Source organism: Mytilus galloprovincialis, chromosome 12 (assembly GCF_965363235.1).
Source record: "Mytilus galloprovincialis chromosome 12, xbMytGall1.hap1.1, whole genome shotgun sequence".
NCBI lineage: Eukaryota > Metazoa > Mollusca > Bivalvia > Mytilida > Mytilidae > Mytilus > Mytilus galloprovincialis.
The window spans coordinates 74,300,245-74,444,423 of NC_134849.1; the positions used below are offsets into that span (position 1 = coordinate 74,300,245).

Below are 144,179 nucleotides of genomic sequence, written 5' to 3' on the forward strand. Positions count from 1 at the left end.
GAAGCATACCTGTAATCAAAGTACAACACTGAATGTGAAACATACCTGTAATCAAAGCACAACACTGAATGTGAAGCATACATGTTATCAAGGCACAACACTGAATGTGAAACATACCTGTAATCAAAGCACAACACTGAATGTGAAGCATACATGTAATCAAAGCACATCACTGAATGTGAAACATACCTGTAATCAAAGCACAACACAGAATGTGAAACATACCTGTAATCAAAGAACAACACTGAATGTGAAACATACCTGTAATCAAAGCACAACACTGAATGTGAAACATACCTGTAATCAAAGCACAACACTGAATGTAAAACATTCCTGTAATCAAAGCACATCACTGAATGTGAAACATTCCTGTAATCAAAGCACAACACTAAATGTGAAGCATACCTGTAATCAAAGCACAACACTGAATGTGAAACATACCTGTAATCAAAGCACAACACTGAATGTGAAGCATACATGTTATCAAAGCACAACACTGAATGTGAAACATACCTGTAATCAAAGCACAACACTGAATGTGAAGCATACATGTAATCAAAGCAAAACACTAAATGTGAAATATACCTGTAATCAAAGCACACCACTGAATTTAAAACATACCTGTAATCAAAGCACAACATTCCAGTAATCAAAGCACATCACTGAATGTAAATATAAAAAAGAAGATGTGGTATGATTGCTAATGAGACAACTATCCACAAAAGACCAAAATGACACAGACATTAACAACTATAGGTCACCGTACGGCCTTCAACAATGAGCAAAGCCCATACCCCATAGTCAGCTACAAAAGGCCCCGATAAGACAATGTAAAACAATTCAAACGAGAAAACTAATGGCTTTATTTATGTACCACTGAGTATGAAACAAACATGTAATCAAAGCACAACACTGAATGTAAAACATACCTGAAATCAAGGCACAACACTGAATGTGAAACATACCTGTAATCTAATCAACATTGAATGTGAAACATACTTGTTTTCAAACCACAACACTGAATGTGAAACATACCTGTAATCAAAGAACAACACTGAATGTGAAACATATTTGTTTTAAAAGCACAACACTGAATGTGAAGCATATATGTAATCAAAGTACAACACTAAAGATGAAACAAACATGTAATCAAAGAACAACACTGAATTTGAAGCCTACAAACTCCTCACTACTCCGAGTAAATAGACAACCCACACCCAACCACAAACACCTGACTACCCCGAGTAAATAGACAAACCACACCCAATCACAAACACCTGACTACTCCGAGTAAATAGACAAACCACACCCAACCACAAACACCTGACTACTCCGAGTAAATAGACAAACCACACCCAACCACAAACACCTGACTACTCCGAGTAAATAGACAAACCAAACCAACCACAAACACCTGACTACTCCGAGTAAATAAACAAAGCACACCAAGCACAAACACCTGACTACTCCGAGTAAATAGACAAACCACACCCAACCACAAACACCTGACTACTCCGAGTAAATAGACAAACCACACCCAACCACAAACACCTGACTACTCCGAGTAAATAGACAAACCACACCCAACCACAAACACCTGACTACTCCGAGTAAATAGACAAACCACACCCAACCACAAACACCTGACTACTCCGAGTAAATAGACAAACCAAACCAACCACAAACACCTGACTACTCCGAGTAAATAAACAAAGCACACCAAGCACAAACACCTGACTACTCCGAGTAAATAGACAAACCACACCCAACCACAAACACCTGACTACTCCGAGTAAATAGACAAACCACACCCAACCACAAACACCTGACTACTTCGAGTATATAGACAAACCACACCAACCACAAACACCTGACTACTCCGAGTAAATAAACAAACCTCACAAACCACAAACACCTGCTACTCAGAGTAAATAAACAAACCACACCAACCACAAATACCTGACTGCTCCAAGTAAATAAACAAAGCACACCAACCACAAACACCTGACTACTCCGAGTAAATAAACAAACCACACCAAGCACAAACACCTGACTACTCCGAGTAAATAGACAAACCACATCAACCACAAACATCTGACTGCTCCGAGTAAATAGACAAACCACACCAACCACAAACACATGACTGCTCTGAGTAAATAGACAAACCACACAAACCACAAACACCTGACTACTCTGCGTAAATAGACAAACTACACCAACCACAAATACCTGACTTCTCCCAGTAAATAAACAAACCACTCCAACCACAAACACCTGACTACTCCGAGTAAATAGACAAACCACACCAACCACAAACACCTGCTACTCAGAGTAAATAGACAAACCACACCAACCACAAATACTTGACTACTCCTAATAAATAAACAGACCACTCCAACCACAAACACCTGACTACTCGGAGTAAATAAACAAACCACTCCAACCACAAACATCTGACTACTTCGAGTAAATAAACAAACCACACCAACCACAAACACCTGACTACTTCGAGTAAATAGACAAACCAGACCAACCACAAACACCTGACTACTCCGAGTAAATAGACAAACCACAACAACCACAAACATCTGACTACTTCGAGTAAATAGACAAACCACAACGACCACAAACATCTGACTACTTCGAGTAAATAGACAAACCAGACCAACCACAAATACCTGACTACTTCGAGTAAATAGACAAACCACACCAACCACAAACACCTGACTACTCCAAGTAAATAGACAAACCACACCAACCACAAATACCTGACTACTCCGAGTAAATAGACAAACCACACCAACCACAAATACCTGACTACTCCGAGTAAATAGACAAACCACACCAACCACAAACACCTGACTACTCCGAGTAAATAGACAAACCACACCAACCACAAACACCTGACTACTTCAAGTAAATAGACAAACCTCACCAACCACAAACACCTGACTACTCCGAGTAAATAGACAAACCATACCAACCACAAACACCTGACTACTCCGAGTAAATAGACAAACCACACCAACCACAAACACCTGACTGCTCCGAGTAAATAGACAAACCACACCAACCACAAACACCTGACTACTTAGAGTAAATAGACAAACCTCACCAACCACAAACACCTGACTACTCTGAGTAAATACACAAACACCTGACTACTCCGAGTAAATAGACAAACCACACCAACCACAAACACCTGACTGCTACGAGTAAATAAACAAACCACACCAACCACAAACACCTGACTTCTTCGAGTAAATAGACAAACCACACCAACCACAAATACCTGACTACTCCGAGTAAATAGACAAACCACACCAACCACAAATACCTGACTACTCTGAGTAAATAGACAAACCACATTAACCACAAATACCTGACTACTCCGAGTAAATAGACAAACCACACCAACCACAAACACCTGACTACTCCGAGTAAATAGACAAACCACACCAACCACAAATACCTGACTACTCTGAGTAAATAGACAAACCACACCAACCACAAATACCTGACTACTCCGAGTTAATAGACAAACCACACTAACCACAAACACCTGACTACTTCAAGTAAATAGACAAACCACACCAACCACAAACACCTGACTACTCTGAGTAAATAGACAAACCACACCAACCACAAATACCTGACTACTCTGAGTAAATAGACAAACCACACCAACCACAAATACCTGACTACTCCGAGTAAATAGACAAACCAAACCAACCACAAATACCTGACTACTCTGAGTAAATAGACAAACCACACCAACCACAAATACCTGACTACTCCGAGTTAATAGACAAACCACACTAACCCCAAACACCTGACTACTTTGAGTAAATAGACAAACCACACTAACCACAAACACCTGACTACTTCGAGTAAATAGACAAACCTCACCAACCACAAATACCTGTCTACTCCGAGTAAATAGACAAACCACACCAACCACAAACACCTGACTACGTCAAGTAAATAGAAAACCACACCAACCACAAACACCTGACTACTCTGAGTAAATAGACAAACCACAACAACCACAAATACCTGACTACTCCGAGTAAATAGACAAACCACACCAACCACAAACACCTGACTACTTCGAGTAAATAGACAAACCTCACCAACCACAAACACCTGACTACTCTGAGTAAATACACAAACACCTGACTACTCCGAGTAAATAGACAAACCACACCAACCACTAGACCTGACTGCTACGAGTAAATAAACAAACCACACCAACAACAAACACCTGACTACTTCGAGTAAATAGACAAACCACACCAACCACAAATACCTGACTACTCCGAGTAAATAGACAAACCATACCAACCACAAATACCTGATTACTTCAAGTAAATAGACAAACCTCACCAACCACAAATACCTGACTACTCTGAGTAAATAGACAAACCACACCAACCACAAACACCTGACTACTTCGAGTAAATAGACAAACCTCACTAACCACAAATAACTGACTACTCCGAGTAAATAGACAAACCACACCAACCACAAACACCTGACTACTTCAAGTAAATAGACAAACCACACCAACCACAAAGACCTGAGTACTCCGAATAAATAGACAAACCACTCCAACCACAAACACCTGACTACTCCGAGTAAATAAACAAACCACACCAACCACAAACACCTGACTACTACGAGTAAATAGACAAACCACACCAACCACAAACACCTGACTACTCCGAGTAAATAGACAAACCACACCAACCACAAACACCTGACTACTTCGAGTAAATAGACAAACCTCACCAACCACAAACACCTGACTACTCCGAGTAAATAGACAAACCACACCAACCACAAACACCTGACTACTCTGAGTAAATAGACAAACCACACCAACCACAAATACCTGACAACTCCGAGTAAATAGACAAACCACACTAACCACCTATACCTGACCACTCCCAGTAAATAGACAAACCACACCAATCACAAACACCTGACTACTCTGAGTAAATAAACAAACCACACCAACCACAAATACCTGACTACTCCGAGTAAATAACAAACAAATTCAACAACTAACAACACATGGTCTGGGTACAGGCACAAAATGTGGAGGGTTAAACCATATTTGCTATGCACAGTCCACCTATCTAGACCATTCAGCATTGGTAATAAATGTAAAACTCTAATAAAAAACCTGCAAAGTTCAACTACCATAGGTCTGTATTTAACTGATGCTGATATCGTTATATACTGATTCAACATTTAATAAAAATTCTGTTTTTAATCAGATAGTTTAAATGGGAAAATATGCATAAAGGGGTTCTCTTAATTCCTTTTTAATCATATTTATGATCTAAATCAGAAAATATAACTTTTTTTCATTTTTCTTTAAAAAATTATTTTATTTTGATAAATAGTTATTTTGAATCTACACAAAATCATGTTGTTAATCATACAGGGTTAATGAACAAATATTTGTAATAATTATATAAAGTTGGGTCTCATTTTACTCATATTATTGTTCAGAATCAGAAAATATAACTTTTTTACAAGTTTATTGCAAAAAAATATTTTATTAGAATGAATGATTATACTGAATCTACACTAATTCCTGTTGTTAATCAGACAGTTTTAATGAACTAATATCTGTAAGAATCATATAAAGTGGGGTCTCATTTTACTTGTTTTGTTCTACTGAATCCATTGATATAATTATTTTACACATTTCTTGAAAAAAATTTTTTTTTTAAGATATCAGGTTTAATAGAAGTTTTGACATTTCACAACAAAACTTTATTTATTGTTATATACAATATAAATACAAGTGTGACTGGTCATTTTATTGAGTTTTGACCACTGATTCATGTGATATATATTTTGTTTATATTTATTACACAACATTGTCCAGTTTATCAGACAAGTTTTGATGTCAGTTGTATTATTCCAGGTGTATGGAGGAGAGACAGCATTAATGTTGGCTGCCAGGAGGGGACACCTGGAGATCTGTAGACTCCTCATTGATAGAGGATGTAAGATCGACATCACAAAGGTATGTTATCTACTTAGTCTGATCACATTACTATTAATCTACACTAAATCATGTTGTTAATAAGACAAGTTTAATGAACAAATATTTGTAATAATTATATAAAGTGGGGTCTCATTTTACTCGTATTATTGTTCTGAATCAAAAAATGTAACTTTTTTCATGGTTCTTTTAAAAAATTAATTTATTAAAATGAACAATAATACTGAATCTACACTAATTCCTGATGTGAATTAGACAGTTTTAATAAACAAATATTTGTAAGAATCATATAAAGTGGGGTCTCATTTTACTTGTTTTGTTCTACTGATCCATTGATATAATTATTTTACACATTTCTTGAAAAAAATATTTTTTTAAGATGTCAGGTTTAATGGAAGTTTTGACATTTCACAACAAAACATGTTTATTGTTTGTTTATATACAATATAAATACAAGTATGACTGGTCATTTTATTAACCGGATTTTTGTGACAAAAATGTCGGTTATTGATTTGGGGATGTACGGCGGGCGGGCGGGCGGCAATCAAATGTTGTCCGTGCATTAACTCATGAACTGTTCAACCAAAGCTTTTAAAATTTTAATATGTTGTTACTGACAACTAAATGAAGGTCAAGTTCAATAATGGCGATTTTGACTTTTACCGTTCAGGAGTTATGGTTCTTGAAAGATTGAAAAATGGAGTTTCCAGTCATGTCCGTGCATTAACGCATGAATTGTTCTACCTAAGCTTCCCAAATTTTAATATGTTGTTACTGATGGCAAATTAGAGGTCAAGTTCAATAATGACGATTTTGACTTTTACCGTTCAGGAGTTATGGTTCTTGAAAGATTGAAAAATGGAGTTTCCAGTCGTGTCCGTGCATTTACGCATAAACTGTTCTACCTAAGCTTCCCAAATTTTAATATGTTGTTACTGATGATAAAATGGAGGTCAAGTTCAATAATGACAATTTTGACTTTTACCGTTCAGGAGTTATGGTTCTTGAAAGATTGAAAAATGGTGTTTCCAGTCGTGTCCGTGCATTTACGCATGAACTGTTTTACCAAAGCTTCCCAAATTTTAAGATGTTATTACTGATGACAAAGTAGAGGTCAAGTTCAATAATGATGATTTTGACTTTTACCGTTCAGGAGTTATGGTTCTTGAAAGATTGAAAAATGGTGTTTCCAGTCGTGTCCGTGCATTTTCTCATGAACCATTCAACCAAAGCTTTTGAAATTTTTATATGTTGTTACTGATGGCAAATTAGAGGTCAAGTTCAATAATGACGATTTTGACTTTTACCGTTCAGGAGTTATGGTTCTTGAAAGATTGTGAAATGGCGTTTCCATTCACGTTGTTGCATTTACTCATGAACCATTCAATCTAAGCTTTTCAAATTTTAAGATGTTGATAATGATGACAAAATGGAGGTCAAATTTGATATTGACGATTTTCACTTTCACCATTCATCAGTAATGGTTCTTGTGATAATTCCAGGACACAAATAAATATTAATAAATCCGGTTTGCTGTCGTTGTGACAGCCTCTTGTTTAGTTTTGACCACTTATTCATGTGATATATATTTTGTTTATATTTATTACACAACATTGTCCAGTTTATCAGACAAGTTTTGATGTCAGTTGTATTATTCCAGGTTACTGGATTGACAGCATTAATGTGGGCTGCCGGGGAAGGACACCTGGAGATCTGTCGTCTCCTCATTGATAGAGGATGTAAGATCGACACCACAGATGTATGTTATCTACTTAGTCTGATCACATTACTATTAATCTACACTAAATCATGTTATTAATTAGACAGGTTTAATGAACAAATATTTGTAATAATTATATAAAGTGGGTTCTCATTTTACTCGTATTATTGTTCTGAATCAAAAAATATTACTTTTTTTTAAGTTTGATTAAAAAAGATTTTTTTTTATTAGAATGAATGATTATACTGAATCTACACTAAATCCTGTTGTTAATTAGACAGTTTTAATAAACAAATATTTGTAAGAATCATATAAAGTGGGGTCTCATTTTGCTTGTTTTTTTCTACTGAATCCATTGATATAATTATTTCACACATTTTTTGAAAAAAATATTTTTTTAAGATATCAGGTTTTATGGAAGTCATGACATTTCACAACAAAACGTGTTTATTTATTGTTTATATACAATATAAATACAAGTGTGACTGGTCATTGTATTCAGTTTTGACCACTGATTCATGTGATGTATATTTTGTTTATATTTATTACACAACATTGTCCAGTTTATCAGACAAGTTTTGATGTCAGTTGTATTATTCCAGGATGATGGAGAGACAGCTTTAATGATGGCTGCCAGGTTTGGACGCCTGGAGATCTGTGGACTCCTCATTGATAGAGGATGTAAGATCGACATCACATCACCAGTATGTTATCTACTTAGTCTGATCACATTACTATTAATCTACACTAATTCCTGTTGTTAATTAGACAGTTTTAATGAACAAATATTTGTAATAATTATATCAAGTGGGGTCTCATTTTACTCGTATTATTGTTCTGAATCAGAAAATATTACTCCTTTTCATATTTCTTTAAAAAAAATATTTAATTAGAATTGCTGATAATACTAAATCTACACTTATTCCTGTTGTTAATTAGACAGTTTTAACAAACAAATATGTGTAAGAATCATATAAAGTGGGGTCTCATTTTGCTTGTTTTGTTCTACTGAATCCATTGATATAATTATTTCACACATTTCTTTAAAAGAATATTTTTTAAGATATCAGGTTAAATGGAAGTTTTGACATTTCACAACAAAACATGTTTATTTATTGTTTATATACAATATAAATACAAGTGTGACCGGTCATTGTATTTAGTTTTGACCACTGATTCATGTGATATATATTTTGTTTATATTTATTACACAACATTGTCCAGTTTATCAGACAAGTTTTGATGTCAGTTGTATTATTCCAGAGACATGGATCGACAGCATTAATGAAGGCTGCCGGGGGGGGGACACCTGGAGATCTGTAGACTCCTCATTGATAGAGGATGTAAGATCGACATCACAAATGTATGTTATCTACTTAGTCTGATCACATTACTATTAATCTACACTAAATCATGTTGTTAATTAGACAAGTTTAATGAACAAATATTTGTAATAATTATATAAAGTGGGGTCTCATTTTACTCGTATTATTGTTCTGAATTAGAAAATATAAGTTTTTTCATGTTTCTTTTAAAAAAAATTATTTTATTAAAATGAATGATTATAACTGAATCTACACTAATTCTTGTTGTTAATCAGACAGATTTAATGAACAAATATTTGTAATAATCATATAAAGTGGGGTCTCATTTTACTTGTTTTGTTCTACTGAATCCATTGATATAATTATTTTACACATTTCTTGAAAAAAATATTTTTTTAAGATATCAGGTTTAATGGAAGTTTTGACATTTCACAACAAAACATGTTTATTTATTGTTTATATACAATATAAATACAAGTGTGACTGGTCATTTTATTGAGTTTTGACCACTGATTCATGTGATGTATATTTTGTTTATATTTATTACACAACATTGTCCAGTTTATCAGACAAGTTTTGATGTCAGTTGTATTATTCCAGGTGTTAGGACGGACATTATTAATGAAGGCTGCCAGGTATGGACACCTGGAGATCTGTCGACTCCTCATTGATAGAAGATGTAAGATCGACATCACAGAAACAGTATGTTATCTACTTAGTCTGATCACATTACTATTAATCTAATTTAATTCCTGTTGTTAATCAGACAAGTTTAATGAACAAATATTTGTAATAATTATATAAAGTGGGGTCTCATTTTACTCGTATTATTGTTCTGAATCAGAAAATATAACTTTTTTTTCATGTTTCTTAAAAAAAATATTTTATTAAAATGGACAATGATACTGAATCTACACTAAATCCTGTTGTTAATTATACAGTTTTAACGAACAAATATGTGTAATAATCATATAAAGTGGGGTCTCATTTTGCTTGTTTTGTTCTACTGAATCCATTGATATAATTCTTTTACACATTTCGTGAAAAAAATATTTTTTTAAGATATCAGGTTTAATGGAAGTTTTGACATTTCACAACAAAACTTGTTTATTTATTGTTTATATACAATATAAATATAAGTGTGACTGGTCATTTTATTCAGTTTTGACCACTAATTCATGTGATATATATTTTGTTTATATTTATTACACAACAATGTCCAGTTTATCAAACAAGTTTTAATGTCAGTTTTAGGATATGTTGTATATTATTGATATTGACAACAGAGTATTGTACATTATATTTACATGTTATTTGTTTATATTATAGAACAGTGGATACACAGCTTTACATTATGCTGTTGAGGGGGGATATCTACAGATCACAAGATGTCTGGTAGAACAAGGAGGTGCCAGTCCCTTGGTTACAACACTCCAGGTAATATTTTATAGTATATGCTCAGTGTTCAATTAATTTATGGATCACTTAGAATGATGTGTGAAATCTGTTTAGTACAAAGTTTGTATTGTTATAAATGTTAACCAAGATACTACACATAAGTGATATTTCTGGCAAATTTGAGTTCAGATATTATGGACCAGTCTAGATACATTACTTTAGATTCAGAAATTATTGCATGCATTTATTATTGGGATTTTTCAGGAATGGACAAAAATGTGGTTGGTCTGATGATATCCAGCTGTTTCTGAAAGGTGCAAATGTTCATGGGTTTATTCCCCACCAGTTTTAACACGACAAGTTGGTGTTCTGTGTCTATCTGCCAATTCTACATCATTTAGGGAAAAATGCTTATACTTTTTGGCTCAGAGTCAGAATAATATATCAGAGTATGATAACATTTTTTCTTGTGAACTGGGGCTATTGCAGCTAGATTGCTTGAGTTAACATGTCAGTCTAATACAAATTAGTTGAGAATAATTGTGTTATTGTAAGATTTACAATCCTTATTAAATATGCATTTAATATTTGCCACTGGACGTTAAGCAGCAATCAACACAGAGACACTAATTTACATGAATACTTTTTATACCTTGCTTCACACAGAGCATACAAGTTAATTTCTTATCTCTTTTTCTGTCATATACAAAATTTTGGTCACTTTATTCCTCAGCAACTGCAAGTTGCAGCTTATTGAAATATGTAACTAAGTTTATGAATTAAGTACAGCTCTTTGTAAGAACCAGGCAGAGTGCGATACATGAAGGTTTCAGATTTTGTCTATAATTGGCCTAGAAGAAGCAATACATGAATACTGCTCAAAAATAATTTTGGGTGGGAAAATATGAGTGGTTGCCATGGTAACGGACACTCTATTTCTTTAGTGAATTAGCGTGGTAAAATCTTTCAAAAATCAGCTAAATCACCACAATTCAGAGCCTGATTATGAATTTAATCATTCATTTTTCATTAATGTTCATATGTAACATTGATACAACTTGGTTTAAGCTTCATTTTCGTGAAGATTGCATTTCAACCAAATTTGTAATTTTTTTGAAAAATTTTGCCAAAAAATGCATATTTTCAACTTTCTGAAATTGGGATTTTTGCGAAATTATCAAATTTTCTCTGGTGTTTTTCAGAAAAGTGCAAATGTGTACAGAATAGTTAGCACTGTAGTTATGAAGTTTGGATACTTCTTTACCAAATTAAATAAACAAATGCGTGGGATTTTTTTTAGTTTTATCACCATAGCAACCAATTTTTTCCTTGGAAACAGAGTTTTTATTTGCAGAGTTTTGCAGTTTAAGAGCTTAAATGTCCTGAATTGTTTTATAACCGATAAGAAAATACATAAAAGCTAACGCAAACTTTAAATTTTTATCGTCAAGTGTGGTTGACTTCAATTGTTACCATGGAAACACATATTATCCATAACAACATCCACTCTAAAACTGCATAAATAGAAATTAATGTAAAAAATACATAAATAGAGGATGTTTATTTTCAAATTGGAATATGACTGCATGCTTTGCTTCACTCACAGTTTTTTCTGTTCTTTTCATTAGGTTAAACAAATGTAATATATAATGTAATATTGGGGTTTGGGGGATTTAGAAAAAAGGGGGTATGTTTATTTTTTAAAGATATCATAAATGTAGATTCTTGAAAAGATAACGTTTGGTCGGAGAGCCTGATTATTTTAAAAATAGAATAATTTTTTTAGAAATTTCATATATCACATCGATATAACTTGAGTTTAGCTTCAGAGCTTAGTTAAGGGACAATGTAGTTCGCTTGTCATGTTTTAGGATTTTTGTCAGATTTTCGGAAAACCTCCGCTTTCATTCATTTGAATGCCTTAAAAAAATGGCATTGGCCCTCATTTATCTTCTTAATAAATCTTTTACATGTATAATGATAAGCCATCTTTAAAAGTTGTATAGAATTTCAATTACTTTTTGATAGTTTTTGAGAATGTTAACTTGTCAATTATAAAGCTATGAAAAGTCAAGAGAGAATATTTTCCTGCCAAAATTTCAATGGCTAATATCTTGAAAACAAGCACATTGACCTGTATATTTTGTTTACTCTTTTGATTCCTTTATTAATCCCCTATCGATATTAACTATTTAATTAATTTGAAACTGAGAAGCGTACTTGCTTCAGATTGCAGTTCAACCCAACTTTTAGATTTGTTATTAGAATATACAAAAAATATACAAAAAATATCCAAAAAAACACATATTTTCATTTTTTCTGAATCATGGAGTTTTGTGAAATTATTAAATTTTCTCATATGTTTTTTTTTTTTATTGAAAAGCATAGCTAGCATTGTAGTAACAAAGTTTGAATACTACTTGACCAAAATAAATAGAATATTGTGTGAGTCTCTTTTAATCACCATATTAACGTATTTTCCCCTGGAAAACAGAGTTATTATTTATTGAATTCTGCTGTATAGGGAATTCAATGTTCTCAATTTTTTCCAAACCTTTATGAAAATACATAGAAGCTTATATATACTCTTAATCTAACTACGACGGTTAAGTATTATTACAACAGTTGTCATGGTAACAAATATCGCCCATAACAACATCCAATCATAAGATATATAATATGATTTTGTGTTAAAAAAATAATTATAATTATGTTAATAATTTTCAATTTTCTAATGGGAATATAACTGCAAGCTTTAATCTGTTTAACTCTCAGTCCTGTCTTTGCTCATTGAGAAGACTCAACAAATTTGAATATATACACTGTGGGGAAGGAGTGGAGGTTGGGTAGTTTTTGTTTGAACATTTCATATATCCTTATAAGGAAAATTGAGAGGTTTAGCTATAAAACCAGGTTTAATATACCATTTTCTACATAAGAAAATATCTGTACCACGTCAGTAATATATAGTTTTTATCCATTCGTTTGACGTGTTTGGACTTTTGATTTTGTCATTTGCTTAGAGACTTTCTGTTTAGAATTATCCTCAGTGTTTTGTATATTTGTTATTTTACTTTTTCCTACAACATTTGGTTTCAATCTGGTAATCTATAAATATTCATGAAATGTTACTAACAGATGATCGACTTCATGGGGATTGCAATAGCACATTCTAGCTTTTGTTAAGGTCCGTATAAAATTTGAAAGTATTGCTCCGACAATATAATGTCCTTTACAAATGGGACAAATTTTTAAAAAAATGGCAAAATTCTAATTTTTCGAGCGCAATAACACTCACAAAAATTTCAAACAGCAAGAGACCCAACTTGAATATAAGCTTACAAACCGATGATAGAAACATTTGGTTTAAGCATCACGGGTAGTATTAACGGTCGTCATATCAAGGAGCATTTAATACAGTGATTTTGTCATAGTTTGGATAAGTTTGACATGGTTAATTTATGTTACTTTCCTAAACTATTGCCTCAGTTCTATTCACACGACTTTTTGAGGGGTCCGGAGGTGGCCTGTTGCAAGGCAAAATTTCTGTCTCTATCCAATATACCCTCATTTTCCAGTGGCAGTCCAAATTTCCCCGTCCATCATCCTAGATGGCCTCTATTACAACAACCTACCTATTGTATTTATTGTGAACTTGTTCTCGTCCTGAATATGCATGAAATATTTACCACTGGACGTTAAGCAACCAACAACCAATCAATCTATTCACACGAGCAGATGAAAAGCAAATAAGATGTTTGAATCTGAATTGGAGGTCAAACGATCTACATTGGAATTATTGTTTTACGAAATAAGTGCAGAATAAGGAATATATTGGAATTGCTATGGTTTGGTTAAGCGATTGAGATAGTTCGGTTAAGAGTCTAGAAATTCGTCATGGTTTTGGTCAAGTTTGTTATGGTTTAGATCAAAATAAATATATGTGTTTCATTTTAAAACTGAAAATGTGTTTGATAGCACCTGTTATTGAACGAAGTTACACTATATATTTACTGCCTAAGAAGAAAAAAAGCTTGTTTAAATGTGAAACTGAATTGTTACGCGTGACATGAACAACAGTTTTAAAACTTATTGGTTTTAAAACTATATGCGAAATTACAATAAAAAACTCTTTCAAAGTTCGAATTTAAAATATGAATGATCACAATTTCGATTATGATTTAAGTTTAACAATTATTATTACGGATCAAAAAAAACTTTAACCACAGAGTGAATGTAATGTTTCCCCGCAGAAAAACTAAGTCCATTTAAAAGTAAAATACGGAAAAGATGGATTTATTCTTTTACAAAATTTACCTCGGGATACTATCTAATGATCATAAACAAGCTTCTGTCCAAGTTTGGTACAAACCAAGGATAGTTTAAGAAAGTTATTAAAATTCTAAAAACTTTAACCGCAGGGTGAATGTAATGTTTCCCCGCAGAAAAAAAACTAAATCCATTTAAAAGTGAAATACGGAAAAAATGGAATTTTATTTTTACAAAATTTACTTCTGGATACTATCTTATGATAATAAACAAGCTTCTGTCCAAGTTTGGTAGAAATCCAGTATAGTTAAAGAAAGTTATTAAAGTTTCAAAAACTTTAACCACAGAGTGAATATTTGTGGACGTCGCTGACGAGGAAGACTACGACACCGACGATGGAAAGTATGATCGCTTAGTCTCGCTTTTTCGATTAGTCGAAGGCTCGACAAAAATCTTTGTAATCAGTGTATGTAATGTGCGAATCCTGAAATACCATTTTCACTGTATCGGTGATGAATTTTTTATGTAGAAGGATAAATAAACAGACGACAAATTCACGATTTTTGAATAAAAGAAATAATATACAATATGTACTGTTTTTATAAATTCATGATAAATGTATTTGATGTGGACCCTACAGCCATCCAGGTGTAAAGTTCATACACAGATAGATAAATATTAAGAAAAGTTAACGAACAGAACGTACAACATTGTATAAGGGTTTTAAAAGTAGCAGCAAGTTTCATTTGTGTAAAAATGTACATTTTAACATGATTATTAATGTAGTATAACTTAAAACAGGGTTTGTTGTTCAGCTTTTTGATATTGAATCAATTCCACTTTGTTGTTTTTGTGATGCGATTTATGTTTACTGTTGAATAGTGATATCAAAATTTCATTTTCACCGTAGAGCACTTCATTACTGTTGGATATGCGATGTATTTTCACAGAAGGATTTTAATTTAGCCGACTCTCTAACATAATTTATGAAGTCAGAAGGATTGATTATGTATGCATACTTTGTGAGTGAAAGTCTGAAGTAATATATTTTTAAATGCTGTAAAAATGGCATTTATTGCTCATTGTTGAAGACGGTACGGTTATCTATAGTTGTTAATTTCTGTGTCATTTTGATCTCTTGTGAAGAGTTGCCTTATTCACAATCATACCATATCTTTTTTTTTATATTGTCATTTCTATATTCTCTGATAATTTGAACAGACCCAGATTTATATGTAAGAATAAATATATCCTTTCCTATTACACGCCATCATTGTATATAGAAATAGGAAGATGTGGTGTGAGTGCCAATGAGACAACTCTTCATCCAAATAACAATTTTTAAAAAAGTAAACCATTTAAGGTCAATGTACGGCCTTCAACACTGAGCATTGGCTCACACCGAACAACAAGCTATAAAGGGCCCCAAAATTACTAGTGTAAAACCATTAAAACGGGAAAAACAACAGTCTATATAAAAATAAGATGTGGTATGATTGCCAATGAGACAACTATCCACAAAAGACCAACATGACAAAGACATTAACAACTATAGGTCACCGTACGGCCTTCAACACTGAGCAAAGCCCATACCGAATAGTCAGCCATAAAAGGCCCCGATGTAAAACAATTATATAAAATAAAAAACCAAGAAACGAGAAACAAGTATAAATTACATAAACAAACGACAACTACTGTTTATCAGATTCCTGACTTAGGACAGGTACAAACATTTGCAGCGGGATTAAACGTTTTAATGGATCCAAACATTCTCCCTTTTTCTGAAACAATAGCATAACATCACAACTTAGAAAAACACACGGAAAATATCAATTGGCAGGCTTAACTCAATTAAAAAAGGTACATTAATACACTATACACGAATAAATTTGATCTGCGATATCTGAATGCAAATGCACAGTTAAAAAATTATTAGGGACAAACATTCAAGGTTAAAAAGCAAACAAACAAGTCCAAACAAAGCCACGGTAAGTCACCACTGCGAAATATTTTTAAAACCTTCGAAAATACAAATATCGTGGACAGCTAAAGTAGCAACCATATGATTTTCTGAGGGGGGAGTGGGGGTTTACATTGACCTAAAGTAACTTGTAATGTTTTTCCATGTAAATAACCTGTAATTTTTTCCAGGCAAAGTAACTTGTATTTTTTACCAGGGCCAATCAAAAACAATCCGAACCTGCTAGGAGTGTTTGGGTCTCCCTCCCGCCCCTAGGAAAATTTTGAAAATTAGACTATACTCATTTTCTTAAATAACACATTAAATATAGTTCTTTTTCCAAAAAGAAATCTGTTGTATTGAACGGAACGGATATGTGATCTCTGCGCTGGAGATTGTAAACTAATGTGTCATTTCAAGTAACTTAACCCCCCTCCCCTGAAAATCAAATGAATGCTACCGGAAAAGCAGTCTACGATTTCAGTCTAAATATACAGCAGATACTTAAGACTTGCTTGCTTGGTTTGTATTCATGTTTGCCTAGGCATTGTAATTGAGATAGAGCATGAACTTATGAGATATATTGATTCAATAATTTTGCTTGATAAGGCCAATTAAAATTAATTGATAGATTTTCATCCCCGCCCGCCCCTCTGAAATCGTCCCGCCCCGATTTTTTTTATTTTGGAAAAATTACGATTTCCGGATTTTGTTCATGTCTGTTACCGGTAAACATCGATATGTTCGTTTCATTCAAAACTTCCTGTTTCATGTTTCGGTTTTGTATTTCTTCGAGTTATCTAACGAAAATGATTAAGTCGACATATTCTGCAGCTCTATGATGTCAACATCATGTACCGAGAATAGATATAGTTTACGAGAAGGGCATGAAATATTCAGGTTTATACGAGTTGAACGCTGTGTCCTAGAACGCAAATCGCGATATGTCACATTAGAAAACCGTTTTTTTTTTATTATGATCATTTATACAATGACTTTGTGTCAGGAAATTTGGACTATGAATTCAACGATATCGAAAGCGCAAGAATCGTTGAACACATTGGTACAAAAAACATGTCAGGATTATAGAAATTATAAGGAATTGACACCAGCACGAACTTGTTAGATTGATGACCGTATATTGAGCTAAAACAAGGGTCGAAAAACATTAATATTATAGCAATTCCTTAGACTTTAATACCCATAGCTGTTGTTTTTTGTTGACAAACAGCAAACACCCTCTGTCCCAATACCCTCAATATAGTCATTAAACAACTACTTCTTTTTAGTTCAGTTCATGTTTTACATCATAATTGTATTTGCATCTTGCTTTAGCACCAACCCTATTGCTTTCAACATTGTTGGAGTTTTCATTTAATTCTGTACTCATAATACTTGTATTGCATATATTTGTACAAGTTTACTTAATTTTATGGGAACTTCAAACCATCGCTTAGAAAGCAAAATAAATTTGGTGTAGGAATAGTCCAACTGAAGAGAGCATTAATTTTCTCCATGTTTTTGATGTTTACTATAGATAGGTTTTTAAAGTAGCAATTACATGTAAAACAGTCAATTGTGGTTGCCTATCAGAGAAATTTATTTTTAAAGAGTTTGAAAATTTATGAACGATTCCTTATATATATATATATGTATATATATACAATATACATGATATATTAGCTTATGTTACACTTGTTTATACCCCTGCGGTATAAAGAACTCGTCACTAGAGGGTTTCTTATGAAATAAAATTTAAAAAATAAAATACTCCCACCCGCCCCATTTTTTTTCAAAAATTTGGATGAAAATCTACTAATTAATTTTAGTTGGCCTAATTTTGATTTGATAATTTTGCCGGTAATAGCATAATTATTTTACCGGGATCAGCACAATTTCAACTTAGCAGATGTATTCTATATTTCTATCTCGGAGATCCTGAATTCCAATTGCGGGATAGTAGTACAACAAAGTTATATTAATAATGTTTTAAAATAGCTACATGTATATATAAAGAGGATTCCATTATACTGGACTTCTGATATTAGTGATCACCTATTGACTAATATTATTTTTAAGTCACCACCAACTTAAAATGTGTTCAATTTGCCTGTCCGTCTATCCGTCTGTCCATCACACTTCAGTTTCAGTTTAGAAATACTTTGACCAAATGATTCTATTATTGGTTTGTACAGCTTAATATTATGTTACAGGTCAATTTTGTGATTTATGCTGGTGGAATAACATCTCAGACGGGTGTGTGCCATGAGAAATTAAGAATGTTCTTACAATTATTTGGGCCATATCTACCTTGCCATAAGCCAGGTTGGACCAGCTATTGCAATCCCATGAAGTTCATCATCTGTTTACTTTCAAAAATTAGATTATAAGATGATGAACTCGGAACAAAGTCCGACCAAACACAATTATCTTAACAAGTATCTACTTGTACCCAACATTTAAAAAAATCAACATACCTCCCTCCCCTTTTTTCCACGCCAGCTACTCATCCCCCAACCCAAATGTTATATTATATTTATTGAACAATCTGAAGAAAAAAACCAGACAAGATTAGTACTGAGAGTGAAGCAAAGAATGAACTCATATTCCAATTTGAAAATAAACACCCCATGTTTATGTTTTATACATTAATTTCTATTTATGCAGTTTTTGAGGGGATGTTACTATGGTTATTATGTGATTCTGTGGTAACAAATGAAGTCAAAAACACTTGACGATAGTAAGTTTAAGTTTTCGTTAGCTTTTATGTATTTTCTTATCGATTATAAAACAATTCAGGACATTTGAGCTCTTAAACTGCAATATTCTGCAAATAACAACTCCGTTTCCAAGGAAAAAAATGGTTGCTATGCTGAGAAAACTAAAAAAAATCCCATGCATTTGATTATTTAATTTGGTAAAGAAGTATCCAAACTTCATAACTACCGTGCTTACTATTCTGTACACATTTGCACTTTTCTGAAAAACACCAGAGAAAATTTGATAATTTCACAAAACTCCCAATTTCAGAAAAGTTGAAAATATACATTTTTTGGCAAAATTTTTCAAAAAATTTACAAATTTGGTTGACATGCAATCCTCACTTAAATGAAGCTTAAACCAAGTTGTATCAATGTTACATATGAACATTAATGAAAAGTGCATGATTCTATTCATAATCAGCCTCTGAATTGTGGTGATTTAGCTGATTTTTGAAAGATTTTACCACGCTTACCAACCAAAAAATAGTGTGTCCGTTACCATGGCCACCACTCATATTTTCCTACTCAAAATTATTTTTTGAGCAGTTTTCATTTATTGCTTCTACTAGGCCAATTATAGATAAAATCTGGAACCCCCCATGTATCACATGTATATGGCACTCTGACTGGTTCTTACAAAGAGCTGTACTTAATAATCAGAGCTGAGGGGTCACAAACAAAAATATTACTCAGTTGTTACTGGTATGAAGTGAAAATCAGAGCTGAAAGGTCACATAATAAAATAAAATACCACTCAGATGTTACTGATGGTATAAATGTACTGTAAGATAAGTGTTATAAAAGAGATCAATTGATATGTATGTCCCACTGATTTCAGGGTAAAACTCCATATGATCTTGCAGCACAACTGAAGGATGGTCCAAGACGCAAGGAAGTAATGCAATACTTACAGGTATGTATATCACAAATTCTTACTTTTAAACAGAATAACATGAAATCAATATTTATTGATGTACCATACATAACATTAGAAGATGTGGTATGATTGCCAATGAGACAACTCTTCACAAGAGACCAAATGACACAGAAATTAACAACTATAGGTCACTGTACAGCCTTCAACAATAAGAAAAGACCATACCTCAGCCCTGAAATGACAAATTTATGTAAAACAATTAAAACGATAAGACTAGCGGCCTTATTTATGTACAAAAAAAAGAAACGGAAAAACAATATGTAACACATCAACAAACGACAACCACTGAATTACAGGCTCCTGACTTGGGACAGGCACATACATACAGAATGCGTTGGGGTTGAACATGTTATCAGGATCCCAACTGTCCTTCTAACCTGGGACAATGGTGTTACAGGGCAACATAAGAACGAACTATAAAAATCAGTTGAAAAAGGCTTAACTCATGAGATGGATACTAATAGAAATACATCTAACAAAAACACAGAGTAGACGTGGCCGGGTACTTGTACATCCCAACAACAAATAGACACCAAGTACAGATCTGAGAGTACTCGCCAATACTGACAGCTTGTTCAAAGCCAATAACAACTAATAAAAAAATCATGCATCCAAGACTAAATTAATATCAATCATTACACATCCAACAACCGATGGATTTAGTGTAAAGACGTCATAAACAGTCAGAGAAAAACATGACCTTGTGCAATGCCAAGATACAGGTACCAACAGATTGTAGATCCATGAATGTGCATATGTAAATAACAATAATATTTAGTTTGCTTTTAACTTACTGATAACAAAATCAATATTAATACCAATAAAAACAATATTCAAAGATCAGATAACAGTGTTGAATTGGTAACCTATTACAATAAGTTTATTTAAAGGATGGATAAGTTAGATTTACCAGGGTTGTTTCTAAATTTCAGGGCACGGTAAACAACAACGCCGTAAAAAAAGGCCCCTTTATATCTTGCAAAATTGCAAATTGTTCTTTTAACCTGCACTCTAACTTCAGTTTTCCTTATTAAAAATTTATGAAACTCATTCACAATGTTAAAAACCAAAACACCCAGACATAGGGTGATTTCAGGTAGTGAGTTACTTACCATTTTAGAGTTATGCCCTTTGTATCTTTCAATTTATTGAAACTCATACACAATGTTTAGAACTAAAACGTGCAGACAGAGTTTGAATTTGGGCAGTGAGGTACTGTTCTAGAGTTATCACCTTTTTAACTTCGAAAATTGCAAGTTTTATGAAACTCATACACAATGATAAAGAACCAGTGTCCTCGGACACATTCGTCTTTTATTTTTGTTTACAGTTTCTACTTATCTGTTATAGTTAATGAGATAATGGGCAAACACTTGAAAAATTAGTCAAATATCATCAGCGAGATAAATACTTTTAAGATGTCCTCAAAACTTTTTAGCTATTTTGGCATCTTTGAAGATGGGCATATTTGGTCTTTTTTGCTGTTGACAATTTTGACCTTTTTGTCGAGCCTTCGACTTTTGTTGAAAAAGCGAGACTAAGCGATCCTACATTCCGTCGGTGTCGGCGGCGGCGTCCACAAATATTCACTCTGTGGTTAAAGTTTTTGAAATTTTAATAATTTTCTTAAACTATACTGGATTACTTCCAAACGTGGACAGAAGCTTGTTTATGATCATTAGATAGTATCCAGAAGTGAATTTTGTAAAAATAAAATTCAATTTTTTTCTGTATTTTACTTATAAATGGACTTAGTTTTTCTGCGGGGAAACATTACATTATGTGGTTTAAGTTTTTAAAATTTTAATAACTTTCTTAAACTATCCTGGGTTTGTACCAAACATGGACAGAAGCGTGTTTATGATCAAAAGATAATCTACAGAAATAAATTTTGTAAAAAAATAAATCCGTTTTTTCCGTATTTTACTTTTAAATGGACTTAGATTTTTTGCCAGGAAACAACACATTCACTCTGTGGTTAAATTTTTAAAAAATTTAATAACTTTCTTATACTACTTTTAATTTGTACCAAACTGAGACAGAAGCTTGTTTATGATCAAAAGCTAGTATTTAGAAGGAAATTTTGTTAATATTTTGTACTGTGTATCTGTATTTTACTTATAAATGGACTTAGTTTTTCTTCCAGTTAACATTACATACCGTCTGCAGTTAAAGTTTTTAAACATTTATTAGATTCATAAACTATCCTGGATTTTTACCAAACTTGGACAGAAGCTTCTTTCAATCAAAAGATAGTATCAAGAGGAATATTTTTATTGATTTTTTCCTCATTTTTGTTGAGCCTGTGATTTTCAGCAAAAGTAGACACTGGGTTCCGCGGAACCCTTACAAATTTTTATTGTTGTTTTTTAGATTAAATGCAAAAAACACTAAAATTAGACAAAAATCAGCATCCAAGATTAAAAAAAAACTCATGGTGCATACTTTTTCTTTTTCAGACAGTCATTAAAAAAAACTTAAAGTAGACAAAAATCAGCATGCAAGGTAAAAAAATACCTCACAGTGCATATTTCTCCTTTTTCAGACAGTTATGTCGGAGAAATCCTCAAGTGTTCCTGCTGGACCGAAAATGGAAGGTATTTTCTTAATCATTATTTCATTTATATTAGAATTAACATGTGTAAATATAATGAGTGGAGGATTCCTATATATTTGTAGGTCACCAGGTCAAATGAGAAGATCAAGGTTACATTCAATAAACATTTCAATAGAAATCAGTTCATCAAAGGGGTGTCCCGATACTGGGGTTCATATTTACTTTAGGCAATAGAAGATCATGGACCTTTCACCAAAAATAGCAAAAGGTCCTTTATTCTTAGTAGGTAATTGAAATATCAATTTAGTAAAAAAAAAAATGCTTTCCCTTAGAAATCACTCGTCATAATCGAATACACCAACTTTATTTTTTTCTGATTTTTTCTAATAAATTCATTTAGAATGATGGTTATCCTCTTCCTTGCCAATAATAACGCTGTGACAGTGTGTTTAATAACTCTTTGAACCTTTTTATTTGTTCTGCTTTCAACTGCTGCTGAACAACAAGCTAGGGCACTTTGCCTTTAAATGTGTGTTGGATAAACAAGTTTAACATAAAAAATAGGTGAAGGAGGATTAATCCTCCATTTGGGCTGTTCATCGTCAACATGTTGAACAATAACTTAAAAAACGCTTTGAGCAGTTTCCATGAAACTTTGGTTAACTGTTTGTATCTATTGACCAGTGTTCTCCCCAGGCTGTTTTAGCGTCGCGGTACGGCTATATTTTTTCACCGTGATGCTATAATAATTCCCGCGACGTTATAATTATTCCCGCGACGCTATAATTATTTTGAAGATGCTATTTTCCTTGTCCTCAATTTTGAACTTTCATCTTTTATCGATTATGATCATAAAAATTATATCACCTGTAATTGTAATCCCTTTTTAAAAGTCGGACACTAAAGGCAATTAAGAGATTAAATAGCCAGGTGTTAATTGCCCTCAGGGTGATAACTGTTTTGATGCGAATATCCCAAGCTGACACTTGTGACACGACTAATACCACGTGTCTGCAATCACCAACTTCGACATGGAAAAATGCAATCACAAAAACAATTTGAAATCTATGTTTTGTATAACGAAATTTCAAATATTAAAACGATTTTTTGTTTGTTAAAAGGTCGTTTATTTGTGCAAATCTCAAAAAAATACTTCCTTTCTCTTCCGGTAAATTACGAGAGCGAGAATTTTGGTTTTCAGCTCAAATAAGTTTTATACATACTTCTTTAAAAAGTGATCATAATTGGCTTAAGTTTATGTTTAATTCATTTAATGCATTAAAGGCGTCTTATTCATTCACAATCTCTAGTCAAACAATGTTTATTCTCGGACTCATTTCCATATATTGTTCTATGGCCGCCATTGCACATTTTCGTGTAAACTACGGATCAGAACCGGACCAGATATGACAAAAATCCGCATTTTCACGATAATGACAACAGACGGACGGTAGACAGAAAAAATATACCAATAGAGAAAACTACGCATTAATAGACAACTTTGTTAAAAATACGTATCATTTTGATGTCAAGATAAAAAAAACAACAGGGACTAATTCATTCAGTGCCATGAAACAATGAATTTCATAAACATGATAAAAAAAAGTTTTTAAATTGATATTTTTTTTGCTACTTTTGCTACTTTATCTTTACTTAATATAATATAAAAAAAATTGTTAATTTTGTGTACTAAATATTCAGTTTTGTATATATACCAGGGGTGTGGAAATATTTGTTGTGAGCACTTGTCCCTGGGCAAGTAAAACTAAACTTTTTACTTGTCCGGAAGAAAATTTACTTGCCCTGATGATCCCAATAAATATTGAAGTATTTCTTATTAGCTAATATATGATTATTACTTAGCACTGTTGTACATCACAAACAAACAAAATCCATTTGTTTATATGTGTAAAAAATTAGGAAAGTATAGGAAATGGGTTAACATCAATGGGACAGAAACCTAACAGCAAACTAACCAATGAAATAACATGTAAAGGACAATTTTGCAGCAGTTTTTGAATAAAAATTGTAGCCAGTAGGAACATATATACAAAATTTAAGGACAGTAATTGAAGAAATGTAAACTAAATAATAGATAAACTATTGATTTTGTGGTGTTTCTCTCAACTGTAACACTTGGTTTTTTTTCTTGATTTTTATTTTTGTCTTGATGGGCAATTAAAGCGTCCCTTCTATTTACCACTTTGACAACAAATAATGTTGACCTTTCATCTATAAATAAGACAAAAGCTTAATTTATTTTCGGAAAATCCAAAGATAGCCAGGGGCAATCTGATATCCACGATGTCTGAAATTCTCGCTTCCGTTTTTTTTTTTAAATACTCTGTGTCCTCCAAATTCTATTAAGGTTTTCTACTCGACTCATAACTCTTTTTGTCGTGCTTGCCCAGCTTTTTATTAAGTATTTATCAAACTGAATCTCGATACAAAATTTAAAGAAATGACACTTCTGGTAAATCATGGATAAAACCTAATCGACAATCCCGGGTCAATGGGCAAAGCCAATGCAAGTTACGCGATTTGGGTTCGCATACTTATTTTTATTTATTTTGGTAATTGATCTATTTTCGGTATCATGTAATATTTATCGTCATGAACATTAATTTTTTTACTTGCTGAACATTGGTTTCTTTTACATAAATTAAACATCTTTATACGTTTTGAAATTAATTTTATGTTTTTGTTGGATTTGAACTTTGTCTTGTATATTTTTTTACTTGTCCACGGGCAACCAAGACAAAAATAATTACTTGTCCGGTTGTTCAAATATACAGGTCGGGCATAGCATTTCCACACCCCTGTATACAGGTTGCACTATAATGAACCATTCATTCATTTGACTTATTGTTGGGTAATTGAAAGCACATATATTTATTTTTATTTGGCACAAGAGGAAAAAAATAATTCTGTAACTATAAATGAATAAAGAAAACATGAACTGAAACAACTGTTTTTGTTGTTATAGTTTAATTGTATTCTCAGTTATGAATTGAACAATATAAACTAAAACATATAAAGGAAATAGAGCATCAACGCGACGCGACAAATGACATTAAAAAAAATATGCAGTTATTTTTTTACGCAAAATGTGATGCTATCCAAAATTTCTGGGGAGAACACTGTTGACATGTAAGCTCAATTTTATTTTTATAAAGTTAGATTTTACATTTTTCGATTTAGGGGGTTTTATTCATCAAAACAGGGTGTTTTTCAGTTTTTGAAAAAAACTCAAAGTGATTGGAGCAGTATTCAAGAAAATTTGGTGAATTTAGTTTTTTTTTTTTATTGGGATATGATTGCTTTCAAGCAATCTGTAGACTTATACCAGTGGCTCAGGTCTATGTCCTCACGTCAACCGTTTTATTCTAAACACTACGGAACATCTTAGATTCGTATGATTGTCTTGCTTTAAAAAGTAGAAACAAACAAAGGGATTGAACTTACACAACTTTCCTATTATGTTCTTTTCATAATCTTCATGTTTGATATTTCCCTTGACTTATATGCCTGTTTTTAACAAGTTTTGAAAATGATATTTGATATTGTACTTCAATAAAGAAATAGAGAACCATCTAGGTCGTTTAATTAACATTTAATACACGTTCTCGCTCCAGGGTTTGTTTAGGTAATTGTGCGCTTATGTATAGTTTTCCTGACTTCAAGGGGTATTAGATTGAAATATATGTACGTCTGCTATTGAGGGTTATTGTTGTTGCATAATTTTGAATCATATGCATCATTTAAATTAAAATAAGTGTAGTCCACATCGTAGAACTTTAACCACAACACTCCTTCAGGCGAAATGGAGTCTTCCATATTATCGTTTCGAGTTGTCTCCCTTCCGGAAGTAAATTCCTTCAATTCTGAGAGATCAAAATATACGATACAAATTAACTTGTTCTGTCGATTAACGTCGTATTATATTAAAAACTATCGTAATTTAAACAGAGGGATGTGTATGGAAAGGAGTCATGACGACTGACCCAAAGGAAATTTAATATTTAAAGAGTTAGGAATGGGGTTCCTCCTAGAATTAATGTAGGAAAATAGGTGATAAGATTATAAAGATACGAGGTGAAATTATATCTTCTCTCGTGACTTCTGTGGAAAGTAAACTTGGAATTGATAGTACAAAAATAAAACACAATAGGCCTAAGTACATTGTTCATACACTTGTAACTGGGATTGGTTATTTTGTAACTAATCAGATTACGTAAATTACATTTTACATGTGCAGTTGTCTTGAATTAGTTTTGAAAATTTTATTATCCAGCTACATGTATATATGTGTCAATGAAAACAATGGCAAGTGTATCCCTCAGAGCCATCTGCTCTTTGATAAATTTATGTTATGACATTGTCATGATTGTGGAGTTATGATACTTCATTCTTTGAAAAAGCAACAAGCTCATGTCACAGCTCTTTATTTATATGTGCTTTACAAAGCAGTGTTTAAATTAAAATCTTAACTATTGTTTACTTATAATTTAAGCTTGGTGTCAGGTCATTAAAGATTGCATACTTTGGCGTTAATATTGATTCACTTAAATAGGGTCTTTGCATCGGAACTAAACACATTTAAAAACCAGTTATTGGCATGACAAGGGTTATGTTCTTCTCATATATGATGAAGACTCAGGTAAATGTCATATTCAACTCTTTGGTATCCAAATTTTTATCCTCCAACGTTGTAAAAAATTTAATGTGCAATTTATTTATACCCGTCAGATAATACAAAATATGTTGGATTGCAAATTCTCAAAACTCAGATTTATCTTTTTTAACGACCGTGACAAGAACCCATTAGGAGCAATACAATAATGGAGCTTTTGCATATTTTTTCTCTAACTAAATTAGAGTGCATTACTAAGAACTTGGTTGCTGATGAAATTTAAATCTGATTCACAGAAAAAAAAAATCTGTGACTAGATACCAAAAGATACCAAATTGGGTCAACTTCAGAAATTAACCGATTCACAAACTCTACAATTAAAAACAAATCCAACAATTCAACAACACTTCTCTTCTTCATTATTAACCGGATTTTTGTGACAAAAATGTCGGTTATTGATTTGGGGATGTACGGCGGGCGGGCGGCAATCAAATGTTGTCCGTGCATTAACTCATGAACCGTTCAACCAAAGCTTTTAAAATTTTAATATGTTGTTACTGACAACTAAATGAAGGTCAAGTTCAATAACGGCGATTTTGACTTTTACCGTTCAGGAGTTATGGTTTTTGAAAGATTGAAAAATGGAGTTTCCAGTCGTGTCCGTGCATTTACGCATGAACTGTTCTACCAAAGCTTCCCAAATTTTAATATGTTGTTACCGATGACGAAATGGAGGTCAAGTTTAATAATGACGATTTTGACTTTTACGGTTCAGGAGTTATGGTTCTTGAAAGATTGAAAAATGGAGTTTCCAGTCGTGTCCGTGCATTTACGCATGAACTGTTCTACCAAAGCTTCCCAAATTTTAATATATTGTTACTGATGACAAAATGGAGGTCAAGTTCAATAATGACGATTTTGACTTTTACCGTTTAGGAGTTATGGTTCTTGAAAGATTGAAAAATGGTGTTTCCAGTCGTGTCCATGCATTTTCTCATAAACCATCAACCAAAGCTTTTGAAATTTTTATATGTTGTTACTGATGACAAAATAGAGGTCAAGTTGAATAATGACGATTTTGACTTTTACCGTTCAGGAGTTATGGTTCTTGAAAGATCGTAAAATGGTGTTTCCATTCACGTTGCATTTACTAATGAACCATTCAATCTAAGCTTTTCAAATTTTAATATGTTGATACTGACTACAAAATGGAGGTCAAATTTGATATTGACGATTTTCACTTTCAGCATTCATCAGTTATGGTTCTTGTGATATTGCTAGGACACAAGTAAATGTTAATAAATCCGGTTTGCTGTCGTTGTGACAGCCTCTTGTTTTAAGACCTGTTTTGTTAAAAACATTTGTAGTAAAATTCAGTAAGATACACAAACCATGAACAAATTTCCAGAACATCATCAATTTTTCATCGATTTTTTTTAAATAGTAGAGTTGGTAATCTTATTATGAATGTGTTTTTTTCTTCATAAGCTACCCAATATAATGATTTATTGTGTATACTATCCAATTAATGGCAAGGTAGACAGTACATGATAGTTACATGAGCTTCACCACAGCTTTTATGTATGGTGCAACATTGTTATTGACGATTTACAAAACGGTTCTTTTATGCATTTATATCTATACATATGGGCAGGAATTGGTGTCAAAACCTAAATTTGGAAGGCAAATTAGATAAACCACTAAGAAAGGAACATGTGTACTAAGTGTCAAGTTATATATGACAATAAACTCACCCGAAACTAAAACCACCAAAAACTATATCCTGATTTGTGAAAGATGGAAAAACGACCAAACATACAAAAAAAAAGGGTAACATGATATATTCCCACATGGAGCATATGATGATAAAACAAATATTTGCATTGTTGAATCCACGTTATTAGTTTGGTTGTTCTTAAACATGTTAAAAACTTAGTTGGATGCCAAATTTGAAGTATACCCGACTTCAAGTGAGTACAATACTTGGAGCCTCAATCGGTGACTAGTGGTGCCAAAAAAAAACCAACTTAATTCTTTCCATCATCTTCTTCATAAACTACCTTGACCTAACACATTAACCTGATCTTTGGTGAACTGACGGACAGATGCATAGATTCGAAAACATTATGCCATCTACTAAGGTAGTTGGCACCATAATAAGTTCTAAAACTTCCACATAATGTTTTTTTCTCTTTGGGTTAAGCCCAAAAACTAATGTTATAATCTAACAAATTTTCTACCAAATAAAATTGCCGCATTTCAAAATCTGAAATCAATGAAAAATAAATAATGTGATAAAACTTTATTAAGTTTATAAAAAAAACGGGATTTCAATCCCCTGGAATAAACCAAAACAGGGTGTCCAAAACAGTAATGTCAACAGTGGACACAGTATATTCTTCCAGTGACCATACATCTTTCCACCTCTTGAATTACTGGACCGACACAAAGCCTGCATTTTCTTAATCAATGATCTGAAAATATAAAAGTAATCAAAATTTAAGTGCAAATTTTTTCAGTTACTTTCTGAGCTAAACAGTACACTAGCAACTTCTGCATGTGGAAAGTATCTGCATTAAAAATGGAACAATGAATGTTATGTTTCCAGTACGGTTTTTAAGCCTGTTTGGACAATATTGATGTAGACTTATTAATTTCAAGAACTGTAAATCAACTTAACCCACATTTGAATAGTTATTTTGATGTTTACAGGGAAATACCATTCATGTAAGACTTTAACCGAAAACATAATGCCCTTCTACTAACAAAGGCAGCAATACATTTTTTTGATTTAGCTTATCCCGTCCAAAATCTTGTTTTTTTTACTCTTTGTTTGCCATTATCAACATATATTATAGCATTTGTACACTTTTGAACAAGAATAGTAAAACCTTCCTACCTGTCTGTCTGAGTAAGGTGAGGGTCAAATATGTGGCAGTGTTTGTAATTGAACAAATTAAGATGAACTGGAAAACTTAAAGAATTTCATCTTGATTCTATAATATTATCACCGAAGGAGAAAAACAACACAAAACATACTGACAGTGATTCCAATTGAACCAGTTGAGCAATGTTGTGGAAAGCATACATACATGTACCGCCATGCACAATGAAAACTTTTCAAAGAATAGGCAAACAGGAAGTTGGTATCTGAAAAGTGCTCACACATTACAATTCATTACTGTTAAGCTGGTGGCCAAGTATGAAGAAATTAATGCCATTTTGCAAACTCATATTGAAGTGTGTGATACCCATATTTGACCCACGTTGACAAACAGACAGACAAGGTGATTGCAATTTAGTCCCTTACTCTATTGAGCGGGAGTATAAAAATAATATTCAGGCTATAGATATATTACAACTCTGACTTGTGAATCCCTTCTTTGTTAGGTGTTATTTTTATTTCTTTTCCTCTTGAGTGACTTGCTCTGATCTCTCGACACACTATCTTATTTTCTTATCGAAGATCACATGATTTTCTGTCATCTGTAAAGACTCTTGATCCATCTCTGTCTTGTCTTCTGTGTCTAATGCCCATCTGTTGTCGTGGTTGTACATTCATCATCTCTTAAAGGTATCTTTTGGTGGCTGAAATTGAGTGTAAAACATGAATAAAAATCTGACGTGACATGATACGATTAATGGCAACTCCTAAGACTTATGTTATGTTGTTTATGTTGTTTACACTAAAAACTTCATGATTCTTAATAATAATAAAAAAAAAAACAATTGTGAAAGACAATTTGGACATAAAATTTCATGGAAATTAATTATTCCGCTTGATTTATAGAAACTTCACAGTATTTAATACAAAAGACTTGACGTATGTGAACTCTTGTCATGTTGTTCCTGTTTTCATGAAATACAGTAACATCTTTGAATTTTAAAACTTTTTGTACTAAATAAATAGATAAAATAAATAACATCTTTGTTTTGTATATATTTGTATGTAGGTCAACATGTCAATTCAAATATTTACAGACTGCGATACAGGATGCAATTAAAAAAGAACTATGACATAATTTTTAACATGTAGTTCACACTATTGAAAATACAAAAAATACCTCAATTCTGTTGATACACATTTGTATTTATTACAATACTACAAGAACCAGGTGAAATGGAATGCAAGTGTTCAGTCTGTTAACATTTCTCATGCAAACATGTAATGGAAGCGATGTAAATGGTTTCTTTAAAAATGCCTGAATATCAATGAAAAAAAGAAACCACCTATGTTGCTTCAAGTAACACCATAAAATTAAATATAATATCACTATTTACGGATGCATTTTTAATGGGTTACAATTTTATATCTACAATTTAATAAATGAGAAACAAACATTCTATCAATTAATAGAAATTTTAGGCAATACTTTGATAGCAACAATATAGATACAAAAATCTTATTGGAATGTAAGTATGCTTTAAATCTGACAGTCAAAAAGTTAAAATTTTTTAGGTTCATCAAAACTGTCAGAAAATTTGAGTTATTTCCCTTAAGCTAGCAACTGTTTAACCTAAATGTGGGATGGAAATAAGAATATCCATAATTTCTGAAGAATAAAACTTTTTAGTCACTATTTATAAGGTGAAAGCAGAGATTTCTTGAGACATCATCAGAAATACATCAATAATTGACCATTTGGAAAAAAATATTTTCAGATTCCGTCCGATCTGCCATGTTGGACAAGTTGCTTGGCAGTGGAAGCTATGAATCATTTGACATGCGCTGCATGGTTACCGGCCAGTTCGCCGTTGGAAAATCAAGTCTGGTCAAGCTTTTAGTTGGGGATAATGTTCCAGAAGGGAGACAACCCACTGATGGCATTTCGCTCATAGAAGGTCGCTGTGGCCTTGATATTGAGACCAGAAGTTGGATCATGATTGATCCAGGTAAGAATACACAAATACATACATCTATTTATACCTGAGGAAGGTTCAGTGTTTGCCTAATGACAATGAGGGAGTGGGGTTTGTGGTCACGAAGGTTCTGTCATTTTGTATATTTATTGTCAGTCTAACAGGGTTTGAATCAATTGACAGAATAAAATTTCGTTTTTTATATATATTTTGGTAGGTAAATATTTAGAAAATAAATTTACACCTGGCATACCTGGCAGATAATGAAAAAGGCATTAACAATTTAATATCAAATCATTTGACATACTATAGTTCTTCTTATAGTGATGGATTTTTGTTTAGCATCTTGAAGCCCTACTTACTAGAGCGCTTTACAGGGATTTCTTTTTGTCTAAATTTATTGAATTATTCATTTTAGAGAAAGAGGTTGCCTTTTTAGCAACTTAACTTAATAGAAAATTATTTGACTATTAAAATTGATTGTTTTTTTTATTTTTGACAAATGTTAGAAGGTGAATAGTGATAGGTTAATAACGAGGGGCTTTATTTAATAAGTAGGTAATTTAGTCTGGGACTATTATACTATCGGACTTGAAATTGATCGATCTGTGGAGATTTCATTGTGCCGATAGTGGAATATTGATTTTTTGTTTTGATTGACAGCTTATCCTGTCACGTGGTTAATCAGCCTTCGGTACATGTGAACAATAAATTATGGCGAACAAGTCAGAATATCGAATACCTTTGAAATTAGTGGATTTGAAATAAAAAATATATATAATTAGATGCAAACAATGAAAATATATGTCATTGAATAATAAAATTATTTTAACAGATGAAATACATTTACTTGAAACAAGGATTTGTATAGAAATCCTTGCTTGAAATAAATGTTTTTACACGGGGATAAACTAATGCTGATCAAAACTGGGACTATTTTCTAAGTTCTTCTTTATTCTAACTTAATCGTCGAAGTAGTTTTGAAAGATAAATATTTTTCTTATTGTTTACGAAAAATTATTAATAAGTAGTCAATATATTAGTGTTGAAAATAAAACAAATATAGTCGAAATGCCGGCACTTTACTTGACCGCTATGAGTCGAAGGCAGAGACATGTATATATGTCTCTGGTCGAAGATTAACAAATCATAATTAATCCTAATAAGAACGATAAGTGTGCAATAAAATAAATGTTGGCAATTTCAGTTCATTATTAATTCCTATAACAAAAGTTATCTGGGTCAATAGCCACATTGTTTTGAACTTTTCTTATTAACTTCGTGTTTACACCTAATTTTCAATATGACAGCAACAACAAAAAAGCCGCTGTGAACGGGCCTACTTTTTGTAGTTCTGATTGTGGAACCTACTTTACATATTTTTACGAAGTCATTATGCCAATGCCACCTGAAGACCATTATTTAAAAAAAGAAAACAGATTTTAATAAAATTATTGCACATATAAAAAGCAGCAGGCAATTTTATAGGAACAGTATAATTTATTTGAGCCCTGCATATGGTTTCCAGTTGTAACGAGACAGAGATTAATATTCCATTTTTCCCTTTAAAAAGTGACAATACAAATAGGCCAATCCAACCTACAACCTATAAATATGATTTTACAACAAACTGAACTCGCGTAACTCAATCAACTGTATTAAGAAATTTTATGAATCTCATTTTTTGCACATTGTCCCCACACTATTATCATCCTGAAAAATTCAACCTTTAAATGTCATTTTTTACACTTAAGGTGGGATTTGGTGATTAATAACGACTGTCAAAGATCGAGATATATTTTATCATTATCATGATTATAGTAATCATGTTTACATTAGGGATTATCATTCGAATAACTATAAAAACAAAAAACAAATTACCGAAATTAAAACTAAAAGACCACGGCACGCTGTCACTGTCAAAATCATATGGCGTATTGATAAATTGTGCTGGTAAAGTCTCGTTCTTACGACGTGATGTTGAGTATTATTACACTCGTTGGTGTAACGGTTTCCAGTCCCCTTAGTATAATAGTCTCAGATTTAGTGTCAGTCTTATTATGTGGGTCATGGTGTTACAGTTTCCAGTCCCCTTAGTATAATAGTCTCAGATTAAGTGTCAGTCTTATTATGTGGGTCATGGTGTAACAGTTTCCAGTCCCCTTAGTATAATAGTCCCAGATTTAGTGTCAGTCTTATTATGTGGGTCATGGTGTAACGGTTTCCAGTCCCCTTAGTATAATAGTGTCAGATTTAGTGTCAGTCTTATTATGTGGGTCATGGTGTAACGGTTTCCAGTCCCCTTAGTATAATAGTCCCAGATTTCGTGTCAGTCTTATTATGTGGGTCATGGTGTAACAGTTTCCAGTCCCCTTAGTATAATAGTCTCAGATTTAGTGTCAGTCTTATTATGTGGGTCATGGTGTAACGGTTTCCAGTCCCCTTAGTATAATAATGTCAGATTTAGTGTCAGTCTTATCATGTGGGTCATGGTGTAACGGTTTCCAGTCCCCTTAGTATAATAGTCTCAGATTAAGTGTAAGTCTTATTATGTGGGTCATGGTGTAACGGTTTCCAGTCCCCTTAGTATAATAGTCTCAGATTAAGTGTAAGTCTTATTATGTGGGTCATGGTGTAACGGTTTCCAGTCCCCTTAGTATAATAGTCTCAGATTAAGTGTCAGTCTTATTATGTGGGTCATGGTGTAACGGTTTCCAGTCCCCTTAGTATAATAGTCTCAGATTTAGTGTCAGTCTTATTATGTGGGTCATGGTGTAACAGTTTCCAGTCCCCTTAGTATAATAGTCTCAGATTAAGTGTCAGTCTTATTATGTGGGTCATGGTGTAATGGTTTCCAGTCCCCTTAGTATAATAGTCTCAGATTTAGTGTCAGTCTTATTATGTGGGTCATGGTGTAACGTTTTCCAGTCCCCTTATTATAATAGTGTCGGATTTAGTGTCAGTCTTATCATGTGGGTCATGGTGTAATGGTTTCCAGTCCCCTTAGTATAATAGTCCCAGATTTGGTGTCAGTCTTATTATGTGGGTCATGGTGTAACAGTTTCCAGTCCCCTTAGTATAATAGTCTCAGATTTAATGTCAGTCTTATTATGTGGGTCATGGTGTAACAGTTTCCAGTCCCCTTAGTATAATAGTGTCAGTCTTATCATGTGGGTCATGGTGTAACGGTTTCCAGTCCTCTTAATATAATAGTCCCAGATTTAGTGTCAGTCTTATTATGTGGGTCATGGTGTAACGGTTTCCAGTCCCCTTAGTATAATAGTCTCAGATTTAGTGTCAGTCTTATTATGTGGGTCTTGGTGTAACGGTTTCCAGTCCCCTTAGTATAATAATTTCAGATTTAGTGTCAGTCTTATTATGTGGGTCATGCTGTAACGGTTTCCAGTCCCCTTAGTATAATAGTCTCAGATTTAGTGTCAGTCTTATTATGTGGGTCATGGTGTAACGGTTTCCAGTCCCCTTAGTATAATAGTCCCAGATTTATTGTCAGTCTTATTATGTGGGTCATGGTGTAACGGTTTCCAGTCCCCTTAGTATAATAGTCTCAGATTTAATGTCAGTCTTATTATGTGTGTCATGGTGTAACAGTTTCCAGTCCCCTTAGTATAATAGTGTCAGATTTAGTGTCAGTCTTATCATGTGGGTCATGGTGTAAGGGTTTCCAGTCCTCTTAATATAATAGTCTCAGATTTAGTGTCAGTCTTATTATGTGGGCCATGGTGTAACTGTTTCCAGTCCCCTTAGTATAATAGTCCCAGATTTAGTGTTAGTCTTATTATGTGGGTCATGGTGTAACGGTTTCCAGTCCCCTTAGTATAATAGTCTCAGATTTAATGCCAGTCTTATTATGTGGGTCATGGTGTAACAGTTTCCAGTCCCCTTAGTATAATAGTGTCAGATTTAGTGTCAGTCTTATCATGTGGGTCATGGTGTAACGGTTTCCAGTCCCCTTAGTATAATAGTCCCAGATTTAGTGTCAGTCTTATTATGTGGGTCATGGTGTAACGGTTTCCAGTCCCCTTAGTATAATAGTGTCAGATTTAGTGTCAGTCTTATCATGTGGGTCATGGTGTAACGGTTTCCAGTCCCCTTAGTATAATAGTCCCAGATTTAATGTCAGTCTTATTATGTGTGTCATGGTGTAACAGTTTCCAGTCCCCTTAGTATAATAGTGTCAGATTTAGTGTCAGTCTTATCATGTGGGTCATGGTGTAAGGGTTTCCAGTCCTCTTAATATAATAGTCCCAGATTTGGTGTCAGTCTTATTATGTGGGTCATGATGTAACAGTTTCCAGTCCCCTTAGTATAATAGTCTCAGATTTAGTGTCAGTCTTATTATGTGGGTCATGGTGTAAAGGTTTCCAGTCCCCTTAGTATAATAGTCCCAGATTTAGTGTCAGTCTTATTATGTGGGTCATGGTGTAACGGTTTCCAGTCCCCTTAGTATAATAGTCTCAGATTTAGTGTCAGTCTTATTATGTGGGTCATGTTAGTTGTTATTTCTAAAAGAAAAGGTGTACAAACAAAATGTTAGCAGCATTTTTTGTTCCAACGTGATGTCAAATATTGACTATAACGTAGACTAAGTCATCCCTGTATTGATTCTACGTGTTATTAAAGTTAAATCTGAATTGTATACCGTTTTAATATATCAATAAGGATATGAGGTATGATTGCAAATAAGACAACTATCCACCAAATTTCCAATAAAGTGGATGTCGGTATTAATTTAGCTATTCACACCAAAGTTTATCTATTTTGCATATATACATTTATATATATAATAGATAACATCAGTTATTTGTTGTTTATTTATACAGCAACTTATAATGCCTTGGATGTTGTTTATTTATACAGCAACTTATAATGCCTTGGATGTTGTTTATGTTATAGATAATGCATATTTTAAGGTTTTTCTTGTCGTTGAACACACCGAGGGGTGTCAGGATTGATCAAATGAAAGACCTACCGGAGGGAGGTCTTTCTTTGAACAATCCTGACATCCCGAGGTGTGTTCTACGACAAGAAAAACCTTAAAATATGCATTATCTGACTTATATACCGTCAAAAAATATTAATTTTATAAAGATTTGTAAAATTTAGTATCCTATTTTACCGATAACACTAAAGTGGGATATTCCTTTCTAATGCGTTCAGGTTTTAATACGCCTTGCGGCTCATGTAGAATGTGAAATAAAACTCACTAAATAATTTAGATATAAACCTTTTAAAAATCATCATCCATACACAATAAAAATATTACTGTAACTGCATGAAGTAAGACACAAATGTATTGTTACCATCCGATAACGGTGTATGACAAACACTAGACACATTGTAAGTAATTTATTGTACCACTTAGCTTATGGAAAAGGGGAAGGAGGTATGTTTTTTTTTCTATTTGTTATGTTAATCCTGTTGCGGAAAAGTGGTTATTTTTTTAACAATTTTACTTGAATCGAATGAAAAATTCAGAAATATTGTCTTTTGAATAGCAATACATTTTATTAAAAGATAATCAGGATATAATTATATACCCTCCGCACCCGACCCTTTCGTGAGTTACGTTAATGTTATTCAATAGAATATAAGATTATCTTATTAGTTGATCATCTGATAGAGTAAAAGGTATACATAAATTTAAAAAAGTTAAGAACTGACACGAAGACGAATATAAATACATGGAGGTCACAGTATGATTTCCTATTCAGTGTGTATCGTTCTGAACACGCATGAAATATTTGCCACTGGACGTTAAGCAAGCAACCAAAAATCAATCAACCTATTCAGTTTGACTCAATAAGATTTTCAAAATCTTACACACGAATATGTTAAATCTGGATTTATTTTATGAAAGTCTTCATTAAAATTCATCTGACATACATGATAATGTTTCTTTATTGTAGCGATAAATTAACAAAACTTCACGTTATTTGTTTCTAAAACTAAAATGCGGGACTACAATGACGGTTTCTTTTACACCTATCATCGATTGAACTTTAAAAAATAAATTCCAAATCGGCAACAAAAAACTATTAGACGAATAAAGTTTTGAAGTAAATCATAGATTGCATGTTTATCAAGGAAAATAATGACCTCACACAGGTCATTATTTTGTGCCTTGGAGCATATATCATTGAAACATGGTATCGTCCGGGTTGATTCTGAAAAAGAATAACCTGACGTTCTGAAAGAAAATAACTCCATATAGGTATATAATTATACAGCAACTTATAATGCCTTGGATGTTGTTTATTTATACAGCAACTTATAATGCCTTGGATGTTGTTTATTTATACAGCAACTTATAATGCCCTGGATGTTGTTTATTTATACAGCAACTTATAATGCCTTGGATGTTGTTTATTTATACAGCAACTTATAATGCCTTGGATGTTGTTTATTTATACAGCAACTTATAATGCCTTGGATGTTGTTTATTTATACAGCAACTTATAATGCCCTGGATGTTGTTTATTTATACAGCAACTTATAATGCCCTGGATGTTGTTTATTTATACAGCAACTTATAATGCCTTGGATGTTGTTTATTTATACAGCAACTTATAATGCCTTGGATGTTGTTTATTTATACAGCAACTTATAATGCCTTGGGTGTTGTTTATTTATACAGCAACTTATAATGCCTTGTTTGTTGTTTATTTATACAGCAACTTATAATGCCTTGGATGTTGTTTATTTATACAGCAACTTATAATGCCTTGGATGTTGTTTATTTATACAGCAACTTATAATGCCTTGGATGTTGTTTATTTATACAGCAACTTATAATGCCTTGGATGTTGTTTATAATAAAGTGTTAATGACCTCCGAAGAAGAAGATGAAAGTAAACAAACAAAAACACCAGAAAAACCTGAATCGGATGAAAAGCCTGTTGATAGTCCAAATAAAGAAGATACTCATTCTCAGAAGTCTGAAGCCACCAGGTCAACAGATTTCCCTGTGAACCTCTCAGATGAACCCACTACACAGCCACAAGCAGCCCAATCTTTGTCACTACAGATGTCCTCCAGTGAGTCTAAAAGACAGCAAATGAAGAAGAAAATGACGACCAAAATGACCAAAAAGGAAATAAGAAAGAGAATGGAGAAAGTCCTCAAAAGTGGGAAATATAAAATGAAAGTTGGCAGACTCATCTTCTGGGACTTTGGTGGACAGTATGTGTATTACACAACACACCAGACTTTCATGACATTCAGAGCCTTGTTTCTGGTAGTTTTTGATGGTAGTAAAAGATTGAATGAAGAAGTCCCTGATGTTCTGTGTTTTCCAGGGCAACACATGACACCAACCCCAGCAGGTAATAAGTGTTAATTACAATTATGAAATCTATATGTTTATACTTGTCTTGTTTGTCAATATATATACATAAACTAATCATAGATACCAGGACTGAAATTTTCATAATTTGCACCAGACGTGCATTTCGTCTGCATAAGACTCTTGAAATTGCTGTAGAAGATCATAGTAAATTGGAGGCAGACTGCAATGTTTTTCATGTTTTCAATTTTTATGGAGATTGTAAGCAGTTAAAAACATATTCATCCACATGTACAACACATATTTGTTTATCTAGATTTGACATATCAATGTAATAAGTAAACGGATTGATGCCAAAAGAAGGACAAGCTTATCATCCACATAGGGGAACACTAGTCCAGTTGTTGATGGTGTTCGTGTGACGTGTTTGTTGACTGCTGTTTGTCTTTGTCATCTTTATTTTGGAACATGATGTTTGTATTTTCTTGTTGAACTTCTAGTTTATGATTGCCTCCGTTTTTTCAAACCTGATCAAATGTAACAAATAATAATATTCACGTTATTATATATCAGATATTAAAATATAACTAAGATGCATTACAACTCATATCCCATATCGTATTTTAGTCTAACTCTACTTTCCTTGACTTTCAGTCTTTTTACTACACTGGGTGAACTCAATCCTTACCTATTGTAAAGTGGTGTATGCTGGCATCCCTAAGATCTTGTTTGTTGCCACCCATAAGGACAAGATACCAGTGGTAAGTAAAAAATAGAAAGACACTTGTAAGTCTTTTGTACATGCATTCCTCAGATCTTTTTTTGTAACCATGCAATAAGTACAAAGTACCAGTGGTAAATATTTTAATATAGGTATGTTTATCCAGGAATATTTGAGTTTTCCTTAATCCACGAAATAGGTACCCACGAAAATAAATGAATCCATAGTAAACAAATAATTCATTAAGAGATCTAGACAAATGCTAGGTATTTATCAATAGTATATAAGGTAATTTGCATATGTCCAAAGTGGAGGTAGACTTCTTTACATCTGTTCATGTTTCCATTTGTTTCATTAATCTTAAGCTTGATGTTAGTGATCTCCTTTTGATTTTTACCAGTGGCGGATCCATAACTTTGTATACGGTCCGACTAACTACCATAAGAGGGGGCCGCTACAGTCATTTTTTGGTTACCAAATACAATGTAGTCTGTGTTCATTAAAAATATATTAACATAGGTCATAGCAAAGATAGCAGCTTTAAGTATGTATGTATGTAGTCTTTGTAAATTGTATATGATGTCTTAGAATGTACTTACTGCAGTGGGATAACGGGTATTGTGTGTCATTCCATGCAATGATTATATCTTCAATGTTACTCTAATTTATTTTGTTGGCAGGAGGATGTAGAAGCCAGACGTGCAATATTGTACAGCGAAGTAGAGGAATTATTCAGGGACCATGAAGGAAGAAATCATCTCGTCCTTGACAAACAAATATTTGTCAATGCAACTGATAAAGCTGATCAAGAAATTGAATCCCTGAAAAAAGCCATCACAGAGCTAACATTTGACCATCCATGTTGGGGGGAGAGGATGCCAAACGCTTGGGTCCCACTTGAACTGGAGATAGCTGAGTTGGTTGCTGCAGGAAAACAAATTCTGTCATTGGAAGAAGTTGAAGAATTAAATACAATCAGCAAGGTGTCCGTTCTGGATGTAAAACAACTTCAGGAGTTCCTCCATTTCCAGCACTCGCTGGGGAAGATCGTGTACATTGATACCCAGCAGCTCAGAGATTATGTCATAATCAACCCACTACTTATGGTGGAGGTCATGAGATCATTTGTGACAGGTATGTGTTTCAATAGTTATTATGGATGTGATGAGGTCCTTTGTGACAGGTATGTGTCTCAATAGTTATTATGGATGTTATGAGGTCCTTTGTGACAGATATGTGTTTCAATAGTTATTATGGATGTTATGAAGTCCTTTGTGACAGGTATGTGTCTCAATAGTTATTATGGGTGTTATGAAGTCCTTTGTGACAGATATGTGTTTCAATAGTTATTATGGATGTTATGAAGTCCTTTGTGACAGGTATGTGTTTCAATAGTTATTATGGATGTTTTGAGGTCCTTTGTGACAGGTATGTGTTTCAATAGTTATTATGGATGTTATGAGGTCCTTTGTGACAGATATGTGTTTCAATAGTTATTATTGATGTTATGAAGTCCTTTGTGACAGGTATGTGTTTCAATAATTATTATGGATGTTATGAGGTCCTTTGTGACAGATATGTGTTTCAATAGTTATTATGGATGTTATGAAGTCCTTTGTGACAGGTATGTGTTTCAATAGTTATTATGGATGTTTTGAGGTCATTTGTGACAGGTATGTGTCTCAATAGTTATTATGGATGTTATGAGGTCCTTTATGACAGGTATGTGTTTCAATAGTTATTATGGATGTTATGAGGTCCTTTGTGACAGGTATGTGTTTCAATAGTTATTATGGATGTTATGAGGTCCTTTGTGACAGATATGTGTTTCAATAGTTATTATGGATGTTATGAGGTCCTTTGTGACAGGTATGTGTCTCAATAGTTATTATGGGTGTTATGAAGTCCTTTGTGACAGGTATGTGTCTCAATAGTTATTATGGATGTTATGAGGTCCTTTGTGACAGATATGTGTTTCAATAGTTATTATGGATGTTATGAAGTCCTTTGTGACAGGTATGTGTCTCAATAGTTATTATGGATGTTATGAAGTCCTTTGTGACAGGTATGTGTTTCAATAATTATTATGGATGTTATGAAGTCCTTTATGACGGGTATGTGTTACACTAGTTATAATTGATGTTATGAGGTCATTTATGACAGGTATGTGTTTCAATAATTATTATGGATGCTATGAAGTCCTTTGTGACAGGTATGTGTTTCAATAATTATTATGGATGTTATGAAGTCCTTTATGACGGGTATGTGTTACACTAGTTATAATTGATGTTATGAGGTCCTTTATGACGGGTATGTGTTACACTAGTTATAATTGATGTTATGAGGTCCTTTGTGACAGGTATGTGTTTCAATAGTTATTATGGATGTTATGAAGTCCTTTGTGACAGATACGTGTTTCAATAGTTATTATGGATGTTATGAAGTCCTTTGTGACAGGTATGTGTTTCAATAATTATTATGGATGTTATGAAGTCCTTTATGACGGGTATGTGTTACACTAGTTATAATTGATGTTATGAGGTCATTTATGACAGGTATGTGTTTCAATAATTATTATGGATGTTATGAAGTCCTTTGTGACAGATACGTGTTTCAATAGTTATTATGGATGTTATGAAGTCCTTTGTGACAGGTATGTGTTTCAATAATTATTATGGATGTTATGAAGTCTTTTATGACGGGTATGTGTTACACTAGTTATAATTGATGTTATGAGGTCATTTATGACAGGTATGTGTTTCAATAATTATTATGGATGTTATGAAGTCCTTTGTGACAGGTATGTGTTTCAATAATTATTATGGATGTTATGAAGTCCTTTATGACAGGTATGTGTTACACTAGTTATAATTGATGTTATGAGGTCCTTTATGACGGGTATGTGTTACACTAGTTATAATTGATGTTATGAGGTCCTTTGTGACAGGTATGTGTTTCAATAGTTATTATGGATGTTATGAAGTCCTTTGTGACAGATATGTGTTTCAATAGTTATTATGGATGTTATGAAGTCCTTTGTGAAAGTAATGTGTTTCAATAATTATTATGGATGTTATGAAGTCCTTTATGACGGGTATGTGTTAAACTAGTTATAATCGGTGTTATGAGGTCATTTATGACAGGTATGTGTTTCAATAATTATTATGGATGTTATGAGGTCCTTTGTGACAGGTATGTGTTTCAATAGTTAGTATGGATGTTATGAAGTCCTTTTAACAGGTATGTGTTACACTAGTTATTATTGATGTTATGAGGTCATTTGTGACAGGTATGTGTTTCAATAATTATTATGGATGTTATGAGGTGCTTTGTGACAGATATGTGCATGTTTCAATAATTATTATGGATGATATGAGGTCCTTTGTGACAGATATGTGTTTCAATAATTATTATGGATGTTATGAGGTGCTTTGTGACAGGTATGTGTTTCAATAGTTATTATGGATGTTATGAGGTCCTTTGTGACAGGTATGTGTTTCAATAGTTATTATGGATGTTATGAAGTCCTTTGTGACAGATATGTGTTTCAATAGTTATTATGGATGTTATGAAGTCCTTTGTGACAGGTATGTGTTTCAATAATTATTATGGATGTTATGAAGTCCTTTATGACGGGTATGTGTTACACTAGTTATAATTGATGTTATGAGGTCATTTATGACAGGTATGTGTTTCAATAATTATTATGGATGTTATGAGGTCCTTTGTGACAGGTATGTGTTTCAATAGTTATTATGGATGTTATGAAGTCCTTTATGACGGGTATGTGTTACACTAGTTATTATTGATGTTATGAGGTCATTTGTGACAGGTATGTGTTTCAATAATTATTATGGATGTTATTAGGTGCTTTGTGACAGATATGTGCATGTTTCAATAATTATTATGGATGTTATGAGGTCCTTTGTGACAGATATGTGTTTCAATAATTATTATGGATGTAATGAGGTGCTTTGTGACAGGTATGTGTTTCAATAGTTATTATGGATGTTATGAGGTGCTTTGTGACAGGTATGTGTTTCAATAATTATTATGGATGTTATGAGGTGCTTTGTGACAGATATGTGCATGTTTCAATAATTATTATGGATGTTATGAGGTGCTTTGTGACAGGTATGTGTTTCAATAATTATTATGGATGTTATGAGGTGCTTTGTGACAGGTATGTGTTACACTAGTTATTATGGATGCTATAAGGTCCTTTGTGACGGGTATGTGTTTCAATAGTTACTATGGATGTTATGAGGTCCTTTGTGACAGGTTTGTGTTTCAATACTTAATATTGATCAATTATGTTACAACCCTTTTCTGCAAGATGTAATTAATGTTTACCATTGTTGTCATTAGTGACATGACATCATAGAGAGGAGTCAATTACAAAGTATACTTTGCATAATGTGAATTCTTTTAAATGATATATTAAATCTTGAAATAGTTAATGTTGAGATAAACATTAAGCAAAAAGTCCTTAATTTGCAAGTTTCTTTTTCAATTTCTATATTGAATTGACTCAAATGAAATTTGAAATTTCCCACAATTTGATATTTTGATGGCTTTTTCTCAGAATTATAATGTTTAGCCATAAGCCACAAAATCCTGATTGCAATGTTTTTTTCGGTCACACAATTGCAGCTAAACTTAAAATCAACGGCTAACTTCTTTACCAAGACAAGTTAAAACATTTTTTGGTAGTTTGTTCTACTGCTGTCAAATTTTGAAATTACTTGTAAAGGTTTTAATCTGAATTTATTGTAAACTGAAAATTTTAGCTTTTTAACGTATTAATTTAATTCTTTAAGTTCACAACAAAACACCAAATTACCAAACATTATTGCATCCTGTAAAATACACATATAATTGAGATCTCTGTAGATTAACATGAAAATTCAAGTTGATTTGCAAAAGTTGTAGAAATGTTTGAACAATACATGTACACAAAACAACCAAATAACCTGGAAATGTGTACAGTCAATTAAGGAATAACAATACTGTAGTTGAAGAGTTGCCACCGTCAATTGTAGATTTTACGGTCGCAAATGCAGTTTTACTGGCGACGTGTAGCGGAGACAGTAAAGTGGAGATTTGCGACCGTCCAATCAAAATTGACGGTGGCAACTCTTCAACTACAGTACTGTTATTCCGATTCTAATGCATTTAAAAAAGAAAAAGTATGATAAAACTTTAAAAAACATCTAAATTTGACAAATAGAAAAAAATCCGCGAAACTTCATGAATTATTTTGGCACAAAGACGTCATGGCTAAAGTGACGTCATACAAATGAAAACTTACAAACTGGAGGTTATCACGTTACCCGTACGCTTCAAATTCGGATAAAATTACATTAAAACGCCAAATTCGAGGTAGGTGTTGTGTTATTTTCGATTATATAGTAGTAATCGAACATATGTTGATTCAGTCAATTCGAAATGGGGGGGTCCCTCCTTAGTTACGCCTGGTCAACTGTGGATTCTAATGCATTAAAAAAAGAAAAAGTACGATGAAACTTTAAAAAACGTCTAAATTTGACAAATAGAAAAAAATCCGCGAAACTTCATGAATTATTTTGGCACAAAGACGTCATGGCTAAACGTGACGTCATACAAATGAAAACTTACAAACTGGAGGTTATCACGTTACCCGTACGCTTCAAATTCGGATAAAATTACATTAAAACGCCAAATTCGAGGTAGGTGTTGTGTTATTTTCGATTATATAGTAGTAATCGAACATATGTTGATTCAGTCAATTCGAAATGGGGGGTCCCTCCTTAGTTACGCCTGGTCAACTGTGGATTTGACGGCAACTTTTAGCCAATGAAAGAAATTGTAACATCCAAATTGCATTAGAATATATAATTGACATTAGTGGGCTGGTTCAGACCAGTCTATACTAAATTAAAGGTGGAGACTGAGACAATACAGGTCGAGACTGGCCAAAACAAACTATTTCATTATTTGATGATTTTTTATCAATGCTATCAACAATTTAAATAAAATGATTTTAACTGTACAATTAGCATACCAGTCCACTGACCCCTATTTTGCGGGTTAAACCCTTTTATTTCCCTCCGACTGCATAGATAGCACATTTGCAGAATATACATTACTAGTAGTTATTTGATAGTTAATTTGCTGAAACTACTTTTGTGGACATATGGAAAAAATCTGCAGAGGTTTCTACAATCGATAGAGGAGATGTGGCCGTTACCTCTATTATTGACAGTGCTCATGTTTTCTTATATTAACTTGAAACAGTAACTAAAATTCTTTCTTTTTTTTTTTTTTATTTTCTGATTTATATATGTTCTCTATGTTAGAAGAAATATAGCTATATTTATGTAAGTCCATTATGTACTACTTGAAACAATCTGTAATTTCATGTTAATAACCCCAAATTTTTTTTTACCTCTGTGTTATTTTTTTTTTAAGACAAAGTATTTTGGCCAAAGAAAAGAAGAATGCAGGAAATTTTCAGAAGAATGTCAGACAGTGGAATAATATGCAGAGGAGACCTGTACAGCATTTGGGACCAAAAGGACTTCCGAGCAATTATACCATACAAAGAGTTCATATTCAACATCCTCATTCATTTAGACATCCTGGCAGAGCAACGTAGATATGATATAGCTACCGGAATGCGGTTACCAGTAGAGAACTATTTTGTACCCTGTATGGTCACTGAAAGAGATACCTCCAGCTTCATGGTCAAAGAATGTAAACCAGAAAGAGCTATTTGCTTAGCATTTGTTTTTAAAGGGACTGTTATACCACCAGCTTTACCTAATCGTCTGATCAGTGCATGTCTGAGCATGTGGACTCTGAAGCAGTATGAAGGTAGAAAGCTCCTCTTTTCAGGATTTATTGTAGTATCCTTTGACAAGGCACATGATATTGTAGTATGCGTTGAAGGCAATAAGATTCTTCTGTATATAGTCCATAAAACCTCCGCTGGACTTATTGTACCAGATATAGCCACTGGAGTTAAGGAATGCTTGGTTACAACAATGGAGAGAATTTCAGATTTTTATCAGTCCACGATCCATATTAACCGCAGCCAACAATTACCTTTTCATATTGAATATTCATGTTCTGAGTTGAAATGCTTTATTAATGAAGAAGAAGCTTTGCAGACCAATACATGGGTTTGTGATGGGCATCACCTAACTCATAGAGCGGGATACTCTGCTGTTTGGAACCAAGCAAAGGTATATATATATATAGCTTATGTATAAGATATGGATCTCTATAAAATTGTACCATAAGGTTCAATACCACAATAGAAAAGTTAGGATTGACTTTAGGGGTTATGGCCCAAACCGATCATGAATTGGGGGCAAAATAGAGGGGAGGGGACAAGATTTTCTGGTTAATGGACATTTTTGAAGTGTTAGTCTATTGATCTCTTTGAAATTGTAAGACCTCGGTTCCGTTTGCACTTTGGGGGAAATGGCTCAAACCATTCAGGAATAGGGTCAGAGAGTAAGAAGAACAATTTGTTTCTTGTTTCCAGGCAAAAACTTCAAAACCTCTATAAAATTATACCACGAGGCTTCTCTACCACACACAGAATGTTGGGGTGATTATTCGAATTGTTTAAAACATTACAAAACTAGACGCCAAATAGGAACCAAAATAGGTCTATAAAGGGTCCAAAATTAAACATGAATTATTGTGGTTCTATAATAGACTGAATCTAACTGCATATAGATTATTTATTTTGGAATCTGTTTTTAAATTAGTCCATATTAAGGTCCAACGGATCCAAAATTAAGCTCTGTTTGTATTAAGATTTTCTTTTTTTTTCTATTCATGTCCTATTTAAAATTTTAAGCTATCTGTGTCGGCAATAAATAAATTAATGTCAAGTATTTAATCACTGTCCATATTCAAAATTACATCAAGCTTGTGTATATTCTTCATAATATCCCCGACTGTTCATAGTTCGACCTCTTGCGATCGTACCAAGCTGCCCCGGGCGGAACACATTCTTATTCATGTTGTAACTGTTACACGAACATAGACCCAACATGAAATGATTATTCTGTGTTGTAGCGTAAAAGTGGTGATTGAGGATAATTTTGGCTGTTCTATTGTATGTATTTCTGTCCTGCTTTTGTTAAATCTGAAGCTGTTTATATAGTGATTTATGTTTTGCTGTTTTTGCTTTTTTTGTCATGGTGATTAGGTCTTTTTTTAGCTTAAATGGTTTAAATTTTACCTTGTATCTTGAGAACTAATACATGTATTATATCATTCTGTCAATAATTATTTTTAAATATTTTATTTCTACAGAAGATAGAACAGTGTGAGCAGAATTGTCAAGGTAAGATATATGGCTGAATAGAAGTATAACAAAAAATATGCAACTCCCAAGGCAATTTCAAAAAAGGGAATTCCATAAAAAAGACAAAATCAGATGCTATCAACCAACAAAACAAGTTATTTATAGTGATATTGATTTGTTGAAGGCAACATACAGTTAATACAATATATTTGTTATCCTATATTCACAGTGACTTATTATAACCATGTGGTGTGTCAAAAATTGTTTATCAAAACATCACAAAAGATTTTTAGCACACTCAATTCTTTACTTTTGAAAACATTTCAGCTACTGTAAAGAATTATATATAACACAGATAAATAGAAAAAGATCTACAAAACACCATACAAGGTTTGAAAATTAACTTCATAGAGTATTTTATATTCTGAGCGTCAGTAATGAGTCTTATGTAGACGAAATGCACATCTGGCGAATCAAATTATGAGCCTGCTACCTTTGATAAGTATTATATGTAAGGCTGATTTCTACATCCTCATCATTTATTATATGGAGCAGAATAAATAGTAAAGGAGTCCTTTATATATTTGGCTAGTTTGGCAATAGTTTATGCATATTCAGTAAGCATCCAGAAATCACGGGAAGGTCGTTTCTAGATTTAACTTGTTATTCCGATGAAATGTTATGACAAAAGATTTTGTTATGACACTGTTTATTTGCAGGTTGTTTTTTGTTTGACAGATGAAATTTTCATTACAAAGTGTAATTTCAGGTTTAAGTGATGATGCTTTAAACCAAAGACCAAGTGATATTGAACTCTTGCGTTTTTCCATTAAATGCTCATCGAGTCAAATGTACAAATTAGTTACATATCTAGAAATGTCTGAGAAATGGGATGATATTCAGCACAATTATCAAAACAATATAGAGGTAGCAAAGTTTTTGGTTTTATCTAAATGGAAAGAGATGAAAGAGGAGAGCAATTTCAGAGCACTTGCAGAAGCTCTGACAAACATGGATATATCAACACATATCTTGTGTCAAGTAAGTTTGAATACTTTGTAAAGATTGTAAACCTTTGAATGTTTCAAATTGTTTTTACAGTAGTATGTATGCTATTTGTTGTATGATTCATTAACTTTCCTTTTATCTAACGTTGAATTGATTGAATCAGTGTATGCTTGATATAGACACTTGTCTGTCATTGAAACCTCTCCAAAGTGTCCCTGTTGTTGATGTTCATGTGTCTTCATTTTGACGACTTATATCGAAAAGAAAATAACATCTCTTACTAGCTCATCTAGTCAAAAAAGGCTAAAGGAGTTGTTGCTACACAGTCAAATTTCCCTCACATAAATCCCACGTGAAATTCACATTAATGTCACATCAAACAAGCTCAGATGGGAAACACACATGAAATCAGTGTTTTTGAGTTTCAGGTGAAACTCAGGTGAATTTTTTCACCTGAAAATTATATGCATTTTTTAAATAAAGTGTTACAAATGATATAAAATTTTCAAATTTAATTAAAATCATTAAGAGTGTCATTTTTTTTTGGGTAAAATATCACTTGAAATTCACATGAAAATTATCATGTGAGTTTCATGTATAAGCTCGTTTTTGGTGAATTCATGTGAATTTTTTTTATGTGAGATTCATGTGAATTCATGCGTGCAAATTTTGCCCGTGTATCACTTGGTGCATGTTGCCATTGTTCGTCTTTTGTCTAAAACTTAGAAAAAAAAAGAAGAAGAAAAAAATTCTTCAGTAAAACTAATGGAACTTTATGTAACCAAACATTAATTGCATCCTTCTTATGTAATATATATTAAAGTTGTTATCTAGGGATTTGATCCATCAACAAATATAGCCACTTTTGATAAAATGCAGTTTTGCTTATATTCTTAGATATAAAAAAGTAATAGAGTTACTGCGAGTCTTTAATTGATAAAAATGATAAACAGGTCAAAGTTCCTACTTCCTTCAATAAATGATATTTACCTTATTAGACTTTCTTGGGGAAATATAGTTGATATTGTCAATTGATCCTTTGTAGTAGTTATTGCCCTTACGTGACTAATTTTATTACTTGTCAGCTGTTTTTAAACAATTGTTATAAACTGTAACATCCAAATAGTTCAGCAAAATAAAATCCTGTAACTCAAACTTCCCTATACCCATTGATATAAAAAAAAAAGAGGATCCATGCAGGAATGAGCAGGTATGCCATCATTCTTTGTTACTGCAGATTATTGCAGCCTGAAGAGGTGACTGCAAAACAACAGACATACTTGTTACATAATAATCATGCCGAACAGTTGTCTCCTGGACATCTGACTTCCCCCTCCAATACAAAAATGGGACCTCCAGAAAATGGCCAAAAGTGCTGAAAGTGTCGTTTAAAACCAATTAATCAGTCTAAATTTGATAAATTGGTTCCATTTTTTTAGCTCACCTGGCCTAAAAGGCCATGTGAGCTTTTCTCATCACTTGGCGTCCGTCGTCGTCGTCGACGTCGTCGTCGTTAACAATTTTTCAAACATCTTCTCCTCTGAAACTACTGAATGGATTTGAATGAAACTTAGCATGATTGTTCCTTAGATTATCCTGCACAAAGTGTGTGCTTCGATTTTTGATCCGTCAAAAAACATGGCCGCCGTTACTTAAAATAGAACATAGGGGTCAAATGCAGTTTTTGGCTTATATCTCAAAAACGAAAGCATTTAGAGCAAATCTGACATGGGGTAAAAATGTTCATTAGGTCAAGATCTATCAGCCCTGAAATTTTCAGATGAATCAAACAAATAATTGTTGGGTTGCTGCCACTTAATTGGTAATTTTAAGGAATTTTTGCAGTTTTTGGTCATTATCTTGAATATTATTATAGATAAAGATAAACTGTAAACAGCAAAAATGATCAGCAAAGTAAGATCTACAAATAAGTTAATATGACCAAAATTGTCAATTGACCCCTTAAGGGGTTATTGTCCTTTAATGACAATTTTTTACAATTTGTTCATCACATTTGCTAACTTTAAAAAATCTTCTCCTCTGAAACTACTGAATGGATTTGGATGAAACTTAGCATGATTGTTCCTTAGATTATCCTGCACAAAGTGTGTGCTTCGATTTTTGATCCTTCAAAAAACATGGCCGCCGTTACTTAAAATAGAACATAGGGGTCAAATGCAGTTTTTGGCTTATATCTCAAAAACGAAAGCATTTAGAGCAAATCTGACATGGAGTAAAAATGTTCATTAGGTCAAGATCTATCAGCCCTGAAATTTTCAGATGAATCAAACAAACCATTGTTGGGTTGCTGCCACTTAATTGGTAATTTTAAGGAAATTTTGCAGTTTTTGGTCATTATCTTGAATATTATTATAGATAAAGATAAACTGTAAACAGCAAAAATGATCAGCAAAGTAAGATCTACAAATAAGTTAACATGACCAAAATTGTCAATTGACCCCTTAAGGGGTTATTGTCCTTTAATGACAATTTTTCACAATTTGTTCATCATATTTGCTAACTTTAAAAAATCTTCACCTCTAAAACTACTAAACCAAATTCAACCAAACTTCAACTGAATGATCAGTAGGGTGTATAAAATAAAGTTTGTGCTTTATTTTTTATTTCTTCAAAAAACATGGCCGTCATGGCTAAAAATAGAACACAGGGTAAAATGCAGTTTTTGGCTTATATCTCAAAAACTCCAGCATTTAGAGCAAATAAGACAAGAAGTTAAAGTATTTATTAGGTCAAGGTCTACCTGTCCTGAAATTTTCAGCCGAATTGGGTAACTGGTTTTTCAGGTATAATGCCCCTGAATTGATGATTTTAAAGAAATTTTGCAGTTTTTGGTTATTATCTTGAATATTATTATAGATACAAATAAACTGTTAATATCAAAAATGTTAAGCAAAGTAAGATCTACAAATAAGTCAATTTGACCAAAATTGTCAATTGACCCCTTAAGGAATTATTGCCCTTTAAAGACTTTTTTCACAATTTGTTCATCATGTTGACTTACTTCAAAAAATCTTCTCCTTTGAAACTGCTGTATCAATTTCAGCCAAACTTAGGCTAAATGAGTTTCAGAGTATCTAGTATAAATTTTATATTTCATTTCCTTGTATGTCAGAAACATAGCTCCTATGGCTAAAATAGAACATAGGAGAAAATGATTTTTTTTTGCTTTTGAAGAAAATAGGACGATTCAAAGAACATTTAAATAAATTGAAAAGCCAAAATAATCATTGATGAGAGATTTAACCAAAAAAATTAAGGTGAGCGATTCAGGCTCTTGAGAGCCTCTTGTTTTCATCGTAAAGGCCTAAAATTGTTGTTGTTGGTGTGACAAAATCAAAGGAGGATGAGGTATACATGTGAATCGGTTCCACTTTAAATTCATAGATTAAATAGGTTTTTCATAAATATTACTTTCAACCTATAAAATGATCAAATTTTCAAACACCAGGCACATAATTTATAAAACAGGATATACAAATACATTTTGCAACTTGTTCTATTGCATATATATACCATATGTCTTTTTATTTGGTTATTTATGAATCTTTTTGCAGGTAAGAAGAGTCAAAATATCAGAGCCAGGTAAGTAATCTTGATTAAGGTAGAGCAGGACATTGCGTCACGTGATGTTTTGAATTGTCACGTGATTGTCATGGTAAATATAGAACCGGAACCGCGTCTGCAAACTCCGGCGGTAAACAACAAACATGGCAGACGACAAGTATGCTCAACGTGTTCGTGGAAAGATGGCTAGCACAGGAAGAAGTAAAAAGGCGGACCGTATGAGAAAAATGAATAGTAAGGAAACATTACGAGGTGAAGACCATGATTACGGCGCTGTTTTTGTAGAAGGACCTACAGGTGTAAATGCAACTGATTTGGAAGTTGGGGAAAATGTTGAACTGGGATCCTCCAAACCTTGGTTCCAAGGAAGACGGGTTGTTGAGCTAGATGTGCTGGCTAGGTCCATGAACTGTGAGAAATGCAGTTCATGGCTTAGATTATCTGATATAAAAGATGAGGTGATTTATGGGATGGCTAGTTTTTTATATATCTCGTGTCCGAGCAGTGCTTGTCAACACATCAGTCTGGTACCAACGGGGAAGAAGAGCAACGGCAAAGGCTTTGATATCAACTACAAAGTTTGTTTAGGTAATTATACAGAAAAGGAATGCAAATGGTGATTGTTTTCAAGAGACAACTACTTAACTATGATCATGGGGAAATATAAAAATAATCAATATAAACACTTTTCATACAAATTTTACAGGGGCCCAATTGCAAATATACCACAACTCATGAACTATCAACACCCTGTGTTGCTTTATTTGTACATGTTTCCAAGTTGAGCAATCAGTAACTGAAATATGGATACATGAATTTCTTTAGAACTGTTCATTTTCAATTTTTGGGGTCCCCTCTGACTAGATCTTTATAGTTCACGTTTCAATTATCTTGATTTCTTTTAAACAATCAGAGGCAATCTGTTGGTATTAAACAACTAATGCTGAACTCAAATATGTATAACCAGTGTAAATTGCAAGATAAAAAATACATGTACATTGTCAGAAATATAAAATGTACTCACTGCAATTTATTATTTACTTTGTAAAAGGTTTTATCAGTTGAATGAAGTGAAGACATAAGTCTTAGGTCAGTGGATACACTGGACTGCACCGTATTTCTTATATTGTCCTTCAATTAAGGAAGGGTAAACATTTACAATTTGAATAGTGGACATAACAAAAGACCCACCATCTGTCACTATTTGCGGAGGATTTCCCCCATGGAGCCTCCCAAGTGGAAATTTTGTAAGAGCAATTTTGTCCACTATTTTAAAGAAAACAATGGGTATGAGCTTGTTAAAGCATGAAGAAGCCTAAAAAACACATTATAATATATTTTAAGGCCCCTTTGAAGGTTTTGTAGGACTATAAGAACCATCTTTCATGTAAAACCCCCATGGGCATTTGAAAAGTTGGCAGGTATGAGCCAAATATTGTAAATGGTTTTTTTTTAGGAAACTAAATAATATTTAAATCTTTCATTTTCAGCCATGATTAATGCAGGTATGGGACCCAGCAATGTGAACAACTTCCTGACAGGATGCAACATTCCTCCAGTAGATGCCTCTACATTACGTAAAAAACAGAAGGAACTAGCCCCAGTTATCATTGAAGCAGCAGAAGCATCATGTAAAGAAGCACAGAGAGAGGAGCTGGAATGTTCAGAGTGCAGTGAGTTAGAGGGAAGCTTCGATGCTGGATGGCAGAAGAAAGGTTCTGGTTGGTCTTACAATAGTCACACAGGTAAATTATATTATCAGTTATTTTGATATGAAGTGTAGATGGGCTTCTATTTTATTGATCTTGTATACATTAGGGTTTTAGCCTTTTGGACCTGCTCAAAAAAACCTCAGTGTTCAGGATCCATGTGAACCTGGATATTACTTTAAGATTATAATGAATAGTTTTGGTTTTTTTTATATGCCCGTTAATACAGTTGTCTGTCCCTCTGTCGATCATTGCCATGTCGGACAATAACTCAAAAACACTTGAACAAATTCGCATGAAAATTTTGTGAATTGTTTATATCCATTGACTTGAACTGCATTTCATTTTTAATTTTTTTTATATTGCGGTTGTATATTGGTATCACCTTGACCCTGTCGTTGTACTCAGCTAGAGAAGTCCAAAGACATTTGGTTTCCAGACAATATCTTTACTTTAATTGAATAGAAATCTATGATTTAAGATTTTAAAAATTAAAAAGAAAATTTCTTCAAATTTTTTATTTTTTTTGCCAATAAAAAATGGAGGGAGTTCAATTTGCAACAGCATCATAGGAGGATCAAGGGAGGGGTGGTCCAGGAGTTGGACCTCCTTTTTTTTGGCCGATGACTGAATATGAATGGGAGCATATACATGTAGATGGAACCACCTCCCCTCCCCCTACCCCCTTTTTACTCTGGGTTGGGACCCCCTTTTAAAAATGGCTGCATACGCCCCTGCACATGGTGTATTGCACCATAGCAAAAAAATTAATATAAATTCAAATCATTACCCAATTCTAAGTCTTTGATTACAGTTATTCTCTGTCAGAAACCTATTATATGTATGTGTCAAATATTTGATTACAATCCAAATTCAGACCTGTGTCACATGATCAAGTACAAATATCATGTTCCTTTTTGTCCTATTAACAGGGTTGAACCTTTATGGTGGTATCCAGCTGTGATTGGCGAAGCAGTTGATTTATTAGTTTCATATTTTAAGTTTTAAAAAGGGGGATTTTTCAGTTTTGAGCATTTATTATAACACTTAAGCTTTGGTGGCTTGGATTTATCTATTAAGATAAACTCCTTTTTATGCCCCACCTACGATAGTAGTGGGGCATTATGTTTTCTGGTCTGTGGCTCTGTTTGTTCGTTCGTCTGTCTGTGCTTCCGTTCAGGTTAAAGTTTTTGGTCAAGGTAGTTTTTGATGAAGCTGAAGTCCAATCAACTTGAAACTTAGTACACTTGTTGCTTATGATATGATCTTTCTAATTTTAAAGCCAAATTAGACTTTTGAGTCCAATTTCATGGTCCACTGAACATAGAAAATGAAAATGGGAGTTTCAGGTTAAAGTTTTTGGTCAAGGAAGTTTTTGATGAAGCTGAAGTCCAATCAACTTGAAATTTAGTACATATGTTCCCTATAGTATGATCTTTCTAATTTTAATGCCAAATTAGATTATTACCCAATTTCATGGTCCATGGAACATGGAAAAGGATAGTGCAAGTGGGGCATCCGTGTACTTTGGACACATTCTTGTTTTTTATGGATTTATGAAATTACGTTGAGAAGTTATTGTCACAAAATTGAACTTTAATTTATTCTTTTAAAAAAACAGGGTATCATGCTCTATTAAACCACCAAAGATTTTCAATTTGAAATCTTCTTTTTCGTTAATATGTTAGCTAAAAATGAAATGAAATAATATTGAGTCTCCCTTTTCTACATACTATTTCAGGTCATGCAAGTCTAATTGGAATTAATACTGGGAAAGTTATAGAATTTGACGTCAGAACCAGAAATTGTAGTATTTGCCAATATTACATAGGAAAAAATGAACCAAAGCCACCACATGAGTGTAATGTTAACTGGACAGGTATAGAATAATGATTAACTCATTGAAAATAAGGGGTGGACTGTTCAACTTCAATATATGTATAGGGCCTTTGCTATTTTTCATTATACTCCACCCGAATTTCATGATCCACTGAAAATACATAAGCTTATAGTGCATGTAGGGCATCCGTAAAATATGGACACAATTTAATTTTTTTTAAATAGTTTTGCTCACATTTTAATAACAGTATATGGGAATGTTACACTGTTCTTATCAAATATAAAAAAAAGATGTGGTATGATTGCCAATGAGACAACTATCCACAAAAGACAAAAATGACACAAACATTAAGAACTATAGGTCACCGTACGGCCTTCAACAATGAGCAAAGCAAAAGACAAGATTTCAAATAGTTTGGTATTTCTGAAATGTAAACAAACATGGTTAAACACACTGAGAAAGTCATCTGTCATTTTTTTTAAGAGAAATGTAACAAGATTATGGGATGAAGTATGTAAAGGGACGAATTGACACCTTTAAAAAGAACAAGTTGTCATATAGTTTCCCTCCCCGTTCTGAATTTTTCCTTGTAGTGGGAAGAGTTGACAACTTTGAAAAATGTCTTTGTAACCCTTTTAAGACGAATTGATAGTGTTATTTGATTTAATAGATGTATAATCGTGAATTTAGATAGTTGTTTGTATAAAAATTCAACACCTTTCACCTGTTGTAAGTGTTGACTAAAAGGTCATGTACATGTAATTAAAGGTGTACATATGGTATAGGGATGTTAACAGTTACATATTAATTACTTTCCTGTTCCCCATGTTAATGTTTACTGTAATAAAGGCCACTCATGGGGGTGTCCAAGTAATCATAAATTCACAGAAAGTTTGCCAATATAATCACATGAACGCTCATTAATTTTTTTGCTTGACCTTGGAAAAAGTAGGGAGCATTTTCGAAAAACAGAAAATATAATATAAGTAAACAAATCCTTATCATTTAATATATCTGTAAATGACTCATTCTGAGGTATGCTAACATGGCTAAGGACTATATTTTCCTGACAAGACATTGGCTCATTTTAGACTTTGGCCACAGAAGAAACCAGTGACCATGTCTGTGTATAGCCCTTGAGTACACCTCAAGAAAAGTCAATAATGATAATGTATATCATGTGTATAATGTACCTCTAATTTGTCAACAGTTTTTCACAGTATTACAAATTATTGGACACACTGACTTTATTTTTATTTTGTATTGCAGGATCAAGCAAAGGTATGGAGCCAGACATGGCATGTTCAATGATCCAAAGGCTTGCTGAGGATGGATATACGGTTGGGACTTTACATGCGGATAATGATGCTACAACCCAATCAAGACTGCCTCGTTCAATTATTAAAAAAGATGACAAAACACATGTAAAGAAAAATCTGTCCAAACGTCTATTTGGTCTGTCAAAAAACTACAAACAGTTAAAATCAGCAAAAGTCATTCCCTACATAGTGCGGTGTTTTATGTATACTATTTCTAAACACCAAAATAGTAAACAATCAATGAAGACAGAACTGGCCACTATAGTGCCACATATTTTTGGACACCATGAACAGTGCAGTCCAACTTGGTGTACATATGTTAAAGATCCAACTAAATTTAGGTAATTTATACCATAACATTGATCCCTGGCCTGATGAAGTGATCATTTAATGTTTCAATGCTGCAATAATTTTTTACAAGTTCTTATTTCCTAGAGTTCAGTAAAGTATATGTATAATTAAAACAATTGTAGGGCTGTGTGAACTATTGTCATCATTATGTATTAATCATGTATCCATCTTTGTCTTGGCCCATCTGATAACTTCCAAAACTTCTTTCTTCTAAAAGTACAGTGTGGATTGAAAATAAACTTTAATGATAAGGATTTAATTTTTCACATTTGATCACATGTCATATTAATATTTACTACAGTTACATGTAGATGTGTTCAGAACAAAAAAGATCATTAGACTGAATAACATTTTTAGAATTCTGCTATTAGTGTAGAAAAAAACCCAGTGGCAGTGCAATCTCATTTTCTGTTTGTTTATAAATATTACAGATTCAAACATTTACCCAATGGGAAAGCCCTTTCTGGAGACAAGCTGAGGGAAGAGCTGGACAAGTTGGCACAAAATTATATTGAAAGAGCAGATAGGCTGTTAAATCTAGGGTCAACACAGTCAAACGAAAGTTTCAACAACAGTGTTGCTAGTTTTGCCCCAAAAAACAGGTATGCCTAACATTACTTTAGGATTTCTTTTGATTATGGTCAAAATCTCTGCAACTGTTTAAAAAATGAAATAGAAGTCTTTGTTTGCACAAATTTTCCTTATCTTCAATGTTGTAATTTTAAATTTCAAAGTAAAACAATTCCAGTTTTAAACAGAACTTTTTGTAAGACACATGAAAATTGTAAGTGACACACTCTCTGGTATTCCAATAATGTGTGGTAACTGTGATTTCAATGCAATCTGGGGTGTTTAATGTCTAACTTTGTCATTAGAAATGGAAAACATGAATATTTTTTTTGTAAAATCATGTCAATGTCATTAATGTTGAAGACTGTCATAGCTCTGAATTCAAGCTCATCTTAGTTCCTTTACCATTATATCATTATGCATATGCCCCACAGTTACGATCCACTAACTGTCATTTTCCAGGACTAGCTGTAACAGAGAGACATATTTATGTGTTTTATTTTTGTGGAGCATAAACTATTTTGTTTGTATGTAAACATTTATTTATGGCATTTTTTCAGGTTTTATGGAGGGACTAAATCATTAAAAGCTAGGGTGTCTTCAGCTGTGATGCAAAAGAATGAAGGCTATGGTTGGTTAAGCAAGGTAAATGTATTTAGGGGCTTTATTATGTATGCTTAGTTTAAACTTATTTTATTTGCTTAATTAAAGCAAAATGGATTAGACACAAGTAAATCATACTTATGAAGTCATCTCCATAATACAATATAAAATTACAATAATAGTACATGTATAATATAATGGACATGCATATAAAGCAAACAGTTTATAGAATATAATACTAGCTTTCATAATGGTAAAAAGAGGAGAGAAAGTAAAAAGAGAAAAAGAAAGTCTTAAAAGTCGTATAATTCTGTGTATAAATGTTGTTATTTCAATCCCCTGACACCATACAACTGTAGGTTTTGTCATGATGTTGGATCAAAACAAATTGTGAAAGATATAGTTCCTTACATTTTCTACCTTATATTCAGAAGAAAAAATGCCATTTGCCAGTGTAATAAAAAGAGTAACTAATACAAAAATTCAAATAGAGAAAAATATTTAACTCATGACCAAACAACACTGATAATTAACTCACACACTACATGTATACATTGGTGAATTGATGTGTAGTTATTCTATAATTATATTTTTTTTAGATATTTTTTTTTCTTCAGATCTGTACTTTTTTCTCTACATTCTAAATTTTATGTATCTTTAAAGTAAATGAATCATTCAAAATAGATCAATTTAATACATTACATGCAAATGTCTTCATTCTTTTCAGGTGAATAAGAATTCTCTACTCTCTCCTGGACATTTGACCATACTTCATGGAATTCGAAAGGATCGAAGGCGTAAACAGATTAGGAAAACACAGTCAACTACTAATTTCAAAAGAAAAAGACTCACAATAAAGGTAGGCCTTTTTTTAGCTCGACTGGTCTGAAGGGCCTAGTGAGCCTTTCTTTTCACTTTGTGTCATTCGTCTGTTGTTGTCGTCTGTTAACTTTTACAAAAATCTTCTCCTCTGAAACTACTGGGTCAAATTTAACCAAACTTTGCCACAATCATCATTGGGGTATCTTGTTAAAAAAAATATGTCTGGTGACCCTGCCAACCAACCAAGATGGCCACCATTACTAATAATAGAGCATAGGGGTAAAATGTAGATTTTGGCTTATATCTCTGAAACCAAAGCATCTAGAGCAAATCTGGTGTGGGCACAATTGTTTATCAGGTCAACATCTATCTGCCCTGAAATTTTCAGATGAATTGGAGAACCTGTTGTTGAGTTGCTGCCACTAAATTGGTAATTTTAAGAAATTTTGCAGTTTTTATAAGACCGCAAAAATTTTAATTTTTCGTCGTATATTGCTATCACGTTGGTGTCATCTGCGTCGTCGTCGTCGTCCGAATACTTTTAGTTTTTGCACTCTAACTTTAGTAAAAGTGAATAGAAATCTATGAAATTTTAACACAAGGTTTATGACCACAAAAGGAAGGTTGGGATTGATTTTGGGAGTTTTTATCCCAACATTTTTGGAATTAGGGGCCAAAAAGGGCCCAAATAAGCATTTTCTTGGTTTTCGCACAATAACTTAAGTTTAAGTAAATAGAAATCTATGAAATTTTGACACAAGGTTTATGACCACAAAACGAAGGTTGGTATTAATTTGGGGAGTTAAGATCCCAACAGTTTCGGAATTTGGGGCCAAAAAGGGGCCCAAATAAGCATTTTTCTCGGTTTTCACATTATAACTTTAGTATAAGTGAATAGAAATCTATGAAATTTAAACACAAGGTTTATGACCATAAAAGGAAGGTTGGTATTGATTTTGGGAGTTTTAGTCCCAACAGTTTAGGAATTTGGGGCCCAAAGGGTCCGAAATTAAACTTTGTTTGATTTCATCAAAAATTGAAGAATTGGGGTTCTTTGATATGCCAAATCTAACTGTGTATGTAGATTCTTAATTTTTGGTCCCGTTTTCAAATTGGTTTACATTAATTATAAGGTCCAAAGGGTCCAAACTTAAACTTTGTTTGATTTTGACAAAAATTGAATCCTTGGGGTTCTTTGATATGCTGAATCTAAAAATGTACTTAGATTTTTAATTTTTGGCCCAGTTTTCAAGTAGGTCTAAAATTAAACTTTGTTTGATTTCATCAAAAATTGAATAAATGGGATTCTTTGATATGCCAAATCTAACTGTGTATGTAGATTCCTAATTTTTGGTCCAGTTTTCAAATTGGTCTACATTAAGGTCCAAAGGGTCCAAAATCATAATGTGACATAAACCTATGTTGTGTCAACTATTTAATCACAATCCACATTTATAGCTGTATCAAACTTAAAAGTTGTGTCCATACTTGTCCCATCTGTTCAGGGTTCTACATCTGCGGTCGTATAATGCTGCGCCCTGCGAAGCAACTGGTTGGTTATTATTTTGAATATTATTATAGATAGAGATAAACTGTAAACATCATAATATTCAGCAAAGTATGATCTACAAAAAAGTTAACATGACCAAAATGGTCAGTTGACCCCTTAAGGAGTTATTGACCTTTATAGTCGTTTTTACCAATTTTTCGTAAATTTTTGTAATCTTCTACAAAAATCTTCTCCTCTAAAACTACTGGGCCAAATTTGATCAAACTTAGCCACAAGTCTTAAAGTTTATTAACATTTTGGTTGAAAACCCACAGATGGAGAATTCTCTGGCTCTCAATTTTGATTGGAAGGAGACATTAAATGTTTCAACTTAAAATAGCAATTGTTCTAAACATCCCACTGTGCATTTGCATAGATTTAAATCACTTTTTTCCATAATTGTTCTTAAATGTTTTTTTTATTGTTTCTAGTCCAAGAAATTGAAAGATAATCAGCGAGAATCAGTAAAAGAGGGAGACACCTATGGAGGAGAAATAGAAGTGCAAGAACATATTGACACAGAAACTATTCCATCGAAGATGAAGTTTGGAGGAGAAGAATCAGTAGTAGTTTTTGATTTAGAAACAACAGGTAAGTGTAAACGGTTTCTATTCAGACTCGGAAAGATACATGTTGCACAGCATCAATTTGCCAGATAAAGTCATTAAAAACCTTTTCATTTGTCAAAGTTTGCTTTACAAATCTCTTTAACCTTTTACATAACCCGTACGAATCGTTTTGTTGTTGCTGAAATTAGCCATACCGGTAATGGGTTCTGAATTTGACAGTGTCCATGAAAAATAAGCTCCACATCATATGATTTTTAACCCCCATAACAATTACCAAAAAAACAAGAAATCTACATGAGGACCTTCATAACAGCTTTTTGATCATTCTCGACTAAGGGGGGACCATGAAGACTTGGCATTTGAATGGTTAAAAACGACAATAAATGAAAATATTGATACTTCTAATTCTATAATGAAAATTCAAATAAACATAATTTAAATAAGCAATGAATTAGCATGATCACCAATTCTTGTATGGAGGGATAAAATACTTCCGATCGCGCTACACTGTACAACTTTGACACGGTTTGTAATAGTGAAAGTTCCTCCATCGTTCAATTTTCATCCATGGAGATCCCTGGATACACTTTTAATTATTAATGCAATATTTGTTTATTTTTGTTCCAGGATTATCAAGGAAGTCTGATATAACTCAGCTGGCTGCATTTGATGGAACCACTGTTTTTAATGAGTATGTATCACCTAGGGAGGTTATTTCACCCAAATCATCAGAAATAACAGGATTGACTTTTGATTTTTCTTGTGATCAGATGTACCATCATGGTAAACCAGTTAAAAGCAGAGATATTCAGATTGTACTCCTAGAATTTATTGAGTTTATCAGCAAAAAGAAGAAACCAATTCTTTTCGGTCACAACATTGCTTCGTTTGACATTCCCATATTGATGAACAAACTACGTCAGCACAGTCTTCTTTCAGAATTCATGTTACATATTTATGGGTGCATTGATACAATAAAATTGGCAAGAAGGAAATTCAAAACTAAAGACATAGGAAATCATAAACAACAAACATTGGTCACAAAATTACTTGGCGTAGAATATGATGCTCACAATGCATGTGCTGATGTCACAAGTCTATTTCAACTTCTTGCGCACTTTGAATATTCAGAAAAGGATGTTTTTCCATTCAATTCAGCTTTGCTAACAGATTCTTACATTCCCTTGATAAGGGACTCGCGCATCACCAAGCTAACAGCTAGAAAATTAGCACACAGTGGACTTTGTCTGAAACATCTACAGTTAGCATTTAACAGAGACAGTGAAAATGGCCTCAAATCTATTTTGTTAGAGCATGGCTTTAATGCCAAAACAGTCACATGTTTTACTAAACATTTTACATGTACTGAGGAATAACTTGTTATTGATGTAATACACATGTACCACCAAATCATAGAAAGTAACATCCAGTTGCGTAGGAAAATTTTATTGGTTAATATCCAGTGATGGTTAGTTTCTTACATGCAATGTATAATGTACAGTGTCATCTTTTTCTATAGTACTAGTGCTGGACAGGATACAACCTTACTCATGCTAAATATGGAAAAAAAGATGTGGTATTATTGCCAATGACAGAACTTTCCACAAGAGAACAAAATGACACACAAAATTAACAACTATATGTCACTGTACTGCTTTCAACAATGAGCAAATCTCATACCACAAAGTCAGCTATAAAAAGGTCCAGAAATGTCAATGTAAAACAATTCAATGGGGAAAACTAACAGTCTAGTTTATGTACAAAAAATAATTGAGAAACCAATATGTACATGTAACACATAAACAAACATCAACCACTGAATTACAGACTCCTGAGTTAGAACAGGCACATTAACACACAAAATGTGTCAAAGAAAGTATATTTTATTTAAAAAAAAAATTCTGTACAATTCTTTGAAAAGTGCAAATTTAACAAGGACTGTTTAGGAAAATCAATGGTCATGATGGTGGTATTACATCTATTTGTTACCAGATTGTATTGGCACAACCATTTTATGAACATAACATGGTATTCAGAATTGAGATTATGGCTAATCAGGTCCATATGAGTGCATGTTATTTTTTTATTATTAGAACTCACAGTTATTATGTACTTTGTGTTAGGAGTACCACAGATTTTCAACTGGAATTTGCTTTGTTTGTAATTATGTTTACATGTATTGCTTTATTGATATGCAAAGAAAATATTAAACTGTGGTTCTTTGTCCCAAACCTGTGTTTGTTCAGTTTATACTTCTAACTAAGAACCAGTTAACATATCTTGGGCCCTTTACTGATCTCTGATTAGTGTAAAACAGATGCTTCATTTGCACTGTATCTTTTCAGCGTTTGGTTAGGGCCCCAAAAGGGAAAGCATCTAAGTATTCGCAACATAGTCCCTATTTAGAATAAGGAGCAATATATAGGCAGGATTGATTCTGTATCTTGAAAAAAGGCAACCATTGTTGCCTTTGGAGAAATTAATTGTTTATTACATTCAATCTATAGAAGTGAGAACCAATAATCATGAGTTGTCTGATGTAATGTTAGCACTTTTTAGTCTGTCTACAAACTATTTCCTAATTGCTGGTACTTGTAACATTTAAGGTCGAATATTTTTTCTTACAGAAAATACTTGGCAGAATTAATGACTTCATTATTCGTAATTGGCCAATACAACACCCTGACAGTGATAAATTGAAACGTGTAGTTACTTTTTAGGTCTGTCCAATACCTTCATCCTGTTATCAATACTTTGAATTTTACAAGTGCGGGGTAGTCATAGCATTATCATGTGTGCAAAGTTTTTGTCACTTTAAGACCTGCAAACAAAAATTTGTTTATATGGAAATCATTTTCACCTTGAAGTCTTTGTTCAAGGTCAAAAATACTATGGTCACTATGGTGCATGACACATCTTCATGAATTGATTAACATTCATACAAAATATCAAAAGCAGCAGTTAAGCCTACATCAAAAGACAAAAGTTACAGTTCTAGAAAAAAAAAGAATCATTAAATTGACCTTGAGGTCAAAGTTCAAGGTCAAAAGTCACTTATCATGGTAGTAACACATCCTTTGGAGCTGAGCTACCCTTATACCATTTATCAATAGCCTACATAAAAAGACAAAAATGTTACAACCAGAACCTGATCTGAACATATTGACTGACGGACAGACTGATACCCAAAGGGCATCTTCTTTTTTTTTGGCAGGTCCATGATGAGGTTTTGTTTATTTAGAATGACTGACAGAACAAACTCCCTTTCACCATACATTTTTCATCAATTTTAATTACTAATTTATGACATTTTATCTATTAAATGGTATTTTAAGTCAATTTTCCAAATTTTGCCACTTTACTTCAATTATCAGTATACAGTACAGACAATAAATGAGGTAAGAAATGTATGTTCATATTATGCTTAAACAATGCTTAGGTATAGACCTTCAAAATGCTTGTATTTAAAAAAAAATCTATTGGGTGGTTTTTTGTACAGGGTGACCTAATTTGCATAATTGGCTCCTACAGAAGTGCCAATTTTCATCAAAATGTGTTATTTTTACCCCGTTCACAGATTGTAACTGAAAGTAAAGCACACATCCAATTATTATTATATGAAACAAATGTATTTTTTATAATTATGTAGAAAAAAAATGTTTTAACTGTAAAAAATTAAAAAATTAACATGAAATTAGTGTTTTATTGGGAAATTGAGGAAATCATCATTAGGGGGGGGTAACTCATGGTGGGTTATCTCCCTTATTTACCAAGAAAGTGGTCATAATACTTTCATATTTTGCTGAGGACACCCTAATCTTGCAAAATGATAAATATTGTAGAAATCTATTGGAGGATTTTTTTTTAACAAAACATCCTTATCCACCTTAATAAGCAGGTGCCAAACTAAAAATCTAAACAAACCTTTAAGCATTTTCATCCAGATTGCTTATAGTTACAATTTTTTTTCCAATTTCAAACAAAAACATCATGGGCTTTTTTTTTATCTAGATAAAATACAAAAATTAATAATTTTTTTTTCTCTTCTAAATATAAAAACTTAAGTATTAAAAAAAATGAAGTAGTTTGGGATATTTTTTACAATTTAATGCATTTACATTCACAAACTGTATCAATGATACAATCGGACAGGCACTATTGGGCTTATGATACCCGGTAAAAATGCGTCTAAGATACCAGAAATAAATTTCATCTCGCCAGTTTCACTCAAATCAAAATAGTATTTTGGAAACTTTTCCTAGTTAAGTCAATTTGTTTATATTATTCATCTTAATATTTCAGATATTCCGTTGGAATACCTAGATTGTATTCCGACAGATGAGATTTTGGATGCATTAGCACCACAAATAGGTCAGATATTTTTTCAACTTGGTGCTGAAATTGGGTTGTCAATTGCAAACCTAGAAAATATACAGAGCAATAATTACCAAGACTTAGCGGCTCAGAATAAGGAAGTACTGTTTACATGGAGAGAAGACAGAACAGTAAAACCTACACTACGGGTACTGGTACAGGCTTTAGTCAATGTTGGGAGAGGAGCACATTGCTTGCGGGAAGTTTTGAAAAATGTGGATCTTAATACCCTAAGATGGCCGGGAGAAAATAGAGATAGAGGTGCAATTCCCAAGAAACCGAAAAACACATCTGAACAGAAGCCACATAGTCAGAAAAAAGGGTCAAAGAAATGTTCAATAGCTTGAAATAGACACCATAAAATACATGTATAACAACTCTGTAATATGAAGATAAAGTAGTTGATAGACAATAACTGTGATAAAAGCTATCAAGTTGAATCAAGTCTCATTACTTTAAGATGCATAATTATATCCCATACCACACTTGGTATGGACAATTTCTTTGCAGTATAGAAATGTTTGTGATTCCTTTTGATAAGAACAATACAACTTATTCAATGTACCATTAACTACTTTTTCATGTGTTATTTATTCCTTTTTTCCCCATACTATCTGCTGTTTTTGTCTCGCCTGGTCCGTTATTGTTCAGCGACTTTAAATTAATTGACAATTTCAATGTAACGTTTTCTGATTAGATGTAATACCAACATTGATTTTCTTTGTTAAATTTGAACTTTTCAAATGATTGTGCCGACTTATCTTAGTTTCAAGTAAAGAAATAATTGGCAAGAGTACAATTAAATAATGAATAAGTATTTATAGAATTCAAGCAGAATGATCTATCTATATGAAAGTTTACTGACTCCAAGGAGGTTTCAATAAGTCCTGACATAAAACTTAAATTCGGTTGCGTTCCAGAGAGGGACATAAAAAGCTTCTCTATTAGCGAATGATTCGTTGTTACTGCTATGAAATGTTTCATTTACTTATAACTATAAATTTATTAGAGTAATATTCGGAAAAAAGCTTTCTATTATAGCAGAGCATAGGAAATGAGGATTATATGTCAGAAAAAGCTCCCCAATAGACAGAGTATGGCTTGCTCTGTCTATTAATACTGATATATATGAATAATTTCCTACAACTGTGAAATTCAATGAAATATTTTGTTCTACCCTTTTTGTGTATGCAACCGAATGTGACCTTTTATGATTTGGTGGTATTACTCCTTAAAGTTAGTTTACATTTGATAGGAACTTCTTGTGATATAAATTATACTCTCTTTATAGATGCATTACTTTCAGTTGAACAACTATTCAGATGTCTTGACCCCTATGTTATGGTCTTTGAATTTGAATTGATTAGCAATAATTAATATTAAGTTGCATGCTCAATTCAGTTTGATAGGAACTACTTTTGAAAGATCAATGATATTTTCTATAAACTTGTCATTTGATGACTGCCTCTGTATGTCACAGTCCTGTGACTTTCAAATAATTATCAATTTTTATTATATATTTTTTATTTTTCTGCTTCAGGAGACACAAATAATTTGTATAATGTTACATCACTGTCTGTTCCTCTCAGTTTCTTTACCATTTCAAGGCTCTGTCCACAAGTTTGTGGTCCAGCTACTTTTAATTGATAAGCGATGACGCTGTCTTTCGGATTGACTCTGGCCCGAGAACACAGTTATTTTGTAGTGCATTTCTCTTAAACAATAAATTCAAATTGAAAAAATCGCTCCCTCTCTTTCTCAAAAAGATTTTTACAGTGTAGTGTATTACCAGTAAGACAAATAATATCTAAATTATAGAAACTTCTACCAGCTCTAACTCAAAATATTGACAATTCTAGGTTAAGGGGGTGTAAAATTCAGTTTGACAGCTCCAGACGTGATACAATTTGACCTTTTTGAACTGGACCAACTCACTACTTAATATAAAGATTCAGCACCCAATCTTTTTTAACATGTAATTACATCCCCCTACTTAATATTTCATGCATTTGATATCAAGAAATAAATTGGAAAAGTGTATCAAATAAAACATGCAAGTTATACACTGTTTACACTAGGGACTATATTTGTAGACAACGAAAACCAAAGGACGATAACTGTGTCCTTTGACCCTCTGTTAGGATGCTCTATCAATAGGCTAGAGATATCTCTCTGTCATCAGTTTATCTTTTATTTATTCAACTCTATTACACAATACTAATCTTCTTATTCTGATAATTTTTGATTTTGTTGAAAGTTCAATAAGTTATGTATTGTTAGCAAGCTAGCTATCATGTTTATTATAACTTTTAATACACAATCAGTGAAATGAGTCTTTAACATTTAAATGTGTTACTGTAGACACATTGATAGAGTTGGGGATTTTTATTTCTTTGTATAATATTATAGGAGCTTCGTTGAACAATGTGTGTATATAACTCATTGACAATTCAGTTATTATAATAAGTCTACAAAACAGAAGAAATTCATCTTTCATTTCGTATTTAAATGTTCTTAACATGTACATGCATATTTGCATGTGCATAAAGTCTATCCGACACATTTCATATGGTATTCAGCATCAATTATCAATGATATCTTCGTTTATCTTCACTGAATAAGGGTCATAATCCCTTCAAGGTAATTACCAAATAAAATTGATTGATTAGCCGGTATATAAGAACATTTGTTATTTAGGATCTTCAAGAAAAATATATGCTTATATTCACTTTTTAGCTCACGTTTCCATAAGGAAATGTGAGCTTTTGTCATCACTTGGCGTCCGTCGTAGTCTGTCCGTCGTAAACTATTTCAAAGATCTTCTCCTCTGCAACTACTGAACCAATTCAAACCAAACTTCATCTGATTGATTCCTAGGGTATCTAGAATAAAGTTTGTGTTTTAATTTCCATTTCATCAAAAAACATGGCCGCCATGGCTAAAAATAGAATATAGGGGTAAAATGCAGTTTTTAGCTTATAACTCAAAAACCAAAGCATTTAGAGCAAATCTGACATGAGTTAAAATTGTTTATCAGGTCAACATCTATCTGCCCTGAAATTTTTAGATGAATCGGACAACCCGTTGTTAGGTTGCTGCCCCTGAATTGGTAATTTTAAGGAAATTTTGCTGTTTTTGGTTATTATCATGAATATTATTATAGATATAGAAAACTTTCACAGCAAAAATGTTCAGCAAAGTAAGATTTACAAATAAGTCAACATGACCGAAATGTACAGTTGAACCCTTTAGGAGTTATGGCCCTTTATAGTAAATTTTTAACCATTTTCCGTAAATCTTGGTTATATTTTACAAAAATCTTCTCCTCTGAAACTACTGGGCCAAATTGAACCAAACTTGGCAACAATCATCATTGGGGTTACTATTTTAAAAATTATGTCCGGTGACCCGTCCAACTAACCAATATGGCCACCATGGCTAAAAATAGAACATAGGGGTAAAATCAGTTTTTGGCTTATAACTCAAAAATCAAAGCATTTATAGCAAATCTGATAGAGGGTAAATGGTTTATCAGGTCAAGATCTATCTGCCCTGAAATTTTCAGATGAATCAGACAACCGATTGCTAGGTTGCTGCCTCTGAATTGGTTATTTTAAGGAAATTTTGCTGTTTTTGGTTATTATCATGAATATTATTTTAGATAGAGATAAACTGTAAACAGCAAAAATGTTCAGCAAAGTAAGATTTACAAATAAGTCAACATGACCGCAATGGTCAGTTGGCCCCTTTAGGAGTTATGGTCCTTTATAGTCAATTTTTAACCATTTTCCGTAAATCTTAGTTATCTTTTACAAAAATCTTCTCCTCTGAAACTACTGGGCCAAATTTAACCAAACATGGCTAAAATCATTATTAGGGTATCTAGTTAAAAAATTGTGTCTGGTGACCCGGCTAACCAACCAAGATGGCCGTCATGGCTAAAAATAGAACATAGGGGTAAAATGCAGTTTTTAGCTTATAACTCAAAAACCAAAGCATTTAGAGCAAATCTGACATGGGGTAAAATTGTTTATCAGGTCAAGCAAGATCTATCTGCCCTGAAATTTCCAGATAAATCGGACAACCCGTTGTTGGGTTGCCGCCCCTGAATTGGTAATTTTAAGGAAATTTTGCTGTTTTTAGCTCACCTGGCCCGAAGGGCCAAGTGAGCTTTTCCCATCACTTTGCGTCCGGCGTCCGTCGTCGTCGTCGTCGTCCGTCGTCGTCGTCGTCGTCCGTCGTCGTTAACTTTTACAAAAATCTTCTCCTCTGAAACTACTGGGCTAAATTAAACCAAACTTGGCCACAATCATCATTGGGGTATCTAGTTTAAAAAATGTGTGGCGTGACCCGGTCAACCAACCAAGATGGCCGCCATGGCTAAAAATAGAACATGGGGGTAAAATGCAGTTTTAGGGTTATAACTCAAAAACCAAAGCATTTAGAGCAAATCTGACATGGGGTAAAATTGTTTATCAGGTCAAGATCTATCTGCCCTGAAATTTTCAGATGAATCGGACAACCCGTTGTTGGGTTGCTGCCCCTGAATTGATATTTTAAGGAAATTTTGCTGTTTTTGGTTATTATCTTGAATATTATTATAGATAGAGATAAACTGTTAACAGCAATAATGTTCAGAAAAGTAAGATCTACAAATAAGTCAACGGGACCGAAATGGTCAGTTGACCCCTTAAGAAGTTATTGCCCTTTTTAGTCCATTTTTAACCATTTTTCGTAAATCTTAGTTATCTTTTACAAAAATCTTCTCCTCTGAAACTACTCGGACAAATTAATCCAAACTTGGCCACAATCATCATTGGGGTATCTAGTTTAAAAAATGTGTGGCGTGACCCGTCCAACCAACCAAGATGGCCGCCATGGCTAAAAATAGAACATAGGGGTAAAATGCAGTTTTTGGCTTATAACTCAAAAACCAGAGCATTTAGAGCAAATCTGATCTGTAGTAAAATTGTTCATCAGGTCAAGATCTATCTGCCCTGAAATTTTCAGATGAATCGAACAACCCGTTGTTGGGTTGCTGCCCCTGAATTGAAAATTTTAAGGAAGTTTTGCTGTTTTTGGTTATTATCTTGAATATTATTATAGATAGAGATAAACTGTAAACAGCAATAATGTTCAGCAAAGTAAGATCTACAAATAAGTCAACATGACCAAAATGGTCAGTTGACCACTTTAGGAGTTATTGCCCTTTATATTCAATTTTTAACAATTTTTCGTAAATCTTAGTAATCTTTAAAAAAAATCTTCTTCTCTGAAACTACTGGGCCAAATTTAACCAAACTTGGCCATAATCATCATTGGCGTATCTAGATTAAAAAATGTGTCCCGTGACCCGGCCAACCAACCAAGATGGCCGCCATGGCTAAAAATAGAACATAGGGGTAAAATGCAGTTTTTGGCTTATAACTCAAAAACCAAAGCATTAAGAGCAAATCTGACAAGTAGTAAAATTGTTGATCAGGTCACGATCTATCTGCCCTGGAATTTTCAGATGAATTGGATAATCGGTTGTTAGATTGCTGCCCCTGAATTGGTAATTTTGAGGAAATTTTGCTGTTTTTTTTTGTTATCTTGAATATTATTATAGATAGAGATAAACTGTAAACAGCAATATTGTACAGCAAAGTAAGAACTTAAAATAAGTCACTATGACCAAAATAGTCAATTGACCCCCTAAGGAGTTATTGCCCTTCATAGTCAATTTTTAACAATTTTCTTAAAATTTGAAGATTTTCAATAACATTTTCCACAGAAAGTACTGTTATAGATAGAGATAATTGTAAGCAGCAAGAATGTTTAGTAAAGTAAGATCTACAAACACATCACCATCACCAAAACACAATTTTGTCATGAATCCATCTGTGTCCATTGTTTAATATTCATATAGACCAAGGTGAGCGACACAGGCTCTTTAGAGCCTCTAGTTGGTTATTATCTTGAATATTATTATAGATGTAGATAAACTGTAAACAGCAATAATGTAATGCTTGGGGTATACAATGTTTTTTTATACTTTCATCATCAATTATATTATGAACACGAGACAAACGAGACATTTCAGTGTGTCCACTCTTGTTTTTGCTTTTGAAGAAGATATGACAGAATCGAAGAACCATTTATATAAATTGAAAACCCAAAATAATCATTGATGGAAGATTTAAGCAAAAAATTTAAGGTGAGCAATTCAGGCTCTTGAGAGCCTCTTGTTTCGTTTTATATCCATTTATCTGACATCCTAGGGGAAACAGGGTACAGAAAGAAGCTATGAGTCTTTCTTCTGCGGAGACAATAACACTTGTAGTATACTGGAATGTTTTGATTTCATAAACAAATACAATTCTGATCTATCTTGATATGAGTCGTTCCTCTGTCATCTGTGATGACAATAACACTTGTAGTATACTGGAGTGTTTTGATTTCATACACAGCTACTTTTGCATAGGTACTATTTCTGTACTAAAAATTTGTAGTACTGGAAATCTACTTTTAATATTCAGTACTATTTTGTTACTCTAAAATTATTGTAATATTTAGGTACCTGTATTTTACAGTACTTTATTTAGGTACTACAGGTTTTTGGTTACTTCCGTCACATTTTCAGCATTTTGAAAGTTTTTTCAAATCTCTTAAAGTTATGATTTTCAAGCATTGAATATTGTATTATTTCTGTACCAAAATATTTAGTACAAATCAAGTACTGTAAAATACAAGTACCTAAATATTACAATAGTTGCAATTGTAAAGTAAAGAAATAGTACTAAATATTAAAAGTAAATTACAAGTACTGCATTTTTTAGTACAGAAATAGTACCTATGCAAAAGTAGCTGTGTAAACAAATACAACTCTGATCTATCTTAATATGAGTCGTTCCTCTGTCATCTGTGATGACAATAACACTTGTAGTATACTGGAGTGTTTTGATTTCATAAACAAATATAATTCTGATCTATCTAGATATAAGTCGTTCCTCTGTCATCTGTGACGACAATAACACTTGTACTATACTGGAGTGTCTAGATACAATTTTGATTTATCTTGATCACCGGGGAAAATTGGTTATTTCCCCTAGTTTATGTGAGCTTGGATATTTCCCTCCAGGAAAAATGGTTAAATATATTTTTTAGATTGATAGATTGATCATATTTTGTAATTAATGTATTCAACAAGGGCAACATATCAAAATATAAGCATCTAGTTATAATACACCACAGAATAAATCTGCAAAGGGAGGACTATCAAGTACTCCAGCACTTATTAAGTTTAACAACCAACTATCAACAAACAGTTGATGTATTTACATTGTTTGCTTTAAACCGTTAAACAGAATGAGTAGTTCGATATTATAACATGCAGATATTAAGGATGTTCACTTCTCTTGGTTTTGAATTTGTACCAGATATTTACAATCGTGTTTTATCCTTAAAGTGCTGTTTTAAATTTTGCCCGCTTACGCTGCTTTTCTGTTCATATTTTTATTACATATAGATTAATAAGCTACATTACTAATCACTATACAATCCTTGTTACTATTTGATAGGGTTTTTTTATAAATATATTTTCACCAATTTAGTTTAAACAATATTTTATTCAAATAAATTGAATTGGATTGGGCAACAGGCATAGCCTGTGTATGCCCTCCCCACAATCACCACTTTATGCACATATTAACATTATCAACAAGTTTTTTTTAATTTCAATATATAATTCTTATTGTAATTATCATGTACAACATTACATATTTTTTAAGAGCTTTGTAATTAAAATTATCAACATGTGAACATTTTCATTTTACCTATACATCATCAATGCACCTTTGTTGCAGCTGTTTGAGAATAACCATTCAGATGTATGTAGAGGGCAGAACACGATGATAAGTACTATACTTGTATTTTTATCTATCTGATGAGTTAAGCCTTTTTCAACTGATTTTTATAGTGCATTCTTATGTTGTACTGTTATACCACTGTCCCAGGTTAGGGGGAGGGTTGGGTTCCCATTATCATGTTTAACCCCACCACATTATTTATGTATGTGCCTGTCCCAAGTCAGGAGCCTGTAATTCAGTGGTTGTCGTTTGTTTATGTGTTACATATTTGTTTTTCGTTCATTTTTTTACATAAATAAGGCCGTTAGTTTTTTCGTTTGAATTGTTTTACATTGTCTTATCGGGGCCTATTATAGCTGACTATGCGGTATGGGCTTTGCTCATTGTTGAAGGCCGTACGGTGACCTATAGTTGTTAATGTCTGTGTCATTTTGGTCTTTTGTGGATAGTTGTCTTATTGGCAATCATACCACATCTTCTTTTTTATGCCCCACCTAGGATAGTAGAGGGGCATTATGTTTTCTGGTCTGTGCGTCCTTCCGTCCGTTCGTCCCACTTCAGGTTAAAGTTTTTAGTCAAGATAATTTTTGATGAAGCTGAAGTCCAATCAACTTGAAACTTAGTGCACATGTTCCTTATGATATGATCTTTCTTATTTTAAAACAAAATTAAACTTTTGACCCCATTTTCATGGTACACTGAACATAGAAATTAAAAGTGCGAGTTTCAGGTTAAAGTTTTTGGTCAAGGTAGTTTTTGATGAAGCTTAAATCCAATCAACTTGAAACTTAGTACACATGTTCCTTTTTGGTTGATCTTTTTACTTTTAAGGCCAAATTAGATTTTTTATCCAATTTCACGGTCCATTGAACATGGAAAACCGTCCGTGCGTCCTTCCGTTCGTCCCACTTTAGGTTAAAGTTTTTAGTCAAGGTAGTTTTTGATGAAACTGAAGTCCAATCAATTTGAAACTTAGTACACATGTTCCTTATGATATGATCTTTCTTATTTTAAAACAAGATTAAACTTTTGACCCCATTTTCATGGTCAACTGAACATAGAAATTAAAAGTGCGAGTTTCAGGTTAAAGTTCTTGGTCAAGGTAGTTTTTGATGAAGCTTAAGTCCAATCAACTTGAAACTTAGTACACATGTTCCCTTTTGGTTGATCATTTTACTTTTAAGGCCAAATTAGATTTTTTATCCAATTTCACGGTCCATTGAACATGGTGAATGATAATGCGAGTGGGGCATCCGTGTACTTTGGACACATTCTTGTGATTATAGATTACACTACACACAGGTTTCTTAAATATTCTGAGTCTTAAATGGCAAACATTATATGCATTTGAATTATGAAATTAAATAAGTAATATCAAATGCATAAGATCTGTTCTTATAAAGATAGATTAGATACCAATGGGTCAATAAAACAACCATAAGTCAGAAAAAGCCAGTACTACGACTAAAAAGTAAAATCACAAAATTACATAAATTTTAAAACGGAAAATCCTTTAGGCTATTCAAATGGCAAAATCAAAAAGCTCAAACAAATCAAACGAATGGATAACAACTGTCATATGCCTCACTTAGTAAAGGCATTTTCGTATGTTCAAAATGGTCGATTGAACCTGGTTTAAACAAGGATACAAAAAAAGTACAATGGCTAAAAAGGAAAATGATAAAAAGACAGGTCAATGGATAATAAATGACAAGAGTTTACACGCTGAAATGTTTCGCCTTGTTTACAAATCATTGATATTATGTTGATAGTCCTAAATATAAAGCTTTATTACAACTGTCGCATAAACTTAACCAAGAAAACTAAACATTGACCAATGAACCATGAAAATGAGGTCAAGGTCAGATGAACCATGCCAGGCAGGCATGTACAGCAAGCAATTCTTCCATACAACAAATATAGTTGACATATTGCTAATAGTTTAAGAAAAACAGACCAAAACACAATAACTTAACACTGAGCAATGAACCGTGAAAATTAGGTCATGGTCAAATAAAACCTGCACAACTGACATAGATTATAAAATATTTCCATACACCAAATATAGTTGACCTATTGCAATTAGTATTAAAAAAATAGACCAAAACTCAAAAATTAACTTTGACCACTGAATCATGATAATGAGGTCAAGGTCAGATGACACCTGCCAGCTAGACATGAACACATTACAATCATTCCATACACTAAATATAGTAGACCTATGGCATATAGTATAAGAAAAACAAACACAAATACAAAAACTTGACTATAACCACTAAACCCTCAAAATGAGGCCAAGGTCAGATGACACCTGCCAGTTGGACATGTACATCTTACAGTCCTTCCATACACCGAATATACAAGACATATTGCTTATAGTATCTGAGATATGGACTTGACCACCAAAACCTAAATTTGTTCACTGATTCACGAAATGAGGTCGAGGTCAAGAGAATACTGTCTGACAGGCATGAGGACCTTGCAAGGTACGCACATACCAAATATAGTTATCCTATTACTTATAATAAGAGAGAATTGAACATTTACAAAAAATCAATCAGTCACTGAACCATGAAAATGAGGTGACATTAGACATGTGACTGACGGGAACTTCGTAACATAAGGCATCCATATACAAAGTATGAAGCATCCAGGTCTTCCACCTTCTAAAATATAAAGCTTTTAAGGAGTTAGCTAACACCGCCGGATCACTATCCCTATGTCGAGCTTTCTGCGACAAAAATGATAAAAAGTACTATGGATGAACAAAATTATAAAAAGGCTGTACCATGGTTAAAAAAAAAGTGATAAAAAGACAATTGTCCACGAAACAATACATAAACAACTGGAGATTGATCCCTGGATTTAAAATCAATTTTATGTCACATACATCATGTACATTTAATACGGCAGTTATTATGTCACTGTGACTACATGTATGACATGTTAGCTGAAATATGAGAGCAAACAATGTCATAACAAAACAAGCATGGTAATACATAGTCCACTACGGTGGATTGTTTTAGAACAAAATTCTAACTTGATCTATGTCTATTCAATTTCTTTAGGCATGACGAAAAAAGTGTTATAAACTGATTATTTGAGTGAATTTAATAAAAAAAAAACAACAATGGCTTTACATCTTACTCTTCACAAAATCATCAGACGCGAACAAAATTCTAACAAGATCTGTAACTTGTCTTGATCTAACTTAATACCAATTTTCAAATCTGATTCAATGTCTTCCAGGATAACGAAAAAAAGTGCGGAAAACTTATTATTTGAGCGAATCCAAGGACCATAACTCTATACAAAATCATCTGTCCGAAAAAAAATATCTAACATGATCTTTAACTTTTCATGTTTAAACAAAACACCAAATATGAAATCAATATCTTCAAGCATGAAGGAAAATGTGGAAAACTGATTTGCCAGATTGAAGGATGGACAGACCGACAGACAAACGGACGGACGGAGTGCAAACTTAAAGTTTTTTTTTCGACTACGTCGGTAGGGGACTAATAACTGAAATCCAAGGATTTTCATAAAGTTTGGGGAAGTCAATTAAAACAGTCAAAACAAAACAATCGACTTTATTAAATTAACAAAACGACTGTAAAACAACTGTAAAAGAAGGGCGACAGATACCATAGGGACAGTCAAACTCATAGATCGAAAATATACTGACAACGCCATGGCTAAAAAAGAAAAAGACAAGCAGACAAATCATAGTACATAATAAAACTTAAGACTTAGCAACAAGAACTACACCAAAAACTGGGGATGATCGCAGGTGCTCCAGAAGGATAAGCAGATCTTTCTCCACATGTGGCACCAGTCGTATTGCTCATGTTATGACAAACCCGGTAAATAGTCTAATTCTGTAGGTCACATTCTTGAAAAGGAACCGAAATTGTAGTTACGACATAAGCATAATAAGTAACATTCCGATATCATCTATGAAACGGATATTCTACAACGGTCAACCAACTTGTGATGGCATCCGTAAAATTTACGAAGGGATGATTACAGCTTCACCTTTCGAAACTCTTACTAGCATATTTGTAGGTAGCAACACTCTATCAGGGAAATCATAATAGGAAAAACAACCCCGGGAATATTGTATCATCTGGAAGATATATGCTCCGTATGCAGGCGCTGCTAAAATGTTGCAAAATATAAATCTAAAGTTTATAATTGGGAGGCTAAAATCATATCTTTTGTCGTAGTTTTGTTTTCATCCTACCCTCATTGCCAATCTTTAGATGTAAGTTACGAGATGAGGCATACTTAACTGTATCTGTTATATCCTTTATATCTAGTTCGATGGGATAGATGCGTTCAACATAGTCACCATATTTTTAATTATTTAGTGAGAGAACATCACCTATTAAGCGGATAGTAAAGTTTATGGATATTGCTAACTTCTTATATTTCTTTCTAAGAAGTTCATATAGTAAGTCAGCCTCCAAAGAATAAAGAAACAAATAGGCAAGAAGAGGGGCACTTTTGGTTTCCATGGGAATGCAAATAGTTTGTTGAAAAAAACACGTCCTCCAAACATAATAAAAAAATTTGTGTGTGTATCAGTCTTATTGAGAGAGATTCTTTAAAAAGAATTATGTATCCCTCCCTAAGACAAGATATTGTATTTACGTTGGCCATTTATTTTAATGAAACTTAAGCCATACGCAACTATTATCAGCACCCGCAGTGCGCATGCGCTAAATTTGATCGCAGTCGATATCGATAAATTTACTATAGATTGTTAAAGGAAATATTGAATGTTGGTTAGCTGACAGTAAACAGCAATAAATATCTTTTTCATTGGCATCACATAAGAAAATATTTTTTCTTAGCTTTCTAATGACATAATTTATAATTGAATCGGGATTGCAAAAGTTACGGCCATTTTCATTTAAAAAAAAGTGGTTAATTATTCCCTATTTATACTTCATACAATTCAAAACCAAAAACGTCTGCAAAGGAGTTTTTATATATGAATACATCTTTCACTATTCTTAGAAAAAAATTCATTGGCATAAATATATGTTCTTTGCTTTATAATCTTTCCAATGGTATATATATTTGGGATTTTAGAAAATTTAATGAATCGGGGCCTTTTCTATCCAAAACTGGAGTTGCTGTCATTGTTTGAAGATTGCGAGAAAATTCTAAGTCCATGGAAGTATTATATTGATATATATAGTACTTCCATGGTCCTACCAAGTAAATCGCTCACAGGTCACAAAACAAAGTTAAATCTATTTGTACATAAAATATTTATACATTTAATAAAATGTTTTACATCATGCATTTATAAATTCAGTAAAGTAAAAGAAGTGTAACTTTTATTTAAAATAATATTTTTGTCCAGTTGTCAGTTTTCTTTATTTTTGATAATATAAAATATTTCATTATTACACTAACTCAGACTTTTGGATGTTTTTCGTGAAGCGTATTCAAAAAATTTGAAATCCCATCTAAAATGGGTTGGTTTTTTTTTGCAATTTTCTTACATATATATCTTTTAAAAAAAAAAATTTAAATAATAAGGCGGCCGTAACTAAACAATTTTGAAACTTAAACATGTTCATCTGATTTACATAGAAGTAATAGATACATATTTTTTAAATATTATTCTCATGTTTAAAAAAAACCAATTAGTTTTCATGAAACAGGAAAAGTGTCATTATCTTAAATTTTCTGGATGCAGTAACACTTTCAGAAGATCTTTTGAAGTAGATGGATTTGGAATGAAATCTTAAACGTCACATTTTCTTTCATCAATTTGATACCTTTTCACTGCTTTTGATTGGCAATATGAATCGCTGTACTATCTTACATGTACATGTGATATATACTAGTCTATTGCTTGTTTGATGCACATTCTCCTTTTATTCACTTAACTTGTAGAAAAATAAATCGCGTAGAACAAAATAAATATTATTTTTTATTTGTCTCCGTCCTTTCAGAAGTTTCTATCGTGAATTATATTTTTTTTTTTATACTTGTACATTCATGTAAAATTTGTATTAAAAAGGAAACTTATTTTGATTATTGTTCTGTTAATGTAAAGTTTACGGAGAGCTGTCTCATTGGCACTCATACCAAATCTTCTTGCATTTATATTGTACATGTATTTGCAGAATTTTTTGTTTAACGAATGAATGAGATAATTTGAATCGTTTTAAAAAACATGAAAACAGATGCCTGCGACCCCTGTTGTTTCAATAAGCATGTTCTAAAGATATCTGCGTGAAGTTCACAAATTTCATCAAGTATTTGATCACCTGTTGTGAATTTCAGATAACACTGTATCCGTGGTTAAAACTTTCCTTTACATATCAGTAATATTATTCTCCCCTTTTTTATATTATACTCGATCGGAACATTATTGTATACACTTTTTTGTGGGACTTTCTTTACCTGTTTACGGTTTTAGGCGGCATGCAATGAAATTTTGGGAAAATTTGCTGATTAGTTTGAGAATATCAGTACATAAATTCATTAGTATCAGAAGTATGTGCTTCGATTGGCTTACATCTATAAAGAAAAAGAAAAACAAGTAATCTAAGACTATATCATTATTGTTAGTGAGAGACCTATCCTTCCATCAACGAACATGTGAAGCGTGTATAAATATTGTTGAAATTGAGAAACATGTATTGATAGAGTGTCCATTATAAGATGACCTGCAAACTGATCTTTTTTAGAAAAAACTTTGTCACTTCGGAACATCCAAACTTAAAAAAAAAACAATCTAATTTGAGAAATTGTCTATTGTTCTATAGGTATCCAGTGAATGTGATAGAAGTGTCAAAATCTGCAAATTTATTTTACATAGAAGACGCTTTTCACATCGTTAACTTTTTGTCTTAACTGAAAGTATTTTTAAAGAAATTTGGAAATTTAGCTCTACGTTTATACGTTTCACTATTAATACGATATTTCTTTTTTTTCACATAGCAAAATTAAAGCTATTTAAATGACAATACGTTTATGTACTGTAGCGTGTTTTGATTTTCCATTGTGATTTATAAACAAACTGCATTATCGCGGGCAAAAGTACTATAAAAGCATTTAGTGTTGAATGCCAGAAATCATGGCTAAAAAGTTAGAGAAATATTAATAAACATACAATTCTGGGAGGTAAAACAAGAGTAAAAGCAGAGACTGAATTTATTCTTTTAATAAAAAATCAAAATGTTGCAATGAGTTTGTGTATGTGTATTCAAACTCTACGTTTTCTCATATTCGTATATGTTTGGTAATCATGATCTCATATTTGTCCTTTCTCGACTTTTTATTTTGGATGTGCGGTTTGATATTCGGTAAAATCGAATTTTATCTTTTGGAAATAAAGTCAGTTTATACAACTCGTATTCATGCGGAACCTAGCATGCTACAATGTCATATATTCATAATATTGTTTACTTAGGGTTGTCAAATTATTTACGAGTGTCAACATTGTCTTTACAAACTCAGCATGTTGTCTTGATAAGATATCACACCCAGAAAAGACTGATCAGACGGATAAGAAATCAAAATCATGCGCGATAACTCGTACTGGCTTACACTGAGAAAAATAGTTGGCCATGAAATCCAAATCCTTCAATATGTCTTTTAGTTTTGAAAAGGGAATTACTTGTGTAAAGTGTAAAAAAGCCAAAATGTTTTTATTATACTACTGCAAAATGACAGAGTCTTAGATTGTATGTACACTTCTAGCCCTCAGTTTTAGTGTGTAACACGGATTTGTTTTCTTCTAAATCGATTTATTAATTTCGAACAGCTAGGTACACTACTGTTGCTTTTATCTAGCATATGCAATTTCACAATAAATTTGAAGCCCGGTTTTAATTCTTGGTACAATAGATGTTAACAAATTTAAAAAGAGGTATATATTTTCAAACCTCGTTTCCTGAATTGATGGTTGGGTTAAAGCTGGTTTATGAAAGAGGTCTTCATTTCAGAATTTTTTTAATTTTATGGCCATTTCCTAATAAATTTTGCCTATTTTCTATTCTTTATATTTCCGAACCCCATTTATCTCTATTCTTTATTGTTTTTTGCCCATTTGCATTAACCTGTATATCAATTGGCTTTTATTCTTTATCCTGAGGACCCCATCCATCGTAAGAAATCTGCAGTTTCTTTTGGTGTAACATATCATGAATATGCTATTTTTATGTACATTTACTGCTTATGAAATGTAAAATTACTTAAAATTATAAGGTTTTTCTACCCCCAAGGTATAAATTGCTTTGGCCATATTTAGGGGACGACCATTTGATATTCTGGGGGAGGCCAGGAGGATTTGTTTTTGATCGGTTATTTATTTTTGTAAACTAAGAGGACAGATTATTCATTTTCTGCACTATTGAAGCTAGATTTTTCATTTTCATTAAAGCAAGGGACTGATTATTCATTTTCACAACTATATTTATGATATTCGAAAACATACAACTTTTAAATGATTTGTTTATTATAAATAATACATGTATAGTCAAGTCATTAATATGTACATGTTCCATTTTAATCAGAATTAATCATCATCCTCTGCAAAAATGAATCTTTTATATTCCCAACTGCATATACATGTATTGCATACATACATAGTAATAAAGTTTGGTTGTAACGCCTCTTTTAAAAGTATTGGCAAACATATTTCGCCGAGCGGAGCGAGGACATTTTTTTTAAAAGGGTTTTGGAGCCACTGAAGGCCCAAGAAGCTATAGAACAAATGATGCAAAATCATGCTTTCTGAGTGTTCCGAAGACCCTTTCATAATCTGAAAATGCAAGTTTTGTATTAATAACTTTTTAACAATATTTTGGTCTCAAAGCAAAATTTATAAATTCACTAGTGTAAGACTTAAGTTTCTAGGGACAACATCATAAGACCAATGTGCATGATAAAAATGGAATTCACATATAGTTAAGTCTGTGGCTGCCGTTTTTTTTTAAACTCATGATCAAGTTCATAACAAAATTACTAGATTACAAAAAGAATGCAACACTAACAGAATACAGAAGGGCAATCAATGAACAAAAGACAAATAAATAAGAAATATTGATCCCGAAAAATCAGGGCTACGTCTGAGGGAAAACAGAATTTGCTTCTTGCAAGGCACTCGCTGTGAACACAATTTGATATTGAGACAAGCTTTTAGTTTGAAATTTCCTACATGAAGCAGTTAAAATATGTTAAAATAAAAGTGAGGTAAGGTTTCCTGAGACAAGATACCTCTTGAAAGTTTTCAGACATATCAAGTATATTTAAATAATTTTTATACTTTTATTATTAAAAAATTTGGGAAGTGTTTCACGATTTTTTTTTGGGGGAAAAGATGAATTTACAATGAATCTGGTGCCATCTCATACTTTCGATTAGACCTGCTGAGTTATTTATTTTCAATACATTGCCAGTCAGGTAATTTATTTTCAAACTACCACAGAACAAACCATTCATTTTTTGTGATTATCATGGCTGAGTGATCTATTTTCAAAATCCTCCTGCCCCCCCCCCCCCCCCCCAGAATATCAAATGGTCGTCACCTTAGCATAATTTTTCTGGACTTTTAGATTATTTTGCTTTTCAACTTCAAGTTAAATTTAGCCTTTCAACTGATTCAGGGCCGCTCACAAACTATGAGATTGGTTTATTTTGCTAAATTGTCCTTTACAGCTAGCTGAACCTGAACAAGCCTCCATATAAAGAGAAGTTGCAAGGTTTTTTTTAAAAGCTCTAAGAGCTTGCCGTTCAAAAAAAATCATGATTGCTTAACTCAATAAAAAATCTACATCGTGGCAAGTTATTTCAATAAGGCCTAGGCTTCAAAAGGACATGGTTGTGTTAGCATATCCATCCCTTGATAACAAAATGTAACTATTTTTTGTTTAATCAGCTTTTGGATGTTTGTATTAGGTTTTGAGTTTCAAAAATGTTGGCATCGAGCATCACTGGTGAACAACTATTTTTAGAAAGGCTCATCTGATAGTAGCAAATTTAAATGAAACAATATCGAAATTGTCATGCCAAATAGAGATAGCTTAAAATGAGTAACAAAGTGCACACTTTAAATGATGCAATAAAACTTTTAATGGATTTCTAAAAGCTTTCCATTAAAGAAATTTTCCATTGCTGATATTTTCAAGGATAATTTGTTTGATTTTTGTCGAGCCTTCGACTTTAGTCGAAAAAGCGAGACTAAGCGATCCTACATTCCGTCGTCGTCGTCGTCGTCGGCGGCGTCCACAAATATTCACTCTGTGGTTAAAGTTTTTGAAATTTTAATAACTTTCTTAAACTATAGTGAATTTCTACCAAACTTGGACAGAAGCTTGTTTATGATCATAAGAAAGTATCCAGAAGTAAATTTTGTAAAAATAAAATTCCATTTTTTCCGTATTTTACTTATAAATGGACTTAGTTTTTCTGCGAGGAAACATTACATTCACTCTGTGGTTAAAGTTTTAAAAATTTTAATAACTTTCATAAACTATCCTTGATTTGTACCAAACTTGGACAGAAGCTTGTTTATGATCATAAGATAGTATCAAGAAGAATATTTTGTAAAAATAAATTTCCACTTTTCCGTATTTTACTTATAAATGGACTTAGTTTTTCTGCGAGGAAACATTACATTCACTCTGTGGTTAAAGTTTTTGAAATTTTAATAACTTTCTTAAACTACATGTATACTGAATTTCTACCAAACTTGGACAGAAGCTTGTTTATGATCATAAGAAAGTATCCAGAAGTAAATTTTGTAAAAATAAAATTCCATTTTTTCCGTATTTTACTTATAAATGGACTTAGTTTTTCTGCGAGGAAACATAACATTCACTCTGTGGTTAAAGTTTTTAAAATTTTTATAATGTTCTTAAACTATCCTGGATTTCTACCAAACTTAGACAGAAGCTTGTTTCTGATCATAAGATATTATTCAGAAGTAAATTTTGTAAAAAAAAAAATTCACTTTTCCCGTATTTTACTTACCAATGGACTTAGTTTTTCTTCCAGTTAACATTAAATACAGTCTGCAGTTAAAGTTTATAAAACATTTATTACATTCATAAACTATCCTGGATATAAAACCAAACTTGGAAGCTTCTTTCAATCAAAAGACAGTATCGAGAGGGAAATTTTTATTGATGTTTTTCCTCATTTTGTTGAGTCTGCGATTAGCAGCAAAAGTAGGCGAGACACTGGGTTCCGCGGAACCCTTACGAATTTTTTATATTAACAAAACAAATTTAATTATGTTATACATTGTGTACATACAAGTATAATGATACACAATCCTTACAATAACATTTACGGTACCAATGTTTCTGCACCACAGACATTATTTTTTCAAAAAGTCTAATGATCAGTATTTATCATAAGAATGTTGAATCTGGTTGAAGTATGATGGAATTTTGTTGACATTGTCCTACAACAATGCCACAAAGGGAAATAACTCTTTTATTTTCAAATAATGTCAACAGAAGCTGACTTTTACAAGAGAGAGACATTGAGATAATCACTGTATAATCCAGTTTGTATCCCGATAGATGACATGAGAAAACTTGAATTGGTAAACATCACGAACTGGTTGACAAATGTGATGTCTCAGTGTCTAAACTAACTTGCGATATGTTTTCACTGTCTTAAATCTTAGGATACTAGTTTATTCATTCGGTTTGTAATCTTACTGATTTTTGGTGAATTTGCATGTAAGTTATTACTTTCATGGAAAGAGGCAATTATCCTTTCAACTTACCAGGTCTCACTCCTTTTGGTGTTCATCGGTTTCCCTCAGTATTTATTTGTTATGTTGATTTGTCTTTTACCAGGTCTCACTCCTTTTGGTGTTCATCGGTTTCCCTCAGTATTTGTTTGTTATGTTGATTTGTTTTTTACCAGGTCTCACTCCTTTTGGTGTTCATCGGTTTCCCTCAGTATTTGTTTGTTATGTTGATTTGTCTTTTACCAGGTCTCACTCCTTTTGGTGTTCATCGGTTTCCCTCAGTTTTTGTTTGTTATGTTGATTTGTTTTTTACCAGGTCTCACTCCTTTTGGTGTTCATCGGTTTCCCTCAGTATTTGTTTGTTATGTTGATTTGTCTTTTACCAGGTCTCACTCCTTTTGGTGTTCATCGGTTTCCCTCAGTTTTTGTTTGTTATGTTGATTTGTTTTTTACCAGGTCTCACTCCTTTTGGTGTTCATCGGTTTCCCTCAGTATTTGTTTGTTATGTTGATTTGTCTTTTACCAGGTCTCACTCCTTTTGGTGTTCATCGGTTTCCCTCAGTAGTTGTTTGTTATGTTGATTTGTCTTTTAACAGGTCTCACTCCTTTTGGTGTTCATCGGTTTCCCTCAGTTTTTGTTTGTTATGTTGATTTGTTTTTTACCAGGTCTCACTCCTTTTGGTGTTCATCGGTTTCCCTCAGTATTTGTTTGTTATGTTGATTTGTCTTTTACCAGGTCTAATTCCTTTTGGTGTTCATCGGTTTCCCTCAGTATTTGTTTGTTATGTTGATTTGTCTTTTACCAGGTCTCACTCCTTTTGGTGTTCATCGGTTTCCCTCAGTATTTGTTTGTTATGTTGATTTGTCTTTTACCAGGTCTCACTCCTTTTGGTGTTCATCGGTTTCCCTCAGTTTTTGTTTGTTATGTTGATTTGTTTTTTACCAGGTCTCACTCCTTTTGGTGTTCATCGGTTTCCCTCAGTTTTTGTTTGTTATGTTGATTTGTTTTTTACCAGGTCTCACTCCTTTTGGTGTTCATCGGTTTCCCTCAGTTTTTGTTTGTTATGTTGATTTGTTTTTTTACCAGGTCTCACTCCTTTTGGTGTTCATCGGTTTCCCTCAGTATTTGTTTGTTATGTTGATTTGTCTTTTACCAGGTCTCACTCCTTTTGGTGTTCATCGGTTTCCCTCAGTATTTGTTTGTTATGTTGATTTGTCTTTTACCAGGTCTCACTCCTTTTGGTGTTCATCGGTTTCCCTCAGTATTTGTTTGTTATGTTGATTTGTCTTTTACCAGGTCTCACTCCTTTTGGTGTTCATCGGTTTCCCTCAGTTTTTGTTTGTTATGTTGATTTGTTTTTTACCAGGTCTCACTCCTTTTGGTGTTCATCGGTTTCCCTCAGTTTTTGTTTGTTATGTTGATTTGTTTTTTACCAGGTCTCACTCCTTTTGGTGTTCATCGGTTTCCCTCAGTATTTGTTTGTTATGTTGATTTGTCTTTTACCAGGTCTCACTCCTTTTGGTGTTCATCGGTTTCCCTCAGTTTTTGTTTGTTATGTTGATTTGTCTTTTACCAGGTCTCACTCCTTTTGGTGTTCATCGGTTTCCCTCAATATTTGTTTGTTATGTTGATTTGTCTTTTACCAGGTCTCTCTCCTTTTGGTGTTCATCGGTTTCCCTCAGCATTAATTTGTTATGTTGATTTGTCTTTTACCAGGTCTCACTCCTTTTGGTGTTCATCGGTTTCCCTCAGTATTTGTTTGTTATGTTGATTTGTCTTTTACCAGGTCTCACTCCTTTTGGTGTTCATCGGTTTCCCTCAATATTTGTTTGTTATGTTGATTTGTCTTTTACCAGGTCTCACTCCTTTTGGTGTTCATCGGTTTCCCTCAGTATTTGTTTGTTATGTTGATTTGTCTTTTACCAGGTCTCACTCCTTTTGGTGTTCATCGGTTTCCCTCAATATTTGTTTGTTATGTTGATTTGTCTTTTACCAGGTCTCACTCCTTTTGGTGTTCATCGGTTTCCCTCAGTTTTTGTTTGTTATGTTGATTTGTTTTTTACCAGGTCTCACTCCTTTTGGTGTTCATCGGTTTCCCTCAGTATTTGTTTGTTATGTTGATTTGTTTTTTACCAGGTCTCACTCCTTTTGGTGTTCATCGGTTTCCCTCAGTATTTGTTTGTTATGTTGATTTGTCTTTTACCAGGTCTCACTCCTTTTGGTGTTCATCGGTTTCCCTCAGTTTTTGTTTGTTATGTTGATTTGTTTTTTACCAGGTCTCACTCCTTTTGGTGTTCATCGGTTTCCCTCAGTATTTATTTGTTATGTTGATTTGTTTTTTACCAGGTCTCACTCCTTTTGGTGTTCATCGGTTTCCCTCAGTATTTGTTTGTTATGTTGATTTGTTTTTTACCAGGTCTCACTCCTTTTGGTGTTCATCGGTTTCCCTCAGTATTTGTTTTTTATTTTGATTTGTCTTTTTCAAACCAGGTGTAGGATATTGAACATCGGTTAACTATAAGTACCTTAATTTAAAAGTAGAATTTAAGATTGAAACTACAAATCAGACAACAACCTATCGTACATTTATCATTTTTATCATATTTATTCATTGAACAGATATAAATATTCAATCGAAAATATACAAAGACATTGATATGTACAATTTATCCAATAAAAATATATATCGTATGTACATTAAATAAGTCATTTAATGGTTAATACCTTATCATGAACTACCTCTATATTATTAATTTCATCTATTATCAAAACATCATCATACCTAACTTCAGTGACCTTGGACAAAGGAGAAAATGATAATATATTATGATAAATAACAGAAGTTGGATTCTGTAATTTCCGATATTATTCAAATTTCTGACACATTATTTTGTAAAAAAAAAACCACTATTAGTTTATGTTCCCTCAGTCATTAAGACTAGAAAAATATCTATAAAATACACTAAAAACATCAAATAGAGTGCACACTGCACATGCTGAAATGTCCCGCCTGTTTTTCTTGAATTGAATTTATGTTGAAAATCGGTAATATTATTAATACAAACATTTTACATCAAGAATTACATGTAATGTTCATATGTGAAAATGAGGTCACAGTCAGACTAACATGTACACCTTATAATCATTCCACAATCTAATATAGTGTTCCTACTTCGTATAACACCTTAGATCAAACCATGCAACTTAATAGTGATAAATTAACCTAAAAATGAGGTCAATATCATATTTACCCAACCAAACACCTTACTATGATTGCATACAACACGTGTGTGCAATTTACCCTAATGTGTCGGATCAACTTACAAAGGGTGATAACTAATCATTGACAAAAGAACCTATGCCAGACAGATGTGTACAGCCTAAAATTATATCATATACCAACCGTTATTAAGCTATTGATGAAAGTAACTGATAAACTGACAATATTACGATAATGTGTCGATTCATCAAAGGAAGAGGTTTAGCACTATAAAACCAGGTTTAATCCACCATGTTCTACATTTGAAAATGCCTGTACCAAATCAGGAATGTGACAGTTCTTGTCCATTCGTTTTTATGTGTTTATTCATTTGATTTTGCCATGTGATAATGGACTTTCCAATTGGATTTTCCTCTGAGTTCAGTGCTTATGTGATTTTTACTTTTTTTTTCATTGACAAATGAACCAAGACCAGAAGGATGTGTACACCTTACAATTATACCATACACCAAATATGATTGTGCTATTGCTAACAATATCTGAGAAATAGACAATATTCTAAAACTAAACATTGTCCATTGAACTATTAAATGAGTTCTAGGTCAGATGAAACCTGCCAGTCAGACAGACATTACACCTTACACTCATTTTATACACCAAATAAAGTTTACATACTGCTTATATAAAACAGTATATATGATACATCAACTTTAGTTTAACCTTGATCACAAACCCATTAACATCAAAAAGAGTGCACACTGCACATGCTGAAATGTCCAGCCTGTTTTCTTGAATTGAATTTATGTTGAAAATCGGTAATATTATTAATCACAGTGTAGATACTATTCTGTACGCTATCCGGAAGTCGCGATTTTCGAAGCGATGATTTCCAACTGGCTAACAGGATGGTTTTGCCTACGGTAACTTTTCTCATCATTTGTTTACTCCTATATCTACAAAGTGCTTTGAACATCTTCAAGGTATATATAGCATCATAAATATGAGTAACTGTAACAAAAACATGCATTAGAATATAAAATATACGTGTGCATCACATTAACTTGGTAGAAAAAAGTGAAATCGATGGACAATTTTGATCTCGTAGTTAAATATATACTGTTTCAATATTCTTTTCGTATTAAAGTAGAATATTCGTATTTCCCATAAAAAAATATGTTTTCCTTGAGGATCCCAAAATAAATTACTGTACGATCAGTCTAGAACTGACTGTATTCTAGAAGCGATTTCAGATTTTTTGACTGTATGACCAGTCGTGATTTTGAAGAAAAAACAACAGCAATTTGAAGGTATATACGTGTATATGTGATATTATGAACTATCCAGGGAACTATAACGTGTAATTACTTTCATCAGACAATACAAATATATTTCTGATGAATTTTTTAGACGGCAAAATAATTGTATTTTTGTTCCATCAGTCTTATTCAAAATCAAATGCCTAAAAAGTAATACATAATTGGCTTTTGGACTTTGTAATAGTGTATCGTTACAGTTATCTGTTTAGCTATTACATTTTTAAAGATTATTTACACCGTCCGCCGTTGACCAATTGATGATAACATAAATCAAGCTTGTCTTTTAAAATAACAAAAAATGGATAAAGACAGCTTTGCGTAGGGGGATAATTCATGTGATATAATTTTGGTAAGTTTACAGAAATAGAAGGTCCATAATGCATTAATCGAGTAAAAATGGAGCAATTTCAGAAAACTTTAATGATTGGTTTAGGAGGTGTTGGAAATACCTGATGGGTGCCCCAATATAATGTAATGTTCAAGTCCGTATTTTATATAAAGTAACCTCATAAAAGATTTTTACTAAAATTCGAAATAGACGGTACACAATACAATCATTATCATTTATGATAAGGAATCCGAATAAGATTAATTAATAGTTATACATGTATCAGTGACGGATTCAAAAAAAGGGGATCCGGCAGTTTGAAACCCTTTTTTAACTATCAATTAATTTGTATGGGAACATATATTTGGAATCCCCTTTTCTCCTGGATTGGACCCCTCTCCATTTAAAAATGGCCGGAACCCCCAATGTATATTAAGTGGTTTATGAGGAGATGCGCTTACAAAACCGACGAAACATATTGTACCGGTCCAACGGACGAACGAAAAGACGGACTTCTTTATCACTATAACCCCCCACTTGACAAAGTGGTGTACAATTGAGTGTCAAAAAGACAGTTTTCTCGTTTGAAATGTTTTACATTGATTTATCGGGGCCTTTTATGGCTCACTATGCGGTATGGGCTTTGCTCATTGTTGAAGGCCGTACGATGACCTATAGTTGTTAATGTCTGTGTCATTTTGGTCTTTTGTGGATAGTTGTCTCATTGGCAATCATACCACATCTTTTTTATATAGCTCTACATCTTAAACAAAGTGAAGGAACTGTGATCAATTATAGGCTACAGTACGGCCTCGAATGTGTGTAAATACATGCATTTTTATATAACAACTAAATCTGTGTGTTTGTACAATTTTAAGTATAACGGAGGACATTTCTGAAACTTATATACTAGTATACATCAAATCTTCCTCTTATTTTAGCAACATTTAAACATCCTTATACTTAATGTAGTAAGTCGAGTACACCCTATCAACATGATCAAGCTAAAACATGTTTCATAAGTTTTCAGGATGTGAATGTATTGAAATATATTTGTGTTATTTAGAAAAATGCCACCTTCTAATGTATCGTAAATAACTTTGAAATCACCACTAGAATACAGTGACATAAAGACTGATCATACAGTTTTAAAATAAACAAGGGAGACTGATCGTACAGTGAGAAATTCAAACAAGTGTAATTTTCTTATTTCTGGCTTCAAAGATCTGGTTGAAACTTTTACCACCACTTGAAATATACTTCATTGAGTTAATTAAGTCTGGTTTTTACGTTAATTTGTACACTAAGAGGGCAAAAAGATTGTTTTTAGGTTCGCCGACTGGTTTTTCTTAGTGATGCACTTGAAAATCTCTTGATTAAGGCAAAGATACGAATATTGAATGTGCGGAATTTAATTCTAAACCATTTGAGAATATCGATGTCGGCTGAATTAATCATTAAGCAATGTACAGATGACCAACTTACCGTTTAATTCAGTATACCCATCAAACTTAAAATGTGATCCAAAAAGTTCTCGCTTCGAAAATCGCGACTTCCGGATAGCGTACAGAATAGTATCTACACTGTGTTAATACAAACATTTTACATCAAGAATCACATGTAATGTTCATATGTGAAAATAAGGTCACAGTCAGACTAACATGTACACCTTATAATCATTCCACAATCTAATATAGTGTTCCTACCGCGTATATTACCTTACTATGATTGTGCTTTTGCTAACAATATCTGAGAAATAGACAATATTCTAAAACTTAACATTGTCCATTGAACCATTAAATAAGTTCTAGGTCAGATAAACCTGCCAGTCAGACATTACACCTTACACTCATTTTATACACCAAATAAAGTTTACATACTGCTTATATAAAACAGTATATATGATACAGAGTTGACCATCAACTTTAGTTTAACCTTGATCACAAATCCATTAACCTTAGTTGACCATGTTGACAGACACAAAGACATTGTAAAGAACCAACATTCCAAATATAGTTATAAAATTATTTGTATTACAGTATTTCACTTTACCCTGCCTGCAGTCATTGAACCATGAAAAAAGTAAAATGAACAAGACACCAAACTTTAAGAAAAATGCAATTCAGAGAGTCCCTTATCCAATAGAAAAATCAAAAGCTCAAAAACACTAAACAAATGGATAACAAAAATAATGTCAAGGACAATGAAAATATGGAAGACAAACATGACTACGTTCTACTTGGATGTATTATGTTAGGAGAATAAAAGGCATCATAAAATCATTAAAAAGTGACAAACATGATAAAGGTAAACATTTTAAAGAATCCAATAAAATAAAAAGAATTAAATATCTGTCAAACAATACAAAATCCTGAACTAGTACAATTTGTTCAGAAATTCAACTTACAAATGTTAATTAATGGTTAATGTTTTTTCAAGTTATTTTTCTGCTTTGTATTTATTTATTGAATAATGCCCTTTTTAACAGATTTTCATAGTTTGTTCTTATGATGTTCTGTTACACCACTGGCTTTTAGGGGGAGAGAGAGTATGGTACCAGCAAAAATATTTAATCAAACCACATATATATATGTGCCTGTCTCCAGTTAGGGGCCTGTAATTTAGTGGTGGTCATTTGTTGCTGTATATCATGTATATCAAATGTGCAAATGATGAATAATTGTGATTATTGCTTGCAGTTACAGCATATCATGGTCAAACAAAATAATACATATGTTTCTACTAAAATAATACATGTGTTTCTGCTAAAATAAAACATGTGTTTCAGCTAAATAATACATAACGCATTCTATTTGAAAAAGAGAATTTCTCTTTTATTCTCTTTTTTTTGTGGTTTCAAATTCGGTTGACGATGTGAATTGAATTACACTTTTTGTCAACAAATCTATAAGTTAATGGAAATGCGCTTACATGATTTTATCAAATTTGAGGAAATCTCCCCACTCAATGAAGAAAACTAGTATTCTTGAATTGAAAAACGTACCAGTGGGGAAAATCCCCACATACACTACACATATAAAACCAATAACATTAGAATGGGGAAATATCCCCACATTCACATCTACAACCAAAAACATCAGAATGCCGAATTCCCACGATAAGATTATTAATTGGAAAATACAAGCTTTAATGTTGCTGACCATCAAATGGGGAAATTTCCCCATAATCTCATTATGTTCAAATCATAGAAAATATTGTTGACTATCAATTGGGGAAATTTCCCCATAATCTCATCATGTTCATATTAGATATTGTTGACTACAAATTGGGGTAATTTCCCCATAATCTCATCATGTTCATATTAGATATTGTTGACTTCAAATTGGGGAAATTTCCCCATAATCTCATACGATTCAAATTTCCGGCAAATCAAATTATTGTATGTACTAAAACTGTCATCCCAAGTCGTGAAATTTAGACAGTGTTTAGACAGTTGACTACTTATGAAACAAATGTGTACCAATGAGACAACTCTCCATCCAGGTCCCAATTTGTAAAAAAAACCAACTTTATAGGTATAAAAAGGTCATCAACACGGAGCCTTGGCTCCTACCGAACAGCAAGCTATAAAAGGCCCAAAATGACTAGCGTAAAACCATTAAAACGGGAAAACATAAGGTCTAATCTATATCAAAAACGAGAAACGAGAAACACTTATGAACCACATCAACAAACGACATCTACTGTACATCAGATTCCTGACAAAATGTTTGAATATTTTGTGGTTATCCGTATGAAGAAGGCAGAATGTTTTGAATACAGATTGCTTTTAAACACGAGGAGCTTACTTTAAATCGTCATCATTAGGAACAGACCTCCTTAAAAGAGAGGCAAATGATACCAGAAGAAAATTCAAACTCATAAGTCGAAAATAATCGGACAACGCCATGGTTTAAAAAGAAGACCAACAGACAAACAATAGTAAAAACACAACATAGAAAACCAAAGACAAAGCAACAAGAACCCACAAAAACACAAGGGATTGTTATATTCTTACGAAACCACAAAAACCACAAAACGCACACAAACAAGGAATTTAAATCTATGGTTGTTTAAAATGTAATAAGCAGACACTACCGACCGCACTACTAAAAATCAATTCCAATCAATTTTTTATACCAAATATCGATATTTTCAAATTTCAAATAGTTTTCCTGAAGCTGTTGATGTTCAGAAAATATCTATCCTGTATGTAAACGGTGGTTATGTTTTAGTGAATTTATAAAAGTAATTCTGTTAATGATGAAACTCAATAACTTGCACAAGTACATCATCATAAATTTTAATATGCTAGGATTGTGTTTACTAATTACTATAAAAAGTGCTTTATGACACATTGTTACATATTTTAATATTGCAACTATATTGAACAGCTTTATGTGCATAATGTTGTAACACACTTGGCGATTCTACGCACATCTATCTGTTGTTGATGATTTTTGCATACTTTTTCATCTATTTATTTTCGTCGTTGATGTTGTCTCATTGATTGTGTGATAATTACTTCTTATTCTACATACAGTTTGTCATATTAAATTACAAGCACATTCAGACCAAACAAGCTAATTATGTGAATGTTTGTTTTTTTGTCATTAAGATACTATGATAATGTCCCAATATAAATTAAATAACATATATAACCTTGTTCATTCTTGTATACATGTATAAATATATAGGATCATTTGACTGATGTTAAATGTCTTTTGTTCAAGGACAAGGAAATACAGCTTCCTTTTGTTGTTGATATTGTTTATTATATCCTGTTTTGAGAACATTATCAGATGACTTGTGAGTTTCTTGTAAGTTCATATATATATGAAAGTGTTTTGTTAAACAAAACACCTTCAGCTGAATTCATCTCGATGTCTTTTGTCGTAGATTCTGTAGACCTAACACTCTTACTAAGTTGTCGTCTGCAAATACGACTTTGTAACCTGTAAGATAGAGACTATCCAATCAAAGGGACAGAAAACCAAACACAAATTATGCATATACAATTAGATCAAACATATATACATCTTTCCTTTCATATGATGTTTCCCTAGACTTTATCGAAATGTTGACTCCTTAGTGAGTCTTTTACTTCGAATGATATGTGCATTGTTTCTGTTGATTGGACATGTGATGCTCTGTGTTCTCTCCAGATACGCCAATTTTCTCAGCCAATAAATGCAAACGGTCATTTTTATATAAATTAGACCGCTCTTCGTTTTCCTGTTTGAATTGTTTAACACTAGTAATTTTTTTGGGCCCGTTATAAAAGGTGTCAGACCACCAATTAAAAGTCCCTATCTGTTCAACCAAATTTTGCAATTTTCATAGATTTCTAAATTTTTTATCTTAAGTTTAACCTCTTACAAACCAGGTATGTCCTGAATCGTACAGGTATCACCCTTCTTCATTCCAATTTTCGACATACCTTTAAAGCCATATAAGAAAGAAGAGACCTTCCGAATGGATGTACCACTAAAAATAACCCCTGGTTTTCTTGAAATCTTAAATTAGTATACTATGGAGCGCATTAATCCTCAATTTTTTATTTCAACTCATAGACAAGTAAATTTGGGCTCAAAATGGTCTTAATATATTTCTCTTTCACCAAAAGTTTCATTTCTGCAAATTTGTTGTGTAGTTTAAGTAAACAATGACATCAAATGCACTATTTTTTGTCCCGAGTAGGCCTACTTTTACGTTCTAAATTTGAGGGAGTAATTGGTGGTCTGACACCTTATAGCTTGCTGCTCGGTATGAGCCAAAGCTCCGTGTTGAAGGCCATACCTTGACTTATAATTGTTTACTTTTATAAAAAAATTCATGGATGGAGACTTGTCTCATTGGCACACATACAACATCTTCCTATATCTATGATATAGCCTAGAGTGCACACTGTGGCCTTAAACAACAACAAAAAAAACTACCTGACAATCAATCAACTCATTACTCATCGTTCTTTTGTAATCTCTCTTTAATGTATATCATGGTTTACCTGATTTAGTTTTTTCTAGGACTGTTGCATTATACCATTTCTACTCCAGTTTCCAGAAGCCCATTACTTTTTCGTTCATTGCGAAATCCTGAGAAAAAAATTTAAACAATTTAATCTTCTTTAGAATTTCACCTCTGTTTGAATGCTGCTTTTAATTTTATTAAAATGATATGTTTTAAACTAAATAGGAATACAAAGATGTGGTATGATTTCTAGTGACAATATCACATAGACGTAAATTGATTTGGATGTAAGCAGCTATATTTTACTGTACAATATTCAACAATAAGCAATCATATGCCGTAGTGTAAGCTTAAAAAATACGATTTAACATAATGTCAAACAAGAATGTGTCCATAGTACACGGATGCCCCACTCGCACTATCATTTTCTATGTTCAGTGGACCGTGAAATTGTGGTCAAAACTTAAAATGAAGCGAACGGACGCACGGACGAACGAACGGACGTACGGACGAACGGAGGCACAGACCAGAAAACATAATGCCCCTCTACTATTGTAGGTGGGGCATACAAATTTAAACGTGAATATCAACGGCCGATAAATAGAAATGCTTCATAGATCACAAACAGCAACCAAAACGACCACTAAATTACTGATTTGGGACAGACATTTAACATGTACAAATGTGGCCCAATTTAACGTCAAGTAAAAAACAAACAAATATTTCAATTAAGTGTGAAATCATTCCAGCAATGACACATTACTGGAAATAATTATTAGATTATTTTTGAAGTTCACAAAAAATGCAAATGTATCATGATGTTCCAGGTTTACACCCCCTCCCCACCTTTTCCGCGAACTGGATCCCAACCGGTTTTCCAAAGAAAGCTGAATTATAACACAACGTGCAAATCTGAACTTAAAAATAATATAAATATATGTTTTTGTTTTAGGTGCTCGTTGATATTTTGCGGAGAAGACAGAAATATAACGGTTGATAGCTTAAAACTACATTTCATACACATGTTATATATTTCACTGATTCACTTTGCCCAAGGCATTACAATTTTGTAATCTAAGTTTCAGTAAATTATTTCATAATCCACGACATGGGACTAGCAGAAACAAATAAAACATACTCATACTTCATACTCACATTTGTTAATTCCAATGATCTGATGTTTATCTGATTCTCAGGTATCTTCATTTCCTTTGAAAATAATTGAGTTTGTAAATCAAAGTAATCAGTGTTTTGTTTAATTGACTAACCACACATACTGAAACGTCTCGTCCGATTCACTAATCACTGATTTCATGAGGAAATTATTAAAGAATAAGCTCTAACTACAAGTATCGCATAAACTTGACATTTTAAAATATGATGACAATGAGCATGATGAGGTGAAGGTCAGATAAATCCTGTCAGACAGATATATACAGAGTTCGAGTCAGCCTTATCCGGCCATCTTTAAAAAAATCAAATATCTCGAAATGAGCTCCATGACATTTCAATGTATTTAGCTTATTTTGAGGCTTATCTAATGCTCTTCCGGGTAATAGTAACAATCTTAAATTCTTGCTTTATTTAATTTCACCTAAGTTCATCCTCAACTTACCTCGTTTGCATGTAAAGTTCTTGACTCGAGCTCAATTGTCATCTCTGTTTCCTATCAAAATAATATTTTGTTTTGATAAAAACTGTCACATTTTTACAAATAAAATCCTATTTTGAGGTTCAATTTATCATATTAAAAAGGTTAACCGCACAATCAGCAGTAAGCATACACTACAAACTGCTCAGAGTCTGAATTGACCAGTTTTTGTGCTCGACCAGTAAAATCGAGCACACATTTTACTCGACTAGTCTCGACATTGTCTCGACTGTACTTAACTGTACTTTAGTGTACTCGACTATGTCTCGACTTTACTTAATAAGTCTGATTCAGTACTTGATGATCTTTGTGTAGTCTGAAATGGTCTTGACCAATGCTCGACCTGTCTCGACCTGTCTTGACTAGTCTCGACCTGTCTCGACTAGTCTTGACCTTCAAATTTAGTTTTGACTGGTGTAAATCAGCCCATTTAACTAAATTAAATATTGATCTTACAAAATTCAAGCTTATTAGGTAGTTTATTTTATTGCTGTGAAATGAAAGAATTTAATTTTACAATAGGTAAAAATTAAAATTATTATATAAATTCAGATAGGCATCTTTAATTTTTTTTATAACTTTTTCAAATCAACTTGGATTTTCATCAAACTATGTAGCTATCTTAGATACATATTAAGCTTACTAAATCCCAGGTCATTTTATTTTTTCTTGTATTGCTGTCAAATTCAAGAATTAAATTAATCTATTTATTTTTATCTATTTGTGTTACTAAGGAAGCTACCATTTAATTTCTACATGTTCAATGACTAACAAAAGTCTTACCACGGATATGATTCCACGCCTTTAAGAAGGTTGATCTTGAAAATAAAGTCCCTTTGAACTGGTCTTTAAATAAGGATTTCTGTGTATCGAAATCTTTAAGCTGAACACTTTGAACCTCTCCATCCACTCCTAAAACCTGAAATATTCAAATAAGTCAACGAAATGTATTGCTTGACTCTTATAGGTGTAATTTTGCAATACAGATTAGTATTAACAAAAACCATAAAGCCTTGAACCTGATCGCGTTCAGTTATATTTAGAAAAAAATATATGCTTTGCGAATTGATGTATATCATGTATTTAAAATCTAGGACGCAATTACATCGGACATTTTAAGGGCAAACGTATTTACCCATTTCAAGGCAAATATTTGTAGTCAAATATAGTTAAAAGTACAATTGCATCAATGCCAATTTTACAACAACATAAATGAATTAATATCTTCCTTTTCTTAAAAATTGTTTCACCTTTTAAATTTTTCTAGCTATTGTAGTTTTCAAGATTATAGGAAAAGTTAGCTTACTACCAATTTAATGCTTTGAACTCTGGTGGATAGCTTTCGCATTCGCATTTCCTTAAAAACGTAAAATATTGGTAAAACTCATCCTGTTACTGATAATTTGAGTATTTGTAACTTATGTGCAGATTGCGTATTGTTGATCATTTCTTGCTACATCTATTTTAGATGTTGAAATAATTGGCTATAACGCAAAAGTCATTATTATATATCATGTATATAGTGCTATAACAAAACTTCTAGATTTGATCTTTTCAGTAATGCATATATTGCCTTCATTATTATTTTTAATGTATCTTTTATAGTAGACTATTTTGAAACAAAATGAAACTAGAGGCTCTAAAGAGCCTGTGTCGCTCACCTTGGTCTATGTGAATATTAAACAAAGGAAGCAGATGGATTCATGACAAAAATGTGTTTTGGTGATGGAAATGTGATTGTACATCTTACTTTACTGAACATTCTTGCTGCTTACAATTATCTCTATCTATAATGAACTTGGTCTAGTAGTTTCAGTGGAAAATGTTAGTAAAAATTTACAAATGACTACTAAGGACAATAACTCCTTAGGGGGTCGATTGACCATTTCGTTCATGTTGACCTATTTGTAAATCTTACTATGCTGAACATTATTGCTGTTTACAGTTTATCTTTATCTATAATAATATTCAAGATAATAACCAAAAACAGCAAAATTTCCTTAAAATTACCAATTCAGGGGCAGCAACCCAACAAAAGATTGTCCGATTCATCTGAAAATTTCAGGGCAGATAGATCTTGTCCTGATAAACAGATTAATTTTGCTCTAAATGCTTTAGTTTTTGAGTTATAAGCCAAAAACTGCATTTTACCCCTATGTTCTATTTTTAGTCATGGTGGCCATCTCGGTTGGTTGGCCGGGTCACCGGACACGTTTTTAAACTAGATACCCCAATGATGATTGTCGCCAAGTTTGGTTTAATTTGGCCCAGAAGTTTCAGAGGAGAAGATTTTTGTAAAAGTTAACGACGACGGACGACGGACGCAAAGTGATGGGAAAAGCTCACTTGGCCCTTTGGGCCAGGTGATCTGAAAAAGAAAACCTGTTAAATTCGTCAATTAAGAAAAATAAAATTTCTCGTTAACACATGACCAGTACTGAACCATTTCCGGTCATTATCGCACCCTGGTGGATAATGACGTTTAAAGTCTTTAACATTTCTAAAACAATAACTGAAACCAAGCAAAATGTACTTTCTTGAAAGTGAATTTTAATGAACTGTTGAAATTATAAGATTTATTGATTACTTGTTGGTGTTTAATGCAACTTTCATCACTTTTGGCTATAATATTATAGTGGATGTCAGCTTTTGATTGCCCAAACGCTAAAAATAATTGTCAATCAAAACTACAAAATGTATTGAAAAATGTAATTTTAAATTAGAAAAATGTGAAATTATAAAAAAAAAATCGTTCTCATTTTTTTTCTGCATTGGCATAAGCCAAGACTAAGTTAACTTAAGCTACAGTACCTTTTAAAAAAAATCCTAATCCTCCAGGTATGATATATTTTATTATTCCCCATTTGAAACGTCCAAGCACAAGATAAAAATCACCACTGTTTAATACAATGTCCCAACTTGCCTTAATGAATATCCTACCAATGAGTGTTTAATTAATAATATGTTCACACTAATTTATACTTCTCACCCTAGCCTGCATGTCAATCACAGTTAAAATTTGACCCTTCTCTTGAAACAGCCGGTATTTGACACGCCCACATCGGTCTAGATGTGTACTTTGAAATAATCGTCGATTTTATAATTCCACCATGGTTTTCCTAATTTAAAATGTGTTCTTTTTATTTCTTTCAATGCTTATGATATCCGATGCCGTATTTAGCGACAGCGAAGATGAGACAGAAAAGGGACAGGTATGTATAATTTTATTTCAACTTATTTTCAAATTAAAATCGTTATCATGGCGAATGTACGCATAATATGATATACACTTTATCAAAAAAAAGCAATAAAGGTTACGTTCAAGTGCGTAAAACAAGTATTACCATTCCTTAAAACCACAAAGGAATTTCCAATATTGCAAACGTGTATTTTCAGCACATTTTTCATTCCACGCATGTATCTATTTTCTCCCCGAGTGTGATAGATATATGATATATGTACATTGTCGGAAAATATACAACTTATGTGTATGAGCATTCGAAACATGACGAAAAACTAACTTCGCCGAGCTTTTCTCAGACTCGTAGCAAGTACTTATATTTGTTTTCTCCGAAAATAAACGTATATTATTTTTATCCTGAAATTTACACCATTCACTTGAAATTTTAGTTGTATAAAATCTAAAAAATGTGTCCCTTATTTTTCAAAGAATTTGACATGTAGCTTAACGCGGACCCCAAAAATTAACTGTTACGTAAAAAAAGGAATATCCGCATTACCGCTCGTTCAATATGGAAGTCGGACAACAGAACATTAATTTGAACAAGTAGAAATAAAGCAACAACAAAAATATTAGTGTACCTGTTGTTTGTACAATAGTTGGCTGATTGCAGGATAAAGGAAATATAATATAAGCGAATATACAAACACCGTTTAACTTTATTTAAAAACGTTGATCGATTAACTGATAATTGCATGCTTAACGTTTAGTTGCATGTTTTTGAAATTTTGAAATACAAAAAAAGTAGCAGTTTGTACTGTATAGCTGTCCATTATTAAGTATCCTTCAAGGCAACGTATTTATTCGTATACTAGATAACATTTTACAAATAGAACTAGACAGATGCATCTTATACTAGATAAGGGATCCTCCATTTGATTTGTATGGGGGGAGGGGGGGGGTGGTGCTAGGATGAAATTTGAAAAAAATAGGCAGGACAGGAGTTTTGAGTTAAAAAAAAGACAGGATGAGACTCTTGCAAAAAAGTCAGGATGACAATTTATGTAAAAAAAAGTCAGGATAAACTAAGAAAAAAAAAGCAGGACCGGATAAAGTGAAAAATAAAAAGGCAGGACAGAGATTAAAACTAAAAAAAAATGCAGGACAAGATTTTTCATCCTAGCCCCCCCCCCTTCCCCCGCCCCCCATAAAAATCAAATGGTAGCTCCCTAACATTTTACAAATATAACTAGACAGATGCATCCTGATACCCCTGCACGCAGAATACATATGTATAGTATGTGATTCTAGTACTGTCAACGGTACAGAACATTTTCTTTTTTTCCATTGCAATGAATAAAGACGATAGAATGTCTATGTTGTCTAAAATTGCTAAATTGCAAAAGTTACTGACAGGGCTTTCAATAATGGCTAAAGTCATCACAAAATTATTTTGCTATCTAAGAGCATAAAACGTGTGTACATTTAGAATATATCATCTTTTAAATGCGTATATCTTAAAAAGTCAAATGTACAAATGTAGCACATGAAGTTGACTATAGTCCTTAAGCGTGATAAAGATATTTATTATGCTAATGTTTTTAAATTGGAAAGGTAGCAATGTTGATACGAAACTCTACTAGTACTGCCAAGCTTATGTTTGACCCACGACAAAAAAAGGGGGGGGGTCCAACTACATGTCCCAATTCAAATGCATTTATCGTCCAAAAAAGGGGGTTCAAACCTTGGATCCACCACTGCTTCTCTTCTCTTCTCTTCTATTCTATTTATTCGATAGGACACATTTCAACACATTTAAAACTTGACGGTGACACCGTCAAGTTTTAAATGTGTCTAATGTAATTTAATTTTGTTTTAATCTTTAATGAGGTCTTAAATTATTGATGTTATTGCATTTGTCTATCGGTTGTCCTTAATTTGCACACAGCAACAGTTAAAATAAAAATAAGAATGGTTATGAATAAAGGAGGAATAAAGGTAAAACAATTAGACTGCCAAAATCATCCGTGAACTAATATAAAAAAAGGGCATTGAAAATTTGGCGGGAAATCATTCTCTCTATTTTTTTCATACATTTAACATTTGCACCTTTTCTTACAAAAACTTTTAAAAAAATAACAAGGATTTTATTAGATTTTTAAATAGAACTTTGTGTAATAACATTATGAAAATATATAAAAGTAGGGGTTAACGGGCAAAATATTTTGGGAAAGTACATAAAAAAAACCCAGAGAATTCCGAATATCTTGCAAAAATCCTAAAAACAACATGAATAAACATCCTAAGACGCTTAAAAAACGTTTTACTCACTTACAAACGATTTTTATGAATTAATGTATAAATACGAATAAGCATAGAGTATTACATGGTATTCATTTGTTCCGCTCTTTAACGAATGGCCAGTTTAGGTGCATGTATAATGAACCTATCTGGTTTTCCAGATTTTTGTATACTAGTATACATAATTGTTTATTTATGATTACGATAAAATAGCTTGTGTTTGTATCATAATATGTTTACTGTCTCAGACGCGAGATGTGGTAATGTTGTTATAATTTTTACTACAAGCTTTAACTTGAGTTTTCATCGCAGATAAAGATCAGTAATTTTACATTTACAATGATTCGTTCGTTCATTAGAAACTATATTATCTCTGACATATATCAATACAATAACTAGTAATCGACTTGTCAATTGGTTTTACATTTTACATCATCTGAAAGGTGTATGCACTACACCACTCCTTTATTCAGCTACACAAGAAAGATCCCATGTGGTTTGATTCTTCAACTGCCCGGAAACGTTTAATATTAAATGATATCCGTGTTATAAAATGAATGAAAGCTAGTGTATATATGAGTGTTTTACTATTTTCGACTTTAAAACTCTTTCCATTAAACAACCATCTAGTATGATGCATAATACATGTAATACTGTGCTAGCTATCAAATACATACAAAACAAAAGCGTAAGAAAACTAACTTTTATTTACGGTATTAAACTTTTTTCAGAGAAATTTTATCTATATAGTATCATGGTAAAACAGCATAATTACTTTTTGGTATGTTTTATAGTAATTGGTCTAGATCTGATGTGTGACATGGCACAGTATTTAAAAAAAATGAACAGAACGACTGATGAAGATATTACATGTAAAGAATAAATATATGACGACATGTTTTTTTTTCATAACTATTACTTTTATGTATGCACGTTTTTTAAAATTAGTGTTATAAAATAGTTATTCTAAGTTAAATGTTGTTGGGTTTGGTTTTTTTTGCGTAGATTTAACATAACAAATCACTGCATTGTGTGCAAAGTGGCGCAAAAGCATTACAATAAAGCGGTCGTAAGGATTTACAGGCTTTAACAATGAGAAAAAAATATCACATACTATACTCATGGTCGATTCAACAAAACTTAATCTTCTTTTCTGTATTTTGAAAATATATATATTGAATAAAATTAAGGGATATCGAGATGAAAAATATGATCGAATGGAGCTATAGATTGTTTAAAAATAATTTAGATTTAAAAACTCGTTGGAAACTACGGTGGCAGAATGCGGCCATGAAAGAAAAAAAATTGATGTTGTTCCCTCAAGATACTATGTCGTTCCCTCAAGATAGTTATCTCGTTCCCTCAAGATAGTTATCTCGTTCCCTCAAGATACTATGCCGTTCCCTCAAGGTGTTATGTTGTTCCCTCAAGATAGTTATCTTGTTCCCTCAAGATGCTATGTCGTTCCCTCAAGATACTATGTCGTTCCCTCAAGATACTATGTTGTTCCCTCAAGATAATTATCTCGTTCCCTCAAGATTTTAAAATTGTATTGATATATTATTCATTTCGCCCTTCGAAGCGGAACTGTAGACGTGGCCAGATCCCAAAAGTAGAATATTTGCATAATAATAATGATATAATAATTCAGTATTTCAAGAGAATAACTGAGAGGGGATAGGAGGGGTCCTGATCCAGAAATCCCGGGCTTAAAAACACGAAATCTCGAAATCCCGAATTTAAATAAAGTAAATCCCGACGTCCCGTAATCCGAAAAAAAGAATTCCCGGATCCGAAAGGGTCAATCCCGAAATCCCGAGCTTAAAAACACCCGATCCCGGAGTCCCTGAGGATTTTTCAAATATAAGAGCTAGTGTGCAATAAAATTCATTTTTGGATAGCTGAATATTAAAATAGCCTTCGTATTGGGTTTATATGAACATCAAGATCATATAATGTATGTAATATAGGCTGTTTTCTGTATGACAGTCCGTATTTGTATGTCCATACCATACATTGGTCCGGCAATTTTTGTAATGTTTTTTTCCAACTTTTTGTCGCACGAACTTTGTGATTAGATTTTACGAAAAAATTAGGCGAAAGATATCCATTTTTTATTTGATCATTAGGAAGATTTATGAAAACAGTGTCTAAAAAGGTATCACTCAAAGGCATTGAAATTTTAGTTTGATCCAAATTTTGGGGGGATATGTGACATGCATGTTTACCCCCTTTTTGCAATATTTTATGGTAAATAAATGCAGAATGTTGCTATGGATACACAGAAAAGGAATTATTTTTCACCCTTTTAACATTTAAAAATTAAATCTAAGGAAGATACTGATTACATACATATGCACATGTACAACACAAACAGTTAGGTTTATGTATTAGAAATCCAGGAATAGGAGATGATAAAACATTTTGTGGCTCATTTTTAATTTTATTTTCTAAGAGGGTGGTAAAGGGTTATTTTCGTGCAACGTTTTCGGCCTTTTCATTTTACGTGTTTTCGTAATTTGGTGTTTTATTTCTCGTTTTCTCGTGTTTGGTTCGATGTGCGTGCTTCGTATTTCCCCTTATTTATTTTCCTTGTTTCGTGTCGGTGCTCTTAATTTCTCGTTCTTGCATTGTTCCGCATTTGATAAAAAAGTGAATTGAAAGTAACTCCACGTCTTTACTCCACCGTTTCGAAGTTGGAAATAAAGAATAAATCAATATAATTGTATTGCTATGTTGAGGGAACGAGATAACTATCTTGAGGGAACGACATAGTATCTTGAGGGAACGAGATAACTATCTTGAGGGAACGACATAGTATCTTGTGGGAACGAGATAACTATCTTGTCGGAACGACATATCATCTTGAGGGAACGACATAGTATCTTGAGGGAACAACATAACATCTTGAGGGAACGACATAGTATCTTGAGGGAACGAGATAATTATCTTGAGGGAACGAGATAACTATCTTGAGGGAACGACATAGTATCTTGAGGGAACGAGATAACTATCTTGAGGGAACGACATAGTATCTTGAGGGAACGAGATAACTATCTTGTGGGAACGACATAGCATCTTGAGGGAACGACATAGTATCTTGAGGGAACAACATAATTTTTTTTTCTTTCATGGCCGCATTCTGCCACCGTAGGAAACGCTTCACTTCATTCAAAAAACAAATGCATACATTTTACGAACTGGACTCGACGATCTTTCAAATCGTTCCCTCAAGATACTATGTTGTTCCCACAAGATAAATATCTCGTTTCCTAAAGATGTCGTTCCCTCAAGATGTTATGTTGTTCCCCCAAGATAGTCATCTTGTTCCCTCAAGATGATATGTCGTTCCCTCAAGAGATCATGTCGTTCCCTCAAGATATTATGTCTTTCCCTCAAGAAACGATGTTTTCCCCTCAAGATGATATGTCGTTCCCTCAAGATGCTATGTTGTTCCCTCAAGATAGTTATCTCGTTCCCTCAACATAGCAATATCAATACAATGTTAAAACTATGTTGAGGGAACAACATAGTATTTTGAGGAAACGACATAATAACTTGAGGGAACGACATAACATCTTGAGGGAACAACATAGTATCTTGAGGGAACGACATAGCATCTTGAGGGAACAACATAACATCTTGAAGGAACGACATAGTATCTTGAGGGAACGACATAACATCTTGAGGGAACAACATAATATCTTGAGGGAACGACATAGCATCTTGAGGGAACAACATAACATCTTGAAGGAACGACATAGTATCTTGAGGGAACGACATAATATCTTGAGGAAACGACATATTATCTTGAGGGAACGAGATAACTATCTTGTGGGAACGACATAGTATCTTAAGTGAACGACATAGCATCTTGAGGGAACGAGATAGCTATCTTGTGGGAAGGACATATCATCTTGAAGGAACGACACAGTATCATGAGGGAACAACATATTTTTTTTTTTCTTTCATGTTCGCATTCTGCCACCGTAGTTTCATGACCAAACTACAATCTGAATGTTTTTTTTAATTGATATACATATTTAGACTAACTTAAAGACCTTATTGCTAAACAATTGATAATTCAATAAAAGGCTATTGTTACAGTTTTCAGTCATGATTTACCTCAAAATTTAGTAAGTCAGGGGCCTGGTTTTCGAAAGTATCTTATGACTAAGACATGTCTTATGATGGTCTTATGACATGTCATAGTCGTAAGATATGTTTTCGAAAGTGTCCTAAGTTACGAATTGTCATAACTTTTGTGGTAAACTTAAGACCCCTCGCGACATGACTTATGATGGTCTTATGATTGTAAACTAAAATTTTAATTACTTTTCATGTTTAATTTCATGTTAATTGCAATACAAATATTTGTTGTGTATCTCAGTTAGCTTAATAGTAAGGATTTTATTTTTCTCAACTACGTGAACTAAAATTTGAATCTCCTGCGACATATAATTTTGAATTCTTTTCTAATAGTCATGGTTTTGTATAATACATATACATATTACTTAGTTCCTAGTATAGTTAATAGAACCAGAGACATATATCTCTGATAGAACTATATCAACGTATGTGCACGGGCATTTCGATAAGCGGGTACTCGATGTACCGAATCTAAAAAGTATTCACATTTAAAAAAAGTATGATTATACACGAAAACGAAGTTCAAGTTTATTATTTATCACAAACTAATTTTTAACAAATTTTCAAGTCAAATATCAATTCCTTTTTATATAAAATTTCATGTCCATTATATGAAAGAAATAAAATATTCGTAAATATTAATATGTTCATACTTTTCATTTTAATTTTTTATATCACTTTTTAATCATTACTTAAAATATTAGAAAATAATGTTCACTTATGACAGTCATAAGAGCACTAAAGCTACGACTCTCTTAAGACAGCTTTGATTTACATCCTATGACATATCATACGATAGTCATCAGATGATCATAAAATATGTCCTAAGATATATCTTATGACATATCTTATGATACTTTCGAAAACCAGGCCCCAGGACTCTAAATTTTTGTTGAATAATAAATGTTTGAATACAATATATATATTTCTATCTTTATAAGCCTCTTTTCGTGCTTTTAGTTTGTTAAAGGAGAAATAGTGAACAAAATTAATAAGAACAAATAACACATTATACGTTTTTAGTAAGTTTAGGTAATTTTTTTTAACATTATACTTTTGTAAACTCCATGGTATATAATGCTACTTTGATAAAATATAATCTCCAAAGTCATGAAATAGTAAATACAGAAATGGTTTGATCCTTTTGGTAATTCGGTATTTTACAGATAAATGCATGGATTCAATTTTACAGTCAACATTACGCTTTCAAAATGACAGCAGAAATCACTATTCCGTTGAAGCCTTTGCGATTTTTTTTTTATTTTCAAGCGTCATAAGTTTATTTGTCTCTATAGATTTGACCACAATGTTTATCTAGAAACAATATTTAACTTATTAAAACTGCAAGTATTCTGCATGTATGATTTATTTCTCATGCCATAGTTTATTAATTTAGAAATATTTACATAGCCATGCAGTAGTGAACAGACAATTTGTGTAGTAATCAATCCTCCTGAGAAAATAAAATGACCAACGATTGCATGATAGTTATTAAGTAATGTACGAGATAACTAATGACCGCAAAATCTGAAGTTTATCCCAACAAATTCCCATCTGCTAATTCCTCAATGTCTTGTTTCATGATTTACATGAACGATCAGATTCAGTATAATTATTTCCGGAGTTACTAACATGACTAACATGTTTAACCCCGCCACATTATTTATGTGTGTGCCTGTCCCAAGTCAGGAGCCTGTAATTCAGTGGTTGTCGTTTGTTTATGTGTTACATATTTGTTTTCATTAATTTTTTGACATGAATAAGGCCGTTAGTTTTCTCGTTTGAATTGTTTTACATTGTCTTATCGGGGCCTTTTATAGCTGACTATGCGGTATGGGCTTTGTTCATTGTTGAAGGCCGTACGGTGACCTATAGTTGTTAATGTTTGTGTCATTTTGGTATTTTGTGGATAGCTGTGTCATTGGTAATCATACCACATCTTCTTTTTTATATTCTCACTAAACATGCTCAGTATACAATATATGTTATTTCAATTGAACACAACACTACTGCACAAAAACAAATACAAAATAAAACCGCGAAAAGCCTTAGGCCGCCATCATCGTCATTGTATTTAACTTGAAATATTTAAGTTATAATATGAAATCTACTTCAACATAATATGCTACGAAATGAGGCCTGTATGGTTTATTGCTTAGGGCTACGTAACGTTTTCCCTTGACCCAAAATTATCCGGTTATGCAGGGTTCTGTTCGAAATACTGAAATACTGAAAATCGGATGACCGCAAGTTCTTGTGAATGGTCCGAGAAGCACTTGTCTCAGAAAAAACCCCATATCTATACCTGAAAATGAGGTTTTATGTGCAGATATAATTTTTTTCTTGGACAAGTTCGTGCGTAGATAAATTAATGACAGGGAATTCATCCTCACCGTAATGACTATTATATTGAAGTACGTGATACAAATCCGTATAATTACTCAGGTATATTATTGTTATATAGTATATTAATACTTGTATATTACAGTTACGTGTATTTTCATTGTATATCATTCTATTCTTCTATATTAATAATAGTGCAGTGCTAGTGCATGGTTGAGTTATCGTTGCTAAAGATTGCAAACGTTCTTGAGATATTCTACCGCATGCGTGTGCATATTTATTTTGAATGATTTTTCACTAAATGTTTATACGTATAACAAAACATTTTAATATTATTAATTTATCTTTTCAAAAAAAGTATGTGATGAGTAATGGATTTTTAACAAGCGATAAGGAATATAAGTTTGCACTTGATGATGTCTTCATCATGTTTATAGATCGGTTCAAAAAACCAAAACGAATATTACGTAATGGAAATCTAGGCGATAGCAATACACCGGAATGCCCTCATCCGCAGTAAAAATTGATAATTTACAACACCTGGCATTCTTGACCTTGAAATACATTTTAAAGAAACTAATTATTATATCTATACACACAGAAATACAAAAGTAGCTGTCAATCACAGCATGTATTCCGAGGATTTATTATAGGTGAAGCAATACGGCAAATAAGAAATATAAGTGGCCATAACAAATCAATAAACGATGTAACTAATGTCAAAGTGAAATTATTAGATAGGGGTTATCATAACGTCTAAATATGTGAAATAAAATTGAGAATGGGAATGGGGAATGTGTCAAAGAGACAACTACCCGACCAAATAAAAAAAACAACAGCAGAAGGTCACCAACAGGTCTTCAATGTAGCGAGAAATTACCGCACCCGGAGGCGTCCTTCAGCTGGCCCCTAAACAAATATATGCTAGTTCAGTGATAATGATTACTATATTAATTTCCAAATTGTACACAAGAAACTAAAATTAAAATAATACAAGACTAACAAAGGCCAGAGGCTCCTGACTTGGGACAGGCGCAAAAATGCGGCGGGGTTAAACATGTTTGTATTTATATTGATGCTTTTTATCAATTGACGTAGTGAATTATTACAACAAAACAAATCGAAACAAAAAAAAAATATTCGGTTTTAATGATCTTTAAAAACTAAATATAATAACCCATATACATGTATACGTAAGATTAAGAAAAGTAAGTACTAAGTAAGTAAATTTTGTTTAGGGTCGGCTTATATATACACAATAACAGACAAAACATGAGCTCTGACTACTGATGCTAAATTTGGTTGATTATGATATAGGGAATTACTGAAGCAGGACCGGAGCGGGCCCCCTCTTAGGCAGTCAGTGGGCCCCGGCTTGTGAAAAATTCTGGATCTGCCACTGATCAATGGTAGAGTGTTTCATGTATACAAACCTTTGGATATGGTAATTAGGTGCAAATGTCAAAATAATCGGATTTATAGCATCTATGACTAGCATCAGTGGAAATACTACATTAGAATAATAGAGATTAATTAGTTTGACAAATAGCTAATGCATTTACAAGTCGACTGTGGTTTAACCGCATTAAAAATAAATACTGGCATCTGATTTGTTTCAGATACTTCTGATATTATCAAGCAAGTGATAATATGAACCCATAATTGATATTTGAATTTATCAACTATTATATATCATGTAGCAAGAAATTTTAACCTATTCCAGCGGCCCATTCCTGTCACTCATTGCATAGTAAGTGCCCCCTCTCCACCCCCGAGTAAACTTAAAGCATATCTTACGATATCATTTTATTAATGATTTTATATTAGACATTGACCATTCATTTTTTGTGGAAGTGGAGGCGGCAAGAACTTTTTAAATAATTATTGTGGGTTCCCATTGAAAATAACAGGATTTAAAAACAAAATTGTTCATATTGAGATAAAAATCGAATGTCGAAAAAAATGATAGTCCGAGAATCAAAAATTCCTTAACATGCATGATAGTAACTACTTTCACAACGAGAGGATTTCCCTCAATAATCGTGGTTAATCCTTTAATAACAGATAGAAATATTAATATACCTATTCCAATCAAAATGTACAAATGCATTAATTATTTTGTTTATATAAAAGCTTTAAGAAGTAGGCACTTCACATCGGTGTTAATATTTACGCACCCAGCGGCAAGTTGTCATAAATCACGCACTATGAAGCTGGGGTTATAAAACGATTTTTTTTTTGGCACAGACATTTTATGAAGATAATATGGTATTCAAAATTAAAACTATGATTAATCTAATTGATCGATGTGTGCAGCCGATATGTTTTATTACTAGATGCTTCGTTCACTCTGCATTGTCATAAAAGGAAAATTAACATAGTTTACTCACACCTAATAGGCCTCAAAAGAATTTTCTACTTTTTGCGTGATACTTTTTTTATTGCATAATTGATAGGCATGGGAGATACTTTTATTAAGTACAAATTGCGTTAAAAAAAGCAACAGCAACCTATATTTTTTTTTTACTGAAACATACTACAATTTTCTTTAATACGGTTTCGTTCTTAAAATCAACATTCAAAGGCTCGAGAGAGATAAAAGGCTACTATTGTACACGTTTATGACTGAGAAAATAAAATAGTTTGTCTTGTCTTGTCGTTTTATGGGAAAATCAATTGTTTGCCCCCCCCCCCCCCCGAAAATGAAATGGTTGCTGCCTAAGACATGTACTAAAAAAAATGGCGATGGTCAGTTTATTTTGCTGTTGAGCATAGTTTACAAAGTCATTGCATATCGGTTTTCTTTAATAAAATAAAATAAATATATTTGGGCTAGTGAACAGGATAAAGAAGAAAAAACGGATTACTTTTGAAAAGTCACAAAATAAATTCTCATGTTGTACCGTTGTACCACTGTCCCAGGTTAGGGGAGGATTATGATCCCGCGAACATGATTAACCCCCCCCCCATTATGTATGTATGTGCCTGTTCCATGTCAGGAGCCTGTAATTCAGTGGTTGTCGTTTTTTTATGGGTTACATATTTGTTTTTATGAATTATGACATGTGAGAAGCAAAATGTATGTTTAACACGCATATTCATTAGAATATTTTTTGTATGGAGCGCGAGAGGGTCAAAAAGCGGAATTGAGTATTGTGTTATTCAAAATCAATTTCTCGACCATGCTTTCATGGCATCACTTAAATATTGGCAGGTACACCAGCAGCTGCCCTTAGTCAATGCACTACTGTTGTGGACACTAAAAACTTGTCCCGTGTTGACGTAAAGCGAATGTAGCGCTCCTCCCTTGACGATGGTTGTTTTTGGTCTACGACATATTGACCTATCCAGTGCTGTTGCAATTTGTTGATAACTGTTTTTTAGTCTATAAACTGTTGACTTATGCACATTAAATCGATCCACTACGTCAGTAACACTCATGCAAGCATCAACCATTCCAAGAGCCATCTGACGGTCATTTTCGGAGAGGCCTGGTTGACGCCCCATGCAATTTTTTCAAACGTTTATGTGTTTTTCTTACCAATGGTGTGTTTCTGAACGTTAGTGCAAAAACAAATTAAATTTCGTCTTAAAAGTACAGGTACAGAAGGTAAAACATCAATTACACGCGCAAAGCTAAAATGGCGCAAAATCAATCACCTGGAACAAAGTACGACTGCTTAAAAATACAGGTAATACTAAGGATTATATCAATGATGTTTATTAAAAAAAAATCCAGAAACAACCAAAAAAAATTTAAAAAAAAGTGTTGCTAAACTTTTTTGGCTCAGTATAGGTTAATTTAATTATTTAGGAATTGTTTAATCATGTCATTGTTTTAATGTCATTTACAATGATTATTTTATTTGACGACACATTTGTTCTGCTATTTTACACACGATTATCTCTGCCTTTGCCTTTACTTGTATTGATTTATTTGAAATAGAAAAGCATGTATTTCATAATCATAAATGATAAATTTATAGAAACCACCATTGCAGAGTGCTGGAATGTGACAAGAGATCAATGCCACCAAAAATTACAATTATAGATCACCACACAGCCTTCAACAATGAGTAAAATCAATGTCCATAATCAGCTATAAATATTACAAAACAACAATGCAAATATAGAACAATTCAAACTAGAAAATTTCAAATAGCCCTCAGTAGAAATGATCCGAAATAGTGCGATACACAGATTATCAGTTTTGTGCATACATAATTATATTGACTGAAAAGATTCACATTATGACTGACTAAATTGTGCTATTACTAGATAGTAATATCTATTAAACCGATTATCTTTACTTTTCCACTTTAAGGATGAACTACATATTAAGTTCATGGTTAATCATGAAGAGACATAAAAAAAGAAATATAATTTTTTTTTTGTTATCTGTTAGAAGTCAAGCCTACTAAAATGGTACAGCCTCGGTGGTTTAGTATTCTTAAAGAATATTTTGCATTATAATTGAATATAAAATCTATGTAAAATTTATATGTGTTTACATGCATACGTATGTGTTTAAGTCGACTTCTGCGGGTGTCTGGGACATTCTTAATACAATGTATCTTGATATACAAAAAGCAACATGGATTTCAACCAATATTTTGTCTTTTCATAATTAATATCGAAGTTTAATTCGGTTATGTTACAAATATAGCATATACCATACCACATCAAGAAGGGGGAAAACATTACAACTACGATGACAAAGCAACTAAAAGCAACACGGTAGGGAGGAATAACACATTTTGGTGTGTATGTTCATTGGACATACTGTACTTGCTAAGGCAGTATTATATACTTGCAATTATTTTAGTCAGCTACAGCTATTTAGTGGACAACAAACTCCTGTTTTGACACATCAAGTAATGAATGAGCAAGATAAATAAAATAACATGTTTAAGGTTTGAATTATAATTTTTGCAGGGTGGAACGTTGCCTCCAGTATTGTATATTCAAGCGGACAACTGCTGGCGGGAAAACAAAAATAAATATGTTTTATCGTTTTGCGAGTTACTGGTGCACATGAAAGTATTTCAAGAGGTAGACATTTCATATCTTATAGCCCACAGTAATCATACTACTGTTAGATAATAGAATTCCTATCTAAAAAAATTCAGGGAATACAATCATGACAATGGACACACGTATTTTTATGCCCCACCTACGATAGTAGAGGGGCATTATGTTTTCTGGTCTGTGCGTCCGTTCGTCCGTTCGTCTGTTCGTCCGTCCGTCCGTCCGTTCGTCCGTCTGTCCCGCTTCAGGTTAAAGTTTTTGGTCAAGGTAGTTTTTGATGAAGTTGAAGTCCAATCAACTTCAAACTTAGTACACATGTTCCCTATGATATAATCTTTCTAATGTTAATGCCAAATTAGAGTTTTTATCCCATTGTCACGGTCCACTGAACATAGAAAATGAAAGTGCGAGTGGGGCATTCGTGTACTGAGGACACATTCTTGTTCCTACTGAATTGATCGGTGATTCCTCCTACCATTTTTATAAGGGTCGTATCATTATGTATTAACATGAATAACTGTATCCAAATGAACATGATGAATAAGATATAATAAAGCGAGAAAATATACCGACGGAGAATCATAATGAAAAGTCGATTAAAATAAATCATCTCAATATTCAACAGTAAAACAACTAAGACAAACCATTACATAAAAATATAAAGTAACTCCAATACCACCGGAAAACTCGGTTAACAGCTCCTCGAGGTACACCCGTCGTATTTTTAGAATAACTGAATTCATGATATGGAACACCGTCCCTGAAATAATGTATCAAGTGTAATATATAAATACTCCACATACATCCACTATCATGACTGTCGCAATATTGCTTCAGAGAAATGTCAAAACAATTAGCAAAAGAATGCACATACAAGAATCGTAATGTGGACAGTTTTAAAATATAAATCAATATAAAATTTGATAGAATTTTTTATGAAAATATTTTTTTTTGCAGGTTCACCTTTCTTTTCTGTATGTTGGACACACACATGAGGATATTGACGCCGGTTTTCAGCAAAATAGTAGATTCCCTCCGTCGAAATGACGCAGAAAAAATCCCTGAGCTTTTGGATCTCTTACCAAATCCAAGCAACTTAATTTGGCAATACGATATTAGGAACTGGCTTCAACCATTTATTGCTGATGTACGGAAACATATCAAGCCATTACATTATAGATTTACAATGGATGAAGTATCTAATAAGATTAAACTGTGTTACAAATCCAATCATGCGGGGCCTTGGAAGATTTCAACAAGTGGAATGTTCATGTTTAACGATAAAGGTGAAGTAGAATTGCCAAAGGGTGTACCAAAAGTATCCACGTCAGTTTTTGACAAAATATTTATCGAAAAAATTGAAAGTGGAATTAATGACTGGAAATGTCTCTTCACGGATCAAATGTCAAACGCGTTGTCTTTGCTTGCTAATATCACTGAGAAAACTAAATATTTATCTTCTTTTCAAATTAAATATTTTTCATTTGAGCAAAACATCTGGACGTTTTATTAGCAAACTCAACTCGAAATCGGTAATTGACTACTTTATAATATTTATTTGTTTTTCTTTAATCATCAACTAACAACATTTAAGGTCGAAATCAATCGTTGTTTTTTTATGTATTTTCAGGAAATACGAAGAACATGACAACTAGACGCACCATATATAGCTCATATCTATATGGCTATATATGTCAAAAGAAACAGATATTTTATTCTATAATACAGGAACTAATAGAACTCATTTTCTTTTTTGATTTGATTTGTTATATACATGAGGTATCATATTTGTTGTGGCTATTTTACCTAGCAGTTGAACAACATATGGTTTCAACAGCAACAGTACAATTATGTTTTATTCAAAATAATGTGCATGCTTTAATATGTAATTTTCAAGAGTTTAAATTTTCTACTTGTGCTGTACTGACATTAAACAGTTTGTAATTATGTTTTCTCTTGAAAAAACATTGATTTCTATCTCGTTTACTTTCCTTTAATTTGATGGATACACGAATACGTGGTAGCGTGATCACCCCGAGTGCGAGAGGTCGTAGTTTGGAACCCGGCTGGATGAAAACGGAGACTTTAGAATTTGTATTTGTTGCTTCTCCGCTTAGCACGCAGCATGAAGGAGTTTGATCAAAGGATTGATTGGCTCGAAGTGATAATGCTATGTCCGTTTCGGTGGACTGTTATCTTATGAACAACGTGACGGTTGTCACATGTGAAGCAGTATTTTCTTCCCTTTCGGAGTTGCCGAGATCACCCCAAGCTTTTGTTGGGATGCGTGTTGCTTGTAGGTTTTAATTTCTTTGACGTTTCTTCCTCACTATTGTTTGTCTTTTCTTTTGTAGCCATGGCGTTAGTTTACTTTCGATTTATGAGTTTGAATGTCCCTCTGGTATCTTTTACTCCTCCTTTATGAATTAGCTTGTTGAAAATCCGACTCTGCGTGTGGTTCAAGTGAAAAGTAAAGTTATTTTTCATGTTACATTAACTTGTTCTTGTCCTGAATATGCATATTTATTTCCCACTGGACAGTGCGAATCACCAAGATTCATCTTTTATTTCGTATTTGAATGTTTCAAAGTCATTTAAAGTCTTGCACATGTACATTAGTTAGTGTTAATTATGACCTTCAAATCTAAGGCCCGCTATCTAACTTTGCAAAAAGAATTTAAAGCAGTATTTTCATTAGCTTGACTTGTTTGCAATATAAAAAAAAATCAGTCGAAAAGTGCATTGAGAATCACACTGCTTTTCCAAGCTTCACCTGATAAATGTTCGTCATTTTTATATTCAAGATTGACATTTTTAGACGGAAAGTAAATCTTTGCAAAATGCTGTAGAAATGGATAAATACACATAATGGGGACATTTCCCCATTCCATGTATATTTTTTTATTTCTTCGACATAGAAAATGACCAATTACACAGCTTGTTTTAAAGATTATTTTCATGTGGGGAAATTTCCCCAATATTGTTAAGTGTTCACGTATGTGTTGTCTTCCTGTATGGATGTTTTCCCACTACTTGTAATTTAATGGGGAAATTTCCCCATTTCGTATTCTTTTATCACCATATTGAAAGTCATATTTAATTTGGGGATATTTCCCCACTTTATTCATGATGTTAATTACAGTTACTTACACATACTTCTCAAACTTATAATTATATTTGAAGAAAAGTGGGGATATTTCCCCAGTCTGAAGGTCTTTTTTCTGGGGATATTTCCCCAGTCTAAAGGTCATTTTATTCCGGGGATATTTCCCCATTTTCATTTATTTTTAAATTCATTATGATAATAGATGAGGAAAAATTTCAATGAGTTTCATCATTCTTTGTTGCTGCATGAATATAAAGTTAACATCAGGTGTAATTCTGGATAAATTTTCACTAATTTTTAGCAACTGAATCGCCTCGCTTCTTCAAATAAAGATGTTTTTTACAATAAACGTTGACAATCTTTGTGTTTACCGAATTTGAAACCACACTAAAAAGAGAATAAAATAGATTTTCTCTTTTTCAAATAGAACGCGTTACATGTGTTTCTGCTAAAATAATACATGTGTTTCTGCTAAAATAATACATGTGTTTCTGCTAAATAATACATGTGTTTCAGCTAAAATAATACATGTGTTTCTGCTAACATGGCTAACGTGACTGAAAAAAATAGGGTACATGTAGGAAGGTAATATTAATACATTTTACAAACATTTTTTGGCTGGTTACTACTAGGGAATCTGTCTGAATTTAACAGTACTTGTTCAAAAATGGCATAAAAAGTGTTAGGGTAGGCACTAAAAGTTAGGGTAGGTAGGGTTAGCAGAAACACTTGTAATATTATTTTTTTTGGCCTAAGCATTAAATTATTTCATGAATTTGAAACAATTTGTGGAATTAATTATCATTTTCAGCAGATTTCATTTCTGACAACCTGTACATTGAAGAATATGTTACTTCCATTGGCTCAAAACCATCTTGATCTATCTTTTCTGCATTTGTTGTATTTTCCAAGCAATGCTGTAGGCCTGCAGAATCATGAACTTCTTGTACACCTGCAGATTCAAGAACTTGTTGTACAACTGCAGTTTCTTGACCCTGATGTCTAGTCACAGTTTCAACACCATGTGGTAAACATGCTGTTGCTAGCCCTTGTTGTGTATAAATGTGAATTGTTTCCCTTTCTGCATGGTCTTTTAATGTGTCATATTGATTATGATATGTCTTTGAATGATGCTCAGTATTTGCCGGATCTAAAACAAACATTGTTGCTCCGTCATGGTCAGGTACAGGTATGTAACGCATCATTCCGTTTTCTGTGATTTCAGCTAGGACTACCTTGCTTTCTTGCATATCATCATTTCTCAGAATCATAATTTGGCGGTTGTCGGTAAGTGCTAGATTTGATTTGTCTTCAGAATTAGAGACCTCAGAAAAATGGGGTTCTGCTGTAAACACTACTGGTTGAAGAACTCCACCCTCTATATCAGATGGCAACTAGAATGAACAAAAACAAAGATATAGTTAACATGGTTATCATGGTTATATGCTGAAATAACACAAGAAATTACATTTTTGAAATTCAAAGATACATGAAAAAAGAGTTGAAATGTTTGAAGAGTAGCTGCAATCATTCAGAGAGTATAACAATTTTTTTTAAACAGTACTATTACATGTATTATTTGTACACGTTGTATACCAATACCAATATACAATACCAATCAACAATTAACTTGATTAAATGTTCAAAACTAAAGGCCAATTGAAAAAGCAAGGAAACATTGATTGGGACTGTACATTGCTGTTGACAATTTGGTTGGCTTTCTTAAATTTATATCAGAGGTGGTTCATGTGGTTTAAGAACTAAGAAAACACAAAGAAAAAAAAAAGAAATTTAAACGTGTTAAAAGTACATTTTTTGGCCTAAATGAGAAAAGGGAGATAATTTATATAAATATATATATATAGGCAAACAACTCACCTGTTTTATCTCTTTATCAAACTTTTTAATAATTTCACATTCATCATTCATGCTACCATCTTTGTTAATGTCAACAAGTCCACATTTATCATTATGGCTGGCATCTTTGAGTATGTTTACAAGTTCACACCTACGTTCCTGACTGGCATGTTTGTTTGTGTTATGATCTCTACCCAAGTCATCTTTACAAGTAACAACAACATTGATGATCCCTCCACAGCTACCGTCCTGACTGGCATGTTTGTATATGTTATAATCTGTACCCAAGTCATCTTTACAAGTATCAACAACATTGATGATCCCTCCATTGCCATCTTGATTTCCGACATTTTTAACAGCGCTTACAACTTTGACGATTTCTTCGCTACCATTATGGCTGCCATCGTGTTTCTTTACAGCATTATTACGTACATCATTCAGCATATCTTCAACAATGTTATATACTAGAAAATCTACGATTTTATCGGATTTAGCTTCTTCTTCATTTTCTATCTTAAGAGAAAAGTCTGATTGAGTGCCTTTATGATTGATGTGTATTTCTTCTGGCCCTTCGATGTCGACTGATACATGCTTAACTTTCCAAGTTGTGTTTTCAGGTTTGTTCGATGTTTTTACTTTTTTTTCTTTCTCCTGTTTAATTTTGTTCACGCCTGGTGGTGCTACTAAACGAATTGAACTCTCATTCAACATTAAACTATGATCAAAAATTTGAGTGGAATCTTGCTTAAAGGTCGAAAGATTTTTATTTTCTTGACCTTTGAACTTGCACTGCTTTTTCATGTGGCAATTAACATTATCATACTGACTAAAACCTTTCCCATTTAAAAGGTTTTTCGCCAGTATGGGTAACTTTTTGTTGTGTCAGATGGTTATGACAACGGAAAGATCGACCACATTCAAGACATTTGTGAGGTTTAGCTCAAGAATTATTGCGGCAATGAATTTGAAAGTCAATTTTACGTGGGAATATTTTTCCACATTCATTACAAGGGAATTCTTTATATTGGATGGGTTTCCCTTCCTTCCCATGCTTTTCCTTATACAAATGTTCTTGAAAACGAGGTTTGGATTTAAATTTTTGTCCACATACGTCACAAATCCAAAAATGATTTTCATGAATAGCCCGTTCATGATTTCTTAAATTTCCTGTTGTCTTGAAAGAACAAATATGACATAAATACGGTTGTTTATTTGTATGGACACGTAAATGTTTATCTAATTCAGACTTACACCAGAATAACTTTCAACAATATTTGCATGAACAATTTTTCTGATATGCTTCGTTAGGTTTTGTTTCATGTGATAACTTAATGTACTTTCCGATTTCAGAGTCTGAAGACAGATGTTTCATTTCAATGGTGGATGAATGTTGTGAATGTATTGATGAGCTTTCAACTTTTTTCCGCAAATTTTACAGCCATATTTGAATGAACCATTCTTAGATTTAAAAATATTATGAGTCTTTTTGAGATATTCTTTTAACTTATCAACTGAGGATACATTTTCTTCACATTGAATGCAGTATGTTTTGAGCTTTAGATGAATTTGGATATTTATTTTAGGTTCCTGATGAAGGTAATTTTTTACATCACTGGGTCGACACCTCTGCTGGTCGACTATCAGTCCCGGAGGGTATCACCAGCACAGTAGTCAGTATTTCGGTACTGGCATGATTTAACAAACTTTACTATAATTGTTAGTTTATGAATTTATAAATTATTAAGAAACTAAGGTTTCAACTCCTTCAGGCAAAGTTGGCTTTAGATGAATTTGGCTATTTATTTTAGGTATTTTTGACATATAGCTCTTCAACAGTTTCGGTACTTATACATCTTCGGATTTCAAATATTTGGCTTTGAGTGTTCCTGATGAAGGTGTATCCAGAAAGGCGCTTCAGGCGCAATAATGTATAAAACGTGTTGTTTTCAATTTTTTTTATAAGTCAATCTTAGATACTGTCTAAGATTGTTTTTTGTAACCCATCTGAAAGAGTTTACGTTTTACACACATTGTTGAAACAGGAGATATATCGTCCGAATTATCACTATGTGTTTCGATTTTTTCCCCTGACTCGATATCAACGGCCTTTATACTTGCTCTTCTAGTATAACTATAAGCTTTATGTACTGGTTTACTTTAAAAAAAAACTGGTTTCGTTGTTATCTTCTTGTATTTCAGATACCCTTGCGGACATATTCCTGAACTTTTAAGCTATGAGTTTTTGTATATATTTTACACATATGTCTAAAGTTTAATAAAGTGAACTATTTTAAGACGTAAAACAAAATATGTTTACCATTCAGTTCATCCGCTGTCGAAAATATTTATTCACAATAAACGCAATACGTTTTAGGGATAAATCTGAGGACCCGCGTCAAACCAAATTGACTTTTGTTCTCTATTAAATATATTTAAATTGCAATTATTTACTAGAATGAAGAGACGTTTAATTTAAATTGTCATTTTGTTTTTCAACCTGTCGTCGTGCGAATATAAAAGTGATGTTTGTCGTTGTTCTGATAGGAATTCAAAATGCTCATTCACTGGGTTGACTGTTAAATACTTTTTAGTTTTGAGAACTTATTGAGATGTTACATTGAATAAACCAACTGTTTGTGATTATTGTTTATATATCATTTGTTATTTGTGTTTTTTTTTTTGGTTAAATATACAAGAAGTATTTATTTTATTTATTTTTGCCGATATCTTTCACGATTATGACCATTTTTTGTTTTTATTTAAACGAAATGTGTTAGTAAATATCGGTAACGAGAAAACATCAATATTCATCACTTTAAAATACAAAATGAATTAATCATTGTTCTTTCATTGCTCCTTGGTAAAATAAAACAGTTATTACTTTTTTAGATGGAGTTATCTCCATTTTCAGAAATATGGACATAAAACAGTATTAGATTGACACAGTGTGTCATGTCATATTTTATCTTTACATCACCTTTATTTTGTAGTAGTATTATTTTTGGCATTCTTTTCATTTGACGAAAACTGATTTGTTCATTTATTTTTTCCTTTCAAAAACAATGGTATAAGTTTGAAATTTATATTTTTATTAATTTACATTAATTTATCCAGCTATTTGAAATTAAAACAAAAAAAAATCATTCGTTATCACATACGGCGATTTTGTCGTCGTCATCTATATTGTTTGTCTTATTTCCAATAAATATAATAATTCATCAGTCTATATTTTTAAATAATCATCACTGTCAACGTTTAATACCAACACCACATAGTCTATTGTTCATTAATGATCGTCATACATCAACATTTAATACCAAGAACCCATACCCTGAATTCATTTATTCTAAATACAAAATGAACCACATTATTTATGTTTTCTGGATAAGTAGAATAGTCTGTATTGCCAATTTAAAAAAATTACCATGAAGCATTTATATTTGAGATATTTTAGTTACTTGCATTGGGAAACAAATGTTCCTTGTCAATGAAAGACAAGCAAAAAAAAAGTAAAGTGATTTGTCATGTGGATCGCGTTAAATGGAGAATGGAAGTGTGGAATATGTCAAAGAAACCACAACCCGACCAGAGAGCAGACAACACTTGATTGCAACCAATGGGTCGTCAACACAGCGAGAAAATCCCACACCTCGGATGCGTGTTTTTGGCCATCAAATAAAAATGATTACTTGTTCAGTGAAAATGGACATCATACTAAACTCTGAAAAATATAGATTAACTAAATTTAAAAAAAAAATACAAGACTAAGACATGCCATAGGCTTATGACTTGAGACAGACGCAAGCTTTTAACATAATTTGTGAGATCTCAACCTTTCTCCTAAACATCGAGCCAATGTAAAATAAAGAAACACATAGCAATACGCAAAATCTGTTCAAAAGAAGTCCAAGTACGTTGTCAAATGGATAACAAAAGAAACTATGCAAAAACATTAAAAAAAACTATGCAAAAAGACAAAAAACATATTTACAAAGGATACTAGCTGTTACTGCATTGGCGGTTCCAGGCTTTTATTAAACTGATATTGAAAGATTGAAAGTCAAGCACAATCCCTCTCGTTAAGGATTCAGTAGCATACCATTATAAGATATACGATAATAAATAAGTCATTGCATGCCAACAACTGGTTTTATATTCCTAGGATAAATCTTTATAAGCCTTGATAACAGATTGAATTTTTCTCAAAATAATTGTTTCGGCATGTATTATATTACTTGTTTGACTTAACTTTTGAAGACGATTAAACGAAAACACATAACCTGTATAAGTGTAAATCCTAATTACATGTATATCAACCGATTTTGTCTGGTATATAGTCAGTCTTTAATTGTAAAAAGGAATCGATATTTGTTAAGTTTAAATCGATTATAATTAGTGTAATCATAACAAAGACAACTAATTTTACAATACCTGGACAAATAAGAAAAGATAGTACAGTTAAGGCTTATACAAAATGAGCTTTCCTGAGATAGCAGTAAAGTTTAAAAAACCTGGACTGTATTTCAAATTAAGTTCTAATTGTTTCTCGTGTTTTTTTAAAAGAACGTACAACAACGAAAGGACATGTCTCTATAAAAAAGCATATAAACATTGTTGTAACTTGTGTTAAATTAAGTACATTAGTTTTAATTATTAATCAGATATAGGTGTCTGTGTACCTTACCTAATAAACTGTTGACACAGAAAAATGCCACACCTGTATGACAGTTGATATCAGTTTGTGAAGTTCTCAACAAATAGAATAGCAATACTTCACCATGAAATAAAAAATGCAATATTTATACAACTAAAAAGCAAACATCATTAACTTATCATCAATAGATCTCCTAACACTGACCTTATCAAAATCTTCAAAATGTAAACTATACAAAGGTTTCACGACTGATGGACGGTGCTGATTAACCCTACGGCATGTGAACTCTGCTTATAGTTCTCTCATTTGAATACTATACCACACCTGATTATTTCTATATGAAAGGACATACTAAAGCTTACGTAAGAAGTCGAATTATTTGCTTAAAAAAAGAAAATTATGATAACTGTCAAATAGTCCTTATATCAGTTCTACACATCGATCGATAGTTGATAAAACTAGTGATCCATGAGTAACTATGTCATGTATGTGAGAATCTTTTAGTCTAGTGATTATCAAATATCTTTTCTATAAATGCAAGTCAATCATAGAAAACTTTGCATTTTTTACATCTCTTTCCAATTTAAACACATCTAAGACGGGTACTGTATGTCACCGTAAATTAATATAATTGTATGTATTATATTGTAAAAGAGGTCATTAAATATAAATTAATTGTTAATGCATTTCCTTGCGTTTTGTATTTGAAGTGCAAATTCTTGGGAAAAACAATTTGATTTTTCTATTTGTTATACCAGATCTTCAATTTTCTAATTTATAATATCACAGTTTTGGCACTTGTTTTGTATCTTTAACAATTAACTCACACGTGTGTAGAAGGATCAGACGTAAAAAATACAAACAATTTGACTTACAAACGATATTTCAGATATTTTAAATACCTCAGGATACCATGTGACATTTGGATCTACTCAAGCGAACATATAGTTTAAATAAGACAAATACACTGTGAATCGATCATTTACTCGGATTATCTGAGAGACTTTTAAATGTGTATGATGGTTTTGAAAATTCTGAATTTATGTTATTAAGATTTTAAACTCGGGGAGTTTTCAAACACTTTCATGATTTGCTACTTATGTATATAATTAGAAATCGGAATTGCTAGCTGGTATTCTATGCCGTGCAGTAAGTGTTTTTCGTCTGTTCTTTACCTATTAAATGTTTATATATGATATTACACATGTTATATTTTTTGTAAGTTATTAGTGAAAATCAATAAAAGTGATAAAATGGTAATTTTAATATTGTCCCTTAAGCTCAAAACCGAAGACGCATGGAACATGTACGTAAGAGTGAGAATCGTATTTATGAAAGGAGGGCTAATTAATGTTTTCTGACATAAACTATTCCTTGGTAAATTGTTCTGGCATTGTATTGTTTATACATTTCGGTGTTGACACGAATATCAATAATGTGGTCACTTTTATACATTTCCTGTTTACAAAACTTTGAATTTTTCGAAAAACTAAGGATTTTCTTATCCCAGGTATATATTACCTTAGCCGTATTTGGCACAACTTTTTGGATTTTTGGATCCTCATTGCTCTTCAACTTTGTACTTGTTTGGCTTTAAATATTTTGATATGAGTGTCACTGATGAGTCTTATGTAATTAATTTCATAGACATGCATTGCGTCTTTTGTGTTTTTTCATAAAGTACTGTATATTTTCTTTATCTTATTTCACAGTTATGTTGAGGAAGTAAAACCACTTTGACAGACATATGTTTTGTTCGGATTTGTTCTGCGTTTTGAAAATTAAGCGATTTTTTCAAAGATTCTGAACTAGAATTTACATTAAATGTCTTTCACGATCCGTTACCAGAGCTTTCACGATCGTCTCTCAATACTTGACCGCCGTTAGATATCCTTTCACGATCATTTATCTCGTTAAACCGAATGACAACCGTGCATTAACTCTGAGGCCTATGAAAATTAAGCATGTCAACCTATTTCTTCGTGCGTCCCCTTTATAAACTTTGTTTGTGATCTACAATATAGTACCAATTGTATCACATTACAACAATATACGATAAGCTTAGGAATAGTGTTTGATTTTAAAAGATATTTTAAACAGGATACTTTTTGAACGAAGGTCCGATTAACAAACAACTATAGAAATAACACCTGCAGTTTTGTTTCCTTAATTTATTCAATCTTGTCAAAGTTCAATATCGAAACTTTACAGTAACAGTCTAGTACGTGCACAAGTATAATATTTAAATCATTTTCTTTTGTTTTCGAAAGGTATAATGATAACAAAGATGTGTGAGGCGTTGAAAACATATAAACTGTGTGTCTTTATAGTATCTCTTTCAGATATCTGCTTAGATTGTCTGTAAGAATATGATTGAACAAAGGTTCAAATTGTGTCCGTGTATCATTTTAACAATTCAAACATTAGTAGTTTTGAATCTTTACATTTCTGAACAATAACCTAAGAACGTCAACTGTTTAACCTTAGCCATATTTTTTTGGAATTTTGGATCTTCAATGGTCCTCCACTTTTTACTTGTTTTGCTTTATATTTTTTTATATGAGCGTCACTGATGAGTCTTATGTAGACGAAAAGAGCGTCTGGCGTACTAAACCATAATCCTGGTACCTTTGAAAACTATTTTAAACAATAAACGCTTAAATTTGTTTATATCTTTTCATGTCGGAACCTTTTTTAGCTGACTGTACGTTTTTTGGCTTTCCTGTCATTGAATGTTATACGATGACCCCACGACATTTGAACTCCGGTTTATATTTGTCTTATTCAAAAATTAAACCACACTGCAATATTTCTGTATAAAAGGACAAACATAAGTATACGTAATAAGTCGAATTATTTGCTGAAAAAAAAGAAAATTATGATTACTGAAAAAATCATTTTTGCACTAGTGATAGGTCAATCGTCAAAAAAGAGTCGTCATTGTTTTAACGTCGTCTTTGACGATTTGAACAAAACGGAGTCGGCACTGTTTGTCACCGCAAAGTAATATCAATTCATTTCTTTATATTGTAAAAAAGATCATTAACGTTGAAATAATTATTAAAGCATTTCTTTGTGGTTTGTATTTGCAGTGCAAATTCTTGGAAATAACCAAGCATCAGCATTTAAATTTGCTGATTTATAATATCGCAGTGTTGGTCCCTCTTTTATATTTTCTGCATTTAAACTACACGTTGTAGAAGGATTAGATGTATAAAATTACAAACAATTATGCAGATATGTTAAAAACCTGAGGATATCAAGTTGCATGTGTATCTTCCCAAGCGAACATATAGTTTAAATAAGACAAATACACCGGGTATATATCATTTGATAACAGGACACCATGTAGTGTTACTCGGAGTTATCTGAAGGACTTTAATTTCTAATTTTATTCCATGATGGTTTTGAAAATTCGGATTTTGTGTGTTATTAAGATTTCGGAGAGTGATCAAACAATTCAATGATGTGTTACTTCGAAATATGAATTGGTAGCTGTAATTATATGCAACAAAGTAAGTTATTGTGTTCTTTTCTTTATATATTCAAAGTTTATATATGATATTAAACATGTATTGTCAAGTTATTTGTTCAAATAAATAAAAGTGATAGAACGGTATTTTTTAGGATTTCACCTTAAGTGTAAAACCCAAGGCGCATGTGGACATTTACTTAAGTGTTAGAGTCAGATTAATTGCTTCAAAACTCCTGCTTACTAGAAGGTGTTTGAAATTAACGTTATTCGTAATTTGGTTGTTTCGCATGTTTAACAAATGATAAACATGTAATGTATACTAATGGTGATATAAATAAACTCAAAAGAGAAATTCCTGTTGTCATTGATTTAAGTTGCCAGATCTTTAACACTATCACATTGTTTTTGTTCTTTTAAGAAGGGTTGTGTTGTGTTTCTTATATATGTTGTGTTTCTTTTTTAATTTATTTTGCAATTCATCTTTTGATTCATACTCATATCTATATTTTGTACAGTTTCCCCCATGCACAATAATAAACAGTCAAAAACATAAATACTTAACACGTGATGCTTCCAAATTGTGACATACAAATGGCATATGATATAGTACGCGCATCTACTCGTGATGTTTAAAAGGAGAATCATTAATATCCATTTTTTTAGAATTTGACCCTGCTGTTTACATCTCATATATGTTTAGATAGATATAAAGTTTCCGTTTACATCTTTTTGCAAGTCGATATTTTTATCACAACGCTAAATAGCCAACAACATTTCTGGAATGTTGTCTGTCTACTTTTCTTTTAATGACTATTTCGTCTGTCTCTGTAGATCTTTGGTATATTTTGGTCTATTTTTGTGGCTGCTTTATTATTTTTCTAATTTCCTCCGTTCTTTTGAATATTCTTATATTTTGTTTAGTCTTTTGTTTTGTTTGAAACACTATAACAACATAGTCTGGACATCAGTATTTATATTATTTATACGGACTTGTTGTTTTAAGAAAAAAAAAATGAGTACACACATGTCACCCTCCAGCTCCATGCGTTCTGTTAGTTTTTTTTTTTTTATTTTGTAGTGATCTAAGTGCATACTCTAATTGTATCACATTTCAATAGTATAGGACAAGGATAGGGATATTGTTTTAATTCAAAAGATATTTTAAAAGGACATGTTACGAACGAATGCACACTTAAAAAACAACTTTAAAAAAACCACCTGGTGTTTCCTTAATCAATTCAAGCTTGTCAAAGTCTAACATTTAAACTTTACGATAAAAACTATTTGATGTTCATAAGAATACTCTTTAAGGTGGTACCTAACACTACAGGGAGATAACTCTTTAAATAATTTATTTTGTTTTGTCTGGTATTATGATAACAAATATTTGTGTGGCGTTTAAAACACATTTCATAGATACAACGGTGTTTCTTTAGTATTTTTTTTTATAGTATCTCTTTGAAATATCTGTTTAGAATGTCTGTAAAATTGATTGAAAAAAGGTTGAAATTGTGTCCGTGTAGTATTTAAAAAAATCAAAGAAATTATATTCAAAGTAGTTTTTTTCTTTGAATTTATGAACTATAATCGATAAGTGTAATTGATCATACTCTACCTTCCTAGGTCCGCTTTCAGAAATGAACATCGGCGAAGACGTTAAAATCTCGTATTTTATGAATCGATATTGGATAAATTTGGTAATCTATAATCATAAATGAACTTGTTCACACACGAGTAACTATGAACAAATCTATTTTAAAATCTTAATAAACGGAAATTCCCTTCGAGTGCCTTCAACATTCCTGATGTCTACGTCAAATTTGAAGCACAGGATTAAGCAAGAACTTTGTATTTATTTAAGCATTTATTCGTATGTGATAGTAAATTAACAACTGCATCAACAACGGTTAGACGACGAACTGTTTCCGCATAGTAACCTTTTAATACGCAACTTTTATAAACATCTAGTTTATATGACCATTTAACACCGTCAATCATCTAATGAAATCATGTGCAATCAATAGTTGATTATGTTTAAAAACTAACACATGTCCACATAGAGTGGAATTGCCAAAGAATTATAGAAATACTGCTGATTCATTACCAACTGACAAAACATGATAATCAGGAATGTTTAAAGTTGCAACTATTTCCCGTTTGCCCCAAAGCGATGAAAACGAGGGCTATAAAACTATTTAATAACAATTAACATCAAGCCTTTAGATAATTTTCCTCCGTATTATCATGACTTTGTCCAACCAAATATTAAGGATGAGTGTACGTTCTCCGGAAGAGTGAGCAGATCCCGCTACACAAGTAACTGATTCTGATGACTTATTTCTCTTTAATTGTGTCTTGTTTAGAACATTTTTAGGTGACTATTTTTCAAATATGCAGTTTATATAACATCTTTGTTAATGACTTTTCTTGCTCTATGTTAAAGTTGAAGTCAATAATTATCAAAGGTACCAGGATTACTATTTAGTACGCCAGACGCGAGTTCCGTCTACATACGACTCATTAGTGACGCTCATATCAGAAAAGTTCAGTGTCTTATGTTTTATTAGAAAGAAAAAAAACATCTTACATCTGACTGTCCCTCTGGTATATTTCGTTCCTCTTTTACACTTGTGTATATTACATCTGACTGTCCCTTTGGTATTTTTCGTTCCTCTTTTACACTTGTGTATATTACATCTGACTGTCCCTCTGGTATCTTTCGTTCCTCTTTTACACTTGTGTATATTACATCTGACTGTCCCTCTGGTATATTTCGGCCCTTTTTTACACTTGTGTATATTAAATCTGACTGTCCCTCTGGTATCTTTCGGCCCTCTTTTACACTTGTGTATATTACATCTGACTGTCCCTCTGTATATTTCGGCCCTTTTTTACACTTGTATATATTACATCTGACTGTCTCTCTGGTATCTTTCGGCCCTATTTATCACTTGTGTATATTACATCTGACTGTCCCTCTGGTATCTTTCGGCTCTCTTTATCACTTGTGTATATTACATCTGACTGTGTCTCTGGTATCTTTCAGCCCCTCTTTTACACTTGTGTATATTACATCTGACTGTCCCTCTGGTATCTTTCGTTCCTCTTTTACATTTGTGTATATTACATCTGACTGTGTCTCTGGTATCTTTCGGCCCTCTCTATCACTTAGGTATATTACATCTGACTGTCCCTCTGGTATCTTTCGTTCCTCTTTTACACTTGTGTAAACATGAATATATTCCAGCAATGACTGTTGTATATTAAAGAATCTTGATCTACCAATTTGAAAACACACTGACAGTGAATACAACAAATACGCACAATTTCAATTGTTTTTTTTCTAAATGATGGAACCTCCTGAATCATAAACAAATTGATAAATACCATCTGGATTAGCTAAGTTGAAATATTAAAGATCGCAATATAATCCATGACCAAACAATGAAAAATCCTTTAATTAAATAAGACAACTAGGATTATAAATACAAGTGGTTATGACTTTCCATGTGTATTCTGTATTTGTTTCAGCCTTTAAAATTGAGAAAGGAAATGGGGAATGTGTCAAAGCGACACCAACCCGACCATAGAGCAGACAACAGCCGTTGTCCACCAATGGGTCTTCAATGTAGCGAGAATCTTCCGCACCCGTAGGCGTCTTTCGGCTGACCCCTTTACATGTATATGGTCCTTTATGGTATACCTGTCTCGTGTTACAATTGCCATTTGAGGAGCATAGAGTGTAATGAAATACTCTATTCGTTCAGATTGTTTTCTGTACTCAATATAGTCATTCTTACTTAAAGTGTTTGGTGAAATGAATTATATGTCTATCAAATCTACAAAAAGATGCTACTGTTACCTGCAATTACATCACAGTATCATAGAAGTCACCCTTTTTTTGCCAATTGTTTGTTGTAGTTGCGATTAGAACATTTTATTATGGACGCCTCTTGAAAAGATACTTGCACAAATCTAGTTGAAGTTATCTAAATATTTTAATATTCTTTGTAATATTTAGATGTTTGGGCTGATATTTTTAGAGTGTCCTTACCACAAAACGGTCGAAAGTGTTTTCTTCGTCCATAACTAAAATTACAATTTATAAACTAATACAAAAAACAATGAGTTTATCACAATTTAATCCCTGGAAGAAGAAAAAGGATATTTTTGGAAAAAACAATCACCCAATAAATGTCTTGGTTAGTAGATCATGTAACTTACAATTTGTAAAGTATGGATAATATTTTCCATGAAGCATTCTTTTATTTGTTTTTGAAGAATAGATTTTTAACATATTGGACTTTTGGGCAATCAATATACAAGAGAGTGTGGATGGGGTTAAAAAAATAGACAAATTTGAGCAAAATATGCAGATTTAAGGGCCAACAAAATAAAGAACAGAAAAACATAGGCCAACAAAAATTGATGATAGAGAACAGTGGGTGCTTATCGATATAGAATAGAGAAAAACAGGAAATTTCTATAAATATTAAAGAAAACTGGTATAGAATTTAGAAATGAAAAATCATGAAAAACATTAGAAATATTTGCACAATAGCATCCGCCATTGCGACTGCAACCTTATCTGACTATTGTCATCTTTTTTCACGGATGTGACCTACCGAATTAGACTATTTAACGGGTTTGTAATAACATGAGCAACACAACGGGTGACATTTTGTGGAGCTGGATCTGCTAACCCGTCCAGAGCACCTGAGATCACCTGAGCTCACCCGTTTTTGGTGGGGTTCGTGTTGCTTTTACCTAAGTTTCTTATGTTGTCTCTTGCGTACTATTATTTTTCTGTTTGTCCTTTTCTTTCTTAGCCATTGTGTTGTCAGATTACTTTCAATCTATGAGTTTAAATGTCCCTCTGGTATCTTTCGCCCCTTTTCTATATGAGTTGTCTTTTTTTAAAGGTGATCACTGTTGTACTAGCACGAGAACACCGTTATTATGTAGTGCATTTCTTAAAGACAATATATATAAAAAAAAATCGCACCTGCTTTTTCGCAATCATTTTTTTACAGTATGGTGAATAAACAATTTTAAAGGGTCTTGGATTCGTTTGACAGCCTCGGACATACTACTTTTGATCAATTTTAAAATTTTCAACTGGACTAAATCACTACTTTACATTACATTTCATAACCATTTTTTACAGTGTAATTGCATCCTTCTACTTGCAATTTGAAGCATAAAATACAATAAATTTAGCAGGGGTAAGAAACAGAATTGCAGGCAATACACTATCATGCACACCAGACAACGTGATAAAGCTGTGAGTTATATTTGAGGTGCGTCCGGCCGAGAAAAGCTTGAACAACGCGATAATACAAGAAAATCCTCGAAAGTTAAAGTATCGAAATATAAAATGTTTAAATATTCAAAATAAATAATAGAGAAACATGGGTAAAAAATGAAACAAAGAGAATAATGGGTGCTTTTAACATGTACAGAATAGAGAATATATGTACGAAAAACAAATGATAAAGAACATTGTCACTAAGCCCCGCCCCCCTTACACCACAATTTGAGGTAGCTCTCATGCCTTGACAATAAATTTTTTTGTCTACGAGGTATCAACCTATCCTGTGCTGTAGCAATTTGTCGATATCTGGTTGTTTGTCTCTAAACTGTTGCCTTATTCACATTAAATCGAGCCACGATGCCAGCAACATTCATTCCGGCATCAACCATTCCAAAATCTTTCTGACGGTCATTTTCGGCGAGGCCTGGTTGACGCCGAATGCAATTTTTTCAAAGGTGTATATGTTTTTCTTACCAATCGTGTGTTTCTGAACGTTAGTGAAAAAGAAATTTTTAATATCGTTTTAAAAGTACAGGTATAGAAGGTAAAATATCAATTACACGAGCAAAGCTAAAATGGCGCCAAATCAATCACCAAGACTTGAAAAAATACGACTGTTTTAAGTTACAGGAAAAACTAAGGATTATATCAATGATGTTTAAATATTTTTTTTCCAGAAAGAACAAAAAACAAATTAAAACTAAACTTTTTTTGCTCAGTATATATCTAATATATTCGCATGTAAATGATAACTGTTAAGCATATTTAATATTAACAGATTAACTAATCGAAGAATTCAACAAATAGAGAAAAATATCTGTATTCTGTATTTTGTTACGAGTGACAAAACAACACATTAATTCACGAATGCGCGTATCGGTGTTGTTCAGTCACGAGTTGAATATTTTTCGATAATGGAATTCTTTAATTAGTTATTCATTTTATTACATTGGCAAATGGCTTTTTTTAAAGAAATTAATGTAAAACATGTCAGGAACTATATCTTTTTTCTACGCATTCACAATTTGTTTTGATCCGCCGTTATCGACGTCTTGACAACGCCTATTGTTGTATGACGTCAGAAAGTGAAATAAACACGTTTATTTCACATGTGAAATTATCGGTTTTTATTTAACTGGGAAATCAATGTCATTCATTGCAACCAAGGTAATAAATTGGCTTACTAAGCCTATATACATATAGCAATGTATAGTGTTTACAACTTAATGATTGTTGTAATGTAATTGTATCATTTGTGTATGTAAAGAACAAATAATATTCTAACTTCCGAATAGTTTAATGATATATCTGTAGTTGCGTAAACCCCTGAGGGTTTACGCAGTATATATTGGACGATGTCCGTAGTCTTTCGGAACACCGGATGTTATTCGGAATACATCTGTTCTTTCTATGGCCACCTTTTATATGTATACATGCGCAATAGCTAATTAATTGACCTTTTGAATAAGCATTAGCAATTTAAAATTCCTATAGAGATACGTTACCTATGATGCAAAATTTATTATGACGCAAGCTACTTTAACGAGCATTTGAATACTTCCTTGCACGCAATTACAAGCTGCTATTATGTACCTTTAATATATGCATAGTTATTGTAATTAGAGTCATACGTTGAAACCAGCTGTGTTAAGATATGAGATAAGATTTCATGTAAATAATGCGACTTATATTCAGAAACGGGATTTGTCAAAACTTAAATCTATAAAAGTAGTATTACTAGCATTTCATTTAAGATTACAAGTCAAGGGAAAATGTGAATGATGTACAAAGCAGGCTATTTTTTTTCTCTCATACTGAAATTAAAAAGAAGTCTTTCGTTCTACCTCAGTAATAGATTACATTAGCTGTATTTGACAAAACTTTTAGGAATTGTTGGTCCTCAATGCTCTTCAACTTCGTACTTTATTTGGCCTTTTTAACAATTTTTTATTCGAGCGTCACTGATGAGTCATAAGATATAGACGAAACGCGCGTCTGGCGTAAATATAAAACTTCATTCCTGGTACCTATGATGAGTTTATTTGCACTTTTTTTTTTTTTAAATTTCACGTCTAGGATAGACCAAGGACGTATTTAATCTAATATAAATCAGAACTTGAATAGATGTAAAACACGAGGATTTTTCAATAACAATATCATTTATTGAAAATAACCTTAAATCAGATTGTTATAGGTACATCTGGTTCCTTTTCGTTATTACAATGTGAATAAGTAGATATTAAATATGAAGAAAAGAACTAAAACTGAGATCTAATTCTAAAATATATTTAAAAAAAATATCTGCCTTCCTGCAACAAGTTTTGCTAATTTGATCGAACATCTTAACCTTGGGTTCTCTGTTTTTTACAATCCAAGATGGCGAAACACTCTCATACTCCCTTAAATACAAATAACCATTAATTGATTAAATTTCTTCACATTTGCATTTGAACTCTTGCCCTAAAATCTAACTCTTACCTAAAAAAGAAAAAGAAAAAAGACGTGTGCACCTTAGAATTGAACATCCAGTTGATGACTTTCATAGCAAGTTGTCTTTCGGGAGAGAGGAGAAAAGAAATATTCTTTGGACGCGGGACGGGGTAATGATTCCTTTAGAATATTTCACCCCACATTGAACTGTAGTTACATTAAGTGAACAATAAATGTCAATTTCTAATTCTTATACTACAAATTAAAATAATATAAAACAATGCATCTTATTAAACAATTATCTTATATTTAATGCCAAACAAGCATTTTGGTTTACGATTGCATTTCTTTTTTTTTAAAGAAAGCAACTTGTTTTTAACTTTGTACCGTACACATAGTTAATCAATAAACATTATATAGTACATTATTTACGATCAAGGGTTACATTCTTGTGTGGTGTATTACAATGAGAAAACCAAGTACACGAAACATTAGTTCATTGATTGTATATTATATTTATTCGTAGTATAGTACACAGTAATAAAGAGCATTGTATATCAAAGATATAGTGTGTGATAATGCACGAGTGTCATTCGGTTTATCGAGAGAAGTGATCGTGAAAGAATATCTAACGGCGGTCAAGTATTGAGAGACGATCGTGAAAGTTCTGGTAACGGATCGTGAAAGACATTTAATGTACATTCTAGTTCAGAATCTTTGAAAAAATCGCTTAATTTTCAAAACGCGGTACAAATCCGAACCAAAAAATATGTCTGTCAAAATGGTTTAACTTCCTCAACATAACTGTGAAAGAAGACAAAGAAAATATGAAGCACTTTTTGAAAAAACACAAAAGGCGCAATGCGTGTCTATGAAATTAATTACAAATAACACCCTTTTTGTACCTATAATGGTCATATTTTAGAATATCATGATATATTTGAAATTTAATCTTTGGTTTATCTGATAGTACAGTAAAATTAAAGTATGTTCTTCCATTAAAAGCATTAATTTGTTTATGAAAACCTTGAATTTGTTTAATTTCCATCAAACTTGATCGTGAAAGATCAGGCAACGTATTATTTCGATCGTCAAAGAAAATGCGTGACCAGACTTAATACTAGTAATCAGAAATCAGTATTTCTTTTGCCATTTAATAAATCTGCAAGTTGTTGAAGCCTGTAACTATTTTGATAAAGATGAACATTAAAGCTATGCAACGTTTAAACCAAAATGTTATCCGTCAAATAAAAAATCATAGCAAAAACAGCACATTTCATGTGTAATTTGGGATTGAACGATAACCAACATTTTGTGCAACAGAACTTTTTAAGTTCTTTATAAACAACGCAGATAAGGATTGATTTAACTATATAGTACATACTATAGAATACCAAAGCGCAAATGCTGTAATGTCTTGTTTGCTTTACTTATGATAGTATATTTGTTGAACTTGCTTTACTTATGATAGTATATTTGTTGAACTTCCTTTACTTATGATAGTATATTTGTTGAACTTCCTTTACTTATGATAGTATATTTGTTGAACGTCTATAATATCAAGGGTTTTACTAGAAGTGTCAAATGCGCTTAAGATTGTCACAAACAAGGTCAAGGTCAGATGAACCATGCCAAACAGATCTCTCCAAATATCCCGTACACCAAATATATGTGTTCCGCTCCTTACAGTGTCTTAGAAACTGACACATGTAAAAGTTATGCTTGGTCAATTAATTCGGAACATAAGGTCAAAAGTATATAAACCCTGACCGACAGCCTGACATAGACATCTTACTATCATTTAATAAATCAAACACAATTGAAGTCATCATGGTCATATATGAAACATGCAGACATACATGTACACCATACACGAAACACCTTGTCGCTATAGCATACAGGTATATATTCAAAAGGCCAAACAACATAAAACAAACATTGCCGAATGATGCATGATATTGAGTTTAATATTAGTCGAAACCTTGCACAAGTCGAAAATGTACACCCTTACAATCATAACAACAGACAGTTATCCTAAAGATTAACGAATCCTCGATACGGACTTGACCACTAAAATGAATCTTCATCCATGAAAGGTGGCACATTCAGGGTCAGGTGAATCCTTTCTGATGGACATGTAGTTTATAGGATCCAATATACAAAATGTGGGTATCCTATAACTCGTGATAAGTGAGTACTTCACATGACAATAAAAAGCTTCATCCTACAATCATCCATCTATTTTACAAACAACATGTTAACAAATGCCCAAATAATAATTTTGATATATTTCCGCGTCTGGCGTACTAAATTATAATCCTAGTACCTTTGATAACTATTTACACCACTGGTTCGATGCCAATGCTGGTGGACGTTTTGTACCCGAGGGTATCACCAGCCCAGTAGTCAACACTTCGGTGTTGACATGAATATCAATAATGTGGTCATTTGATACTTTACGCATTGACAGAAATGATTGAGAAAATCATACATTCACTTCTTGCTTACTCCAAGCCAGGAAACTCGTAAGCTGTTGTATTATGTATATATAGCTTAATGTTATGTGTTATTATTTTGGAATTGTTGTGTTCATTGCAGTAACTGTTGATTTGTTGATATTTTTTTAGACTCTGGACAGCAAAGAGCTTGATATATTGTACAGTAACATGTCTTTTTTTATTGATTGATTTTTGATTTCTTAACGTCAAGTGGAAAACATTTCATGCATATATAGGATGAAAACAAAATTAACAATTTATCAGTAGGTTCTGCAAGATCGATCGAATAAGATGAATGCTAGACACTGTGTGTGTGTGTGGCCAGGGATGAATGCTAGACACTGTATGTTGCCCACTAACAGGATGAATGCTAGACACTGTATGTGGCCCACTAACAGGATGAATGTTAGATACTGTATGTGGCCTACTAACAGGATAAATGCTAGACACTGTTTGTGGCCCACTAACAGGATATTTGCTAGACACTGTATGTGGTCCACTAACAGGATGAATGCTAGACACTGTATGTTGCCCACTAACAGGATGAATGTTAGATACTGTATGTGGCCCACTAACATGATGAATGCTAGACACTGTATGTGGCCCACTAACATAATGAATGCTAGACAATTTATGTTGTCCACTAACAGGATGAATGCTAGACACTGTATGTTGTCCACTAACAGGATGAATGCTAGACACTGTATGTGGCCCACAAACATGATGAATGCTAGACACTGTATGTGGCCCACTAACATGATGAATGCTAGACACTGTATGTGGCCCACTAACATGATGAATGCTAGACAATTTATGTTGTCCACTAACAGGATGAATGCTAGACACTGTATGTTGTCCACTAACAGGATGAATGCTAGACACTGTATGTGGCCCACTAACAGGATGAATGCTAGACAATTTATGTTGCCCACTAACAGGATGAATGTTAGATACTGTATGTGGCCCACTAACAGGATGAATGCTAGATACTGTATGTTGCCTACTAACAGGATGAATGCTAGACAATTTATGTTGCCCACTAACATGATGAATGCTAGACACTGTATGTGGCCCACTAACAGGATGAATGCTAGACACTATATGTTGCCCACTAACAGGATGAATGCTAGACACTGTATGTTGCCCACTAACAGGATGAATGCTAGACAATTTATGTTGCAAACTAACAGGATGAATGCTAGACACTGTATGTTGCCCACTAACAGGATGAATGCTAGACAATTTATGTTGCAAACTAACAGGATGAATGCTAGACACTGTATGTTGCCAACTAACAGGATGAATGCTAGATACTATATGTTGCCCACTAACAGGATGAATGCTAGACACTGTATGTTGCCCACTAACAGGATGAATGCTAGACACTGTATGTGGCCCACTAACAGGATGAATGCTAGACACTGTATGTTGCCCACTAACAGGATGAATGCTAGACACTGTATGTTGCCCACTAACAGGATGAATGCTAGACAATTTATGTTGCAAACTAACAGGATGAATGCTTGACACTGTATGTTGCCCACTAACAGGATGAATGCTAGATAATTTATGTTGCAAACTAACAGGATGAATGCTAGACAATTTATGTTGCAAACTAACAGGATGAATGCTAGACACTGTATGTTGCTCACTAACAGGATGAATGCTAGACAATTTATGTTGCAAACTAACAGGATGAATGCTAGACACTGTATGTTGTCAATTAATAGAATGAATGCTAGACACTGTTAGTTGCACACTAGGCGTCTATTGGTTATTTATGTTGTTGGATTGTTGTCTCATTGACGTATATCCCACATCTCCTTTTACTCGTACGTTGTGTGTTGCCCACTAGGCGTCTATTGGTTATTTATGTTGTTGGATTGTTGTCTCATTGACGTATATCCCATATCTCCTTTTACTCGTACGTTGTGTGTTGTCCACTAGATGTCTATTGGTTATTTGTGTTGTTGGATTGTTGTCTCATTGACATATATCCCACATCTCCTTTTACTCGTACGTTGTGTGTTGTCCACTAGATGTCTATTGGTTATTTGTGTTGTTGGATTGTTGTCTCATTGACATATATCCTACACCTCCTTTTACTCGTACGCTGTGTGTTGTCCACTAGAAGTTTATTGGTTATTTGTGTTGTTGGATTGTTGTCTCATTGACGTTTGTTCCACATCTCCTTTTATTCTTACATAACCTTGCATTTATGAAAGAAATTAAGACATATATGTGTATACCAACTCAGTCATTAGTAGGTGGAATAAACGTCTCTGGGGTGTACTAGGGAACATTATTGTCATTTATAACTTCTCCTGAGTGTACTAGGGAACATTATTGTCATTTATAACTTCTCCTGAGTGTACTAGGGAAGGTCAGGGAACATAAATGTTATTTATAACCGTGTATTGACTGGTGCTGTTATAACTTTTCATGAGTGTACTAGGGAGTAGAACTTTCATTTATAACTTCTTTTGAATGTACTAGGGACTAGTATTGTTATGACTTCTCTTGCGTGAACTAGGGACTCGCGTACTAGACGGCGTGCTCAAAGCTGAGTCCACAAACGTAACTTCTTCAAATTACCTAAATCATTTACGACGTCGGCATTTTCCTCCCAGAAAATAAAAGCGTAACAAAAACACTGGACACTTAGTTTATCATATAACTTTAAACATTTACGTTCAACGTATTTTTTTTTACAGGGGCAATTAAGTACTGTTATAACTTCTTTTGAGTGTACTAGTGATAAGTACTGTCATTTAGGACTTCTATTGAATATACAACTTGTAATTTATTTGTTTTTATATTTCGGTGTTCTTGTTAGTAAAATTGTTATGCATAACTCCTTATTGTTTGCCTTTATCCTCAGCCTTTATCCTCAACCTTTATCCTGAGCCTTTATCCTGAGCCTTTATCCGCAGCCTTTATCCTCAACCTTTATTCTCAGCCTTTATCCTGAGCCTTTATCCTGAGCCTTTATCCTGAGCCTTTATCATCAGCCCTTATCCCCAGCCTTTATCCTCAGCCTTTATTCTCATCCTTTATCCTGAGCCTTTATCCTGAGCCTTTATCCTCAACCTTTATCCTGAGCCTTTATCCTCAGCCTTTATCCTCGGCCTTTATCCTCAGCCCTTATCCCCAACCTTTATCCTCAGCCTTTATCTTCATCCTTTATCCTCATCCTTTATCCTCAGCCCTTATGGCACATTATTTCCCGCTTATCTAACAAATATCTTGATGTTATCTTGTAGCATTTTACAAATAATTTGTCGAGTAATGTATGATAACGTTTGTTAGATTTCTCTCGGGGACCACTTGTTATGTAATGAGTAGTAGGTATGGACTTCATAATATATAATTAGGGCGAACATTTCGATTAAATATTTGATAATGAACTGTTTGTAGCATAACAATATAATTATAATAATTGAATGTTTCTTCTTGTAATTTCATATGGTTGTATTTATATAAAAATCATATGTAATATTTAAGGAGAACAGTTCCGTATATTTTAATCTGTTATTATGATTGATTGATTATGATTGATTGACTGATTTTTGTTTGCTTAACATCCAGTGGCAAATATTTCCCGAATATCTAGGACAAGCACTATAATTAAACAATAAACCCGTCTTGCAGGGTTGAATTTGCCATGACCTCATTTCCATTTTTCGTTGTTTATTTGCAAACATTTGCGACTTTTATTATTCAGGTTAAAGAAATATGTATCAAAGTTCGGTCCTAGATGTGTTTGGACCTTTCATGCAAATAAAAGGTATTTAATTCTTCAGGACAGTCAATGTTTGTGTCGAATTGTGTCTATGTCATTGCAACCATAAGTAATTGGAAATTTTGATTAAAAAAAAACTAGCTAGCAGCGTTTTGGATTTCTATAAGCGCAATCTCTGTATTACTGTATAAATCAAGGATTTCGTTACCACAAATTACTTTTACTAGATTCTTTCATAGAGACAAAGATTTGGTTTGCAAGTTTGGCTGTACCTGTAGAAAACTTATACCAAACGGGATAGCTCGTCCTGATTTTTACGGTTTATGTTGTTACATAATAGTCCCATGTAAGGTTAGGGTTGGGCGCCCGCAAATATTTTTAACCCCGCCACATTCTGAATGTGCCTGTCTCAAGACTAGTCAAAAGTCCGTAATTTAGTTGTTGTCGTTTGTTACTGTATATCATATTTGTTTTTCTTTTATTGTTTTGTACAGAAATCAGGCCGCTAGTTTTCTTGTTTGTCATTTCGGGACTTTATATAGCTTGCTATAGGTTTTGATCATTGTTGAAAGCTGTACGTTGACATATAGTTCCTTACTTCTATGTCATTTGGTGTCTGCTGTCTGCTGTCTGGTGGAGAGTTATCTGGTGTCTGGTGTCTGGTGGAAAGGTGCCTTATTGGCAATCATACCACATATTCTTACTATTATATTTTACATGTAAGTGTCTCATTGGCAATCATACCACATCTTCTTATTTTTATATTATTCATGAAGTTGTCTCATTGGCAATCAAACTACATCTCCTTATTTTTCTATTATACATGTATAAATGTTTTGGTTGCCATGTCGCTCATTAAAGAATTTTAAAGACTTAACATACAACACTGAAATTATGACGAGATGATGTTAAATAGCTAGTTGGTTACATTTTGACATACTCCAAGGGTGACTTGGGTAT

General features: G+C 32.8%; 2 protein-coding genes and 4 long non-coding RNA genes across 7 annotated transcripts; 3 read left to right on the forward strand and 3 right to left on the reverse strand.

Annotated features, from left to right (window-relative positions):
• The first annotated feature begins 5,920 nt into the window (after positions 1-5,920).
• On the forward strand, positions 5,921-69,652 carry LOC143053763 (uncharacterized). Its single transcript, XM_076226541.1, has 15 exons — positions 5,921-6,043; positions 7,683-7,781; positions 8,345-8,446; positions 10,397-10,504; positions 20,295-20,369; positions 22,939-22,990; positions 32,246-32,476; positions 39,247-39,786; positions 40,401-40,507; positions 41,148-41,601; positions 46,918-47,693; positions 48,781-48,811; positions 49,542-49,813; positions 53,356-53,383; positions 67,000-69,652. The coding sequence occupies exons 1-15, from the start codon at positions 5,921-5,923 to the stop codon at positions 67,416-67,418; spliced, it is 3,417 nt and encodes a 1,138-aa protein (XP_076082656.1). The 3' UTR covers positions 67,419-69,652.
• Positions 29,871-31,412, reverse strand: LOC143053793 (uncharacterized). The gene is made up of 2 exons (XR_012971454.1): positions 30,943-31,412; positions 29,871-30,057 (listed from the first exon to the last, which is right to left on the reverse strand). It is a non-coding gene; the product is annotated as an uncharacterized LOC143053793 (long non-coding RNA).
• Positions 53,494-64,928, forward strand: LOC143054830 (uncharacterized). Its single transcript, XM_076227880.1, has 9 exons — positions 53,494-53,953; positions 54,856-55,110; positions 56,816-56,953; positions 58,184-58,574; positions 59,016-59,186; positions 59,715-59,799; positions 60,485-60,616; positions 62,560-62,719; positions 63,325-64,928. Exons 1-9 carry the CDS (start codon positions 53,509-53,511, stop codon positions 64,071-64,073), a joined length of 2,526 nt encoding a protein of 841 aa, XP_076083995.1. The 5' UTR covers positions 53,494-53,508; the 3' UTR covers positions 64,074-64,928.
• A 26,223-nt stretch (positions 69,653-95,875) lies between the features above and the next one.
• Positions 95,876-97,598, reverse strand: LOC143054814 (uncharacterized). Its single transcript, XR_012971829.1, has 2 exons — positions 97,528-97,598; positions 95,876-96,475 (listed from the first exon to the last, which is right to left on the reverse strand). It is a non-coding gene; the product is annotated as an uncharacterized LOC143054814 (long non-coding RNA).
• Positions 97,599-98,644: 1,046 nt separating this feature from the next.
• On the reverse strand, positions 98,645-101,995 carry LOC143054816 (uncharacterized). 2 transcript variants are annotated; one of them, XR_012971832.1, is made up of 4 exons: positions 101,953-101,995; positions 99,925-100,060; positions 99,106-99,156; positions 98,645-98,699 (listed from the first exon to the last, which is right to left on the reverse strand). It is a non-coding gene; the product is annotated as an uncharacterized LOC143054816 (long non-coding RNA). The 2 variants fall into 2 exon arrangements; XR_012971831.1 differs by lacking the exon at positions 101,953-101,995 and having other exon boundaries at positions 99,925-100,113.
• Positions 101,996-102,202: 207 nt separating this feature from the next.
• On the forward strand, positions 102,203-118,570 carry LOC143054815 (uncharacterized). Its single transcript, XR_012971830.1, has 4 exons — positions 102,203-102,353; positions 116,051-116,167; positions 117,101-117,429; positions 117,774-118,570. It is a non-coding gene; the product is annotated as an uncharacterized LOC143054815 (long non-coding RNA).
• The last annotated feature ends 25,609 nt before the right edge of the window (positions 118,571-144,179 follow it).

Coding starts and splice junctions, on each gene's coding strand:
- LOC143054830 (XM_076227880.1), top strand. CDS start 53,509: ATGGCAGACGACAAGTATGCTCAACGTGTTCGTGGAAAGATGGCTAGC. Junction 56,954..58,183: donor GTGTAATGTTAACTGGACAG/GTATAGAATAAT, acceptor TTTGTATTGCAG/GATCAAGCAAAGGTATGGAG. Junction 59,187..59,714: donor AGTTTTGCCCCAAAAAACAG/GTATGCCTAACA, acceptor GCATTTTTTCAG/GTTTTATGGAGGGACTAAAT.
- LOC143053763 (XM_076226541.1), top strand. CDS start 5,921: ATGTCAGTTGTATTATTCCAGGTGTATGGAGGAGAGACAGCATTAATG. Junction 49,814..53,355: donor CAACACATATCTTGTGTCAA/GTAAGTTTGAAT, acceptor ATCTTTTTGCAG/GTAAGAAGAGTCAAAATATC. Junction 53,384..66,999: donor AGTCAAAATATCAGAGCCAG/GTAAGTAATCTT, acceptor TTAATATTTCAG/ATATTCCGTTGGAATACCTA.